Genomic DNA, 144,179 nt, shown 5'->3' on the forward strand with positions numbered 1-144,179 from the left:
TGATGTGTGGAACAGTATCCCGCCGGCCATCGATCTCGCCCTCTATGACATGCCGCCCTATTTCTTGTCGCTTCCTTTTTCTATACCATCTTCTTTACTTTCATTCAGTGTGCAACTGCATGTCTCCTCTTTACATCGCCTAGGCCAAGGTGGGTGTCCGATTCCATAGACAACTCGTAGTCGCTTCGACATCTTTCTTTCTTTTCATTGTATCGCATTTTTGTGGAGTATTGAACTGATAAAATTGCTAATAAACCAATGATGATGATGATGTCGCCGCAGCATTGTGGTTTGGGTACGGTAAGAAGCGAAACTTTATAATGTAGTTCACCAATCCTCTGTTTCAAACCCTATACGGAAAAAACGAATGGCAAAGAAATTCATATAATTTGTTTGTTTCTTGCATATACATTTTATAGGCTTACAATATTTTACAGGGCGATAACATTACATGCTCTATTACTTCAGAACCGGATGAGCCTACTATGGATATTCAACAGGATAGGACAAGATCTACGGAAAAACTGATTTCGGCGAATTATATGGTCACGGTGAAGACATTGCCATCGTTTCAGGTAATTCCTTCATTTGGTTTAGACATGGTTTAGATGTACAGGTGAGTGATATATATTTCTTATTCTTCCGGTGCTGGATCACAGCTCAAAGTAAAATGACAGCCTGATTGAAAATCTATTCGTTTACTGAAGCGTAGCAATATGTGACGTCACGCGATTTGTTTTGGTCGCTCCATCCATCCAAGTCGAGCTGCAGCTGCAGATTCGTTTTGGCATTGCAATGAAGTTTTCAGTTTTATATACGCACCAAAAAACTAAAAAGGCCAAGTCATGGAAAGACGGCTTCCTTAATGCCGAAGCAGATGGCAGAACCGCTGTATTGAAAGATGAAGAGGGAAATAAAATCGGCTCAGTTAAATTGAAGGGTCATGTAAATGTCGGTGATGATTTGGAGACCCCGAAATTTCTAATCCAGATTGACGCTGTGTCCGAACACGAATGCAAAAATACGAAAGAAAATTCCTCTCCTGCCGCGTCTGCTCATTCCTACAAAAACAAGAGGCCATTTAACTTCAAAAAACCTGCAAAGGAGAATGTTTCAGAGCCGAATGTTTCAGAAGAACTCTCCGATACATCAAGTTTCTGCTCTGTGAATGTCGAGAAGGAATTCTCCGTTTTATACACACACCAGAAAGTGAAGAAATGCAAAATGTGGCAAGATGGTTTTCTTAAAATCAGTGCCGAAGGACGTGTTGGGGTTTTAATGAATGAAAATCGTAATCGGATTGATGAAATGTCGTTACGGTCTTCGATAAACATTGGTAACGAATTGGAGTCCTCAAAATATTTGATACAAGTCGAATCTATTCCCAGCAATGAAAAATTTAGTAATCCGACATCGACTGACCATGTCCAGTGTGAAGCTCCCAAATCTGCTACAATATCTGCCAATAATCAACCTAAAAAACGTAAATTCATGGTACCGCGTCGCACCGGAGCACCTGTTGCTTCTACGCATGACTTTGGAAGTACAACCGCTGACAATGAATTTGAAGGCATCGAGTGTACCGTAGTGCGTCAAGGGAATGATGGCATCTGGGACATGGTTCACTATAATCAAAAAAGCAACCTCCCTTCCACGTCTGATATTGCGCCGTTAGAATCGAAGAAATATTCAAACGGATGTGACACAATCAGTAGTCGTACGGATATTCTGAATATTATCAAAAAACGGAAGCAAGCTATAGAAAAAGAAAACATCTTCTCCGATTGAGGATTGAAAATTAGAGTTCCTGAGCTGTTTTTCCTTTATATATGACACAGTGCTCTCCCAATTTTCAAGCCTTAGATGATATTTGACCCTATCCTGTCTTAAGACTCACATGCTGCTAGATAAACTCACTTTTGGGTCAATTCATATCGAGCTTTTGGCTCAATTCATCATTGAGATTTTTCTATGACCAGCAATTAACAATTTTCAACCGACAGTAACAGAATAGAATAGACAGCAAAGGTCACCCGTGCTCCCCAAATTTTTAGTATGACGTTTCACAGCGTTACAATGGATTCGTGATATCACATCATCGTTAAAAATTTGTTTCATATTGTTGGGTTTTGTATTTGGAGTTTAATTTGATTTCCAAGTTTTCAGAATTCAATAAATGTGATTCTATACAAATTTGGTAAAATCTTCAGTTTTCCGGCTCTGATAGTCAGTGATGTGCATCCACTTAGGGTCACGTTGAACTCTGGTGTTGAACTGTGCAGATAAACTCGATATTGTCCAAGTGTTGAATACTTTAACCAATCTCAGACACCTGGGATGCCTCGTGGCGTGATTTCTCGCAGCTCATAACAGGAAGAATTTATTATCCTATGTAACATGTTTATTTGTTTAAGAAAATTCGTATATAAATCCTAGCCCCTGACTCATAGGGTGGCCTCATCCGGATGGAAGCGTAAAATCAATTACTACACGGTCGAGAATCGTCTTGCAAGGCTGTAGGTCATTCTAGTTGTCAAGTTAGACTAATTTGAGTGAAATAGCGGTAATTTAATCTAATGCAATTAGAGGAATATTTCTATGCTTTCATTTTAATTCTAATCTCATTTTTGGTTTCCTGAAAATGATACAGGAGAACTGTATAGTGCGAAACGAGCCAAGCTCGCTGTGTTACAGACATTTGGCATTCTCCTGCTGGTGAGAATCAACTCAAAATTGCTATGATCTCAACTTGATTATTGTTGTATCTACTTTGCGAATTCAATAATTCTAATCTAATTTGGGAGAGCTAATATTTTATAGTTGTCCATACTCTGCATGCGAAGCCGCTCTATGAAAAGACCGATCTAATTGCAGAGTCACGGTTGTTGGCAGGAGATAAAAAAATGCCACCGGTAGCGTCTTGAGTCTTCTTGACCGAAGTAAACGTTACTCAGTTCAGGCTCTGCGTTGGTCGTCGATGTGTGACGAATTGGGCGGAGCCGGCGATAAAATCGTAGCTGTTTCGATTCCGCTTAGTCCTTTGTTGACGGAATGTATGTATTATGCATAACGAACATGTGCCTGGTTGTCGGCGCTAAGTGACTGATGCGCAATCTGTCGAACAGGCTTTTCAAGTTTCTCAATCGATAGTTGGTTAGCGAGGGTTAAAAAGACAGGCGATTATTGGTATGCCTGTATAAACTTGATTGTGAGCTCGCTTATAGCACTGAATGTCACAATGTGGAAGGTTTCGTCCAGGGTTATAACCAGGTCACAAGTCAATAGAACTTCTATAGTTTTGACTCGAGTCATTTTCAATTCACCACCGAGTCGAGTCCAAGTCAGGGAGCAACGGGTAGAATCCGAGTCATAATGTTAAGACTCGAGTCCAAGTCATAATGTTCACTGTTGATTATAGAGTTCAAGTCAGGCTCAACTCATTTCTTTGAAACTCATGGGTGATACCGAAGGCCTCGGATTCATAATATGCTCACTTTCTCACTCTAAACATTTTTAATTCCTCAGATAATTTTTCAAGTATATACGAGACTTGAAATAAGGCTAATATATTATGTCGACTGTCGAGTCATATAACTTGATCGAGTCATGCGCAATCGCTCGAGTACAAGTCGAGTCAATACACAAACTGATTCGAGTAGTGTCATTTTCAATTTGTAAAAAAAACTCGACTCGATTCATTGCAATCCTGATTTCATCTCTGGGGTCGTTCGCTCAGACGTGCGTCACCTGTTCTGCAACGCGCTATGCACGGTTGCATATGATAGCCACTTTGAGAGGCTAGCCTTGTTGGAATGGTAATAAACAGGTTTAGATCCGAGGTCCTAGTGATATCGGAACTTGAAGAGATTCTTGGAGTTACAGAACCTGTTATACTTGTAGCGAGCGAACATATTCAAAAAGACACCTCACCACAGTTTAGTTTGTTTACATATCACGTAAAGTTCGGTCATGAATTTCTGCCGAAGCCCGCAGTTTTCCAGACCGCTCCATCCGCATGAAAACAGAGCTCTTGTAGGGGCAGTTTGAGGTATATAATATAGTTTCAAGTGCAAATATCGAGCAAATATGAAATGTTTTGTTTCAAAATGAACGGGTCAATACAGGGATTTTTTAGAAATTTTTTAGAAATCCCTGGGGTCAATATAGTAAAATCAAAAATTCAAACTCCACCTACGATATGGCACCAAGACGCGATAAAACGGCCGAGCACATACATGTTGGCGTTAAGCGTCGAATTGAAGCCATTTTTGTCCTTATTCTCTGTTAAAATTGTGGATAAATGGTACAGAAGTCATCGTAATATTGGATTTGTCAGAAATAGTAACAAAAATCCGCATTAGCGACGACTCGCGAAAAAACAATGCAATGCACATGTAGATTATAAGAAAATATTGTCTCGACTGTGGTGCGGTATGCTTCACTGCTTCAGTGATATGTTGGCGTTGGCAGAAAGCCATTACCGAAGTCATTGTTGTGGTGACTCGAGTTTTTTTAATTGACTTGCCTGACTCCAGAGTCAAAATTTGCGGGGATTCGAAAGTAGTGACGTGAACACAACACTGCGGTGCGCCGATGGTTGTTTTCAAAATTTCACAGCAAAATTTTGTATTAATTCAGAGTAATTAATAATTAAATACATATCGCTGGATCTCCTACTTCGAAGGATTCATTTGTTCTGCAGGTAAGTTTCGACATCACGGGGATTTCATCCTTCCATATTGGTAGCGCTGTGCGCGATGATTCGAGTAGTGAGAGATGGTTTTGCGAGTAATGAAATCATTCGCTCCTTGTCACCAAGAGTTAATTTATTAACGACAATGACATTTTCGATTCTATTTTCCACTATGGAAGCCTTGAAACCTTAGAAGGTCACTAGGCCGTATCATAGCATACGAAACATGTAGCACAAAGCTACGCGTTAGTGGAAATGGCATATCTGATTGTCTGTGAATCGTGATCCGCAGCATTGTCTAAAAGTGCAACGAAATAGGCATGGTCGAAATGATACAAAACTATCATTATTGTGATGTAGAATTAGTGTTATATTCTTTGTGGTAGCATAAAGGCACACATTTTTTTCACACTGTTGTCGGGTGGTACTCGACTCGACGCCTAATACTCGATGCGGAATGCAGATTATGTCCAGCGGCCAATCTCGCAGTCAGTCTAGATTAATAATACAGACGAGGTCGTACTACTCTGTCACTTGTTTTGAAACCTCTACTACGAAACGCGGCAGGCCATTCCACAACCAATTAACACTTTGATGACTTCCTCCTAAATATTTCAACAAACCGCCTCCGACAGCACTGCGTTGCAATAATCAGTCCGTGAATTTCAGTACGCATGAAACAGGGATATCCCTGGCATGAGATACAGAACTGTCTTTGCGCACAGAAAGCCTCCCAACTACCCGCACCGGTTCGATAAAGCTTATTGAATATGAATGATACGTGTGTATGTAAGCCAGCAGTGGCTGCCAATGATACTGGTTCAAAGTTTGTATAGCGAGTATGTGTACTGTGCGTTTTGATCAAACATAGGCGTTGGGTGCGGACATGTTTACTCGCTTAGTTAACTAGGTAGGTAGGATGGGCGTTCGTTAGTCAGGGTATTCCTATTTCAGGCCCGAGTTAGCATGCTTCTGAGTTGAGTTGTGACAGATATTGAATTGCGGGCGACTGATTAGAAGATGAGTCCTGGTCGTTTCGACACCTTCCAATCTTTTCGTAGTATCGCAGTCTAGTGGTGTTTGGAAATGATGAAAATTTCAATAATATGAAATTTATTGAATTAGCAATGTTGCTTTGAGGTTTTATAGAGGAGGAATTCGTAGCGCTTTGACGTTGTTTAAACATCGGAATTTGTTACGTGATACCAAGGCTCGAGCAGTTTGCTCGATCATCCCCAGGAATCCAGGATCGCAGTCAGTGACCTGCTTAAAACAGTCTGTATTTAACGGCAGCAGCGTGATGTCAATGCGTGAATCGCACATTTTTTGCATTTTTGTCAGAAATGTATGATATTGTGTAATCTTCTGTGAGAAAATGTCCCGATTGTTCAAGGTAAGTGATTAAATTCACGTAAAGAACTTCAGTGGCGGTATCCATCCTATGACGAGGACTGGGCAAAATCAAGTAGCTCCCCGTATTCGATTTCGAAGCGAGTATTAGGCTTCGAGTCCAGTCAAGTATTCGAGTACAGTATCATACATTATGATGTCGATTATGATGCAAGTTCTACATAAAGAGGATTTTCTATTTTTTCCTGACCAAATTTATTTCATTTCACTTTGCGACAGTGCTGTGGGTTGATCAGGACGTCACAGAAATGTCAGTCCCACTAACGCGCCTATCTTTCTATTACATGCTTCGTATATTGCGATACGACTAATAGAGGTTCTAAAATCTAAAGCATTAAAGGGGGAAAAATCGTTTTAAAAGTCCAACTCTTGTTGATAAATTACCTGTTAGTGCCAATGAGTGTAGCCTGTAACTTCAGTACTCGAAAGAATCACTTAGAATTAATACTAGATTGAGATTTGAGTAGCCTGCTCCAATCATTGTGCCTAGCCTGCTTACCACCTGACCAGAGCGGCCAAGTAAGACCTCGATTTTCAATTGCAATTTCCCTCGCGTGTCTCAAATCATGTACTGATTCGCATTCATTCAATCACGTTTCTGTCTCCTATTTTGGTCAAATTGCGGTTTGACTTGGCTTCCTGAAGTGTCAACTCTCACTTTGATAGGTGGATAATTACGTCATGCGACGCGTTTCTGTGATCAATAGCTGATATTCTCGGCAATTTTGAGAATTGCAGAAGCGAATAGTTGTATTGGCCTTTGCTTTTATGTCGGACCAACCAAGTCAGTGTTTTCCGACATGGGACCCTCGATTAGGTGTCTTTACTGTGAGACTTCCCGGCGAGCTTAGAACAAGTATGCGCTCACCAAGCTAGTATCAACTATACTATAAATGAGAGTGACGTAGCCAGTTACGTTAGGTTAGAATGAGGGGTGGCCCCGACCAGTCTTGGACAACATAGATAATTCTAGTTATATAATTGGACTAGTTTGAGCGAAATGCCGTAATCTAATTATAATCGATTTTCAAATGTTTTTGCTCTTATTCTAATTCTAATGTGATTTCTGGTTTTCTTGAAAATGCTACAGAACTGTATCGTGCGAAACAAGCCAAGGTCGCTGTTGCTCGCTATACCTGAATGATTCGATTCTGAATATCGTAATATGTTTCGAGTCGAGTAATCGAGTATTACTCGTTATGACGTCATAACAGACCGTAATATGTGAAAGTTCAAATATGTACCTTTTATGCCACCACAAAGAATGCAATGCCTGTTGTCCAACACATTAATGATAATTTGGTATTTTTTTTAACATACCGATTTTATTCCACTTGGTGACAGTGTTGTGGAACGAGCACGAGCATGATTTCGGAAATGTGCTATTCCAGTAACGTTCGTAGCTCTGTACTATATGTTACGTATGCTACGATACGGCCAATCAAGGTTTAAAGGATTCAACAGTGAAAATTATTGTCGAAACTGTCATTCTCGTTGATAAATTAACTTCGAGTGGCGAGAAGCGCATAATTTAAGTACTCAAACAATCGTCTTTTACTATTCGACTCGAATCATTACAATTAATACTCGATTCAGATTCGTGTACTCGAACCATTGTGCCCAACCCTACTCGCTGTGCAGACATTTGTCATTCTCGTGCTTATGGGAATGAACTCTGGTTTGATATGAATAGAAAAAGCTTTCGCAAATTCAGTTATTCTTTCTAATCTAATAATGAAATTCATGCGTAGCTATGATTCTAATTCTAATTTAATTTGACAAAGAATGTAGCTATAATTGTAATTGTAATGTAATTTGAAAAATGTAGCTTTCATTCTAATTCTAGTCTAATTTGGAGCAAACTGTGTAGCTATCATTCTAAATCTAGTATATTTTCGGAAAAAATTGTTATAGCTCTAATTCTAATTGTAATTTAATTTAGAAAAACTGAAAATATTCTAGTTGTCCAAGTTTAGTCCCGGCTGTAGCCCACTCGTAACCGCAGAGTTGGTTGGTTTCCGAGAAACCAATCTTTGAGATCGTTGCTCAAACTTCTCTGACTCTGTCGTAGGCCTATATCGGAAAATCACTTAGTAGTGTGATCAGATTGAACCGGAATGGATGTCGGGATATTCCATAACTATGAGTTTCCGGTAAGCCTGTGGGATTTTCTGTTTTTAGAAACCAGATTTAGGTCAAAACAGTTGGTCAAAGCAGGAGTGAACTTTTACTTGATTACAAGCAGAAATACTGCTTAGACATACCAAAATTACTTTAAGTTGACGTAGAAAATGGGGGTTTAAAAGGGACTCGAGCACTGCGATTTCAAAAAGCATATTTGGTCGAAGGGCCACATACTTCTATCTGTTCATCTTCGGTGGCCATCTTCGACTAACGCAAAATGAGTTTTAAACAAGTTTTAGGTCACGAGCATCTTTTGGTCGATTTCTCCGGTCGCTAGTAGCTGTGGTGATCATATTCTCAAATGATTAGGCGCACGTTTCTGTAGAAACGGCGGTTAGCGTCACGGCGCAACCTGAATCTGGCCTTGAAACGGAAATGCTGTCTTCGAATTTTGAACTTCAATTGTATACAGTAAACTGCGTACCTCCAAGCGTCTCTTGAAATTATGTTTTCAGCGAAGCGAGCGTCTCTCAATCCAAACCATGGAGAGCGCTCTCACAGCTCGAGACAGAGTCGGAGTGCAGGACTTCGTGCTTCTGGAAAACTTCACGAGCGAGACTGCCTTCATCGAGAATCTACGCAAACGATCATCGGAACGACTGATCTACGTGAGCCACGAACTTTAGTTTTGTGCACACTGTTTTGAAACGTCGCTTTTCAGACTTACATCGGATCGGTGCTCGTCTCAGTCAACCCATATCGCCCGCTTAATATCTACACCGCATACCACCAAGAGAAATATCAAGGCGTTAACTTTTATGAGATGCCGCCTCACGTGTAAGTCGCGATCCAGACTAGTACAAACTGCCCTGCCAATCTAGTTAGTCGACGGTCAACTAACGATACTGTCTTTTATTAGTTCCATAGTTATGAATTTTGAAATTGAGGAATTCTAGAATTGAGGAGTTCTAGTTCTAGTTGGGTATCTAAAAAATTAGTTACCAAACAACTAGAAAACACGTGTCGTTGTTTGGCTTGAATCGTGATACCGGTGTTCTGTTTCGTGATGTTCTTACAGCCATTGCTATCCGATTCCCGATCGAATAAAAATAAATGAGTTGCTTCGGAATTTAATCTATAGTTACTTGTATTCTTATTTTTTTCGTTGCTGATTTTTAAAGGTCATTCTAGTTTTGAAATCCAATAGTCTGTACAAGTTTGCCGGGACTCGGGAGTATAGGTAGGAAGCTTTCGACACCTTCCTAAATCTTTTCGTGGCGTAGCAATCTTGAGGTGTATTGATCTGATGATATCTTTCCGATATTGATAACAATTTCAGGTACGCAATCTCGGATAACGTGTACCGATCCATGCGTAACGAAAACAAAGATCACTGCATCCTCATCTCCGGCGAGTCCGGATCCGGCAAAACCGAAGCCTCGAAGTATATTCTGCAATATCTAAGCGTTTGCAGCTCGAACAACGACAAAGTGGAGCACATCAAGAACCGACTTTTGCAATCCAACCCCGTGCTCGAGGTAAAGAACATATATTCGCATCACGCGTTCGGCGCGTGATCACATTCGTTTTTATCGCTGGTTAGTTCGCATGCTGTGCAAGTTCATGCGTCCTATTTACATCGCCTATAGGCCCAGGTGGGTGTTTGATTTCAAAAACTGCTCCCAAGTCGTTTCGACACCATATCTGTTCATTACAGTCGACGCAGCTACATTCGGACATCGATCATCCGTTAACAACCGACAATGAAATGAAGAGGTCGTGCCAGTCTTTTAGTCGCTTTTACTTCGGTACAACTGCGTACGTTTTGTAGAACAGAAAGGCACGGAAAAGTTCTCTGCATAGCTAAAAGCTTTTTGTTTTTCATTTTCTAGTGTTTTCTGGAGTACTTTTTCAGGCGGAGTTTGTATTTCAGCCCTTTGAGAATTACTATACTGTTCAACCCTGTATGGGTGTTTTACACAACAATGTAGGAATTAAAATATTGTAATTCTTGTAACGTTTCATATCGAAATGCAGTAGGCCTACCGTACGATACAACTAACCTAAACGCATAACTCTTGTGCGTTTTTATGCGATCAGCGCCAATTACTGTGTTGCGTAAAAATGAAACGCAACTGCGCCATACTGCAGTATCAGAACTGATCACATAAAACGCACAAGAGCACCTTCAGATTCGTTGTATTGAACAGTATTTCGATACCATGCGCTTTAACAAGTACTGTATTACTGTGCAACACACATCGGGTTAATAAAGCAGCGAAGTATTTCTTCAAATAGATTACTGAGCCGCGCAGCTAGGGCGGATACTGTATTTTCTGCACCGTTCTGTTTTACAATTTGGACGCGATTGCACGGAAGTAAAAGCGACTGTAAGGCTGGCACGGCCATGCATCAGTTCATTGTCGATTGTTGATGGATGGATCTATTTTTTTCACCGCAATCAACCGTCTTGTGCTAATACAAACGAAGTACTGTTTAATGTGTCATATCATAACCTAACGATAGGAATTGCTAGCCTAGGGGTCTCCAACACGCGGCCCGCGGGCCGCATGCGGCCCGCGAGGTCATATTTTGCGGCCCGCGGCCTGATTTGGAGAAATTTTGGAAGAACGCTCAGTAAACCATTTCGAAATGCCGAAATTGATTTCAGTTTATTCATATCGTTGTTGCTGTTCAAAGTTAGCCATTCTACTGTACCCAATGTCACTTTTCCTTCGGTTCGTCATGGTAATATCATTCTATGGAGGAATAAAAATTATGCGGCCGTCGACACTCAATTCAATTAGGATGTGTTGGCGGCTGTCAATATTATGCAAATTGAATTTACGAAATGACTCCCTAATTAATGAAAGGTTTGAACTATTCTTGAAATTTTCTTCGTGTTGCTCGCGCTTCAATGCGAGCTGATTTTGGGTTTTAATACAGCAGTGTCCGTTGTAATCTGAATCCCACAATACAGATGCGAAAAGCAGAGAAAAATGATGCGCCCCATAAAGAAATACCAATCGTGTTCTTCTCATCCCGAATTAATTTTTTTTCTGGTGGCCCTGCGTTTGGGCGAATCCAATATATTTCCACTATAACGACAAATGTAATGGGAGGTCAAGAAATACCTACATGCAACATATGGGACTAATGAGAAGTGGGTCACCCAAAGATGCACCACACCATTAATAGCTTCTCCAAGTTTTTGAAGATTCCCCCTGCAACTGCATAAACTCTACCGGTGAATCTGATCACGGGCCGAGAAAGGATGAATATTTGATAATAATATGTGAAACTATACTAATATTAAATGACGAAATTCACTCATGAACATGAAAAAATTTTCGCGCTTCGCGCGGCTGCAGTACACCCTGTCGCTCTTCACAACATGACTATTGACTATATTCACGATCTCGGTGCCCATAGTAAGCCGATATGAGTAAATATATTTGACCGGAGTGTACCAGCAATGGTCATAGTGAGTTTAACGTGGATATCTGGCCCCAGTTTGTTTATTACCACTATGCACCGGAATGCGGCCGTGGGCTACATGAGTAATCGAAATGCGCCCGAGAATAGCAACAAGGTTATTTGGCCAACCCTGTTTTAGTAGCTACAGAGTGTTGTCAGGTATCGTGCGCAGATCATAGTTCAAATATAATGAAATTGATGCGCATGATATTTTTTGTTGTATTTGTGTTTGTTCAATGAAATATTATTCATTTTTTGGTTACTATGCCCATCGCCCATGTAAGAGAGCACAGCATTGTACTTGCGTAGAGTTATCATACGCTGCGTTGGCTATATTAATTTCGATATTAAAGTCATGCGGCCTGCGGTCTCTAAGAATTTTGAAAAGTGGCCCGCGACCCATTTTGAGTTGGCGACCCCTGTGCTAGCCTATATGTGACCGAATTAAACGCATACTTGTCTGAATTAGCGGGACTGCAGTTTTACTTTGGTCAGTTCCCGAGCATTTTGACCGAATGAAGCGGTTGCGGTGTTCGGAACCGAGGAAAATTTCAATAACATCACGTCTGATTCTTCCGCGTTTTGCAGGCTTTCGGAAACGCAAAGACACATCGAAATGACAACTCTTCTCGATTCGGGAAATACATGGACGTGCAGTTCGACTACCGCGGCGCTCCCGTGGGCGGCCACATCCTAAACTACCTGCTGGAAAAGTCTAGAGTTGTAAGCAGATCTGTGGACCCAGACTTGTACAAAATACTGGACTTTTAAAATTCGCAACCGTAGAATCAGAACTACTCAGTTTTCAAAGCTCGCAACTAGAACTAGAATTATTCACTTTTCAAAATTCGCATCTAGAACTAGAACTATATCTACTACGTCACTTATCAGTGTGATGACTCTGAGCTAGCAATGGCTGCAAAAACATCACATCACAGAACACCGGTATCACTATTCACGACAAACGACAACACGGGTTTTTAGCTGTTCGGCGACATATTTCTAAATGCGCAACTAGAACTACAACCAATCACTTTCCTAAATCTGCAACTAGAACTAGAACTACTCGAAAAGCAGTAGTTGTTTGACCGATAACTAACTAGATTGGTAGGTGGTACAATGGCTACAATGTCTGTGTAGCCCAGAAATGTTTGATGGGTCGTGACAGGTTCACCAAGCGCAAGGAGAGCGGAATTTCCACATCTTCTATCAATTTCTGGAGGGAGCGGACGACGAGACGCTACGAAGAATGCAGTTGAAGAGAAACCCGAACGATTACGCCTACTTATCCGGGGTGAGTCGCGGACTTGGATGATATATGAGCGGTTGGTCAACATTTGAGCATGCGATATCATGAAAACCGCTAAGTGGTGTAAGTAGCCGTCGTTGCTATTGCTACTCGAATAGAAGTAACAACCCAAATCCACACTCCAGTAGAAATAGCGGTTTCCAAGTAAGTAAAAAAGTAGATTAGGCCTTATTTGACTGTGAAGCACAAGTAGAATTCGCCTAAAATCGTAATCCTTGAGAACGTAGTGCAAGCAGGCAAGCAAACCCCACTTGAGTACTTCGAAAAAAGTAGAACACTGGCCAACTCTGATTTATAATGAGACAAAATGAGTATATTGTGAATGCGATGGAATCGTTTCACCCGACCAGAGTTGTAAAAAAGGAGTTGAACCCGAGACCGAACAGTGCCAATGAGCAGTGTGACTCGGACTCGAGTGTTAGCACTACGTTTCGACCCTTTGATCCCTGACTTGAACTCGGAGTTTAGGGTGGTTTGTCGAGTCAAAACTATAAACGTAAGATCGACTTGTAACCCGGTTTCAGGGCAAGTGCGCCAGGGTTCCGTCCATCAACGACAAAAAAGATTTTCAAACCGTCAAGAATGCCCTCAAGGTCGTCGACTTTCCGGAAGAGGATGTGAGTATTGAACAATTAGGGTTGGGTTAGGGCAAAGAATAAGTGGCATAAATTTTGACAATTTTCATTGGAAACTCTGTTTGGTGATGGTCATGTTGTTGCGCATAAGAAATCACACCCGACCGTTGCCATTTACGTTCGATCGATGCCCTTTTCACTCTTGAACCGACTCATTTCAGTCTCTGTTCTCGATCGTGTCGAGCGTTCTGCATCTTGGAAACGTTTGCTTCGACGACTCGGGCGGAAAAGCGACCATTTCCAACGATACCATGAGCCACGTTCGAATCGTCGCTGTGGTGAGTATATCGTGAGAAAGTCTCCATAACGCTCATGCAGTTTATTGATTATTTCGCCGATTCAACACGGGCCTTTATTTTGTACAATCAAGCTATAAAGCTAATGGAACTAATGAAGACTATGGAAATAATGAACACAGGGATTATTATGAAACAATATTGAACTTCAAAAACCCGCATTTGCATCCGAATATCAATATGATGGACTTGGATTGTATAAAGTCTCCACAACTCTCATCGAGTTATTGGTTGTTTCATTGAGTCAAACCACCAGTGTGGGTATAGACCACCTAACCGCGAAATCCGTGATGCCGATGACTATAAAAGAAGTTAATCATTTTAACCTAGTTCCAATCATCGCGGCCTGATTACCGGTTTCAGTGCAATTATTAGTGTTCAGTTCGTGTTGCTATTGTAACCCGTAATGAGCACTAAAAATCAGACGATAAGGAGAGATATTTTAAATAAACACTACGTAGTTTTATAGGTCTGTTTTCTGTATTGGCTTTTCATAGAAACCGTCAAACTAATCCGTGGATTGCGGAATCCCTGGTCAACAACTTCGGCGCTAAAATAAAAAGATAAAAACGGGTTAAAACGAGTTGGAGTAGTCTTTCCATCAGACACCCGCCTGAGGTGTCTGCCACGGAGTACTTGCACTCTTTCAGAGTATTCAAGTTTAAACTACTTCCACACTGTAAATCCATGCATACAAATAGGCGCATTGATCAGATTTCCACCATATCGTAGGGTGTGAATCAGCTAAAGGCACTCTCGTAAATCGAATCGTGCTTTCACACCCTTCCAATGGGTTAAAATGAGTGAAAAACACCAATCCTTATGGAGACATATCCCAGGGGTGCATAAGGTTCAGTTTACTAGCGTCACCTTTTGGCAGTTTCTTGGGGCGGTACACGAAAACATGACATTCTACCAGTCTACATACACCCCTCGGATATGTCCGCAACAAGATTTGGTGTGTTAGACTCATTTCCACCCCTTGGAAAGATGTGGAAGCGTAATTTGGAGCCTAACTATGCCGTTACTTGATTACACCCCATTATATAAAGGGAATCTGATGAATGCACTCATTTCCACCCACTGATACCCATTGTATATTGAGGCTCCATTTATTTTTAGCTGCTCGACTGCAAGTGCGATCAGTTAGTGACGGCTCTCACTCACCGGACCATCGAAGCAAACCGAGAGAAAATGTGCTCGCCGCTAAACCGCGACCAAGCGATGTACGCGCGAGACGCTCTCTCGAAAGCAATCTATGGCCGCATGTTTGACTGGCTCATCAATAAGATCAATGGCTCCCTCGATCTCAAGGTACTTTACTCGCGAAAATAGCGTGTATTCACTTTCACATCTTAAAAGGGGCCATCTAAGAATTCAGAAGTCCCGTTCTCGTGACGTCGATCGAATATTTTATCTCCCTTGTTAGCGACTGATCCTTACTTGTACAAACCACTGGATTTCAATAAGCGCAACTAGAACTAACGGCCTTCAAAATCCCCAACTAACTAACAGCTGCTGATTCGGATTGCTGAATTGCAAGTCTACGAAATTTCGGATATAGAATCGGCATTCTAAGAGGACAGAATTTCTAGTTTGAAATGTGAGGGTTTCGACCTACAAAACCCAACCTGGCTATACGCCACTGTTAGTATAGCGATGACTCTGAGCTAGCCATGGCTGCAAGAACATCACACTACAGAACACCGGTATCACGATTCACGGTAAACGATGACACTATTTTTAGTTGTTCTGCAACTATTAGACTAAAACTTAACATATTTACGTTTCAAAATGTGCAACTAGATCTAGAACTGCTGACTTGTCAAAATTCGCAATTATAGTTACGTCGACCCAAATCTCGCCTAGTTTCCAAAATCCTACAAATTTTGCAGGGTCAATCGCGACGCAATCTCATCGGCCTGTTGGATATCTACGGATTTGAAATCTTCCAGAGAAACAGCTTCGAGCAGTTCTGCATCAATTTCTGCAACGAGAAGCTTCAGCAGCTTTTCATACGGCTTACTCTTAAACAGGAGCAGGAGGAGTACGAGGCCGAGGGAATCGCTGTGAGTAGAGCTGGACAAATTAAGTACTCGGTTTTGAATCGAGTATTAGGCTCCGAGTGGAGCATCAATCATGATAACGTCCTAACAGTACATAGGCGGTCAACTTTTTCGAAGTTACTCAAGTAGGTTTTGGCTGCCCGCGCTACTTGTTTGTGTGTTCATGACTTTGGAATACTTGTTCTGCTTCACGGATTTTCAGTTTTTTAGGCAAAACGAGTCTTACGGTTTACTTGCTTCGAAATCGCTACTTGAAGTTGAGTAGGAATTAATGTCGTCACTTCTACTTGATTACCAACGACTACTTTGATCATATCTGTAAGAGTGTGGGTGCTATCTAAAGTTCAACTATGCACCTTTTTGCGGCCACAGTGGCTACAATGCCCATTGCTCACCAACTAAAGATAGTTTTTTACGAACATAGTTATTTCATTGCACTTTGTGACTATGCTGTGACCACGACTTCAGAGATATATCATTTCTAGTAACGTGCGTAGCTTTGTACTACATGTTTCGAATGCTGCGATACCACCAATCGGGATTTTAAGACTTCCACAGAGGAAATAGCATCCAAACGATAATTCTCGTTGCTAAATTAACTCTTGGTGGCACGTAGCGTATCATTTCAGTGCTCGAGAAAATAATTTCTCATCACTCGACTCGAATCATAACAATTGATAGTCGATTCAGATCCGAATGCTGTAAGCATTGTGCTCAGCCGTACTCTATGCCACGTGCGTCGCTTATCGCTGTCACAATTTCAGTGGGAGCCGGTCGAATATTTCAACAACCAGATCATCTGCGATCTGGTGGAGCAACGTCACAAAGGCATCGTGGACATACTGGACGAAGAATGTCTGCGTCCCGGCGATCCGACCGACCTGACTTTTCTAAAGAAATTGGAGGAAACGGTCGGAAAGCATCCGCACTTTGTCACGTACGTTTCTCTCCCGTTATCTAAAGTAGTTTTCTTCAACCTTTTTAGGTGTGCGAACAAAAAGTTTCGCACCCTTTTAGGCAACTACCCATCAAGTTACTGAGCTGATGTCTAAAAAGAAGTCATGCGTATCACCAGGCTGCCAAATCTCGCTAATACATCGTAGTTGCCTGTCGACTGAAGACAATGGTCAGCAGCTCTGCGCTGATCTGATAACGGCCTAATTCATAGCCTCGTTTCCAGGAAAACTAGTCAGCGATTCTGTTGGACAACTAGAATATTATTAGTTTTTCTAAATTAGTTTCGTTTTAGAATGACTGAATTCTCTAGAACTTGGAAATTCGACTATATACATCGTGGACTAGTAAACTAAAATCAAGTTCAGTCCATATCACATAAGAGTCGATTCTCGTCAACACGAGAATGGCAAATGTCCGCACAGCAAGCTTGGCTTGTTTCGCACGATGCCGTTTTCCTGAAGCATTTTCAGGAAAACCAGAAATTCGATTCGATTTGAAATGAGAGCTTAGAAACATTTGTCCAAGTTTGGTTAGCAAGCTCGCGAACGTCACGGGTAGGATGTAAAACACAGCTGTAATGTGAAAATTTTGTCATGTGCTGTTGTGTACCCACCACCCATGCGTACACGGGCACCCCATGCGAAAATTACACACTAGAAGAGCACTGACTGACGGATGTTATTTTATCAGGCATTCTCTCGCGGATCCCAAAGTCCGAAAGACGATGCAGTATGACGAATTCCGACTTCAGCACTACGCGGGGGAAGTGACGTACAGCGTGGAAGGTTTGGGATATTGATTTTGCCGCCACCGCGTAGATGTCCACTGTCTAGCGTAGATATAAATCGAAAGCTTCATGTTATTTGTCACACCAGTGAAAATCCGGCACCAACCAGGATGAAGGGCCGCTAGGTCTTAGCACACACTCGCCATCTCATTACAATGAAAATAAATGCATGGAAGCTCACTACACTGAGTAATGCATTTAAAAAATAATTAAATTACAATCTAACACATGATACTTGAGGCTCATGACACACACGATATAACATTTACAATATGATATAAAACCTATATGGTCAATGGTCATCAATACGATGTTATGAGTATGGACTATGGAGTGCAAGTCAGACTTGTACAAACTACCAATCTAGGTATTTAGCGCTCAACTAACTACCTTTTTCCGAGTAGTTCTAGTTCTAGTCGCGCATTTTGCAAAGTGAGTAGTCCCACTTTTAGTCCAAGTGCTACTTTTAAAAAAAGTGAGTGCTTTTAGACTAGTTCAATTTTAGTTGCGAGTTTTGAAGAGCGAGGGGTTATGTTTCTAGTTTTGAATACGAAAATCCAATTGTTTGCACAAGTCTGAATGTAGTACATACATTGTACAATACATATCGGCCTACCGCCAGATACACACGAGAAAGCGACCGTGGCATCTCATCAATATTTTTGTTATATATCTTTGACAATATATTTAGTGATTTATATATCGATATTCCAGGATTCTTGGACAAAAACAACGATTTGCTCTTCCGTGATTTGAAGGAGACCATGTCTGACGCGGGGAATGCCGTCTTGAAAGAAACCTTTTTGAAAGCGGAGGTCACCAGGTTGGTCAACCATTGTGACGTTTTCCCGATTTTGTCTCGTCATCGTATTGCGTTTAGTTTGAAACGCCCGGAGACGGTCGGGTCTCAGTTCCGCTCGAGTCTGAACAAGTTAATGGAGATTCTGATGTCGAAGGAGCCTTCCTACGTTCGATGCATCAAGCCTAACGATACCAAGCAAGCCGGTTCGTTTTTCATTAAGGAGTGTGCACTGTAAACTTGACTTGGACAACTAGATCATTTTGAAAAGAAAAAAGAAATGTGTAATCAGACGAATCAGAGCAAGATACCTGGAATCTGACTTACGATGTGCTTCTTCTATGCTATAATTTTAACTGTAATCTAATTTGTGAAATTTTTCCATGCTCTCGTTTTAATTTTAATCTAATTCCTGCTTTTCCTGAAAATGCTACAGAAAAGCTAATGGTGCGAGCCGAGCCAAACTTCTGAAATTTCCAAGTTTTTGCGAATTCTGTCATTCTAATTTCAATCTAATTCGTTCAAAGCTGAAATTTTCCGAGTTTTCTAACTCTAGATTCATCGTAGATCCCTCTTGTGTGCCTGTCCTAATACAATCCTTAATGACCAAAATATTACCTCATGTACCGCTAAATATTGGCTTGAGCCTAAATGACCATACCAAAACAACAACGACTGAATTTGTGTAATCCTGTAATCGGCATTTATGGTTTTTGAGCCTTGAGTGTATTTATTTTGTTGTTCCAAAAATCCTATTTGCAACAATCTCATTTTCGTAGGCAAACCGTGGTCCAAATGCACAAGAGGCAATAACCATCTCCTGTTTTGTTTCAGACAAATTTGACGACAGTCTCGTGCGGCACCAAGTGAAATATCTCGGACTGATGGAGAACCTCAGGGTCCGGAGAGCCGGATTCGCATACCGGAGAACGCACGAGATTTTCGTCAAGAGGTTAGTTGCGTACTGTGCGCGTTCGTTGGATTTTGCCACCTCAAATGGACGATATTTTAGTCCTGTTTAACGTTATTTATTCGGAGGTGACTTGATGCTTTTTACAAACACGAAGAATACGATGCCTATTTTGCATTGCATTAATTTTGCAATATAGGTATTTTACGACTATACCTATTTCATTGCACTTTGTGACAATGCTATGGGACATTCCCACCAACGTGCGATTCTGCGTAGATTTGTACTACATGTTGCTTATGCTGCGATACGACAAAATGAGGCTTGGACAAGTGGTTCTCAATCGGGGGTCCGCGAAGCCTCAAAATAGTTGATAACCCAATTTGTATTTTTTTAATTCGGAACATCACGAAGCAGTTTCGCTTCATTACCAGTAAAACTCCATTACTCGCATCAACAGATTGGCCATTCGAGATGAAATATCCTATTGTGCAGAACCATTTTAATTGCTAGATTGTCAATAGCCTACTGATACAAACATTTTGCTGTTTAGAGCTGTTTTGTGGAGATTATGGGGAAAAGTTGGATGAGTAAGGTCAATCACAGTGACTTCGCAATGTTTACAAAAATCCATTTTCTCCTGTGATATCCAGAATCATTTTTTCCCGTAATAACTTCAGATAAACTGCTAGATAGAAATGAACTGGCTTGACGCAATATGTTCATTAAATAAATTGGTTTGTCAATTTTGATGCCATATTTGTTGCGATCATACCCAAATGTGTCGTCGGAAGCGTTACGCGTTATTACTACATTCGCCACCACCTATATTTATGGAAATGTATTTTCGGCACTCGTTCATATGGAATCGAAGACGCGGATTTTCAAGACACGACCACGTATTTCAAGAAATGTAATTGCAGAATTTGCTTTGAGAATATAGAAGTCAACCCAATTTCTACATGAATAGTATGATCTTAGTTTCAAGAAATGCATTTATTTGCACGAGACAGATGACGATTGCACGATACTTTAGGTCAATTTGAACTAAAGCTTCGTGGGGGTCCGCGGGGACCCGAAAGGGGTGCGCGAAGACAAAAAGGTTGAGAACCACTGGCTTAGACAGTGGAAAATAGTATCATAACTATAATTTTCGTTGAAAGTTCCGGTAGCTTATCATTTCTTTATTTGAAAAATGGTCCTCCACTACTTGACTCGAATCATTACAACGAATACTCGTTGTCGAGAGTGTTGTGTTGTTTTCCTGTCGTATCATGGCATGCATTATACAACTTTGAAGACAAAAATCGTTGCATCACATTTGCCTTTTTCAGATACAAATCTCTGTGCCCCGACACGTGGCCCAACTATCGTGGCAGCACGCGAGAAGGAGTTCAAGTCCTGTGCAGTTATCTGGACTACAAGGAGGACGAATATCGGATTGGGAAAACCAAGATTTTTATTCGATTTCCGAGAACTCTCTTCGCGACAGAGGACGCTTTCCAGGTAATTTTTTCTCTTGCAGTCAGTGTGCATGACTCTTCTTCACATTCATTGTAATGCATTTTTGGTGTTTTGAAGTTATAAAATTATTAACAATCAACAAGGGTTAAAACCAAGTCGCTCACGGCCCCGAGTCTCGAGTCAATCGTAATTTTATGGTATTGACTCAAGTCATTTTCAACTCCCCGAGTCAAGGTCAATTTCTAGTCTCCGTGTTGTGACCCGACTTCGAGTCCAAGTCATAGTATTCAATCTTCATCGTCGAGTTAGACTCTGATCCAACTCACTTTTTTGGAACTCCTGGGTGATATCGAATGCGTCGCATATATAATACACTCATTTTTCTCGCTCGTACAATGTTCATTCAAACAGACAGAAGACAGCAAGACAATTTATTGCATCAGCAAAAACAAATTTGACTAGAGATGACGATATGACATGTAAAGGTCTTATTAGTCGACTCCTCCAAAACAAATATCCTCAATTATTCAGCAGACCAGGCCAATTTTATGGAAACGAAACAAGTTTTTATATAACTTGAAAATATGCCATTCGTCATTTTGTTTTGTGTGTGTCGTCTTTTAGTCAAATTCTTCGTAGTTATAGTATCAAATAGCTCAAAGTTAGTTGTTTTCATTGATACGATACAAATGATCTGTGTAAATCCCTTTCGTGTGTCGATAGTTCTTGAAAAGAGGCACCCGAAAAATCTCTTGAGTTTAAGGAATGCGTCACTGTAATGGATGTTTTAATGACAGTGAGATGAAAGTGCGCATTTCATTTCTGGGCCTATTTTTAAGTATGGGTCGTCAGGGACGAGACTTCGATCAAGGCATGCAGTATGTGTCGAGTCATGCGCAATAATTCGAGTACAAGTGGTGCCAAATAAGCAAAGTGCTTCGAGTCGAATCATCTTCCATTTTTATGAAAATGACTCGAGTCATTGCAACCTTGCAACAAACTCGAGTCACGGTTTTGATATTTTCACTCCGTTTTGGACAGGCTAGGAAACACGAACTGGCGGCCATGATGCAAGCCACCTGGCGCGGGTACTGGCAGTGGAAGAAGTACCAGAGGATGCGGGAAGCAGTGACCAAGATCAGCGCGCACTGGAGGAGGATCCTCGCTCAAAGGTTGAAGGAGAAGAGGAAGACTGGCGCGCAAGCGATCAGAAAGTGCGTTGGTGGAGCATGTCACTTTAGTATCCCAAAACGAACCCTTACCCTCACTATAGGGTTGGGCACAATGATTCGAGAACTCGAAGCGGAATCGGGTGTCAATTCTAATGATTCGAGTCGAGAGCAGCGAGATGAATTTGAATACTGAAATGATTCGCTCCTTGTCACCAAGAGTTCATTTATCAACGAGAATTACAATTTCGATTCCATTTTCCACCATGGAAGCCTTGAAGTAGTCTGGGGCCAGTTTGCTTAATAATCCAAAAGCTGTCTAGTGTATGTGGAAGTAGACGAAAAACATGAGCACCTGTGCAAGTCCGCAAAGCAACTCAAGTAGCCTACTTTATAAAGTAGAGGTAACGCCGTGTAGTATTACTCAAGAAAAAGTCCAAAGCCATAACACATTTGTCATTTGTCTAAATAGCAGAATGGAGCCGATAATGGCTGAAATATGCTGAAACTTGTCTTAAAAATTGTAAAATATGAAAGATTTCATATCCAAGTCCAAATCTTACTGCGAAATAATCGTACATCATTATCTGAATGAAAAATCCGGCCCAAATCACAAAATCCGTTTTTTCAACCCAAATCCACGCTCCTATCTATGTCGCAGATTCATCATTGGATTCATGAACCGCGGGAGAGCCCGCTGTCCGGAAAACGCCCATTTTCTGGACTTTGTTCGAATCTCCTACCTGCAGCGCTGCAAGAACAAATTACCGACCTCCGTTCTGGACAAGTCCTGGCCCAGGCCTCCAGCCGCCTTGATCGAGGTAACTTGATTACTACCACAGTTGGACAGCAAGAAGCTTTTCAGCTTTTCCGAGCATGCTTTGAATTAGAATAACCAAAGATGGAATTCAATTCGAATTGGGAAGAAACAAGTCAAGTTGAGATCATAGCAATTTTGAGTTGATTCTCATCAGCACGAGAATGACAGATGCCTGCACATCAAGTTTGGCTCGTTTCGCACTAATCAGTTCTCCTTTGGCGTTTTAAGGAGAAGCAGTCATTATATTAGAATTAAAATGAGAGCATAGAAACATTTCACAATTTAGGTTGGAATTAGCTTACCGGCATTTATCTCAAATTTATCTAATTCCACAGCTAAAATTGTCCAGTAGTCCTGTTCCTTGGACCATCTCCACGCCGTCGGTAACATTATTTCTTCGCAGACGGCCAAATTGCTGGAGACGATGAACATGCAGAACATGGTTCGTAAATACGTGAAGCAAATGACTCCGGAGAGGAAGATCGTCATGGAGGAAAAAGTGCTCGCGTCCTCGCTCTTCAAAGATAAGAAGGAGAGCTATGGAGAGAGTTTACGCAGACCGTTTGCAGAAAAGCGACTTAGTGAGTACACGCATCCCCTGGGCGGTATTTAAGTCACAAGGTTCCGAGTCGCAAACAGAAAGGGTCAGGAACTAATAATCACTCGATTCAGTCAAGTGCTGATGATTTTAGACTGCTGCTTAACAGTTTTCAGTTTTCTGCTAGTTGCTGACGATCACCCCTGACGAGCGTCAGCCGAAAATATTCGGGTTCATTTCAATATCAATATATTCAATATACATTACAGATTTTGCGTCATTTATGGCATTTTTAGTAGTGCCTGTCTATTAGCATGGCTGTCAACGCTATAAAGATGGACGAATTCCCAAAATGAGGGTATTTAGGCGTCTTCGGAGAACATTTTCCATTTCCTGAAAAAGGAGGACATATGGCAACCCTACGAAATGAGAAAAAAACCAAACTTTGCTATTCTTCAAAGTCCAAATGAAAAGTGGTCCTAGTTCCGAGTGATGCTCAACTCACTTTTTTGGAACTCATGGGTGATATCAAATGCATCGCATTCATCATATAGTCATATTTCTCACCCTTACTATGTTCATTCAAACAGATAATATACAGTTTCTGTTCCTTTTTTCAAGTATTGGTCCTGATACGCGAGACTTGAATCAAGTCATATGACTTGGTTGGGTCATGCTCAACGATTTGAGTGCGAGTCTAGTCGATACACGAATTTAATCAAGTCGAGTCATTTTCCGTATTAAAAAAAATCACTTTCCACCGCTGTAGATGAACCCATGAAGCCCAAGATGATGTCGATGATCGAGGCCGGAGAAAAGGTCATGTACGCGTGCTCGGTGCTCAAGTACGATCGTCACGGATACCATGCGCGCCCTCGCGTTTTGGCCGTTACATCCAAATCGAATTATCTATTTGACGCCAAAGACGGGAAACTAAAGCAGAAAATCGCCCACGAGTCATTGACAGGTCGAATCGTCAATTTTGTCAAAAAATTACAGGCTACTTGATAAAATTGTTAGGTTGGCTGTTATATACTGTTATAGCTGATGCGTTTATTCATGCGAATCGTATTTTAGAATCGTATTTTATAGGGTAGTTTGAATTTTTTTGTAATAAATCTAAAACTTTCTACTCTTGTAGCTACGCTTGTTCGGGTTCGAAGTGTCCCAGATTTGATTTGAGTCGATTTATTTAAGACAACCTAACAAATACACGGGGTGGCCAGTAAAAATTCGATTTTTTTCATGCTAAATTTAGCTACTCGTGTAGCTACGCTTTTACCGGTAGGAATTGAGATAAATTTGTTAACTCAACAATTTAATCAACTCTGCAGTAAAATTTGGGACAAGTTAATTTTTAACAATATCAGTGTCCTCTACAGCTCACTCATGCTCTGTTCTAAACTCAGGTTTGTCCGTCAGTTCTCTCTCGGACGACCTGCTGGTCTTGCAAGCTCCGGCCGAGAACAAGGAGAAGGGAGACATGATCGTGACGAATGATTACTCGATCGAGGCCGCTACCAAGATCGCCATCATCTCAGGAAAACCAGATCTAGTCAAAGTCGTCGGCAGAAAGTGAGATGGATCGCTTGTCTTTGTGTTGAGAGTTGAGACTAGAGTCCCAGCGATATCGCATTTTTGAGCCGATACTGATAAAATCGATGACTTCAACCCTCAACCAAAACGCCGATATATGGGCCCGATACGAGAAAGAAATGATCTCGCTTAATGCGCATTTCCAAAATATCGAGCATTTATTTGAACAGCATTGCATCCGGCTCTATGCCTGGAAGTAAAATGATCTAGAAACACTCCATCTGAACGCGTGTAAGCAGAGGTTGTGTCTATTCTGTTACGAAGTACTTGCACTTTAGCAGAGCACTCAAGTAGGTTTTACCTGCTTTGCAGAAATTACTCAGGTGGTCATGATATCAGCTTACTTCTGTTTGACGATTTTCAGTTTTTCAGGCAAAACTAGATTCTTTACTTATTTCTTATAAGTACTTCTACTTCTACTTACTACCAACTATGACTACTTAGACTGCCTTCCTTGTGCGTGCGGCCCGCGAAACTATTCTTTTCGGCCTGCGAAAGGTTGCTCGGAATTCAAAACATAAAACTTGCTTTTTAAATGACTAAAGCCATATAGGCTGTATCAAATGAACAGGAAATTCGTTTACTTCGAAGCCTGTTCATTAATATGCCACGATTTCGCTACCTACGTACCTGGCATGCGTATAATCTAGATTCAAAATAATGGCAATATGGGAAAGTATGAGTAGCAATTGAAGCCACAAGAAATCACTCTTTCCGTATCGTTTAGTTTAAACATTCCTTGTTGCCATTATCGCATTACGCATTATACTGTATATGTGTTTCAATTTGTTACGTGATGTATTTCCATATCCCTAATTCGTAAAACAAGTCCATCAGTGCTGGCGATTACTAAATGACTCATCATATCCATCACCCATAAAGGATTAACGGGCATGCCAAAAAAAACAAAGCCGAAAACTGAAATTCAAAGAAGGTTTAGAATTTAGAGTACTAAATATCCGCCTACTGGAGTCGGGGGTAAACCTGTCCTTCCAGTTTTTGCCGAGCACCTCGCCGAGATTCATGACTTTTATGAATGTCGGTTTTATGACGAAACATGAAAAACTCGGTCAGGGGCGAAGTTCAGAAAAACCGCAAACTTAACTCAGCATAAAGGCCATTTAAACTGCACACTGCTCGGAAGGCAGCGACCAAGATATATACGCTTGCATATACCTTTGAGTGCAGTGGTTCTCGAACTGGATGACGTGAAAGCATCAGAAGGGAGGCGAGAAGCCGAAGTTATTGAAAATAATTTTCGCGCTTCACGCGAAACGGCGCAACGGCGCGAAACTTTCGCGCTTCACGGCTTATAGTTGTTGCTCCGTGTATTGTCCGACTACTTTGATATTTCAGAATTCTCTTCACAACAGCCACAATCTTCCATGCCATCAAACCATCCGTTGGGATTGCTAGCATTCTGGTTGCACTTTCTAAATATTTTGTGATATCATGATAAGGGGCGCGAAATTGTTCACTATCATAAATGGAGGCGTGCCTAAAAAAGTTTGAGAACCACTGTTTTAGAGTGTTAATAAAAGAATGTGGATAGGGTTTAAAGAGAGCTAAACTGTATCATGTTGAACATTGTTTTGATTCATGACAGCAAATATATATTTTTTTAATTAACCGTCACTTTCTCATTACCTAATATAAACACATTCACTGAGCAGCATTTATCAACAATTTAATTTGGAAATAAAATTAAAATACTCTTGAGAACATAGATAAAAATTTTCAATCGGCCTGCTAACGTATTTATTCTTCTCATTTGGCCCGCGGAGGAAAATAAATGCCCACCCTTGGTCTAGGAAGTCGCAGATTGTAGTTTTCTGACTCTACTACCATACTGTGACTCACGAAAGTCGCCAATCTTTTTTATGCCTCATTGCCAATACCGATATTTCTTTCGATGTCTAATACTCGTGACCCGTTTCTTTGGCTCAGCATGCAACACGACATGGCCGGTGGTAAGAAGGGCGAAATAGAATTCGCCGCAGGGCAGGAGAACTCGATCACAAAGGCGAAAAACGGCAATTTGATCGTGGTGAGTGAACTTTACCATGATTAATATTGATTATGATCACTCACAAAGGTTGTAACCAAGTCCCCACGTTCCGAGTCACAACTCACAAGTCAATTTGAGTTTTATAGTTTTGACTCGAGCCATTTTCAATTCACCACCAAGTCGAGTCCTAACCCAAGTCAAGGTACAACTGGTCGAGTCCAAGTCGTCGTGTATACTGTTCAGTATCGAATTCAAGTCAGGTTCAACTCACTGCTACTCTTGCGCGATATCACAGGCCTCGCGTCGATAACATCATTCTTCTCACTCCAAGCGTGTTTATTCAAACACACGATACAGTTTCTGGGCCTATTTTTATATCACCTGTCCTAATATACGATACTTGGAATGCGTCGAATCCTATCACTTGGTCGAGTCGTGCGCAACGACTAGAGTACAAGTCTAGTCAATAAACAAATTGACTCGTGTCTATAGTCGACGAAAATTTCGAGTCGAGTCATGACTCGAGTCATTACAACAACCCTGATTATAATAATTTCAAGCCCATCGCTAATGATTGACTTGTTCAGATTTCCAGGTCAAGGTGATCGACGGATCGCGAGCATTTCAAGAATATTTGCACTTTGCAGTATTAACTAGCTGTTTGTCTTCTTAAGACTTCATAATTAAGTGTTCAATCCAATGCAGAATTTACGATAATGACATTACTAGATAATAATTTTTTGCTTAATGATACGAAATTTGCAATTACTCGCCGTCTATGAGCTGTTTTTATTTCTTGGAATACATACCACGTGATCTTCTATTGTTTCGCTTCTGCTCCGAGTTGACTTTTGCGAATATGCTCCGGCTTGGCGATGCAGCGAAAATTTTGCGAACGAAATACGTACCAACAGAATGCAGGAGCGGGACATATCCGGTGACACTAAAATGCAAATCCGAATTCCTAGCGCTTGACTCAATAAAAACGAATGGGAATGTACAACGCGTTCTTCCTTACAACCCGGCAAATTCAGTTGAGTTTATTGAAGTGTCATTAGTTCAAAACGCCTCATGATTACAATAAAAACGACCTGCGGTAACCTTCAGTAGAGTCTGGTCGCACTATTATAGAAAACTACATTCATAGCCCTACGCTGGTGGGTGCAGACAACCAACTAGCACGGCTTCCTGAGCTGGCTTAATTTTACCTAATCGTATAGGCCTAATGCGGTTATATATATCGATTTGAAGAAAGGCAATTTGCATAGGCCTACTTGCGAAACCTACTCGAGTGGAGATGATTTTCGACTATATTTCTACTTGAGTACAAACGATAACCATTTCGACCACCTGAACATGATTGCAAACCCCATCGTGATACGAAGTCGCTAGCGCTTCTGTTGACGTGAGATTGAGAGCATGAACCAGGGATATCCCTGCTACTAGCGTAGTAATATAAGTCTTGTTCAAATGTTACCTAACAGTTCGCTCCTATCGGACGACTAAAAAAGTTCATCAACATTAAAGTGGCCAGCGCAATGGTTCGTAAATCTCATATGCGACCCTTAGGCCGAAAAGATTTGCCACCCGTGCCTTATACTGTCTTCCAATATATCTTGTAGGATTCGTTTTAAGAAGCAAAATTAATGTAATCGTGATTACTTTGCTAATGTAATCTATGAATCAGAAGTATAATCGCAATCGATTACGTTCATGAAGTAATCACCCCATGTCTGATGCACGCTCCATGAAAGGATATATTTGCGTCGCTGGAAGATGCATATTCTCACAAAAACAGCGACTGCAAACTTACGAACGCTGTTCATTAATGCTTCAGCATGCATACAATGCCCATATTATACGACTGGTTGATAGGCGACAGTAGCCTAAATTTCAGCCCACAAATAAATGGTAATAATGTTCTGCGGCCCGCAGAGTATTTTGCTGTTAAAATGCGGCCCGTTATACACGGGAAGTTGACATTTTGAGAACCCCTGTCCTCGAGTTATAGTCTTGTTCAATGTCTGGTAATCGCCGCCGCCGATATGCCTATTTCTCAATAATATGCAATTTTTTTCTTAGCCTACTAATCATATTTAAGTGTAGACCAGCAGCGATAGGAAATCGTGCCAAGCGTGACGAAAATTTCTGAGTTCAATAAATCTTCAACAAACACCCAACGAGATAATTTTGGCCCCCATCGAGCTCCCCGCGATTGAAGGTTTAGGGTGCGACAGTTATGGCCCTTGAAGATCTCTCTTGTGTTTTCGATATCCCTGGCATGAACACCTGTGAAGCTAAACCGCGGCCATCATAACTAACTGAACTTTACTCTACTTGCGATTGCGAGAGCATATACATTGAAACCCAGGTAGCGTTATTAGGCCTGTGTTTAAAAAAAATCCATTTAGAACAAACATGTTCAGTATCGGTAGTATTATTAACATTTTCATTTCGAAACATTACAAAACTGCGATGCCATGAAAATATGCACTCTAGGCCAGTGGTTCCCAACGTGGGCGATTTTGAAAAACAAGGGGCGATGGGGGGTGAAAACGTTTAGGACATCTACTGATATATATTTAATTAAAACGGCATGGCCAAAAATGCACGTGACTGAAGGCGACTTATTCTGATTATTAAGCGGAAAGAGAAGGTCAACTTAACGGAAAGTAGACGCGGTAACTGGTTTTCCGAGAACCGACCAGCACCTCGGAAGAATGTTTTTTTTTTTGTGAATTCACCAGCGATCAGAGTTAAGTGAATAAATTTCCCGTTTATGTGTCCTGTTTTTCGGATCCGAAAATATGGGGCGCGAAAATTTGTTGATAAGTAACTACGTAATATAGCAGTTTAACCGACCATTTGTATAAGTCGACTATCGGGTGGTAATCGTTGTCCGTCTATAGATAACTAGCCTACGGATAGATGGGCAACACGTGACTCACGGTCGAGTGATGCGATAACGGCAGATTTGTTGTCGCTTCATAGCATGAAACGGGAGCGTAATTGCTAATCCCATAGATGACGACCCGAGTGCTCAAATTAAATAAAGTTGATCTTATTTGAAAGCTACAGTCGCGCTGATTCTGATGATATACATTAAGCTTTCATCAAGGCAATGGAACCACCCCTTCAAAGTCTGAAAATCGGCATTGTTCTAAACAATTGCGACGGCGCAGCACAATGACCATAACAACGGTCCGTGCGTGGTTGCGATTGTTTAGTTTAGAACAATGCCGATTTTCATATTTTGAAGGCTATTACGGCAGATTTGTTGTCGCTTCGCTTTTTGGTATTTCGGCAGATCTGTTGTCGCAGCATGAAACGGGAGCGTAATTGCTAATCCCATAGATGACGACCCGAGCGCTCAAATTAAATAAAGTTGAACTTATTTGAAAGCTACGGTCGCGCTGATTCTGATGATATACATTAAACTTTCATCAAGGCAATGGAACCACCCCGAAATAGCCTTCAAAGTCTGAAAATCGGCATTGTTCTAAACAAACACGCACGGACCGTTGTTATGGTCATTGTGCTGCGCCGTAGCAAAGATAATCATTTATATCAAACTTTTCATCTAATCAAAATACAGCAGGATTACGATAAGTGAAAAGATATAGCAGGGTATCGAAACGACTCGGAGTAGCCTAATAATCAGACACTCATCACCTTGGCCTATCTATCAGAGACCAGCGATGTGTCGCATGCATCGTAGGCTGTCAGTTCGCGAACTAACACAGCGGACCAGTCGACCCAGCTACTGATATTCAGTGTTATATAGTAAGTCGATATATATGCATACTGTATAAGGATGATCTCTACAGCAAAAACAACATCATATATAGGAACCATTCAGTATCGTGCCGATCAGGCTCCGATTTGAATCTTTCAAGGGTATGTCTGAAATACGAAAAAAGGATGATCTTGGGTGATATAATGACGATACATTCCGATACGGTGATGTTCGGTCTCACGTTATAGGTTCATTGGATCCATCAGATTAGGGCTACCATATTCTTGCGTTGCAAATTTTGGACACTTTTTAGCGTCCACTAGCGGCTTTAAAAATGAGGTATGACGCCACATTAGCAAAGCTTTGCCTATCGATCAGTGTTGGTCACGATCCGGATCCGTTATAATGTTAGGTGCTTGCATTTATGCGGTTGTGTGTTGTAACCAGGATCGAAACAATATTTTTTCAGCCCCCTCCCGTCCAAATAAACACTGATCTTAGGCTCATCATAGGGTAATCGATGCAACTTCTGGGGTCTTATTATACATGTAGGTTTTCTATGCATCTGGTCGTTAAATTTTGCGAATGAAAATAGTCTATTATATTGCTTGTTCCATGTATTACTATAAAATTTTGATCCTTTCTCCGCCCATATGGTAATATAAGTTAGTGGCGAAGCTGGATGACTTCGAAAATACAGGAAAGCATAGCTCAATTTACAGCTTTTGAAAGTCCATGCGAACGTATTATGACCGTTTTCAAAACTAATTACTTACTTGAGTAGATTTGAAGCCAATAAATTCTACTTCTACTTCATGTAGTTTTAGGTTGCTTGTTGAAGAAGTACTTCTACTCGTACTTGAGTAGATTTGTGCTTCGCCACTTCTACTTCTACTTAATTAGCTTTCTTGACTACTTTGACCACCTCTGTTTATGAGCCTATGCAGATCCGCACCAGCAGATTGCACTCCGTGGTTCTCAACCTTACATAGTTGCGACGCATAAATCTGTCCAAAAATAATAACTTTTCTGTTGATTTACGAAAACATTTTGATCCTATTTCAAACCTTCAAAATTCCGGACATTTGAGCATATTTTATAAATTCCTCCCTGACACAGTTTTAGCAGTGAAATTCATCCGGACATGTCTGTGAAATTCCGGACGTATGGGAACCCTACATTCGATATCGTTAATAGCTTTGATTTCATTGCATACGGCTGTGATTCGTGAAAATGTGTATTGTTCCGTTGAACAGTTGTATTTCATTATTGCTTCGACATCCTACTATCGCAGTTTGACGGACATACCGACGTTTGCCGCGTGTGGATCACACAACATATTTTTTGAATGAGAGAATATCTGAACATAGTTCATCATCATAATTTTGTCATTTTTCTTTAACACTACGGTATTGGGATATAATGACAAGATAGGAGGGTGCCGAAACGACTTGGAGTTGGAGTCCTTTACTCCGAAAACCACCTTGGCCTACACCTACAGCACGTAATAAGAAGCATATGCACAATGCACGTGAAATGATAACATAAAAATATTGCGACAAAATGAATGCTGCATATGTTTCGGTAGGCGAGGTCGATATAGAATATGTCAGGTCGTGGTCCGGAAATCTTGCGGGCTGACCAGAAGGCAATTGATTCAGTAAAAATTGCTTGTTTCTGCAGAAGGAAGGCGAGACCGATTTCTACATCCAAATAATTATATGTAGCCTACGGATATGACACCTGCTGTCGGGTATCCCTGTCGATATTATCTAATGTAGGGTTGCTTATATAGCTCAGTGGTAGCCATACGTCCGGAATTTCCCGGACATGTCCGGAATTTCACTGTTAAATCTGCGTCCGGGAGGAAATTCGAAAATATGCCTAAATGTCCGGAATTTTGAAGGCTTGAAGTGGGCTCATAATTTTTCCGTAAATTAACATAAACTACAGTATTTTTGGGCGTCTTTATGCTATACTTGATGTTTTTCTTCGCGCTGCGCGCAATTAAGTGTCACATACATTGCTTTTAATATGGGGAAACTGCAATCAAAATTAATAAAAGTAACCTAGATTTACTGAAACAAGTCTAATTGTGATCGCAATTAAAGGAGAACGGTAAATTCCTCGAGGCGGTTACAACACACAACCACATAGTTCTGAACGGGATCGTGACAACCTATGGTCGATAGGCAAAGCTTTGCTATATTGTGACATCATATTGACAGACAATGTGCTCATACCTCATTTTGGAATCCGCTAGTGGGTGCTAACGAGTGTCCGGAAATAGAGCCACAAAAATATGGTAACCCTAATCTAATGTACATTCTACAACTGTAACAGCAACAATGTGTTGCAAATTAAAACTTTTAATTGGCTTTGCGGCGGCTTATATACTTGTTCGAATTGAACCAAATTTGGTGTGCAGCGTTATTTATTAGGGACCTTAGGGTAATCTGACAATTTAATCAGTGAAGGGCTGGAATCTGAAAAAAAAGAAATTTCTTAACAGGCCTAATGTGGCGCTGTCTTACAAAAGACTAGAGCGAAAGTGGGCCTTGCTACAAGTCGGAATATCAGGAATCATCCTACGGGATTGGTGTAAATTACATTCGTAGACGAAGCGCCATGAATACCAAAACAACAACAGCAAAGAACATAACAACAACTGCAACATCACCTTCTATATCAATGTTGGCGACGACGAATTATGGTGGCAAAACGGTAGAACCGCTTGGTGACCAACAATCTCTGTAGTGTTACTACCCATGCTTAACTGTTTAGTTCAGATAGTGCCGCTGTTGTTGTTTTGATCATGAAAGGTCAAAGGCCCGATTCGATTAAATTCAAATGTACCTGAAATTATCGTTTGATATTTATCAGGAGTAAGATATACAATAACAATACATATCGCTTGTTGCTGCTTATCGTGATATTTATCAAGAACTATTTTGCAATGACGAACTTTCTGGCAATATCACGTGATATTAATCAATCCCACTATCGAAAGTCGATATTTCTACCGTTCGCGACAGCCCAGGTAAGTGTCTTGATTACTGAAGCTACTCAAGTCGTTTGGAAACTGCCCGGTCTTTTCATTGCACCGCAATCTTGTGGTGTTTTGAAACGAAAGCTACTATGAACAATAAACTGAACTGAACATCAGGAGCCTGCGACCGTACGCTGATCATGCCACCTGCGCGGACCGGTCGTAAGCGAGGCGGGGTGTGGAGATACTTTGTGGAGCCGAGTGATCAAACCACGAAATCCAAACGAGCGGAGTGCGCCTTCTGCAAGAAGAGCATGGTCGCCCAGAGCGACCGAATGCGATGTCATATTCAGAATGTAAGACCAAAGTATAGCGATTTTCATCAATTCTGCGGTCAGCCATGCAAGGCTGAGTTGCGCAACTAACTGCTGTGTCTGCAACTGTACTGTCTTTCAGTACTTCTAATTCTATAGTTCTAGTAGCGGATTTTGAAAAGTGAGTCGTTCTAGCTGCGCATTAAAAAAATATAAGTTCCCTAACACCTTGAAAATGTGTCTAGTCGTTTGGTGTGAATTGTGAGACAGGTGCTCTGTTGTGTACCTGTGTGGTGTTCTTGAAGCGGTTGCTAGCTCAGAAATTGAGAGTCGTCACTGCTAACATTGCAGTAGCTAGGGAGTGGGTTTTGAAGCTATAGTTCGACTCATTATAACTTTCCATATTAGGTGCTCTTTTCTCAAGAAATGTGAATGGTTCTGCGAGGACTAAAAAAAAAAACACCTATATATACATGTCCTCTTTCGCATTGCAGGTTAGTCGCTTATACTTTCGGCAAGGCTTTTAGGCGAGATGTTGTATTTATTCCCCCCAAAATACTGTAGCCACTAGCCACTGAACATTCTGAATTGTTGGTTTATAGAAGGTTTTCTAACAAATCATACCAACCCTACCTTCTTGATTGGTGTTGCAAATACTGCACAACGTTTTATGTTGCATCTGGGCATTTTTACAAGCGAGGATCTGTCACAATTTCCTGGTGCGAGTTTGAACTTAACAGACCAAATCAAAAGTACCACTGGTCGTTTCGTCAAGCTCATGGTTTTATTGCGTGTATGCTGAGTTCAGTTCAAAATTGGCTCTCTCAACATTCTCTAGTATACAAAGTTGCACCACAGTAGTGCAACTACAAATATCCAAAGTTACTGGAACATTGAAGTATTCATGGGCTGAATCTGAAAAAAATAGATATGATATTTTTTGTCTGTTTTTATAACTTTTTCCTGCAACTACCAAGGGAATGCGAAACATCATCAAGCTCAAACATAACAATTCTACTTTCGTTGTGGCCTACTTGTTTAAGAAAATGTAATCTTTTTGTGTCTGGGCGCTGAAAATGGGGTAAGCTAGGTCTACTCTTGATTAGTTGGTTGCGTATTGAAGGTCGTTAGTTCTAGTTGCGCATTTTTAAAATTTAGTTGTGTGTACAAGTCTGACTGACAGCTCACAGACAAACTTGGACCTGACGACTTGATAATTTTAGAATTTGATTGATTAGAGCAAAATCCCGGTAATCTAATTCTAATCTAAGTTGTGAAATGTTTATATGCCCTCATTTTCATCTAAGAATCTAATCTAACTGTATCGTGCGAAACCAGCCAAGCTCTCTGTACAGACATTTGCCATTCACTTGCTTATCAGAATCTGCTCTGATTTGATATGAGCTGAACTTGATTCAATTTCCAAGTTTTCGCAAATTCAATAATTCTAGTCTAATTTGGAAATAGGTGTGCAGCTACATTCTAATTCTGGTGTAACTTGGAATATACCGTGTCGCTATCATTCAAATTTTAATGTAATTTGGAAATGCTGAAAATTTTCTTGTTGCACAACTCTGCTCACAGGAAGTCGTCCCTGTTTATTTGCAGGTCTGTGCTGAAACTCCAGATAGCGTCAAGTCTGAACTGTGGAAGGAAGAAATACGGTCATGCACTGTCACAAGCGGTGCGCTTCTTGCGCAAGGACAGTATATCCCCAAAACGCACCGTCCGAGAAAAAGAAAGATCCATGATTCTATTCTGATGCATGAAAAGCGACTCCCCGAAGACCACAGTCTAATGGCGATGCCTGCATTCCGAAATCAGGATGACGCGTCAAATAATTCGGTGCCAATATTTCAAGACGGACAACGCAAGCCTGCAACGCAGAGTAATGCAATGTCTGTGTTCCGGAAAAATGAACTAGAGGCAGATAATGATCTTTTGGACATGACTCGGGAAAACGAAAACTCATTCTCATGTGAGTTACTAATAATATACTTGATACGGTTGTTCATTTTTTCTTCAAATTTCACTACCTAGCCAAATTGAAGAAGCGAAGCTATAAGTGTTCGAAATTCTAGGTTTATGATAAAATAAGGAATTTATTACATGTTGGCTACCCCGTAACATCTAACAAAAAATGATAGCAAATTTGGTGTCCATGGACATAATAAGCATGCAACACATTAGTACGTGGGTTAAATTACGGGTTATGGTTGAATTTTGGCTTGCTTAAGGGTAAGGCTTAGGGCTAGGATATATAAAGCGGTTAATTTCAGGGTTATGTTTCTGGTTAGTTTATGAAGTTTCCAAAGTCACATGCTGAAGTGTCCCATCTTGAACTGTCGTTTTCCATTGTGGCGCATACTCAAATGTCGGGCAACCCAAATTTGGCTCAATTCCAACCTGTAGTGGCGAAGTTTTGAAAAAGTTTTGAAAAAATATAATTAATGGTGGATAATTATTAGGGCAAGTTTTTGCATCTTTTTTCACAGCTTCCGGTAGCTTCCTAAGTACTCAGAATTTATGTAGTATGATGTTTTGAGCTGTTTGAAAGAATTTTACATTGCAACCTTTTGCAATTTTTTCATGCTACATTTTACCTCAACTTTTATCAAATATTGCGCGAAATGTAAAGGAGTGATGTAAAATAGCATAGGATCCGGGGTTGTCATTCTAAACAAAGCTGACTACATTTCGAAAATGGAATCAATATTAAATAGCATGCTATAAAACTATTTCTAGTATGGTTCTCTCTTTGACTTACTCACTCAACAAAGAGATATGTGATTAATTAGCTGCATCTCAATGTTATCTGTGGTGCAATGGCTTGTAAGCTAGAGGCTCAACAACCCCAGCCAAGGACAAGCAGTGCCTGGCCTGTATGTAAATAGATTGCTTGATTGATTCACTGTCGTTAAAATTTGAGGTCATTTCCCATCTGACGGACGCCCAGGCGAGACCGCTGAAAATTGCAGCTCGGACCTCGGTGAACTCGGCCTTATAAACTCGGCCCTCGGTAAACTCGGCCCTCGGTGAATTTTGTATTAAAACAGAATTTACTGAATTTGGTCTTGATCAAAAGCTACTGTCGCAGTGATTCCGAAACTCTAAATGAAAATGTGGTCCTCTTTTCAGACTTCCAAAATATGGTAACCCTAGATCAGGGCTGGCCAACCTTTTCAGCCAAAGGGCCACATTCGATTGACGAACTGTTGCGCGGGCCACTAGCCGTGCGAAGCGCGAAAATTTGTTGAAGTTCACAGGTCAATAATATTGTCACCTGACTATATTGCGGGCCTGCTGTATATCGCTGGGCTCAGTTTGCAAGGACTAGGTAATCGGCGTCTGGACATATCAATATCGAAAGTTTCGACCGACATGCGTCAATCATTTTGTGCCTAGGTTTCATAGTCGACGGTCTTTCTGCGAGTGCAAATGCAGCAAAGTCGCATATGTTGAACGACACTCTGTCTCGTAATCGCGAATATAGGTAGATTCAATCTGATACATAGGTGTTCTTTCATTTTCACAAAGGGGCAACAATATTAAAATCAAGAAATCGAGTGACAACATGTTGCGTGAAGCGTGCAGAAAATTTTTACTTTTGATAAATATATCGCAAATCATTCTGCTTTATTGAGTGTACGAAGATTTACCAATATGTGACAAAACTTTACCAATGCGTCGGAACTGATATCTTAGTCATCACATCTCAAGTGTTGCGGCCAGACTAATCAAATTTTTGGTTGGCCTCACAAGTTCACAATATGTGCAATCCATTTTTGATAACATTCGAAATTTCGGAAATTACCTCGCGGGCCACTCAAAACCTCCTCGCGGGCCACATGTGGCCCGCGGGCCACGGGTTGGCCGGCCCTGCCCTAGATAATATGACTGGGGATATTCATGTCAGGGCACCCTAATCTTGGGATACCGTAACTTGGACCCTCACCCACCACCAACCCGACTATCCCCCCTTCCCCAATACTAATATCCCTTCTCCCCTAACCCTAATCTTAAGATACCTTAACCTCAACTTGGACTCTAACCCACCCCTACCCTAATGTCCCCCCTGACCCAACCCTAATATTTCCCTCCCCCAACCCTAATGCCACCCTAACCCACCACCGGCCCAATATCCCCCAACCCTAATGCCGCCCTCAACCCTAATATTCTAACCCTAATGTCCCCCTCCCCCAACCCTAATGCCACCCCAACCCTAATATCCTACCCCAACCCTAATGTCCCACTCCACTAACCCTAATGTCTCCCTTCCCCCCTACCTACCCAATCCTAACACCCCACCTCAACCTACAGTTGCAATAACGAGCAGACCACGCGTGGTTGATATGTGAGCAATAACAATCGTTGGGATATATTTTTCATCTGAACAAGTCACACACAATGTACAATGCGATAAGACCCAATGCGATGTCATGAACAGATACAAGGATGTCGAACGTCGCACGTCCGCCCCTCGCCAAGTCAATTCAACAATGAGCCGACCACGCGTGGTCGATATGTAAACGTCGCATTCTTTCCCGCGCTGGGCGCTTGCGCAATCCGTGATCACGTGATCTGATGCGTGATCTACGCATGCCCTGACCTCCTTACAAGATTGACAAATCAGTTGATAATAACATTATTAGTTTAATAATTCATATTAATACTTGTTAATACACTTTATTACAAAATTTCCCGAGGGCCGAGTTTGTAAGGCCGAGTTCTTCGAGGTCCGAGTTCACCGGCAACCGCAGCATCACTAGGTCACCTTTACAGGCTATTGATTTTGTTAAAGTTGCCTTGCCAACACTGAGTTTTGCTGCAATGCCTTGGATCAAGTTTGCTGACCTAGGGAGTTTGGGGTCTGGCATTTTACTTGTCATATGGGTTATCGCTTTGCTGGTTGGATTTTTGCCAAGAATTATTTCCGTATTGCGTTGTTTTCTTGCTGCGTACCGGCAAAAAACGTCGTCCGTCAAAGGGAAAGTACCAAATTTGACAGCTCCCTAGGTAGATTTCAATCCGTAAAAACAATGTAGGCCTATGCATTGATGCGTGGTCGATTGAATAGGAAAGAAAGAAATGGATCAACCAGACACCATGCAAAAAACTGTTAGGTTATGCAGCGGCCCCTTTCGAGTATCTCATGCCCTAATAATTCTAAAAAATTATAAATGTAACTTTCTACTGCAACTTCTGTTTAAATTAAGTGCAACTATCTCACGATTTTAGTGCAACAAAAACTTTCTCTAATAGAATTTTCCAGTAGTTTACGAGTGTCAGCCGAAAATATTCGGACTTATTTCAATATGAATATCCTATTAAATTGTATATTGAAGATGTATTTGTATACCACCAAGAAGCTCACCATTAAAACTTGAAGAAGATATTTTTGAACAGCCCTGTTGCTACCTATTTGGTGAATGAGTCGAGAGACTGAACTTTTCTATTTTATTTTTGAGCAGACAGAGATGTCGACGAGAATCGAAAGCGAGATCGGTATGACGCGTTTGCGGACTTTGTGGCAAATCAGCTCAAATCAATGGCGGAAGCCGAAGCAAACAAGACCATGAAAAGGATGTCAGAAATTCTGTTCGAGAATTATTGAGAGGATTCTCTGTAGACTCGAGTCCCAGACAAACTTTCGCAATCGCTCTAAACCAGAGCCCGGCCAATATCTGATTCTCAAGAAGACATCAATCACCCGATATGGTCGGCCGATATTTAAAAATTATGGCATCTAGCTTAAGACGCATTTTGGAAACTTCAGAGCATTCGTTTCAACAACTTTGCATCCATAATTGGCATGAAATAAACTAGCAGTCTTCATCTTCCACTCCTTCAGAATGCTCAAGCAGGGTTTTTGCCAACTTGCACTACTTGAGTAGTTATGATTTTAGACTACTTGTACTTAATAGTTTCTGGATTTTTGGCTAAAACTGGGCCCAGAATAATTCCGCTTTCAATTACTTTGAAATCGCTACTTCCACTTGTGCTTGAGCCGCAATTCACACCACTGCTATTGCCAACGACGACTACTACTTGACCAGCGCTGGCAGTAATCTAATAGACGAAACTTGCCAGTCCAGCGATCGCAGATGATAGCTCTGCGACTCCCTACTGCCATGTTGTGTCGTCAGAAAAAAGAAGAAATTTTTTACCGATATTTCTTTCAATATGTGATATTGAATTGATAGCATCATCGAACTGGTAATCGGCCGTGCTCTACTAGAAAGTGTCGCTACGTCTCTGTTACTTGCCAATGAGAAATCTATGTTGTTCACAGTCGGTTGTGGTCTTGCTTTCCTCGCAAAATATGATTTGTCCTAACAAACTGTGCAGTCTTTGTTTTCATTTTCAATTTCATTACTCACTAACTTGCCGGTATTCAATCATATTTTTGATCAATTTTGTTGGACTTCTTTGTTAACTTTTCTATTGCTAGATCGGCGGCCAAATTCTGATGTAGGAACATGGTCAATAAAAACTCGAATGAATTGGCAAAATAGCCTACTTCATTATTATTATCTAGAGAGCAAGGGTTCTCAAAGGGTGGGCCACAGGAGCATTTGAGGTGGGCCACAAAGCTATTTAGAAAATTTTAGATTTAATATAAGTCTAGTTATATTTGTTATGTTAATCGTTAAAAATATATTCATATTATCTAATTATACGTGGGATACGTAAAGCTTTTCAACTGACTCTGATGAGACGTAGTGGCACGTATGGAGTCAGCATGTACATTGTAGGCCTACAAGTCGAAAACGGGAGGGAGAAAAGGCGGCTTTTTCCACTGACTAGACAACCTACGGCTAACAGCAACTAAAATAATTTCGAGTATGTAATAACTGGAAGGTAATGCTGAAGTAACCAAGTATTCCGGCAGGATGCCTGCCTTCTCTGTAGTACATTCACCAATGAATTGTTTGAAGCTGACCCAGAATCAGGGCCGTAACAGCACTTCGTTACCCCCCCCCCCAACTTATAGGGGGATTAGTCCCCCAGACCCCCCCCCCCCCGTAGGCTGCCCGCTCTTTGCCGCTTCTTGTCATGTACATGCGATGTCCGTTTAGTGAGTCAGCTATTTATGCCTAGACGCGCGAAGCGAGGAAAATTTAAATAATTCACGAATCGGTCAATATGATCGGGAATTGCATATTTATTGCTATCAATTTTTATCCTCTCCCTGCTCACGTAATCAGATTTACAGGTAGAGCTGGGTCAGTTGTGTTTGAAATGGTAGGACACCTCAATAATAATTGAACATGTTAGGGCGTATAGCCGTATACCCGTTGGCAGTGTAGTTGACTCTGTCAACGTGAATTGGAGTTTAGAGTATTATTAGGACTATTATATGTGGCCAACATACATTGTATCGTACATCTTGTAACTAGTCAAAGCCAGAATCGTTTTTGTGTATTGCGCAAGTTTTAGAAAGATATCTCTGTCTTTTTCGTACCGCGACTATTTCGCGATCCGTATTCATATTGGCTAAATTTCACAAACTGTGTTACGTAAAACTAGAGTTCTAGAAAGATATCTCTGCATTTTTCGTACCGCGAGTATTTCGCGATCCGTGCACCTATTGGCTAAACTTCACCATCTCTCATCATCATTGGTTTATTAGCAATTTTATCAGTTCAATACACCACAAAAAATGCGATACAATGAAAAGACAGGAAGATGTCGAAGCGACAAGGAGTAGTCTGTGGAATCTGACACCCACCTTGGCCTAGGCGATGTAAAGAGGAGGCATGTACACTGAATGAAAGTAAAGAAGATAGTATAGAAAAAGGAAGCGACAAGAAATAGGGCGGCATGTCATGGGAAACGAGATCGATAGGTCAGTCGTGGTCCGGTAATCTTGAGGATGGACTGTATTTATTTAGTAGTAATTGCTTGTATTTCGACTTGAATGTGGACATGCTCGTCGACTGTCGGATGGCCAGCGGGATACTGTTCCACACATCAGGTCCGGCATATTTGATAGAGCGATGATCTTTTCGGTCGATCATATGATATTTGGACGACGTGGACGCACGTGTGTTGTACTTGTGCGCTTTTGATTCCGAGGTAAAGAAGTCATTGAAATATTCGTTGCGTAAAACTATAAAGTTCTACATAGATCTCTGCCTTTTTCGTGTCGCGAGTATTTCGTGATCCGTATATTCATATCGGCTAAACTTCACAACCTCTGATACGTAAAACTAAAGTCTACACGGATATCGCTTCCTTTTTCGTACCGCGACTATTTCGCGCTCCTTATATCTATTGGCTAAATACTTCACAATTCCCTTTTTCAGTCCTGCGACTTTTCCGCAATTCGTTTCCCTCACTGGCTAAACTTTACAACCATAATTGTTTCGTACTGCAGCAGTATAAACTCGATCGTTTTCTCGAATAATGTTAGACTCATTTAACCGCTACTAGGACAAACGTCTTTTCTTGTCGTTTCCACGCAAATACGCATTCGTGTCAGAGAACCTGCTGTGAATTGACGAGCTTGCATCAAAATCAGACATGGGGTAATCGCGATTAGTAATCGTAATCGATTACAACGATTACAGCATTTTCAAGTAATCGTAATCGCAATCGATTACATTCGAAAGAAATCCGAAGTAATCGTAATCGTAATCGACTACTTCCCATATCTAATCGATTTCTTTGCGAAAGTACGATTACTTTTTATTTGTACAAGGACTATGACATAAACTGAACATTCGTGAACAAGGAAGATATATTATAACAGGTGAGTGATGATACAAACGTCTGATTTACAAACGCCACTGCTTATTATTACGTCAGAAGTATTAGCTTTGCTCGTTATTGCGTAAGAAGTCTCCGCACATATAAATACAGATTCGATGTAGGTCAGTCAGGGTTGTCAAACTCCCGGCGGGCCTATTCAAACCTCCAAGTCGCTCGCGGGCCGCACTATTCAAATGATTCCATAGTGTTTAGCTCGAAATCCATTGACTTGAACGCTTTCATTGTGTTACGGATCATAGGGGTTTTATTCTAGCAACACCGTTAGTACCAAACAACAAAATTGGCAATTACGATGATGTACCGGTTAAATACAGCAGTTATTACCACTGAAACAGTGGCTCTAACGGCAATATAAGTTGGCAAATTTCGATGAGCCCTTTGTTTTAGCCAGGCTGCAAGGGATATATAAACCGTAAAGTCGGACGTTGAAATTTAGGTCATTAGGCTAATATTAAATCTTGATACGGTTTGCTCTGGAAGCCGGGAACTTTTGAGTCAGAAGGGAAACAGTACTGCGAATCTGCGATCGCGGATATTTGAAGTATATTTTCGTGTAACTTGAATACAACAGTTTCGCACTGGCGATTTCGTTTATGTGAATAATTGTGTCTCGGTAATTTTTGGCATAGAACTCAAAATCCAGCGTTGGAATTGGATGCTAATATCGCCGATTTTGTTTCTAATGATGTATAGACTATAGAGTTAAAATAGAATGCCACTGTCAGACGGCTTTAATTTGGCCTGACCAATGGTCAGTGACCATGCTCGACATTTGCTGTCTTGCGGGATTGTTTGATGGAAGTATAATCCCTACTAAAAAATTCAACATTTGTTAGAAATGTGCTGGATATTGGACACATTTTCAATCTACTCATAATGGCTTCGGATGAAATCGTCTGACGGGCCGGATGTTTGACACCCCTGATGTAGATGGTAGTGTGATTGTAAGAACACCCGCCGTGCTGTATATCAGGTTATAAATACACTTGAGTCGCCATTACCTCGTAACAGGATAATGATCACAACTATGCCTAGTTTCAAATAGTAACTATGTATTGTATGTTTGGTTATGCTTAGTTAAATGCAGTTTTACCTTTGCTGCTTGGCGAGCAGCAGGCCTATGTAGTACGTACAAAAGTAAACTGACTGGACAAAGATTTGAAAAGTTGTACTCGTCAAATAATACATTATACGATTTCGACAACGAAGCATGAAAAATCAAGCCGTTCTTCGTTGTTTCTCGTAACGGCAGCATGCAGTATCTGTATTAAGTTGATGGCAGAATTTTATGTTCTTATTCTTAATCTTATATTACTATCCTTGAATGGGGGCCAATCGTTATTTCGTAATTCTTTACTCAACATTTGGACCTGCCGCCATAGCCGTCCACTTATACACCATGTTAGCGTGGGTCGTAGCTAGAATCAGGACTAAAACAGCAATTCGTCCCCCACTCCAAACGTTGGTCTTGGGGCCCCCATAGGACGGTCAATTTTCAAGTTGAAGACTGGATTTTGTCAATAATATTTGTAATTGCATTAAATTAGTATTCGTTTTTAATCCTCTCTCAGCCCCCGATGGTCAGGTTTACATTTAGAGCTGGGGACACGTAATTCAAAATTATAACATCTGGTACGTTGTTATGATATGACTTTATTATATGTTGTTGATTCGTGACCTCCGGTCTGTTCAAAAGATTGTTGTCGCCCAAAAACAATTAAATCATCAGCTATGCTTTTTACCCCAAAACAGTCTCTCAAAATATCAGTCACAATCTTTGTAGCGGTCGTTGCAACGACTTGTTGCAAGACACGCTGGTATAGTGCTTGATTGGAGTCGACGCTACAGCTACAGTTCCCGTTGTACGCACTAAGTCGACTGACTAATGACCGCTCTGAGTACTCTTGCAATCCTGATCACACACGCAGATCCAAGGAGCTTTAATTCTTTTATAGCACAGAACAGCCAAATAGTAGTAATTAGTGGTCAGAAACTTGTAGATTTACCAGGTTCAAATGATACTGCGGTTCAATAAGAAATAGAAAGAATAAATGAAGCGAAATGGAGCCAATTGTCTATTTTACGACTGAAGCGCGAGCGCGCCGACTCCAGTATGCGGGCTCTGAGAACACGTGCGTCACTGTGCCGTCGTGCCCAAGTCGCAGCACCGTAACTGCCGCACCCCAAACCCCCCAATTGGGGGGGGCCCGAGCTCGAAGGGGGGCCAAAATTATTTCGTGAATTAGCATAAATCATAGTATTTTTTGAAAATTTATGCAATTTTTTCAAATTTTTTCGCGCTGCGCGCGAATTCAAGTAGCCATTTTTCTTTATTATTGGGTATTGGGCCATTACCGCGCTACGACCCACCAAAACATACAATCGAGTTTTAGGCCATATAACATGCGACTCCAAGAAGTGTGCCAGAACGATTGGCAGCGAGAAAAGCTTGGCCGAAAAGGTCTATGCCCTTATGCAAATCAAAGACTTCGCTATATATACAAAATACATATAGGTTTAATTGTCCATAGGCGCCTAAATGTCTGGCGCCGAATGTTCCTGTCTTTGCAATCTGAACCTCACAAGACAAATACCATCCCGCTGGGAAAAATTTTATGCCAGTGAAGAAATACCAATTTGAAATCGTGTGCTTCTCTTAGTTTAGAAGCCTATACGTTTGGGCGGTTCAATATTTTTTGATATGGCAGACTGGATGTCACGAAATAACATCATGTAACGAAGTCATATCAACGGTTCCGCCCGCCCGAAGATGTTTAATCATTATTTAAGGGCCCTCCCGTTTTCAAGACACTTCACTCAGCTCTACCGGTAAATCTAATTACGTGAGTAGCGAGGACAATAAATTGATAGCATATTATATATGCAGTCGCCGATCTGATTGACCGATTTTATCATAAGTTATCGAAAATTTTCGCGCTTCGCGCTGGCTCACAATACACTACGGGTAATTTCGTGACAAACGCGAAGAACGTGATGGGAGGTCGTTTTATCACCCTATGGGAGCCCAAGACCCACGTTTTTGGGGGCCTGACGAGGTGCTGTTTCGTTCCTGCCAACGGGTATACGCCCGAAGATGTTTAATTATTATTGAGTGGTCCTACCTTTTCAAACAGACCTCACTCAGCTCTACCGGCAAATCTGATTACGTGAGTATAGAGGACAATAAATTGATAGCATATTATATATGCAGTCACCGATCTGATTGACCGATTTTATCATAAATTATCGAAAATGTTCGCGCTTAGCGCTGGCTCACAATACAGTACGGGTAATTTCGTGACAAACGCAAACAACGTGATGGGGGGGGTCGTTTTATCACCCTATGGGAGCCCAAGACCAGCGTTTTTGGGGGCCTGACGAGGTGCTGTTTTGTTCCTGCCAACGGGTATACGCCCGAAGATGTTTAATTATTATTTAGTGGTCCTACCTTTTCAAACAGACCTCACTCAGCTCTACCGGCAAATCTGATTACGTGAGCAGAGAGAAGAAAAAAAATTGATAACAATGTATGCAATTCCCGATCATACTGCCCGATGAAATCATGAACTCTAAAAATTTTTCGCGCTTCGCGCGCTTAGGTGGCAAAAGCTGATTCACTAAAGAAACTCCCAATGAATATGATGAATAGTGGTAAACAGTGTATCGCCGGAGGGGGGTCTGGGGGGCGAAGCCCCCCAGACGTTCGGTCTATAACCCTATGGGGGGGCCCAAGACCAATGTTTTGGGGGGGGCTGACGAAGTGCTGTTACGGCCCTGCCAAGTCGTCGGACTATTCGGCACGGGTTCAATTATCCCGTGTTCCTGCAACTCCTCCAGTTTTCTTGCATCCAAGTCTCGATAGCCATATGGAATAGGCCTGCAAGATTGGGCTACTGGTCTGACATCACCATCTATGTGCAGGTGCAGCTGATAATTCTTCAGCTTGCCAATACCATTGAACACAGCCGGGAATTGTTTCAACATTTCCTCACGAATGTCCTTTTGCTGTAGTATAACTTCTCCAGCTAGCTCATCTGTTGGAGGTCCAACTCGCAGCAGATTTAATGCTTCTGCAGCTCTTTTCTCTAACAGCAGCTTTGCACGTTTATTAATCACGTAAAACTTACATTTGCATGATCTCGTCGTTTCTTTACACTTGACACGGACATGGAATAGACGCCATACACTCAAAGGTATGTCCTGTCCATAAGCAAACAAATTGCCATCTTTCTTAACCACCTTGTGTCTGAAGCCTTTGGATATCAAGTATTTCCAGGTGGGTTTATCCACTGTGTTGACACCTGAGCCGCTGTCAATCATGAGTCTTTGTAATTTAACTCCTCCCGATGGGCTAATTCCATTATAATTTAGCAAATTTTTTGAGATTTGTAATGCATACTCTCAGAATTGTCCAATATTTACATATGTTGTTCTTTTTTGAATTCTAAGTTTATTAAAAAAAAAAAATTGAAAAATGTTCAGCGGTTCAAAAGATATTGCGATTTAAAATCCTCTCGTCACTAGGTGGCGCTACTTTCAAAAATCTTTGAAATCGATATTTTTCGCTTAAATGATGGTAGAGAACCAATTAAAATGTCCAATTAACCAATTCTGGGGCCAAGGAATTCAATAAAACCAACTGTTCCGCCCTAAACTCAATGAAAAAAAAAGTTACGGATGAAAAAAAAATTGGGGGTGACGGGCTTGAATATGTCTGTAGGATTCGGCCTACACAAAAAAAATTCTTTGTACCTGTTTGATGCTGGTGTGATCAGACTAGATGACCTTCACGGTCTTATCGATCATTCCTATCTAATACCGAATACTGTGCACGCATATTTTCTGTACCACCATCACTGCCGTTTGTTATGTATTTTGGTTCGATGAAAATAAAGACTCTCTCTCTCTCTCTCTCTCTCTGATAGTGAAGTTTGATGAATATTTTCAGCATAGTGTCCTATATGGTGTCGACCCAAGCAAATCTCACGGCTCAGTGAAATTGATTCACGTCACAATTTCCATTTGGCTACAGGCAATTTGACGGTCATTTTTAACCGGCTCGCCGAGCATTAAATATGGTGAAACGGGTATCAATCGAAAGCTGACTCTGCACTGATTACGAAAATATAAATTTTATTCCGCTCACGGTCCTGGAACCCCCACAATCAGCCTCTAATTTTTCATTGTTATGTAGATTGGCATTGTGACGCAACAATGCTGTCTGGCTAAACGAGAGACACAACAATGCTGCCTGATCCTTTTTTCTTGAGCTACTATCTCGATTCGCCAGACAGGACTGTTGCGTCACACTGCCAATCTCCTCAACAATGAATAATTTGGGGCTGATTGTGGGGGTTCCAGGGCCATGAGCGGAATAAATTTTATATTTTCGTAATCAGTGGAGACTCAGTTTTCGATTGATACCTGTTTTACCAAATTTAATCCTCGGCAAGCCGGTCAAAAATGACCGTCAAATTGCCTGTAGCAAAATGGAAAGTGTGAAGTGATACAATTTCACTGAGGCGTGAGATTTGCTTGTGTCGACACCATATAGGACACTATGATTTCAGGCTTTCGAAGCAATTTAAGAGGGAATTTTGACTTTATAACCTGAAAAGACATATGTGACACCTATATATTGTCAAATCATTAAAAATCTAAGATGTCGTAGCGGGCCGCATGCGGCCCGCGTGTTTGAGACCTCTGGACTAGAGCTATATTCGACAGTGCTAGCTGCCCCGGTCAAGTTTCCTGCAACATCCTCATGATTATTCTCATCCGCCGTCTCAGAACACGTTATCCTCGTCGCCAAATGTAGTATCCTACCCGGTGTCCGATATCACACGTATATGCACTGCAGTCTTATTCCGATCCTTTATTCACTCCGCTCTCACTCTATTACCCGCTTCACTACCAGTCTCATGCATACGTGCACACCGCGGTCATGTGACTCCTACCCACAATGCCAAGACACTACAGGGGGGGCCGAGCTCAAAGGGGGCCCAAAATTATTTCGTGAATTAGCATAAATTATAGAGTATTTTTTGAAACTTTATTCAACTTTTCAAAAATTTATCGCGCTTTGCGCGACTTATAGTTGCCAAATATCTTGATTATTTGGTACTCTTTCCCCAAGAAAAAACACTCAAGATTTATAAAAATGGACATATCGGCGTTGGCCGTTACCACGCCACTACGCACCAAGATAACGATTTGGAGCATATTACATGCGACTCCAAGAAGTGTGCCAGAACGATCGGCAGCGCGAAAAGTTTGGCCGAAAAGGACTGCCCTTACGCAGACCGAAAACTTCGTTATATACACAAAATAATAGGTTTAATTGTCCATAGGCGCCTAAATGACTGGCGCCATATGTTCCTGTCTTGGCAATCTGAACCTCAGAAGACAAATACCATCCCGCAGGAAAAAAATATATGCCAGTGAAGAAATACCAATTTAAAATCGTGTGCGTCTTTTAGGCCCTTTTCATACCGGGGTTCCGGGAATAACATTTCTCGAAAATGTTTACCGGAACCCCTCTATGTGAACATAACACTGGTGTTTCGGGGCGGTATGAACGCGCTTATTTTCGGAGATTTTTACGAGACCGACTGAGTATGAACACATTGAACACGAATGGCGCAGCTGGGTTCCCGGAACGCTGTCAATCAAACTTTTAGTTACGGTAACGCGCTGTTCATTCAGGCTGCTTCTATTTCGAGGTCAGCTATTGTGGCATATTGATCTTCTTGTGTAATGGTGTTGGGAATGCATTATTCTTGGATTTATATGATGTATGCTCACAATACGTAGTCACTGACTACTAGTCAGCTTCTTTTTTCCGTGGTTTTGTAAACAGAGCACGGCTAAAAAGGTAGAACACCATCTCCAAATGATGCAGCATTGGGTGAGTTGCCTGAAAACTTTAGGCCTTCAACACTAATTTGGTAGGCGATCTTAACCCTTACCAAATTTGTTACATCAAAGGCAAGTTTCTAACCACGGATATGCTGTGCGTAGGTTAGTCACTGTCATATACGCCTACTTAAAAGGGGATTTAGTAACATCCGCTTTGATAGTGGCAGCACAGCAGTGAATGATGTCTTTCGCTCTGAATCACTAACCAAAATTGAAATTGTATCAACTGGCTGGGTACACCATCCAAGCCATAATTTGGTTTTCACCTATGCCTTCATTTTCTTGCTACAACCAAATCATTCCTTTGTTATGCAATGTTACGCAAGTGTAACTTAATCTTATATTTTCGCAGGTCTAGATGGACGATACTGATGAAAAAGGTGGAACTGGGCAAGGCAAGTGTGCATCAAGTTATGGTTTTTCTCATGAATAAAATGAAACAACACAAACACATCTGGTCAAGCAAGAGCATTGTTTATTGAGAAAGTCACACAGGGCATTTCCGACGTCTGGGCCAGCGATACCACCAGGTCTTATCTTCATTGCGTATACCATCCTCTGTATCATTCTGGCCTAGAGGATTGCAGTTTCTGAGCAAAGCCGAACACCGCGCCTTTAGTCGACCAAAATCTTTCAATCTTCATGTGTGCTTTGCTATGTTTCTGAAAAGACAATTTTGAATTTCAAGGGCAGCAGAAAGGAAATTTATATATATTTGAAATTAGCTTTAGCTTATGCTCTGTTTGTGTTTCAGGGAAAAGGCTTCATGAGCCAGGGCTGAAAGGGATAGGCTGCGTCATCACTCATCAGTTATGTAGGCTAGTACGGAACCCTCTGGCTCTCAATCATGAAGTCATTCTGAAAATCTTGAATGCAGCAAATGCATGTTTGTAAAAATGTTGCTGTGGTAATTTTTTATCCACCCACAACACTCAAGACTTGTTCAAAAGTACTGGAATTTCAAAATACCCAACTTTAACTAGAACTACTCAATTTTTCTAACTAGCAACTAGAACTTCAAAATACCCAACTTTAACTAGAACTACTCAATTTTTCTAACTAGCAACTAGAACAAGGGTGGCCAACCTTTTCAGCCAAATCGCCACATTCGACTGACGAACTATTCTGCGAGTCACTAGCCGCGCGAAGAGCAAAAATTTTTCGAAGTTGATAAATTAATAATATTGTCACTTGACTATATTGAAAGCCTGACTGAACTATTCTGCACCTGGAGATATCGATATCGAAAGCTTCGTCCAACATGCGGCAATCACTTTGTGCCTAGGTTTCATAGTCGACGGTCTTTCTGCGAGCGCAAACGGGAGGTCGCGAATCTATATATAGTTGGACTCAATCTGCTACTTTACGCGTTCTTTCATTTTTACAAAGGGGTAACAATATTAAAAGCAAGAAATCGAGTGACAAGATGTTGCGCTAAGCGTGTAGAAAATTTTTACTTTTGATAAATCTATCGCAAAGTATTCTGCTTTATTGTAGTGTACGAAGATCTACCAAAATGTGACTGGCTCATAGATCTACCAATGTGTCGGAACTGATATTTCAGTCGTCACATCTCAAGTGTTGCGGCCAGACTAATCAAATTTTTGATTGGTTTTGCAAGTTCACAGTCTGTGCAATCCATTTCTGATAATACTACTAATTTCGGAAGTTATCTCGCGGGCCACGGGTTGGCCGGCCCTAAACTAGAACTGTCAACTTTTCAAAATCTGCATTTAGAACTAGAACTACTCACTTTCAAATATCCGCAACTAGAACCAGAAACTATTCACTTTTTCAAATCCACAACTAGAACTACTTAGTTCTAGTAACTAAAAGTAACTAAATGAGTAGGTTGATGTACAGTACATGTCTGACTACACTACAAAAAATATATATACAAATTTGGTCTCATTTTCAGCAATTTCAGTCTTAATAAGTGAGCAGGGTTGTAACAAGTCACAAGCCGATCCCACTTCAATAGTTTTGACTAGATTCAAGTCGAGTCATTTTCAATTTACCACCGAGTCAAATCCGAGTCCAGAGCGTTGAGTTCGAGTCATGGTTTTATGACTCGAGTCCAAGTCATTGTGTTAACTGCTCAGTTTCCGGTTTAAGTCTATTTTCTATCAATTTGGGTCTTACTTTTGAGACAGAAAGTAGCCTACTTGGCAAGAACAATTGGTTTTTCAGACTTGTTTTTCTAACATAATGATTCAAGACCAAATTTGTCTGACCTTTTTGTAGTGGTATGCTACGAAAAAAATGGCTGACATTCCGCCATGACAAATATAGAAATATTACTATATGCACTAGGGCTGGGCAAAATCGAGTACCTGAGTAATTCGATTCTGAATCACTTACGCTTCGATTCGAGTCGAGTATCATCATGATGACATCACAACACAATGTACTATGCCAAATTTCAAATGTGTAGGCTACCTTTTATGCCACCATAAAGAACATAACGCCTATTGTCTGTCACATTAAAGATACTTTAATGTTTTTTTGACCATACCGTTTTCATTGCACTGCTTGACAGTGTTATGGGATGGTCATGACTTTGCAAATGCGTTATTTCCAGCAACGTTCGTAGCTTTGTACTATATCTCGTATGTTGCGACACGGCCAATCAAGGTTTCAAGGCTTACTCAATGGAAAATAGTATCAAAACTACGGTATAATTCTCGTCAGTAATTCAACTTTCAGTATAATTTCAGTACTCGAAAAAAAATATTTTAATACTCGACTCGAATCATTAAAGTTAATACTCGATTAAGATTCGAGTACTCGAATCATTGTGGCGGTTGCCAGTGAACCCGTCCCTCGGTGAGCCCGTCCCTCGGTGAACCCGGCCCTCGGTGAACCCGGCCCTTGATGAACTCGGCCCTCGGTGAATTCCGCCCTCGGGAAATTTTGAAATTAAGTGTATTAACAAGTATTAATATGAATTATTAAACTAATAATGTTATTATCAACTGATTTGTCGATATTGTAAGGAGGTCAGGGCCGATCACGCAGTCACGGAGTGATCAGATCACGTGATCACGATTGCGTGGTCGGCTCATTGTTGAATTGACTTGGCGAGGGGCTGACGTGCGACGTTCGACATCCTCGTATCTGTTCAATGTGTTCATGACATCGCATTCGGTCTTATCGCATTGTATATTGTGTGTGACTTGTTCAGATGAAAAATATATCCCAACGATTGTTATTGCTCACATATCAACCACGCGTGGTCTGCTCGTTATTGCAACTGTAGGTTGAGGTGGGGTGTTAGGGTTGGGTAGGGTAGGGGGGGGGGGGGAGACATTAGGGTTCGGGGAGTGGGACATTGGGTTCGGGTAGGATACTAGGGTTGGGGGAGGTGGGATATTAGGGTTGCCGGAGGTGGGATATTAGGGTTGGGGGAGGGGGGATATTAGGGTTGGGGTAGGATATTAGGGTTGCCGGAGGTGGGATATTAGGGTTGGGGGAGGGGGGATATTAGGGTTGGGGGAGGAGGGATATTAAGGTTGGGGGAGGATATTAGGGTTAGGGTTAGGATGTTAGGGTTAGGATATTAGAATTGCCGGAGGTGGGATATTAGGGTTGGGGGAGGAGGGGATATTAAGGTTGGGGGAGGATATTAGGGTTAGGATATTAGAATTGCCGGAGGTGGGATATTAGGGTTGGGGGAGGGGGGGATATTAGGGTTCATCGAGGGCCGGGTTCACCGAGGGACGGGTTCACCGAGGGACGGGTTCACCGAGGGACGGGTTCACTGGTAATCATTGTGGCTACTGGCTAGCCCTAAGCCTGTTTGGAATCGGTGTCCTGTGCTCACACTATATTTCATTTTTTAAATATTTTTTATTAAATTACTTTAACTTGGAAAATCATCGCTGCTCACCTGATATATCAGGCAAAAAGGCCAGCGATTCCAATCAGGGCCCTAAGCACCAGCAATCATTTTTATTAAAATCAACTTGTGACAGTTGCCTTCTTAAAATACATCTGATGTTTACCTGGATCTATAAACGATTGGCTTCATTGAGACATTGGCTAGCCTCCAAGAGCGACAGCTACTCAGCAAGCAAGAGAAATTGAGTTCGTATAATTTGCTGGCTGCTTTTCGTTATGGTCTCGAATCTCGTCGCAGAGTATACCAAATGTTTCTCTCACGGATTTCTCGAATTCCCTGGTTTTTCTGTACAGTGTACATAAGATTAGATTTACCTCCAATCCAAACCATTATACAGCAATCACAAAGATAAACTGACTCTGTCGTTCGCAGATGTGATTGGTAGTTCTTTTCAATTTTCATTCCAGGACTCTATCCTCTTTGCTGGCTTTCAGTTTCTGCTCTCAGCTTCGGTTGATAATATACAAGCCAGGAACATGCTCGGGCAGTCGGGCTCTATTACTGATACAGGTATATTGATTATAGAGCCCTATACACACCGAGAAGGCATATCCGCAACATGCCATAGCTAAAAGTTGGAGCCAACTTCTCCGCATCTGACGAATATGCCTCTCCCACATCGTTTTCCATAAGCATATTACAACTGGAACACCCCACAGAGATGGTTTCGTAACTATCAACACTTACGGAGAATCGCGTTCATACTGGCCATAATTTCCCGTGAATTTACCGAAAAAACGAGGAGGGTTGGTTCGATTATGTTCACAATAAGAGCAATTCTGTTCACAATAAGAGCAGTCTCATGTTCACAATAAGAGCAGTCATGTTCACAATAAGAGCAGTCTCATGTTCACAATAAGAGCAGTCGTTGTAACATTCACAATAACATCAGTCGCAGCACCACCATATCCCCCGGACACGATGTCCGAGTGGCAACATAGCCCGAACACAACCCAGACATGATGTCCGAACACCCCCAGACACGATGTCCGAGTCTCAACGCAGTTCGAACACACTCCTGACATGATGCCCGAACACCCCCAGACACGATGTCCGAGTGTCAACGCCGTCCGAACACACCCCAGACACGATGTCCGAACGCCCCCCCCCCCCAGACACACCCCAGACATGATGTCCGAACACCCCCCAGACATCCTCATCCATACATGATGTCCGAACTCACCACGCCCCAGACATGATGTCCGAGTGTCAACGCAGTCCGATCACACCCCAGACACGATGTCCGAACCCCCCCCCCCCAGACGCGACTTAACTTGACTCTGTGTCTCAAAATGTAAATTGACTCGTGACTCAAAGCTAATTTTTTTTAGTCAACTTCGAGTCATCAATCTATCGGTCTCGACTGGGTCGCTGTACCTGTACGCACGTACTTTACGTACGTACATCGTGTTTGGGGGTGTTCGGGCATCGTGTCAGGAGTGTGTTCGGACTGCGTTGACACTCGGACATCGTGTCTGGGGGTGTTCGGACATCATGTCTGGGTGGTGTTCGGACTATGTTGCCACTCGGACATCGTGTCCGGGGGATATGGTGGTGCTGCGACTGATATTATTGTGAATACAACGACTGCTCTTATTGTGAACATGAGACTGTTCTTATTGTGAACATGACTGCTCTTATTGTGAACATGAGACTGCTCTTATTGTGAACATGACTGCTCTTATTGTGAACATGAGACTGTTCTTATTGTGAACATGACTACTCTTATTGTGAACATAGGACTGTTCTTATTGTGAACATGACTGCTCTTATTGTGAACATGAGACTGCTCTTATTGTGAACATGGCTGATCTTGTTGTATTATCATGTCTGGGGTATCTTCGGACTGCATTGACACTCTGGACATCATGTCTGGGGGTGTTTGGATATCATGACTGAGGTGTGTCCACACTGCGTTGCCAATCGGAAATCATGTTCGGACATCATGTCCCGGCCTGTGTTCAAATATCAAGTCTAGGGTGTGTTCATAAAATCATGTTTGGGGTGTCTTCGGACTGCGTTGACACTAGGACATCATGTCTGGGGCGTGGCGAGTTCGGACATCGTGTCTGGACGATGTCTGGGGGGTATTCGGTCATCATGTCTGGGGTGTGTCTGGGGAAGGGGCGTTAGGACATCGTGTCTGGGGTGTGTTCGGACTGCGTGTACACTCGGACATCGTGTCTGGGGTGTGTTCGGACTGCGTTGACACTCAGACATCATGTCTGGTGCGTGGTGTGTTCGGACATCGTGTCAGTCAGTCAGTCAGTCAGGTTTATTAATATTTTCATCGTTTCAAAACATCACAAGACTGCGATACAATGAAAAGATAGGAGGGTGTCGAAACAACTTGGAGTAGCCATTAAGATCAGACACCCACCTTAGCCTAGGCGAAGTAAATAAGAGGCATGCACACTGAATGAAGAGTAATGCAGAGAATATAAGATGCAAGCGACAAAATGGGGTGGCATGTGGCGGAGGGCGAGGTCGATGTTAGGTCGTGGTCCGGTAATCCTGAAGACTGGCTAGTATTGATTTAGAAGAAATTGCTTGTATTTCGACTTGAATGCGGACATGCTCGACGACTGACGGATAGCCGGCGAGATGCTGTTCCACAATTGGGGTCCGGCATACTTGTAGAGCAATGCGTTTTCTTGTATTCAGTCCTGATCATATGGTAGTTGTTCTTCGTTGACGCGCGTGTGCTGTTCTTGTGCGCTTTTGTCTCCGAGGTGAAGTAGTCCTTGAAATTAATATGTATGGAGGATGTCTGGGGGGTGTTCGGACCTCATGTCTGGGGTGTGTCTGGGGGGGGGGGAGTTCTTACATCGTGTCTGGGATGTGTTCGGACTGCGTTGACATTCGGACATCGTGTCTAGGGGTGTTCGGGCATCATGTCAGGAGTGTGCTCGAACTGCGTTGACACTAGGACATCGTGTCTGGGGGTGTTCGGACATCATGTCTGGGTTGTGTTCGGACTATGTTGCCACTCGGACATCGTGTCAGGGGGATATGGTGGTGCTGCGACTGATGTAATTGTGAATACAACGACTGCTCTTATTATGAACATGAGACTGCTCTTATTGTGAACATGACTGCTCTTATTGTGAACATGAGACTGCTCTTATTGTGAACAGAATTGCTCTTATTGTGAACATAATCGAACCAACCCTGTAGGAAAAAACGACCTGTATGAACATAAGTTCGCGGTAACTCTAAATAGGTATGAACGCGCTCTTATCCCGGAACTGTTTCGGTAATTTTTTCTCTGTGTGAACATCGCCTGTTTCGGAACTTGTTCCCGAAAGAATTTCGTAAATCCGGTATGAAAAGGGCCTTAGTTTAGCACAGTGGTTCTTAACCTTTTTTCCTCCAGCGCCCCCTTTCAAAAATTATCGTGCTCCAGCGCCCCCCAACCGCATATTGTAAGGAATGTAATAAAGACAATGAGTAAGAGGGAGGGCCGTAACAGCACTTCGTCATCCCCCCTAAAAATGATTGCCTTGCGCACCCATAGCGTGATAAACCAAACTTCCGAGGGCTTCGCCCCCAAGAACCCCGTGGCGTGATTTCGATGGTCAGCAAAGTTTGTGTGGCATGGTCGCCCTAGGTAACAAAATTTTCTATAATGCATGAATGAATAGGTGGTAATTACATATACAAGTCGCTATAAACTTTTTATCATCTCAGCCCACGTAATCAGATTTACCAGTAGCGCTGATTGAGCTGTTGTATGGGAAGATGGAGGGCACGTAATTAATAATAAACATATTCGGGCGTGCCCGTAGGTACAATTAATCCGTTACCAGGGTCGTAACAGCACTTCGTCAGCCCCCCAAAAACGTTGGGCTTAGCCCCCCCCCCATCGGGTGATAAACCAAGCTTCCAGGGGGCTTTGCCCCCAGACCCCCTTTCGGCTATCCACTATTTGCTGATACTAGTCATCTACGTTGGGTGTCCATTTACTGAGCCAGGTATTCCCGCCTAGACGCGCCAAGCGCGAAAAATTTCAATAATTAATGATTGAATTGGTAAATATGACCGGGAATTGCATGTATATTGATATCAAATTTTATCCTCTCTCTGCTCACGTAAACAAATTTACCGGTAGAGCTGAGTGATGTGTGATTGAAAAGGTAGGACCCCTCAATAATAATTATACATCTTCGGGCTTATACCCGTTGGCAGGAACGAAACGGCACTTCGTCAGGCCCCCCGAAAAAACTTGGGTCTTGGGCTCCCATAGGGCGATAAACCGACCGCCCCCATCACGTTGTTCGTTTTGCCACGAAATCAGCTGTACTGTTTAGCGAGCCAGTGCGAAGTGCGAAAACTTTCGATAATTCATGATAAAATCGGTCAGTAAGATCGGGAATTGCATATATATTGCTATTAATTTCTTGTCATCTCTGCTCACGTTACCAGATTTACCGGTAGAGCTGAGTGAGGTGCAATGTTCGGTCTAAGCTGCTCACCTGCGCAGTGCTGACACGGTATCTGTGCACAGAAAATCTACATTGCGTACAACTAATCCGAAGTTTTGACCCTTTTTTAGTCGTTACGCACTGTTGTCCAAGGGTCTGCGCAGTGAGTTTATTGAGTGTGCGCAGACTCATCAAAACGTAGAGCGAACATTGTTAGGTGTCTTGGAAAGTGTAGGACCCGTAACTAATAATTGAACATATTCGGGCGGGCGAACCCGTTGGTATATGACTTCGTTGCATGATGTTATTTTCGTGACCTCCTGTCTGCTATATCAAAAAATATAGGATCGCCCAATAGGGATATTGCCCAACAAGAATATCTAGTTTTAGATATCCCTGTCGCCCAATCGTACTAAACTAAAAGACGAACACGATTTCAAATTGGTATTTCTTCACTGGCATTTAATTTTTCCCTGCAGGATGGAATTCGTCTTCTGGGGTTCAGATTGCGAACACAGGAATATTCGGTGCCAGTCATTTAGGCGCCCAGCCCATGGACAATTAAACCTATATAAGTCTTTTGTAGGCTATATATAACGAAGTTTTCGGTGTCCATTTTCTCTGAATACTCATTAAGGATATGTCCTACCACCACATCATCTACTGCGAAGCCATTTTTCTCCAGCGCCCCCCATACCGCCCCCCTGAGCCCAGCGCCCCCCATATCGCCCCCTGAGCGTTTCCGCCCCCATTCAAAATCGCCAGCGCCCCCTGGGGGGCGCTGGAGGCAAGGTTAAGAACCACTGGTTTAGTACGTTTGAGCGATTCTATACTTTTGATATAGCAGACAGGAGGTCACGAAATAAAATCATGTAACGAACTCATAACAACGGGTCCACCCGCCCGAAGATGTATAATTATTATTATTGCCCTACCTCGCCCAGACATTGCTTCATTGATCATTTGCTACCATTGTTTAATTTTTTCTATTTTCCTTTCGTAACTAAACATTCTTTTACAGCCAGACTGTTCTGAGTCAAGTGTACCTGTTTGATGCTGGTGTGATCAGACTAGATGACCTTCACGGTCTTATCGATCATTCCTATCTAATACCGAATACTGTGCACGCATATTTTCTGTACCACCATCACTGCCGTTTGTTGTGTATTTTGGTTCGATGAAAATAAAGACTCTCTCTCTCTCTCTCTCTATTTACGAGCCCTACAGTTTCCGGTAAATCTGATAATAACGTGAGCAGAGAGGACAAGAAATTGATAGCAATATATATGTAATTCCCGATAATATTGACCGATTCAACCATGATTTATTGAAATTTTTCGCGCTTCGCGCGTCTTGGCGGGAAAAGCTGACTCACCAAACGGACGCCCAATGCAGACCCAGACGTCAAGTAGCGGCAAAAAGCGGAGAGCCAAAGGATGGTCTGGGGGGCGAATCCCCCCAGAAGTTCGGTTCATCACCCTATGGGGGGCCAAGGCCAACGTTTTTTTTTTTTGGGGGGGGGGGGGGGGGGGCTGACGAAGTGCTGTTACGACCCAGTACATGAGTAATCCAAATGCGGCCGTGAATAGCAAAATGGTTGGCCACCCCTGCATTATACAGACTGTCGGGGTGGGTTAGGGTAAGGCTTGGGGTTAGTACATACATAGGGGTTAATTTCAGGGTTATGAAGTTACATGCTCAACTGTCGTTTTCCATTGTGTAGCATGTGCTCAATGCAATGCAATGCAATGCAACAATAATCAAGTTTACACAGCTGAGAAGAAGAATTGAGCTCAACTCTACATGGTGAGGTCGCTGATATCATGGATGTTGCTGAAAGACGTGGTGAAGAACGGTTATAAAGAAAAGCGAATGAAACAGAGCAAGGAAAGCCTCATAATGACATCATTATAGCCAGGGATATCTAGAATGTAGAATCATCATCATTGGTTATTGGACATCGCTGGACATTGGCCTAGGGGATTTTACTTGGTCATTTTGATATTTTACCATCTGTTCATTACATTGCATTGAGTCTTGAGGAATGCATTGCGAGTCTTGAGCAGATAGCGGATTAAAAAATAGAACCGCCGATTTTAAGAAATGTTCAAAGTGGGGCGCTATGTTGAAGTCGGTGACATCATCGACATTGCTGACGTCGTCAATTTATACCCACCCGTTTCGACGTGTCTTTCTGAAATTGTACTAGTACTTCGTCAATACTGCGAGCCTGCGACTTTAGAAGATGGAATGACAGTATTGCGATGTAGAACTTAGCCGTAATAGCAGGGCTACCGTATTTTGAGATCCAAAAAGAGGACACTTTCAAAATCCTGTATGCTCTAGTCCTGGAAAAGAATACTGGTGATTACGGCCGATATTTTGACTAAAAAAACATCATCATTGGTTTATATTTTTCATCTGAACAAGTCATACACAATGTATGATGCGATAAGATACAATGCGATGTCATGAACAGATAGGTGGATGTCGAACGACACGTGTCAGTAGCGATCCGTTACTCTAACATCCACCTCGTCCTAGAGTTCCCGATGTCACAGTTCTTTTCGATGTTGATTTTTTCTAGAAGCCGACAGCCGTGGCCCTTGCTGCTAGTTCTTTCCATTCCTTGTGAGTGCTTTCTTTCGTCGGGTCTTTTACTGGGCTTTTTTGTTGCCGTAATAATGGCAACGGCAGGGGAAGAGGAGCCCAGCGCCAGATAAACCTCCGACGGGAATCGAACCCGGTCCGTCAGATTTGGTGGTCGCTAATCGTAACCACTACACTACAAAAAAAAAATTAGACAAATTTGGTCTCAAATTTAAGAAATGAGGAGGATTTGGTCTCATTTTCAACAATTTCAGTCTCACTGATGGTCTCATTTTACCACCCACTCACCATAAATGCTATTTTCGACTCAGGCAACCATATATATATTGATCTGAATAGTGCATGTGAGTAGTAAGTGGCATGTACCTTGATAACTATATCTAGTGATTATCTAGTAAACTCCTTAGTACAGTATCATCCCAACACTGCAAATTCTGGTCTCTCTCATGCTTCCCCTTCGCTCAGACCCTAACATTGAAATGGATGCCCCCAAAGCACCCCTACTATTTTCGATCAGTTCCGGTATTACTTTTAAGACAGAAAGTACTTGGTAAGACTAATTTGTCTTTAAGACTTTTTCTGCTAAAAAATCGATTTGAGACCAAACTTGTCTAATTTTTTTTTGTAGTGTACACTATCTCACGACTCCAGCTCCCAAATTACCCGCTCTTTACGTTATTTCTGTGGTGTTGACTAGATGAAAAAAGGTCTTCTTTCCATCTCTACTCCCGAAATAACTATACTAATTCCCACAAAAAGGACATTTAAGCATCTCTGAAGACACTTTCAATTTATTGAAAAAAGAGGACAAATCCTCCTAAAAGACGGAATATGTGGTAACCTTGCATAATAATTGAACTGATATTTAGCAGAAATACCCAAATTATACGAACGTTCATGAACTACGAGTCACCCCTTCACTATAGTTATCCCTCACCATGGACTATACGGTATATAGTCATAGTCTCGTCTCAAAAAACAAAAAGTATATCATTTAGCTGTGATTGCTAATCTTACAGTTGCAAGTTTGACTGGATTTGAATAAGTCCAGTCATTTTCAGGTTATAAAAGTGGAAAGTCCAAGCTGTATATATAGAGGTGGTCAAAGTACGGTACCGGTATAGTCAATAAGAAAGCTATTCTAGCCCAACTGGAATCTTAGCACGTCTTGCCTAAAAGTGAGCTGCGATGATTCCCCAAGCTGAACTAATTTAATAGAAAATGATAGAAAAATAAAGAATTGTGTGAGCACAGGACACCTATTCCATAAAGCCGATAAAGGTACTCAAGTAGAAGTAGTGACACAAAAATCTACTCCAGTACGAGTAGAAGTAGTACCGGTAGCCTAAGCAATCTGAAACTACTTTGAGTAGAATTAGAATTTACCGACTTCAAATCTACTCAAGTAAATAAGTATAGTTGTGAAAACGGTCGTAATTCGTTCGCATGGACTGTCAAAATCTGCAAATTGAGCTATGCCGAAGGTTTAGAGAGCTTAATTCACATTAATGCATCCCAAGAGGTATCAATTTTCGACGGATGGCATTCGTCCGCATCATGGGATGCAAATAATAGTATTTATATGGAAATGCTATAGCCTACTAATGAATAATCTTTTGTTTACTCGAACACTCAGATTTAGAAAATATAATGGCATGGCGCCCTCCCCGATATTTTAAGAGTCGTAGTTTAGTCGAAGAGCAATACAGAGAAGTTGTATCGGATATACGGTGTTAACACTTTGCGCGATAAGTAGTCTATACGCAGTGTTAGGATCAAGTCACTACCTTTGAGTCACGAGTCATTGCACATTCTGACTCAAGTCAAGTCACTCGATTTTTAGAGGGGACTCGAGTCAAGTCAATTCACGAGTCAAGTCACAATTCAAGTCAAGTTGCCTTTTCGAAGTAGAGGATAGAGAAATGAATTGATAAGATGCAATACATTACCCATTCATAAAATGATATGATACAATTCTAGCCTGCGCCAATGGTTGAGGACTATATATAAACTATATTCGAATTCAATTTCAGTAATACAAGAGGTTTGGTTAAAGTAAGAACAGAGAATAGAAATAAACATTTTGCCATTAAATTACTACTATTTTACGACAGCGTCAGCTATAAGCTTCGACCACTTTGTTTGCGGTCAATTTATTTGTGAGAGAACAATGGGGCTTGGTAAAACGCACAATCATTGAATGATTGGTCGCTCTCACGCGTTACGCCATTGTTTCGCGAACAATTCGACCATATGCAAGATACAGTGATTTTTATCGACATCGATTGCTTGATGACTTGAAATTGACTCGTAAATTTTCCTCCGAGTCACAAGTCAATCCACATTTTTGATACGCCGAGTCAAGTCGAGTCATTTTAGCAAAGTGACTCGAGTCAAGTCAAGTCATACGAAAAAGGTGACTCGAGTCAAGTCATGACTCGAGTCATCCAAACACTGTCTATCTCTATACGTTAATCAAAATATGGCAGATCGTAAAAATGCCAAAAGGTATAACTTTATTTTCGGAAAACAGAGGCATTGATACATGCTTCAAAATGTATCTTCTCCGGACAAAAGAACTGAAACTGATCACAATTCAAAGTATCATACTAGGAATTGATAGAGAAATACAAATATATACTACTTCTATGAAGCGGAAAATATATTTAATGTGTTTTGTGCAGAAAGTTTCAACCAAAACAGGTCTGACGCTCAATGAATTCAGAGTCCACTTTTTCAGATTAGGACACGCCATGGACTGCTAGACAGTGTTGGGATAACTTGGGTCAATTTCCAAAATGACTTGCCTAGACTTGACTCTGTGTTTCAGAAATGCGGATTGACTCGTGAGTCTAAGCAAAATTGACGAGTCAATTTCAAGTAATCGGTGTCGATAACAATCGATGTATACTTTACAAATGTTCGGATTGTTCTCGATGCGCTGGTGTCACTTGCGAGAGCGACAAACCTAATTCATTCTATGATTTTGCGTTTCACTCAACCTTTATTGTTCTATCACAAATACATTGACCGCTTTCAGTGTGCGTTGTCGCTGTAGTACAGTAATATAATAGCAAGCCATTGATCTCTGCTCCATAGACTGGTCATTGGTGCTCGGTGATCACCTTGACCAAATCTCTTGTATGATCTAAATCGAACTCAAATATACTTTACAAGTTTATCTTAATAGTCAGGCATTGGCGCAGGCTTAAATTGTATCCCATGTATATTTAGTTGGTAATGCATTATGTCAATTCGTTTCCCCTATCAGAGGTTTCTCTTTATATTCTCTATTTTAACGGATAACTGAAGACTACTACAGGGGTGGGCAACCTGCGGCCGAAAAAGGAAATTTGTGCGGCCGTAACACGTAATTTAATTAGTATGTGTTGGCGGCCGTCGACAGGCAAATTGAATTTTTGATTAATTGAATTTTAAATAATCTTGAAATTTTCTTCGCACGGCGTGCGATTCAATGCACTACTTCATAGTAGCGCCCTTTGCAATCTGAGCCCCTCGGTACGGATGCGAACAGAAGATAAAAATGATGCAAACCATATAAAAATACCAACTTGGAATAGTGTGCTTCTCACGAAATAAATTTGTTTCTGGTACGTTTAGGCCAGTGATACCCAACCGCGGCTCTCACCGCCACATGCGGCTCCAAGGTAGCCTTCTTGCAGCTCTGATTGACCTCTAAATATGCCACAAAAATATAATAGACAACAGTTGATTACGGCTTATGCACTGGAATGCGGCCGTAGGCTAGATAAGTACGGTAATCGGAATGCGGCCGTGAGTAGCAAAAAGGTTGCCCACCCCTGGACTATGGGTATACAAGAGTTAGCAGTACTATCACATTCGTGAGATATACAATGCATTTGTATATTTAACACTATATTCATCCCTTGAGTTGAAAATAAATATGGACTAAATCTGAATTTCAAACAGCCGGCCCAATGCAATGCATGATCATGCTTCGTACTTCGAAAAGACAGCTTGAATTGAATTGTGACTTAACTGGTAACTTGGCTTGACTCGAGTGTGCATCTACTCAAGATGACTTGTGACTCGAAGCTAGTGACTTCTGACTTGATCCTAACACTGCTGCTAGATACAATATGATAGGTAATTGCTAGATTGCGAAACGGTAGTTTAAAACGTTATGATGTAACATAGCCTATTTATTGTGAATTCATATGGGTGACAATGCCGTGTGAACGGAATCCCGCAACCAGCTACCTGAATTACATTCACCGATACTTTCGTGAAACGTACTTGTCACTTCATATCTACTGTGCGCGAAGCGTGTCGAAAATTCTGGGCTTTACTTTTATGAAAATTGAATGTTGGTACGCTGTGAAAACAGCCCCGGAATTCCTCAGGCTATCATTCTGATTCAAGGATTAAACTACTTCTACTTCACAAAGTAAAAATAGCGAAAAGTAAGTTAGTAGATCACAAAATGTTGCGGAGTAGAAGTAGCCAAAATTTGATTTACTTGAGTAAGTAGCGCAAAACTACCCGAGTTCTTCAAAAAGTAGAAGTACTTCATTACTGATCACCTCTGTATAGAGCAGAGGTCTCAAACTCAAATGTGCTTGCGGGCCAATTTACTAGTTTTTGATTACGTCGCGGGCCGCATAGCATGGATAATAGGGGGATTCCAATTTATAATTTCAAAATAGGCCTTATTTAAAGGGACCTTGCAGACTGGCTTTCTTTCCACAAACATTAAATGCAATTTACTGTTGTAATATTCATGCCAGGCATGAAAAAAAGACAGTTTCAAATGTTTGAATGAAATTATTTTATACTGGGCACAATTTGTCAAAATAGTGAGTTATAGATACCATGCGTGAGGACAAATGGATCATGACAACATAAAATCTGCCACATTTTAATATTGCAGCTAAGTGGACATATGACGACATGACGTGCCACAATTACGGATGGAAGATTTTAGATATTTATAAAAGATTGACCTGACATCGGAGCATTTGAGCAGTGTTGCATAATCTGGATCTATGGTATTTAAGTACTGATAAGTAGGCTTTTGTTCCTGTCATTTCCAAAGTCAAATTAAATCAGAGTTAGATTTGTCTTTGATTGGAACAGATCAATAACAACTTCTAATAATTATTGTGTCATAGTAATAACAGTGTTTCTTGCGACTGCCCTCCTTGTGCTTTCATGTTTTAGGAGTTGTTTTAGAGTGAACTGGATGTTCTCAAATCTAAAAAAGATATGTTGCAGTTGAATATATTATTGAATACATGTAAATGAAAAATGCTGTCGCGGGCCGTGGGTTTGAGACCTCAGGTATAGAGCAAATGCTCGAGTCCAAGTCATGCTGTTTACAGTTCAGTATTGAGCTTGAAGACCTCACATTAAATATATAGGCTACTGATTTTCACACTTTTCAAATGTTTATTGAGACTGATGAAAGACAGTTTCTGGGCCTATTTTTTAAATATCGGTCCTGCCGTCCTGGTATACGAGAATCGATCCAGTTCAATTCAATTTGACTTATTGCCACAATTTTCACTTCAATGCGCCACAAGACTGCGATACAATGAAAGATAGGAAGGTGTCATAGTCTTTGGAGTAATCCATGAGATCAGACACTCACCTGACCTAGGTGATGTAAAAAAGGAATGTCTGGAGTCATATAGTGTGGTCGACTCGTGTGCAAGAAAATCACAAAGTGAGTCAAGTCGATTCATGTTAAGTTTATAACAACAACGAAAAATTGTGACTCAAGTCGAGTCATGACTAGACTCATTACAACCCTGGTTTGTACCCAGTTTTTGATTTGTGCAGAGTTTTGCCTTCATTCAAAATCTAGTGCATATTTTCCAATTTCTAGTGTAAATCTTGTCAAATCTAGTGTTTTGTCACCAACCACGAGTGGAAATACTGTACTGACTGTCTGGTGTGTAGGTCTGACCGAGATGGCGTATCAAACTTTCCAACAGGAGTACATGCAGATACCTCCCGTCACCAGAGCTTACACTACAGCATGTGTACTGACAACATTGGCTGTGGTGAGTACTAAATTTTATCATTTTATAGATAGAGTATACTGTACTGGGGTCTAGTTGACTTTCTTATCCAGAATAACATGCCCCTCAACAACTCGAGTTAAGGAAGTTAATAAACCAATGATGATGATGATGATGAAGTGTAGCAACCCAAGTACAACCCAAGTACAAGTCACTTAACCTAATGTTCAAGCTTGCCTCAATCCAACAACTAAAAACTAAGAATTTAACGATGTCCCAAGCCTAATTGTGCAATACCCCAACACAACCACCAACCAAAAGATATCCTAACCCTAGAATATTATAATGCCGGCAAGTCGAAACGACTATTGGTGAACTGGTCAAGTATATTTTATCTATGTTTAGTAATTAACAGCTCCAACATAAGGTAGGTCATCGAGTACCTGAGTAATTTGATTCTGAATGGAGTATTAGGCGCCAGGCGCGTAGCCAGAGGGGGGGTTTCGGGGGTCGGAACCCCCGACTTTTGAAACGCGAAACCCCTTCCATTTACGCGAAACCCCTCTCGATGCATTTCAATATTTCGTCGGTCGGTAGCACTAGCTAATTAGTAGCACGCTCTTGCGCAATGATATGACCGATACATATAATGGCTTTTTTCTCGCGTCTTCTCTCGTGTGCATAGTAGACGAGAGACGGCTCTTTTCACGTGCGTCGTGCGTGCAAGGGAGACAAGGTCGTTATATCGTATAATAATGTAATCACAGTCACAGTCACAGTGTAGCTACAACTCGTCGAGTCGCTTTTCCGAACGCGCGTAATCAATATTAATAATATCGGATGTATTGCAGTGTTCACCTCACTGGCCACGCGTAATTCATAATTGTCGCGTGGTCCGCGATCTCATCAAATCTAGAACTCTATTAGGTCTATGCTTCAACAATTGGATGCTGTTTCTGCGCGGCAGTCTGAATCCTGCGCTGCCGATTATAGGCGCAGAAGCCTGTCTATGGGGTTATCTACGGATGCTAATCGTTGTAATTCATACACGTGATCCATGACTTTAATAACACAATAGCACGCCCAACTTGATGATGATAGCTGACACTTAGCACAGCAACAGCAACAGCAACATACAGCCGGCGAACGTAACAGAATCAAGATAAACGTCACTAAAGTAAGGAACCAAAGTAAGTTAAGTAAGATTTACAATTAATTTTGCGTCAACGTAAATAACCAATGAATGGTGGTTCGCAGACGCTTTATATAGCGGTAAGAACAACCTATCTGAAAAGGCTTGATTACAAATGATTACTAAAATCAGGATTAACAAATGAAATGCGCAAGCGCAAACACTCCCCCATTTAACTGATCCCAGTCAACAGAATTATCGATGTAATACACGTTCCGATCACTCGAATCATCATCCACATAGGCAAAGTGAGATTGTACAAGGCAAAGTCAGATTGTACAATGACCAACATACAAAGAGCTGCTGAACCTCCGATCCAAAATACATTCTATATATATCACCCTGAATAGTAGAAAGGCGTTCACCAGCTCTACAAGCGATGAGAATGAATCACTTATTAAATGGTAGGGTGGCGTTCGACATCTCTACAGGCGAGAAGAATAAATCATTTGGAATAAATATGGAAGCAGTCAGCAACTACACAAGCGATGATAATAGATCACTTTGAATTGGTAACGAGGCGTTCAGCATGTCTACAAGCGACGAGAATAAATCACTATGAATGAACGCAGACAATCGAACGCGACTCAACTTGGACAGTTTCACTTAGGCGCGTGATGATGACTGTCGATGTTGGATGGATCGTATCACAATCTCGAAAATTCGTCACCAACGAAGAAGTCGAAATAATCTTAGAGGCGTCCTCGCAACGTGCAACAGCTCGAAATGAATATTCCGGAATCATATAACAATATTTCCGGCATTGCTCGGTAGAAGTTCTTCAAATAGCCGAATTTTCCTTTCGATGCGAGGTGCCTGACACAAATCTAACAGATGATGTGCGTCAATACCATAAGTGAACGGTAGCGAGGGCGAAACTGAAAGGACTGCGCAGAGGAATGAATGTCTGTGCAGATAAATTGTTCCGTCTTGACCCTCTGCCGCCTTGAATGCCAATCCGCTCGATCATCTTCAAGAGGTTGTTTCAATCTTCCGCATCCCACGTTTGTGCATTTCTGTCGGCAACTGTGACTCAAGCACCCGAGTGAATATGGTCCCTGGTGATATCATCTGGAGAGAGAAGAATATACTCTCCATGCAGTTGCGCCGCCATCTTTGCAATGATCCTGAATGTGGCAGCCATGCAATCGATGCGACTTTCAGACGAACGGAGAATGCTGTAGACAAGATCAACGCGTTGTTGGAATACGAAAACTGAACGGACGAAATGAAACTTGAGCTCCTGATTCTCGAAACGGTGAACATAGACTGTGGAAACATCGCAATCGTCCGCCCCGTCCAAGAAGAAAACGCCCTCTTCAATGTAGAGAGCATTCGAACGGAAATCTTCCATCGGCGAATTGATTGTAGATTGCAAATTGATTGTAAATTGTTTCTGCGCGGCAGTCTGAATCCTGCGCTGCCGATTATAGGCGCAGAAGCCTGTCTATGGGGTTATCTACGGATGCTAATCGTTGTAATTCATACACGTGATCCATGACTTTAATAACACAATAGCACGCCCAACTTGATGATGATAGCTGACACTTAGCACAGCAACAGCAACAGCAACATACAGCCGGCGAACGTAACAGAATCAAGATAAACGTCACTAAAGTAAGGAACCAAAGTAAGTTAAGTAAGATTTACAATTAATTTTGCGTCAACGTAAATAACCAATGAATGGTGGTTCGCAGACGCTTTATATAGCGGTAAGAACAACCTATCTGAAAAGGCTTGATTACAAATGATTACTAAAATCAGGATTAACAAATGAAATGCGCAAGCGCAAACACTCCCCCATTTAACTGATCCCAGTCAACAGAATTATCGATGTAATACACGTTCCGATCACTCGAATCATCATCCACATAGGCAAAGTGAGATTGTACAAGGCAAAGTCAGATTGTACAATGACCAACATACAAAGAGCTGCTGAACCTCCGATCCAAAATACATTCTATATATATCACCCTGAATAGTAGAAAGGCGTTCACCAGCTCTACAAGCGATGAGAATGAATCACTTATTAAATGGTAGGGTGGCGTTCGACATCTCTACAGGCGAGAAGAATAAATCATTTGGAATAAATATGGAAGCAGTCAGCAACTACACAAGCGATGATAATAGATCACTTTGAATTGGTAACGAGGCGTTCAGCATGTCTACAAGCGACGAGAATAAATCACTATGAATGAACGCAGACAATCGAACGCGACTCAACTTGGACAGTTTCACTTAGGCGCAGGATTCAGACTGCCGCGCATTCACGCATTCACCGATACGCGGCAACGCAACTTTGATCTACAATTTGACGGCTTAATATCAACAAAGAGCAAAGAAATAGCAACAGGTTATCTGAAGAACACTGTATTCAAACGGCATTCTTCAATCTACGCTAACATTTTTTTGCTAAAATCCTTCAACACAGCCAAGCCAGGCTTGCGCGCGGCCGGGCCTATTGCAGATGCGGTTCTTCAAGCCAGTAGAACTAGGCTTGTTAGAGACGTGATAAATCGGGCTAGCAACGATTGCATCCAGCACGGCAAAAACTAACGAGAATCGATCTCGCTGAGATGATTGCGAAATTAAGTCATCGATTGGCGCGCGCTCGGCAATCGTTGCTAGCCTGATATATCACGTCTCTAACAAGCCTAGTTCTACTGGCTTGAAGAAGCGCATCTGCAATAGGTCCGGTGCGAACTATACCATCGCCTGCACAATCGCATCTGCTTTGCCTGTCCCGCACCATATCATCGTTGGCTTACACAACAATCGCATCCGCAATATGCCTGATACGAAAGATATCATCGCTAGCCTAACGATCGCGTCTCAGGCCTAGCATGCTTTGGCTCCTATCTCTCGATGGATTGTATGCGGATTTGCGATTGTGATTAAAGAGTGACATCGCTAAACTGAATGACATCGAATGTCCGCAATCGACCTCAAACATGTACGTGCGAACTACCGTACATACTTGATTGATTTTCGCTAATACTTGAACATAACCGTCGGAAGATGTGTGTCAATGCTTGAGTTATAAAAGATGAGAAAGGTTTAAAATTGAACCACCTGAAATCGTTGCCATTATAGAACAGATTCCATAACAACTCGGACATTTTGACTTGTGCAAATCGTCGCCGAGGTTACGTAATATGCGTTGATATGCGCGTAATACGCGTTGAGAAAGCTCGCGTATTCAATTGTTCGCGAGAGATCAGGGACTCGCTAATTAAACAGCACTTCCGGACACGTTGGCAAGCTAGGCGATTGTATCATCGTCATTTACGCATTACGCTAATGAATTGATGCTATAAAAATCGAAACCCCGCCCTCTTCATTTCAAACCCCTCCCATATTTTTCGGCTGGCTACGCGCCTGTTAGGCGCCGAGTCAAGAATTGAGTGTCACTCATTATCATGTCAATATTATGAACGACTTGGAAATTTCAAATAAGCCTCCTTTATGTGACCAAAAACAATATGATGGCAGTTGTACGTCCCATTAAAGATTACATTGGTCAAGAAAATCAAAAAAAAATTTTGGGCAGAACATCTAGGAGCCGTTTCTGGGGTTTTCCATTACCGTACGAATTCCACGATTACGAATATGACATTAGTTTTGCCAGATTGGCTCTAGAAAAGAAGATATTTATGCCTCTGAAAAAGCATGAAATCACTATATTTACCCTTGAATATTTCATTGGGTTGAAAGTAAATCTTAGATTTTTCTACTCTTATATTAAGCATAAATATATACAGTAATTGGCTATGATGAACAGTGAACACTCATGTCGTTCTCAGTTATTCCATCAATACCTGATGCCCTGACCTGATGTGAGAACTTTGTTTGTTAAAAAAGCAGTTTGTCAAGTCTAAAAGTTGTACTTTTGCACAATGGAAATATATTTCTCCTGTACCAATTGGTCATTCTATCAAGATGAAAGAGGAGTATAAAGCTGTCAAGGTTGTCCCTGGGAAGCTTAACTAAAATACGGTACCGTACTCATATGCGTCTCATCTCTTGTTACTTTAACTGGATAATTTTCCGTAAAGCCAACAAAGTGGGTACCGGTATCAGACATGGGGTGATTACTTCATGAATGTAATCGATTGCGATTACGATTACTTCCGAATGACACGATTACAGCAAAATCAGAAAGTAGTCGGTTACGATTACGATTACATTGGAAAAGTAATCACGATTACTCATGATTACATTTATTTTGCATATAAGAAGTTATCTTGGAAGACAATATTTGGATCGCGCTGAAAAGGCCTAATGAGATAACAAACTTCCTTTAAAAAAGATGCGTCATTTGCTTGTTACGTCATGATGTACCCAATGCCCCTTTTTATACAGGACGATTTATCGCACCCAACAATTTGCATTCTTGCCAGGTCCATGACTGCCGCACCCCAAATTTCCCAATAGGGTGGGGAGCGAGCACGAAGGGGACTCAAGAGTATTTCGTAGACCAACATAAATTATAGAGTATTCTCGAGAGATTTAATTAACTTGAAAATTCTCTCTAAATTAGCTTGATTTTGGAATGCATACCTCTCACCCTCAACAAAAAAAAAGCATACATAATTTACAGTAAGCTTGTATTTAAAAAAAAATGGTTGTATAAAACACATTGTTAAAAACATGTTTTGAACAGTGTTTTAAACAAAGGCTTAAAAACAAAAACTTTTTTTCAAGTTGTAAAATTGTGCCATAATTGTGTAAATGCTTTCCACAATTACCACCCGATTTAGCCGACGTACATCGATATGGGATGGTTGGAACCCCTCAAAATAGTCGGTTCAACAGTTATAGTACAGATATTTCGTCAAAGGAGATATATTCAGCCTATATTTTCAATTGTCAATGTCAATCCACATTCGTGACGTCATGACTTTAAAAAAAAAACATGTTTTAAACAAGAGCCTTTTTGTAAACATGCTCGCTTTAAATTTATTTTTGTTTTAAATGCAACCCTAATTTATAGCAATAGGCATTTAGGTTCCATTCAATACATTGCCACGACACACTAAAAGACATATGCAATTTCGACCAACACGCGACTTCACGAAGTGTGCTACTAAAGAAAGATCTTGTCCGAAACTTGGGGTATGTGTCCATTGTCAATAGCCGCACTGGGTGGGCGTGACTGGTCCGGTCCTTCCAATCCGAGCCAACAATGCAAATGCCACCCGGACACCCACAGAGCATTAAAGACATGATAATTTGTGTGTGCGTCTCACGAAAGTTTTTCTGTTAGTCTGCTACGTTAGGGATACAACAATATCTTTTGAATATATAACAGACCGGAAGTCACGAATTAACAACATACACTAAAGTTATTATAACAAGATAACAGTCGTTATAATTATGAATTACGTGCCCCCAGCTCTACAGGTAAATCTGACCATCGGGGGCAGAGAGAAAGAGGATTAAAAATTAATAATAATGTAATGCGATTACCAATATTATTGACGAAATTCAGTCTTCAACTTGAAATTATCACCCTATGAACTGGGGGGCGAATAGCTGTTTTGGTCCTGATTCTAGCTACAACCCACGCTAACATGATATATAAGTTCATGGCTATGGCGGCAGATCCCAATGTTGAGTAGAGAATTATGAAATAACGATTGGCGCATGTTTCAAGTATAGTCATATGAGCAGAACATAAAATTCTGCCTTCAACTTAATACAGATAATGTACTTCAAGCTGCCGCTACGAGAAACGGCAAAAACGGCTCGGTTATGATATATATCAGCAGCTGTTGATTTTTATTGCTTCGTTGTGGAAACCGTAATGTTTTATTTAACGAGTACAAAATTTCAAATCTCTGTCCGGTGTACGTTCGTACTACATAGGCCTACTGCTCGCCAAGCAGCAACGGTCAAACTGCGTTCGCATAACCAAACATCAATACACAAGTTACTAGGTAGAGTGGCGATTAATTATCCTGCTGCGGGGTACTGGCGTGTGGAACGTGTTGATAACCTGATATACAGCACGGTGGGTGTTGTTACAATCACACGAATGTACGTCATGTACATAGAATATATATTTAAAGTGGATACTTCTTACGCAATGACTAGCAAAGCTAATAGGCTACTTCTGACGTAAAAATGAGCAATGACATTTAAAAATCAGACGTTTGAACCTTGTATAATACATCTTCCTTGCTCACGAATGTTCAGTTTATGTCATATTCCTTGTACAAATAAAAAGTAATCGTTCTTTCACAAAGAAATCGATTAGAAATGGGAAGTAGTCGATTACGATTACTTCGGAATTTTTCCGAATGTAATCGATTGCGATTACGATTACTCGAAAATGCTGTAATCGTCGTAATCGATTACGATTACTAATCGCGATTACCCCATGTCTGACCGGTATACCTAGCAGTGTTGGGATCAAGTCACTACCTTCGAGTCACGAGTCATTCCGAGTCATTGGACATTTTGACTCCAGTCAAGTCAAGTCAATCGATTTTCAAAGGTGACTCGAGTCAAGTCAATCGATTTTTGGAGGTGACTCGAGTCAAGTCGAGTCAAGTCACGAGTCAAGTCACATTTCAAGTCAAGTTGCATTTTCGAAGTGTGAGGCATGATTACGTCATTGTAAGTTGCTAGCTGTCTGAAATACAGATTGAGTGGTCACTGATTCCGAACCGATGAACGAATATAGAGGTAAATATACACGCTAGAAGACGTTGCATCGCTCACGTATACGTAGAACTGTTGCATGGCCTCAGTTAATAGTCACCAACCAAAATACAGAATGGAGAAACGGAGTGATAAGATGTAATACATTACCCATTTAAAAATAGATATAATACAATTCGAGCATGCGCTAATGGTCGACGGCAATATAGCGTATATTAGAATTCAATTTCAATGAAACAAGAGGTTTGGTAAAGGTAAAAGAACAGAGACAGAATATACACTTTGCTATTTTATTACTCTACTGTACTGCTAGAGTTTACGACAACATAAGCTTCGATCATTTCGTTTGCGGTCAATTTATTTATGAGAGAACAATCGAGGCTCAGTAAAATGCTCGATCAATCAATGATTGGTCGCTTTCCAGGCTTACACCAGCGTTTCGAGAACAATCCGAACATATGCAAGATACAGTGATTTTTATCGACACCGATTTCTTGATGACTTGAAATTGACTCGTGAATTTTGGTCCGAGTCACGAGTCAATCCACATTTCTGATACGCCGAGTCAAGTCAAGTCATTTTAGCAAAGTGACTCGAGTCAAGTCAAGTCATACGAAAAAGGTGACTCGAGTCTGACTCGAGTCAAGTCATGACTCGAGTCATCCCAACACTGATACCTAGTATAGGGTTACCATATTTCAGCAACCCAAATTCCGGACACTCTTTAGCGCCCACTAGTGGATTTCAAAATGAGTTATGACGTCACACTAGCAAACCTTTGCTCATGGACCAGAGGGGGTCACGATCCAGTTCAGGAGTATGTGGCTGTGTTGTGTAACCGGGACCGAAAGCACATGTTTTCAGCCCCTTCCCGCCCAACAATGATTTTGAGCCCACACTATAGGGTAATCGATGCAACTTCTGGGTGGGGGGTGCTTGCTATATGAATCTGGTTTCTATATGCATCTGGTCGTTGAATTATTTGAATGAATTCTGTCAATAATATTGGTCGTTCCATATATTAACCTACTATATAGATACTACTCTCCGCCTACATGATAAGAGTTAGCAGTAGAGCTGGTGGAAGATAATGAGTTCGAAAATACAGGGAGCGTAATTGCACATCGTTAAGTCATGTTCATGTCCTACCGATAAGATTGTTTATCAGCTTTATATGCAGGTGCGCACCACGGAGCTTTATAAACACCCCACATCCAGTGGTTTTCAACCTTTCATGGTCGCGACTCCATCTCCAATATGAAAATGTTCAGTGGCCTAGATCAAAATTTGACGATCTGATTACTAAAAGTAGTCAGCACTTTTGCTCAGACTTACTCACGGGCTAATTTGGAAGCTGATTACGTTCAACATATTCGCAAACCCCAGAATAAAGACGAACGACCCCCCTCCCTTTTGGAACCACTCTCTTTGACTGAAGCATTTAAACCGCCTTAACGATCTCTGGGAATATACCGTTCTCCTATAATTGCGATTACAATTAGGCTTATTCCAGTAAATGAAGGTTGTTTATATTCATATTTTATTGCAGATTTTGAGAGGGTGGTAGCTTCCCTATCAAAATCAATAAATGTGATAGTAAATCGCGTGCAGCGCGAAGAAAAATATCATGCATCAGCGTAACTATTCCTAAAAAAATACGGTACTGTTTTTATGCTGACTTACGAAAAAATTATGAGCCTACATCAAGTCTTCAAAATTCCGGACATTTTGCATATTCCTCCCGGACGCAAGTTTGAACAGTGAAATTCCGGACATGTTCGGGAAATTCTGGACGTATGGCAACCCTAACCTAGTATCCATACCCATAGGCGCCGACTTACGAGGTGGCCCAGCCACCTCGTCACCATATATACGAGGTGGCGGCCACCTCGTACAAAATGCTCAAACGCCCAAGTGATTTGTGACCAGTAATTAGTAATCAGGCGAATCGATGCGACCTCGTTAGAGACGTCTTCGTACTCGACACGCACGTAGCCACGGGTTCGGGGTTCGAATCCCCTGTTTGAAACGCGAAACCCCGTCATTTGGAAATGACCATTCTAACTCTAATATTCAGATGCAATTCAATAATTGTGTTTTCAGTGTTCCGCGCGGCCGATTTGCGAGAAGCAGTTAATAATTAGCGCGGAGAGTCTGTGATGATCTCCCGCTGAGATGGACGCGGAATTAGGTCATTCATTCCCGTGCGCATGGCAATCTTCGCTAGCCTGATTTATCGTGTCTCGAACAAGCCCTGTCAGCACAGGCCGAACATGCCCAAGACAGCATGTCTGAATGGCAGCACAGGCCGAACACCCCCCCCCCCCAAACATGATGTCCAAACACTCCCCAGACACGATGTCCGAGTGCATGTCAACACAGGCCTAACACGCCCAAGACACCATGCTGAATGGCAACACAGACCGAACACGGCCCAGACACGTTGTCCGAGTGTCATCTCAGTCTGAACACAACCCAGACACCATGTTTGAATGGCCGATCTCACCCCTGACATAATGTCCGAACACGCGCCAGTTATCAACACAGGCCGAACACGCCCAAGACACCATGTCCGAATGGTAGCACAGGCCGAACACACCCCAGACATGATGTCCGAACACGCCTCAGACACAGGGTCCGAGTGTCAACACAAGCCGAACACGCCCAAGACACCATGTCTGAATGGCAGCACAAGCCAAACACCCCCCAGACATGATGTCCGAACACTCCCCAGGCACGATGTCCGAGTGTCAACACAGGCCTAACACGCCCAAGACACCATTTCCGAACACGCACCAGACTATGCTGCCATTCGGACATGGTGTCTTGGGTGTGTTCGGCCTGTGGTGACACTCGGGCATCGTGTCTGGCACGTGTTCGGACATCATGTCTGGGGTGTGTTGGGCCATTCAAACATGGTGTCTGGGTTGTGTTCAGACTGAGATGACACTCGGACAACGTGTCTGGGCCGTGTTCGGTCTGTGTTGCCATTCAGCATGGTGTCTTGGGCGTGTTAGGCCTGTGTTGACATGCACTCGGACATCGTGTCTGGGGAGTGTTCGGACATCATGTTTGGGGGGGGGGGTGTTCGGCCTGTGCTGCCATTCAGACATGCTGTCTTGGGCATGTTCGGCCTGTGCTGACACTCGGACATCGTGTCTGAGGCGTGTTCGGGCGTAATGTCTGGGGGGTGTTCAGCCTGTGCTGCCATTCAGACATGTTGTCTTGGGCGTGTTCGGCCTGTGTTGACACTCGGACATTGTGTCTGAGGCGTGTTCGGACATCATGTCTGGGGTGTGTTCGGACTGGATCTGGGATGTGTTCGGACTGGAAAATCGTGCCTGGTACTACAACTGACCTCATAGTGAATATATAGCGACTATCCTTATTTCAAACATGACTATCCTCATTTCTAACATGACTATCCTCATTTCAAACATGAGACTAACCTTATTTCAAACATGACTATCCTTACATCAAACATGACTATCCTTATTTCTAACATGACTATCCTTATTTCAAACACGAGACTGACCTTATTTCAAACATGACTAACCTTATTAACATCGTGTCTGGGGGGTGTTGGAACTGTGTTGCCAATCGCACATCGTGTCTGGGGCGTGTTCCGACATCATGTCTGGGTTGTGTTCGGCCTGTGCTGCCATTCAGACATTATGTCTGGGGCGTGTCGGCCTGGTTGACACTCGGACATCGTGTCTGGGGCGTGTTCGGCCATTCAAACATGGTGTCTGGGTTGTGTTCGGACTGAGTTGACACTCGGATATCGTGTCTTGGGCGTGTTTGGGCAATGTTGATAGTTGATACTCGGACATCGTGTCTGGGGCGTGTTTGGACATCATGTCTGGGGTGTGTTCGGCCTGTGCTATTGCCATTCAAACATGGTGTCTGGGGCGTGTTCGGTCTGTGTTGTTATTCGGACATGGTGTCTTGGGCGTGTTCGGCCTGTGTTGATACTCGGACATAGTGTCTGGAGCGTGTTCGGATATCATGTCTGGGTCGAGATCGGCCATTCAAACATGGTGTCTGGGTTGTGTTCGGACTGAGTTGACACTCGGACATTGTGTCTGCGGCGAGTTCGGACATTATGTCTGGGATGTGTTCGGACTGGGTTACCACTGGAGAATCGTGCCTGGTACTACAACTGACCTCATAGTGAATATATAGCGACTATCCTTATTTCAAACATGACTATCCTCATTTCTAACATGACTATCCTCATTTCAAACATGAGACTAACCTTATTTCAAACATGACTATCCTTATATCAAACATGACTATCCTTATTTCTAACATGACTATCCTTATTTCAAACACGAGACTGACCTTATTTCAAACATGACTATCCTAATTTCTAACATGACTATCCTTATTTCAAACACGAGACTGACCTTATTTCAAACATGACTAACCTTATTAATATCTTGTCTGGGGGGTGTTGGAACTGTGTTGCCAATCGCACATCGTGTCTGGGGCGTGTTCCGACATCATGTCTGGGTTGTGTTCGGCCTGTGCTACCATTCAGACATTATGTCTGGGGCGTGTCGGCCTGTGTTGACACTCGGACATCGTGTCTGCGGTGAGTTCGGACATCATGTCTGGGGCGTGTTCGGCCTATGCTATTGCCATTCAAACATGGTGTCTGGGGCGTGTTCGGTCCCTGTGTTGCCATTCGGACATGGTGTCTTGGGCGTGTTCGGCCTGTGTTGATACTCGGACATCGTGTCTGAGACGTGTTTGGACATAATGTCTGGGGCGTGTTCGGCCTGTGCTGCCAATCGGACATCGTGTCTGGGGAATGTTCGGCCATTCAAACATGGTATCTGGGTTGTGTTCGGACTGAGTTGACACTCGGACATTGTGTCTGGGGCGTGCTCGGTCTGTGTTGCCATTCAGACATGGTGTCTTGGGCGTGTTAGGCCTGTATTGACACTCGGACATCGTGTCTGGCGCGTGTTTGGACATCATGTCGGAGGTGTGTTCGGCCTGTGCTGCCAATCGGACATCGTGTCTGGGGCGTGTTTGGACATCGTGTCTGGGGTGTGTTAGGACTGTGTTGACGCTAGGACATCGTGTCTGGGGCGTGTTCCGACATCATGTCTGGGATGTGTTCGGACTGGGTTACCACTGGGAAGTAGTGCCTGGTACTGCAACTGACTTTGTAGTGACTATCCTTATTTCAAACATGACTATCCTTATTTCTAACGTGACTATCCTCATTTCAAACATGAGACTGACCTCATTTCAAACAAATCTGACCTTATTTCAAACCAATCAAACCAACCCTGTAGCCTTTTCTTGACTGAGTTTTGGATGGTGTATTTTGATAAAAGTCGACTCTTATCGGGTTCAATATATCAATATTCGGGTTCATTTCAATATGAATATACTATTCAATTGTATATCAAGAAAGATGCTCCCTGCATGGAATCCCTTCCAGGATGTAGTAAATAAAACTTTTTGGAAGATCAAACAGTTGGTCCGAGAATTGGTATCTGCATACGGACACCTTGGAGCAAACATGACCATAAAATCTCACTTCCTGTTCAGTCATCTTGATATATATTCTGATAATATTGTTGATTAGAGAGAATAGAAAGGGGAAAGGTTCCACGTTCCACTAATACATCAAAACAACAACAGAAAGATATCAGTGCAAATGCGACGAACATATTATCGCTGGAACCTTTCGAAAACTGTACTAAATTGCTTACAACCGAAAATAGTACGAGAACAAATTTCGCTTTGAGATAAGTTACGGTATTAATATCATATCCCAACTTATTATTTTAAATTCAAAGTAGGTGGTTGACATAAAAGTGATTCAATTAATGCAACATTATTTGAGTATTTAGGTAAATACTTATATACATGATGGAAGTTCATTTATGTACATGATATCCGTTAAAGTCTCACAATTATGATGAACGTAATACCCCGAAATATAATCGTGTTGATGCATTTTGATTTATAACAGTCTTCAGCGTGTCAAAATAACAAAGAGATTGAATTTCGGAACTTTTTAGTACGTTTGAACCGATTTTTTTATCAATCCCACACAGCGAAAATCTGAGATTTTAGTCAAAATAGCCCCATGGATTATGTTCAAAAATAGAGCCAATTTAAAAAAACCAAGGTCAGGTTCGGAATCAGTGTCCTCCGGAACCTTCATAACCACTCTGACTTTGTCTGCCTAACAATATTTGTTGACCAGTGGTATTTAGAAATTTTTCAACCATCCCAGTTTGTTGCCCTTTGTGACATGCTGTGGGTTGATTACAACTTGACAGATATGTCATTTCCACTCATGTTCGTAGCTTTGATGTGCATGGTTTCTATGCTTGGATACAACCAAGCAAAGTCTCCGCGCCAAAATCATCTCGGACTACTCGAATAATTAGAATGAATATATGAATCTCAGTGCCCAGCCCAAGTTAGAGTGGAACCAGAAACAGGTCTACAACTAGCCTGTTACAGAATTACTCGCTCTATGGCAGCAATACAAAGAGAACAGAATAATATGAAGAGTCCTTTCATTTCAGCAATTGGAAGTGATCACTCCGTTCCAGATCTATTTCAACCCTGACCTCATTTTCCGACAGTTTCAATTTTGGCGGCTACTCACAAACTTCGTATTTTTTGGAACATTTGGATTTAATTTTCTTTTCAATATGATATTTCTGTATCCTTTGCAATGAATTTCTTATGTTGAATGTAATGCCTGTGCTTTGATCGCTCAATCAAGTTAACTTCAATGCCAGTTTTTGTTGATCACAAGTCCTTGACCATTCTCCAAACAGATACAGGTATTGTCGTATGTTGGAAGAAGGTTCTTTTCGGGGAAAAACTGCAGATTTTGTCTTCATGTTTCTTCTAGGTGGCACAATAATGACTGTATCCTTTTCAAAGCCATTCATTACAGCATAAGTTTTTTTACGTTTGAAAGTGCTCATTCTTCCAGACTTCGACAACTAGATAATTCTCATCTAAGTAGGCTAATTATAGCTGGTAATCTAATTGTAAGCAAATTTGAGGAATGTGTCTTTGCTCTAATTCTAATATCATTTGGTAAATGTTTCTACGCTCCACTTTTGATTAGGCTGTCTAATTTCTGGTGTACCTAAAAAGGCTACAGAACTGTATTTTTCGAAACGAGCCAAGCTTGCTTTATAGACATTTGCCGTTCTCGTGCTGACGAGAATCAACTCTGATTTGATACGAATGAACTTGATTAAATTTCCTAGTTTTCACGAATTCGGTCATTCTAATCCAATTTGGAAAGGCTGAAAATTTTCTAGATCTGGATACTCGTGTATTTGTCGCCTGCTTCTTTGATTTACAGTTCCAAAACAATGGAGTGCATGAATTCTGGCATTTCAAATTTGACTAATTTACTAATTTCTACTAATAAATTACTAATTTAAGTGGGCAACTACTGCTGTATCAAGTGATTTTTCATTATTTCACGGTTGCTCCAATAATTTTAACTGCCATAGTGTCATCACGTGGTGTTGATCCTGAATGAGTTTTCTGAAGATAATCGCAACCTTCGTCAATCTAGTATTTCTCGGTCAAGCTTTTACTATTATGCTCGTCTACGTTTGGAGTCGGCGGAACCCTTTTATCAGAATGAGCTTCTTTGGTATTTTAACATTCAGAGTGAGTACACCTTTCATCATTATGCCTTATGCGGGGTTAGTTTTTTGAGATGTGTTTTGCACCTGTTCTATTGTAGAACAATAGGGTTGTAACCAAGTCACAAGTTTATAGCTTTTACTGGACTCGAAGAAGATTCTATTCACCACCGAGTCAAGTCGAAGTCAGGGTGCTAAGGTTTCGAGTTCGAGTCATAGTTTTCACTGTTCAGTCTCGATTTCAAGTCGCGTTTCACCCACTTTTTTACAACTCTTAGGCGACTTTTAACAGTAAATTCATATTTATTGACTTTTCGCGTTCCTGTTATCAAGAGCAACCGGCACGATAAAGGATACAGAACACTAGAACAGAGATGGATTCAAAACCAAATGGCGATTTGTGACGCAATAATCCAAATTTATAAATAACATGAATTGAAATTCAGCCATAGCAACAATGCAGCGTATGTAGGTGATATCCAATGCATCGCATGCACAATAATAAAAATACTCATTTTTCTCACTTTTAACATGTTTATTCACTCAAGTAAAAGACACTACCACTTACGATATATGACTTGGTCGAGTCATTTGTAATGACTTGATACTCGAGCACAAGTCGAGTCAATACATAAAGTGACTCAAGTCGGTTCTAGTCGCCGAGAAATCACAACCCTGTAGTTCTGGCAGTTTTTTTCTTTTCACTTTGGTGATTCCAATTCTGTTAATGTTTAAAATGTAATTTTACAGGCGCCTTTCTTACCATGGGTACTAATTGGATTCTCGGTACTCTTGGGCAACCCAATTGTAGTTGACGTAATTGGAATTGCGTGCGGCCACATCTACTACTTTCTAGAGGACGTTTTTCCGCAACAAGAAAATGGCTTCAAAATTCTGCATACGCCGTTTCTCTTGTAAGTGGAAAATCAGTTAACCTTCACTGTGGATTCAACATACGGACTGTAAAGTGCAATTTCTTGTCAATCATAGCCTTGATGATGCGAATGATGCGTTCCCCTGTGTATATGTTCTAGTTTTGTTAAAGAGCACTTGCAATTAGGGCTGGGCAGTGGGCACATTCATTCAAGTGCTCCAATCTGAATCGAGTATGTATTCTAATGATTCTACTCGAGTAGCGAAGGATGATTCGCACTAACACTGAAATGATATGCACCTTGCCACCGAAAGTTTGGATTTATGGATGAGAATTAATACCGTAGTTTCGATACTATTTTCCACTCGTGGAAGGTTGTGAAGCTCGATTGGTCGTATAACCAGAGGTGGCCAAAGTAGTCAAGAAAGCTACTCGAATAGAAGTAGCAATGAAAAATCTACTCAATTACCAGTAGAAGTACTTCTTCCATAAGCAACCTAAACTACTTCAAGTAGAAATGACTGACTTTAAAACTACTCAAGTAAGTAAGTAGTTGTGGAAACGTTCGTAATTCGTTCGCATGGATTGGCAAAAGCTGCAAATTGAGCTATGCGAAAGGTGCAGAGCTTGATTTATATTGATGCATACCATCAGCTTTCCAATTTTCCACAGCATAAGCATTCGTCTGCATCATGGGATAAAATGATAGTATTGATAAGGAAAAGCAACACTAATCCTCTGTTTACTCGACTAGCACGTTTTAGAAAATATCATGGTATGGCGCCCTCCCCCATATTATAAGGTCCATAGTGTAGTCGAAAAGCAATACAGAGAAGTTGTATCGAATACGGTGTAAACACTTTCCGCGATTATTAAACAGTAATAAAAAAATGGTGGATCGTAAAACGCCATATTGTGTAGCTTTATTTCCGTAAATGAAAGGCATTACTACACTTGCTTTTATACTTCAACATCTATGTTCTCCAGGCAAAAGAACTGATACTAATTAGAACGCAAAGTATGATACTGGGAATGTAAAGTCAAATATAAATACAACTTCTAAAAATGAGGGGGTTGGAACCCCCCCTTTCAAAATCCTTGAAATTTATGTCAAATATAGCCTCTAATATTTACTAATTTATCAGTTCAACATAGTCGTTTTTTTGTATGATACGGCACATATGGCGCTTTAATGTAATTTAGAGCAGTGGTTCTCAACCGTTGGTCCGCGACGACATTCCTGCCGATCCGCCAGGTATATTACAATTTTATACCTTAATTCCAAGATGCAATGGTGAAGATTTGTCCATTGATAAAATAAATAAAACATCAAATTTTAAACTGATTCATAACTTCGGGTGGTAAAATTAGGCCTGGAAACCTGTTCGATTTGACTTGAGGTTCAAGATGTGTCATTTGAGGACATGCGAGCGACAAGTACAGAACAGATACGAGCTGACTCATCGCTAAACAGCGCAGTTTGCGCGATCATTCGTTTTCGATTCATTCATTTTGTGCAGGACCGTAAATGGGGCAGCCCAAACCGCCCAATTGGAGAGGGGCCGAGCTTGAAAAGGGCCCAAAATTCTTTTAAAAATGAACATATATCATAGCGTATTTTTTGAAACTTTTTCCAACATTTTTCAATTGCTTTTCGCGCCTTGCGCGAATTAGTGTCTATAATTGTCTTGCTTATAAGGTGCCCTTCTCCGTGGAGTACGCATGATTTATAGAAATAGGCATTTTGGCGTCATCGATTACCGCGCCACGACGTATACCAGCACACAATGAAGTTTTGGCTAACATGAGACTCCGAAAGGTGTGCCAAAAATGCGGCAGTAAGAAAATCGATTTAATTATGAATGAAAATCTTCGCTATTGTCGCGATTAAGCTATATAAACTCTCTGCTTACACCGAGTGGAATGAATGTTCTCACAAGTACTGGTGAAGCATCCATCCAACTGTCGGGTCTGGGCAGGGGTGAAGCCCCCGGAAGTTCGGCTTATCGCCCTGTGGGCTGACCAACGTTTTTGGGGGTGGGCTGACGAAGTGCATTTTCATCCCGGATTTGCGAATGGCCGGTAAAGCTGCTGCCTGCTGTATAAGGTGTTTTCTTCTCATTGTATTCGTAGTTGCCAGAATAGCCTGCGTCTAGTGCAGGGGTGGGCAAAATTTTGAGCTCGCGGGCCGCATTCAACATCTGAATCCATTCGCGGGCCGCATTATGTAAAATTGGAATTATAAACCAAAATGCAATATTGGTATTTGATTATATAGTCACATTAGTCAGGACATGGAGATATGTGCTTATTTAAAACAAACTGAATTGATTTGATTGCTTTGCCTTTGGTGATATCGTACACGCGTCAGAAACATAGTGGCGAGATTTCATAGGCTGGTCGACCTCAATAACCGATTTGTCAAAACTATTAGAGATGAAGCTTGGTTATCCCGATTCTTAGAACAGGATTGAAATTTAAATCTGTGAGCAGCGATCTGTTCATAGATTTAGTAAATCCACTTTTGGTTCAGTTCCAGGACACACAATGTGGACAGCATCATAATCATGTTAGAGCTCCCAACACGCTTCTACTATGTGAAAATAAAATATAAATACCCAAAGTCTACGCAAATAGAGAACGAATCCAGGTAAGACACGCGCGAATCCTTTTTTATAAGCACATCACTAAAATAAACCTGGAGTGGCCAATATGAAATCCCACTCGCGATCCGAATTATGTCAATCTCGTTTAGAATTTCTGTGATATTTAGCAGTCTGCTGGCCGTCACGCCAGAAATTATACATAAAAAAACGTAGGAAGTATGTACTTTAGAACAGTGGTTCTCATACTTTTTAAGACGCCCCCCCCCCCCCCCCCTTATGATGGTGACGGATTTTGCGCCACCCTTAACGTCATCTCACAAAATTCAACCAGCAGGATGGTTGGCGTGGTCGGTTAAACCCGCGGCCTTCGGTGCGAAAGACTGTAAACGACTCTCGGCGGTAGCAGCACGATTGTCTGGACAAGGCAATTTTACCTCAACTCAGCAGACTCACTTCCATAAAATAACATAGATGCCATCATGAAGATAATTAATTACGATCCAAACCCTGTAAATGTCACTCTCTAGCACCATAAATTGCACAAAAAACGGTTGCATACTGTACATATACATTTTGGCTTCATTTCAGTTTTGAAAGTTCACCGGTCCGCCAGACATTTTATTGAAATTTTACCGGTTCGCGAGGTGAAAAGGGTTGAGAACCACTGATTTAGAGGGTCGAAATCCCCTTCACAAATATTGGATTTATACGCCGAATCAGTCGAAACGATAAAAATAGTCATTATATTTCGCTAATTTCGTACGCAATGCACACTGTTCAGTAGGGCTAGTAATAAAATAACGTTTCCTTCAGATTTCACTGGCTACCTGATGAAATTATTTGGTTGGTTGAAAAAACGCTGCACACTAACTTTGGCTCTATTCCAACCCGTAGAAGCGAGATTCGTGCAGTAGAAAGTTTTGAATTTATCATTAAAAAACAAAAAATAAAATTTAAAAATTTTTCTGCCGACCCCATATAATTGTTATGCTGTCAGTAGTAATGATGCTCACCAAATTTGACTCAATTCCAACCACTAGAAGCGTAGTTATTGGAGTTGAAAAATTTCTAATTGCATGATTCTATAATAAATGATCAAAGAGTTGGTCACAGTAAATACTATTTTATTCGAATCCCAGTTTTTCTACTGCAATAACTTCGCTTCTACTGGTTGGAATGGAGCCAAAGCTAGTGTACAGCGTTTTTTTAATGAACATAACAATTTTATCAAGTACCCATTGACATCTGAAGGAAAAGTTTTTTTTTTAACAGCCCTACTGTTCAGCCACATTTCACCTGTGGCAGTTGCTGATTATCTCAACTTTCTTCCCTCGATTTCTCTCTCGCCTTGCAAAAACGAGAGATGCATTTCAAGAAAATCAGTTCTAATTGGTCGATGCGAAAACGAAGCTGTCGGCAATCAACATTACCTGCGAATTCGCTGTAGCTGACTTATCGCTCGGCTTGAAATCCTAATTAAGGATCGCGGATGTGTTGACTGTTGATTGATCAAAGGGACGCAGACATGGTGGCACCAGTATGACATTGCTATTCTAAATCCACTTTGTCTTCGTGATTATCGGCGAGAAATGGCCTACGAATTGACATTTACATTTCAAATTACAAGCCTAGCGATCCACATCCCAATTGTAAATTGGCGCTGAACTAGAGAATTGAGTAGGCCTAGTAGCCTAGTAAAGTTAACCTAAAGATATCTGCGGACAATTTTCTCTGTTGCTCAAGCCATTATCCCAGTGTATAGGCCTACTGTGCAATAACTGACTGACGCGCGTAGTGCGCACCGGCAGGCCTACTAGCAATTAAGGTCTGGTCATCTTCGCGCGTGCAACACGCTCGGCATTACGACTAGTAAAGCCATCGAAGAGCACACATTCGAGTGTTGCACATTTCTCTGTGGCGATCGTGGTCGGCCGGTCACCCTCTTTTCAAAGCTGTACTTAAACGCAGTCCTGTAAAGGCCACAGGCATTTCTGTTTTGCTCTGCACAACCTGTCTATCATGTTCATGGGAATCACGTATTGGTTGCGCTGTTGACATTGGTTTGTTTTGAAGTTGCTTGCAAGTCACAAACAAGTACAGATATTTCCAGCTAGTTTTCAGCCAGACGATATTATTCATAGGTATATAATGTCAGTAATACTTTGCGCAACTTAAAATCATCTGTAAAATACCGAGTTATCATATTTTCTGCTAGTCTGCAATTTAGTTGAATAAGAATGTCTAAAACACCGCATCAACGCAATGTTCTGCGCTTGCCTTATAGCTTTTCTTGTTATATTCCATACTTTGACAACCGCTTCAACAGTTTGAAGAACACAGTTCTGCGTTGTAGTAGTCTTGGGGCAATTTTATTTCATATATAGAAAATATTGTAACACCTGGGCTAGAGTCGGCAACTTGGAGTGACTAATACACTCATATGAATATACGGCCGAATAGTGACCTGAATATCAGACCACACAGTGAGCAGACTTGAATCTTGTTCATGGTGGGTCCAGCAAAACCCTTCTCCGCTTTGTATCAGACATTCTTCTTCAACCAAATTGCAGTCTATGATAAAATAAGATAACCCGGTCTTTTACAGATGATTTAAAGTTCAGAAAAGCATTACTGATGTTTCATACCTCTAAATAATATCTTCTGGCTGAAACTAGTAGGAGCGAAGCAGGAAATATCTGCATTTGATCTCGATTTGCAACTCATCGGCGCTTCTGCAATGCACGAGCGAAAACAAGCTGATGTAAACCGTGCAAACAATACGTGATTTCCATGAACATAATAGACAGGTTGTGCAGAGCAAATCGGAGATGCATGTGACCTTTATAGGACTGCATTTGAGTAAATTTTTGAAAACATATATATTTCATTGCAGTTTCTCGTCTCTACACGGCCGTTTTAAACTGATAACGTCACAAAAGATATAAACTACCGTAGTGATATGATTAACACTACAGACATCCAGTTGTAAGGAGAAATGCCCCGTGGATCTTTGGGGGCTTTTCGGGGATAGAAGATCACGATGAAGATGACCAAAATTGCTAATAAACGTGTTTTTATGTACTAAACAAGGGGTTCTCAACCTGGGGGGCGCGAGAAATTGACCACGTCTGTATGAATTCTGACTAAGAGTGTGCTTCACAATCATTCTGAGAAGACGATTGTTAAAGATGAAACTTATTTCGTATTCAAGAAATCTCGCCAAATTCCAACTCCAGCAGTCGCGCTCAACGGAGTATAGGCTGATTTCAACTTCAGTTGAGCAAATTTTTGATATTCTTTGAAAATTTGGAGCAACTCCCACAAGTTTGGGGAAATTTGTCAGAAATGTTGAAGTTGACTGGAATGCGGATTCAAGCTGGGCGTAAGACATACCATATCTATACTATTAGATCACCTAATTCCATTAGTATGTGTTGGCATCCGTGGACATGCAAATTGAATTTACGAAAACACTCCCAAATTTTTGAGAGATTTTAATTAATCTTGAAATTTTCTTCACACTCCGTGCAATTCAACATAACTTGATTTTTAGATTTTAATATAGTAGCGCCCTTCTCACTCTGAGCCGGATCCGTGTGCTCCTCACGAGAGAAATTTGTTGATGGTACATTTGGACGATTTTAATATATTTCCACTACCTATACAATCGACAATCCTGATCGGGGGTCAAGAAATAACAGCATGCAACCAAGTGACTATAATAACATTTGGCCCACCCGAAGACGCATTATCATTTATAACTTGCCCTAAATTTTCAAAAGCACTCCCTCAATGAACCCTACTGGTGTATCTGATCGTAGGATAAATATTTGATAATAATATGTGATACTGCTACTATTAATTACGGAATTCATTCGTGAATGTGAAAAATTTTCGCGCTCGGCGCGACAATAAACAATCCCAGCATCTATTCATAACATTGCGACTCGCGATTTCGGTACGTACAAAAGGCTTCTGTTAAAAGTATAATAGTCCGGACTCCGGTGTGCACCGGCAATGGATATGGACAGATTAGGTATTTCGCGTCCAGTTAGTTCATTACGGCTATGCCCTGGAATGCGGCCTAGGGCTACGTAAGTAATCGAAATGGGCCGTGATTAGCAAAAAGGTTGCCTACCTCTGTATTAGATGATGTGCTATTTTAGACATGACGAAAAGTGTAGGGGGGGGGGGTCAGGGGGGGCGCAATATTTTCGACCATCCCCAAGGGGGGCGCATGTCCAAAAAGGTTGAGAACCGCAGTACTAAACCATTATTGGGATCACAGCATCGAAGTTTTCTGACAATTTTTCAAATCTGAACAACCCTAGCCCCCATGTATAATACGCACCCAGAAAATGGCATGCAGATTATGGTAAAAAGCCTGTACCCATGTCTAGTACTCACCCTGCATTCGCAGTACATGAATAGTAGCCTACATGCGTAAATGCCAATTATCAAAGCCTCTCGTGTTGACAAACATGCTTCTATCACAATTGATAAGTTACCGGCGATGTTTATGTTTTAGTATTCGATGTCATTCTGTTTTGCGGTGTCACTGGTGAAGAATCATGACATAAATAATGATCATTATACACTCAATGGCATTGCCTCTAAACCAGTGGTTCTCAACCTCGGGGGCGCGGAAGGCTCTCAGGGGAGGGCACGAGAAATTGACAAAGTCTGTATAAATTGTGACTAGACAAGGGCTGTTCAAAAAAAACTTTTTTTCCTGAATCTTGCTGGTTACGTGATTAAATCGTTAGGTTGCCCTAAAAAACGACGCACACCAAATTTTAATTCATTCCAACCAATAATCGCTGATTTCGTACAGTTTGGAAATTTTGAATTTACCCAAAGATGCAAAAAAAATTTTTGGTAAATTTTTATGTCGACCCCATGAAATTGTTGCGTCGTCTTCAAAGACGATGCAAAACAAATTTGACTCAATTCCATCCAGTAGAAGCGGAGCTATTATGAGTTTTTCTTCGATAATTCTGGTATTATCCTAGATTGGTGGATAATCCAAGAATTATCATCGAAAAACTAAAATAACTCCGCTTCAACTGGTTGGAATTGAGTCAAATTTGTTTGCATCGTCGTTTATATATATCGTCTGCTATCGGCGCAACAAAGTATTCAACTTTTGAGAGTGAGAGCCCCTTGTACTTGAAATGAGTTTTAAAGCTTTGTGCACAAACTGAATAACTAAATATACTGGTATTTGAGAGCTACAAATTTAAATCGTCAGAATATTTCTGCATCTTATCGCAAGGACGATACTATCTAGTGTTGTGGTTCACAACCTCACATGAACGTTATATAATATGAGTTGCTTTGTTTAAAATACATTCATGTTAAAATTAATAACTGGGTACAGTACTAAATTCAATGTGAGCAGATATATGCATCCCATTCCAGTGTTGGGATCAAGTCACTACTTTCGAGTCACGAGTCATTTCGAGTCATTACACATTTTGACTCAAGTCAAGTCAAGTTACTCGATTTTTGGAGGTGACTCAAGTCAAGTCAAGTCACGAGTCAATTCACATTTCAAGTCAAGTTGCCTTTTGCGAAGTATGAGGCATGATTAGGTCATTGCAATTTGCTAGCTGTCTGAAATGCAGATTGAGTGGTCATTGATTCCGAACCGATGAACGAATATAGAGTTAAATGTACACGCACGAAGACGCTATATCGCTCACATAGGCTATACGTAGAACTGTTTAACTACGTAAGTAATTGCATAGCCTCATGTTATAGTTACCGGCCAAAATAGGGAATCGAGAAACGAATTGATAAAATGTAATACACACCCATATACAAATAGATATGATACAATTCAAGCATGCGCTAATGGTCGAGGACAATATAAACTATATTCGAATTCAATTTTAATAAAACTAAGGCTTGGTAAAGATTAAAGAACAGAAAACAGAAATGAACATTTTGCTATTTTATTACTTTACTACTAGAGTTTACGACAACGTAAGCTGTAAGCTTCGATCACTTCGTTTGCGGTCAAGTTATCTATGAGAGAAAAATCGAGTCTCAGTGAAACGCTCGATCATTGAATGATTGATCGCTTTCAATGATTACACCAGCTTTTCGCGAACAATCCGAATTTATGCAAGATAGAGTGATTTTTATCGACACCGATTACTTGATGACTTGAAATTGACTCGTGAATTTTGCTCACGAGTCAATTCACATTTCTGATACGCCAAGACAAGTCAAGTCATGACTTAAGACATCCCAACACTGTCCCATTCTCAGTTGACTTACTTATAGTTACACAAAGCACTAAGACGAAGTCCAATACTATTAATTTCTCCGTATTGTCAATCGCAGATGTGGTTTCGGGATGGTTCGAACCATAGGGTATGAGACCGTACCCGATTGTTGTTAAAACAACCTTGATTTGACCCTGAATATATCACATCCAATTACTATATGGTTTATCATAGTCGAGTGGTCCTCAGGCGCGATTAAAACTCCGAATTACTCCAATATCATAGTCCCGAAACGACCGACTGGACTTTGACCTGTTACCAGGACCGAAACTGCTGCAACCCAAACCCCCAATCAGCTTAAAGGGTGCCCTAAATTATTTCGGTGAATGAACATAAATTACGCATCATGATTTGATCGCTGGAGCACTTTAAATTTTGAAAGGGGGCGCTGGAGGAAAAAAGGTCAGGAACCACTGCTCTAAACGATTGTAATTAGCAACCAAAGCTTGCCAGGCGCGCGACGTGATGATTCGGGCCAGCAAGGATATCTTGCGCACGAGGCCCATTACAGATACGATTGCTCCGGTCAACGATTATATTGTCACGAGACCTGTTGGCGGTGCGACTGTATAGGCCATCAATTATATCTTGCGAACATGGCTCGTTGCATATGCGATTGTTTGTTGAACACGCGCGCGGGCAGCAATCAATGGCCTAATTTCGCTCGCGCATGAATGGCAAACCAACTCAGCAGGAGATCGCGTTCTGTTGTACAGAACACGTTTCTCGCTTAAATGGAAGCGCATAACACTGACAATACAAATTGGGCATAATGGCTGAATGTGATGCGCGATTGAGAAAGCAAATATGAAAAAAGGTGTGATTTCGAGGGAGAGAGAGAGAGAGAGATATGATATTCTTTTTCGCCTGCACCATCGAGATGCTTTGACGACGGAGTTGCGATACGGCCCCATGAGGTCATCTAGTCTGCGCCCCCGTTTTTTTTCTCCTCCATGCTATCCGTGATTGCTGAGCGCCTAGCAGGATAGCTGCGGATACCAATTTTCGAGTCTTTGGTATGACCCGGCCGGGGATCGAACCCACGACCTACCGCTCGAGAAGCCGGACGCATAACCATTACACTATCTCGCTCGAGGGAGATTTTATTCAAGTCTTTTTATGCCCATGCATGCGCAGTGCGCACCCCCGATTTTGGGACAAAAAATCTGTAAAATTTTGCGCATTATTATTACATGGAAAATTACGGTACTAACGCGCACCACGAAGTCTCTTTGACGCCATAAAGACAAAATATGGTACTTGAGGTGACCCCCGCCCCCTTCGATCTCGGCTTGATACGCCACTGCTCCTTGAAACAGCCCAGAAATTCCTCAGGCTATCTTCCTGCTTGGAGGATAAACTACTTCTACTTGACTAACTGAAAGTGAATCATAATATATAACGAAGTAGAAGTAGCCAGAAATTAGATCTTGAGTAGGGGAGATGTGGTACCGATGGATCAAAAATTGGAAAATCATCGCTAGCCCTGAAATGTTCAGCCGAAAACAGCATATCTTTTGCTGGCTCAGCACTTTGATACAAGCTCTACATATCGCGCACATATACATGAATATCCGTCGTTTCAAAAAATATTTATGGGCGTTCAAAATTTGTTGCTCGAACGTGTCATCGGTCCCCACCCGGTGGGTCCAATGACACACGACCCGGGGACCTATGACACATATACCCTAAAAAACTCAAATGTGACTACTTTTCTTGCTCAGTCTTATAATCTAAGCTACAGCAAGCCAAAGAAGAATGTTTGGTCGCAACTGTCAAAAAATAGAATAAATATTAACTCAAATGTTGTCATAAAATCACGTTTAGATTTAGGCTCGGACTTATAAATTTGAGGGTACATACATATTGTCTGAAAATCGACAGTGTGACTTCCAAATACCTCGTTATAGCGATAAAACATCATATGCAATTATTACATAAAGATTTTCTGTACGTAGACATTTTTCATTTGTTTCATGATTAGTATGCTTGATTATTTTGCTTGATTTGGCTATTGTATCATCGGTCCCCACCCTACGAATTTTATACATGAATCGAAAAAAAGTCCACTCAAGGAAAGTACTGAAAAAAATATTAGGTGCCATTATATAGCCTGATACAAGTCCTACACTTCACAATAAAAATGATTGCTGGTTTGTTCGTGTTGAAGGTTACAAAGAAAAATGTATATGTCGATCTAAATTTAGTTTACACCCCCTAAAACAAAAATCATCTGTGAGAGACCACATTGCTCGCGCACGTCGAATTTTTTTGTATGTGAGGAAAGATTTTGCCAGCATACAATTGTAGACAAGTTCACGGAGTGTAATCATGGAATTATCATAGAGAATTTTCAAAGTATTTTCGGTCCCAGTGATCCATTGGTACCACATCTCCCCTACTTCAAAAAAGTAGTACGTCGTTACTGACCGCCTCTGCGTATAGCAGCGCACCAAACATAGTACAAAGCTACGCATGTTGTTGGAAATGACATATCTGAATTCATGGCCGACCCACAGCATTGTAACAAAATGAAATGAAGTAGGTATGTCGAAAAGATACCGAATTCCCTTTAATATGATATAGAACTGGCAATCTATAAAGATATATCACCAGTAGAACGCAAGATGTATCCCATGATGTGATGACAGGTATTCGTCCAATGCGCTGAGCGTAGGGCGGTAGCCTACCTAGTCTGCAGGAATTCTATTTTCAGTTTTAAGAAGCGGCTTTGAGCAGCTCAGTCATGAGCAATATCCATTATTTTGCATGGATATACGGGCATTGACGACTGACGAGCACGATTCATAGAAACTAACTACAGCTGTCCATCTTACTTTTATTTTGGAATTTTGAACGGTCAATGAGGGCCACAGTTGAGAATCACCGATCTATATTCTGGCTAAAACGATATAGATGCATTCTTATAAGCATGGTCAATTCTGCATTATTGTGCCTACCAGCTAATTTTAGAATGGGGTTTGCAATATCCGACTAGCCTTGTGTGGCCCCTAGTCCATCAATAACTTGACTCTTTTGCAGAAAATGGTTATTTGACCCTCCAGCAGATGCCGGAGCTTATGAACCACTTCCCGAAGAAGAGCGACCTGGAGGGTTCGCCTGGGGGAATGTGGAAGACCGAGACGATGAAAATTGATAAAGACTATTTGAGATTCATTCTTTTGGCTGATATGAAATTTTATATTTATTAGTAACTGATTGATTGACATGTTTAATCATATAGAGCAGTGGTTCTCAAACTTTTTTGGACACTCCCCCCTTTTATGATAATGAAAAACTTTGCGTCCTCCCTTATTGTCATATCACAAAATGCCACCATAATGTTAGCAATCCAAACGGATAGTATGATGGCATGGAAAGTTATGACTGTTTTGAGAATTCTCAAATATGAAAGTCCAGCTATACACAGAGCAATAACTATGGATTTGAGGCGAATTCGCGCATTTTTTTCAGATGAAAACAGTTTCGCCCCCTCTCCCGTCAAGTGCTTTGAAGCCCCCCAAGGGTGTCCCCCAGTTTGAGAACCGCTGATACACAGTCTAGTTACAGTTACCTGTATAACGCCAGTTGCACGACTAGACTGGTTTGAATTTACAAAGCCCTCCATAGCACGGAAGATTTTGAATCGCCGTAATGGTAGAAGCAGGAGGGAGGACCAGTTTCAAGGCGAAACTGGACTAGAGCGGCTGTAGCGAGATAGACTTGCTCTTCTATTATTCCTAGCTGACTGTTCGGACGGTGACCAACTGATCACCAGACCTAGGTGGATGCAAGACCACTTCCGCGTCTGACGTCTGCTTATTACATCGCATTGAACGTTGCGTGTGTATTGAACAGGTGAAAATATATGAACTTCTGGTTAGATTAGATATATCTGGCCGACGTTAGTGGTGCCTCACGAAAGCCTAGAACAGGGGTTCTCAACCTTAAGAGATTTCTTTTTGAACATGTAACGTCAAGCCTAGTCATTTCTATGTATCCAACAGCTCAGCTTGAAGTTATTCTGGAACAGGGCTCATGTACATCACCTGAGAAAATGGAATTTTGAAAACATTTCGAAGTCACTGTCACCCTATAACCGACCTTACTAATTCTTTTATTCCCGCAAACCGCAACAAAACATCTCTAAACATCAATATGTTTGTATTAGAAAGCTATTGGCAATTAAAATGAGTTTGCACAGTTATTTCAGCTGAGACGGCGATTCTGTTGATGTAAGTCATGAAGTTTTAGCCGTTAAGCACAAACTGCCTCGTGATTCCCCAAATATAAAATAAATTAAAATTACGTTATCAACCGTTTCGCCGAGTCCCTGGAAATGCTCCTGGTTGAGAACCACTGGCCTAGAACATCGACCTCACCTTCCGACACATGACACCTGATTTTTGTGGCTTGTCCTTCCGGCTCATTCAGCGTACATAACATTCGTGAGATTATATTTTCATCTTATCAAGACACAGGCTACAGTTTGATGTAAACGAGCAGATAGTAGGATGCCGAACGATCAGTTCTGGCATCCACCTAGCGTAGTGCCCGATGTCACAGTTCTTTGCCGATGTTAAATCTGTATTCCGCGACTCTTTCCATTCCTTGCGAGTGCGTGTTCTTTCATCGCATATTTTCTGGGCTTTTTTGTCGCTGTAAGAACGGTGACGCGGGCGAAGCAGGAGTCTCCCAAATATTTATAGAACATATACCCTAATCATCGAGCGACTTCGTACATCATTAGCTGATATAATAGGCTAAATATATACCATACGAAGTCTTGTCTGCAAACTACGTATAATACCGTCAAAATCAAAACATATAAATAGCGAGTTTTGCCTAAAATCGGCTATGTTTAGTTTGGTTGCCAGTGAACCCGGCCCTCGGTGAACCCGGACCTCGATGAACTCGGCCCTCGGTGAATTCCGCCCTCGGGAAATTTTGTAAAAAAGGGGCACTGCACTCCAAAAATGATGTGGTCTCAAATTGAAGGGCAAAACGAAAGAAAAATTTTGGCAGCAGCCGTTTTATTCAGAACGCCACCGTAATGGAGCTGTAATGAATTGAAATTTCCATAGTTGCAGCACGCTCCAGCAGTCACGCAGAGATCGAACTATATATAGTTGTCAGCCGATTTTGACATAAATCTCCTGACTGGACATCTTCCGTTGAACGCGGTATCTAAACCACCTTGGCGTGTACGACATATTTCCTTCATAACATCGGCTGACAACTATATAAAGTCGATCTCTGCGTGACTGCTGGAGCGTGCTGCAACTATGGAAATTTCAATTCATTACAGCTCCATTACGGTGGCGTTCTGAAGAAAACGGCTGCTGCCAAAATTTTTCTTTCGTTTTGCCCTTCAATCTGAGACCACATCATTTTTAGAGTGCAGTGCCCCTTTAAGTGTATTAACAAGTATTAATATGAATTATTACACTAAGAATGTTATTATCAACTGATTTGCCAATCTTGTAAGGAGGTCATGGCATGCGTAGATCACGCTGTCACGGCGTGATCAGATCAAGGATAGCGCAAGCGCCAAGCGCGGGAAAGAACGCGACGGTAACATATCGATCACGCGTGGTCGGCTCATTGTTGAATTGACTTGGCGAGGGGCGGACGTGCGACGTTCGACATCCTCGTATCTGTTCATGACATCGCATTGAGTCTTATCGCATTGTACATTGTGTGTGACTTGTTCAGATGAAAAACATATCCCAACGATTGTTATTGCTCACATATCAACCACCCGTGGTCTGCTCGTTATTGCAACTGTAGGTTGAGGTGGGGTGTTAGGGTTGGGTAGGGTAGAGGGGAAGGGAGACATTAGGGTTAGGGTGGCATTAGGGTTGGGGGAGGGCGATATTGGGGGTGGGGATATTAGGGTTGGTGGTGGGTTAGGGTCCAAGTTGGGGTTAAGGTATCCCAAGAATATGGTTAGGGTGGGATATTAGGATTGGGGAAGGATATTGGGGTGGGGGATATTAGGGTTGGGGTTAAGGTATCCCAAGATTAGGGTTAGGGGAGGAGGGACATTATGGTTGGGGTTGGGGGAGGATATTAGGGTAGGGGAAGGGGATATTAGTGTTGGGGAAGGGGGGATATCAGGGTTGGAGGAGGGGATAGTCGAGCTGGTCAGAGCAGGCGGTCACTGTAGGTTGAAGTATAAGTAACGCAGTACAAGCTGACGGAGACGAGGTTAGTCAGGTTATGTCATTCTCTCCATATGGCCAAAGGCCACGTGCTGCAAAGCTGCGGCATCAAACTCCAAGTGCCCTGGCAACCAATCATGGTGAACCGGTAGCATGCGTTGTATAGATTCTTCGATATCAGGCTCTCGCACTGGGAGATCTACCATGGCACGTGATTGTTCCCCACCTGAGAATCATATATCACATTAAATGCATTTATAATTCAAAATTGTTCGACGGCTGAATTCACCGAGGTCCACACCATGAATACCACAAAAAAAAACAAGTAGACCACGCGTGCTTGATATGTGAGCGTCGCGTTATCTCCCCGCTTACTCAATCCGTGAATACAAAATTCCCGAGGGCCGGGTTCACCGAGGGCCGGGTTAACCGGGCCGGGTTCAGCGAGGGCCGGGTTCACTGGTAATCTTTAGTTTCGGTTTCGCGCACACCTATACAATAGTCGATTTGAATAAGGCAATTACTACCCTAATCCTTGAGTGATGAGCTTCAAACTTGGTACAGTGTTCGATGATATCGTCAAAATATACCATACCAAATTATGCTACCCATCCCAGTATAAAACATCGTCAAAATCAACACATACCGATAGCGGTGTTTGCGTTAAATCACTGTTTCACTGCCCTAATCATGAAGTGAGGACCTTGAAACTTGGTAGATCACATCATCAAGATATACCATAGAAAATCTTGTCACCAATCTCGATATGAAACATCGTCAAAATCAACATATACCTACCAATACCGGCTTTTGCATTTCATCAGTGCTGATCTGCTGAAAACGGATCGAAAGTAACAATCCTGACTACCCAAGTAAAGCGTGAAGGAGAGAATATTTTTATGTGTGCACGCCACCTTTGAGTACACGCTGGTCTGTATGGAGTTGGTCTTGGGTTCTCTTCTACTGTGCGTTTCCGTGCCCGGCCGACGGGCCTATTTTCGAGAGATTCGGCAGACGAACGACAGAATTTTTATTGCGCAGCACACCCACGATGGCCGACTTCGGCTTGGCCCTAACCCTTGCGCTATATTTTCGATCAGCTGATTGCTATTTGCTATACTTACAATACACTTTCAGTATCAAATTTACCATGACTGCACTCCGGACAGGTCTTGGACGCATTGAGAAACCAGGATTTTCATTATGATTGCAACGGAAATTAGTAGTGCCGGTACTGCTGCGAATTACCCCTAGACCACCGAAATCTTCGCGACCTGCTCACATACGCTGCTGCCACAACTCGAGGGTTTGTGTTCTGTTGCATACAATACAAACCACGGATTGACCACAAACTAGGTGAACTTATTCACATTCCCCTGGTAAGCAAGTCATCAATAAGACACTCGCACTCCATATCTGAATCACGACAACGAAACAGTAGTACCGGTAGACTACTGGACAACAAGTTACAAGTCATCATCATCATTGGTTTATAAGCAATTTTATCAGTTCAATACACCACAAAATTGTGATACAATGAAAAGATAGGAAGGTGTCGAAGCGACTTGGTGTAGTCTATGGAATCAGACACCCACCTTGGTCTAGGCCAGTGGTTCCCAACCTTTTTCGACTCATCGCCCCCTTTTCAAGCTCAAGGCCGATCATCGCCCCCCAGATTTTGTGAACCGAAAAATCGGTATACAATCTGTAGTCATCGGCGGGTTGACTAAAAAAAAAAAGGTCAACTTGTCGGATCGTAGTCGAATTTTACACTTTTGCAACCAAATTTCCGTGGGTTGACCAGAAGAAAAAAAGGTCATTTCTCCGAATTGACTCCAAAATAGCCGTTTTAACGCGTCATCGCCCCCTATCGCCCCCTTCGCTATTTTCGCCCCCTGTCGCCCCCTTAGTCCATTTTCGCCCCCCTAGGCCGCCAAATCGCCCCCTGGGGGGCGATATCGCCCACGTTGGGAACCACTGGTCTAGGCAATGTAAAGAGGAGGCATGCACAGTTGCACACTGAATGAAAAGTAAAGAAGATAGTATAGAAAAAAGCAAGCAACAAGGAATGAGGTGGCATGTCATGGAAGGCGAGATCGATAGGTCAGTCTTGGTCCGGTAATCTCGAGGATGGACTAGCTAGTATTCATACTAAGATATGCCACCTAATTTTTATATTTTTCCGTCTTTTAAGCAAGTGGTTCATCATGACCATTTTACATGTTGGATTTAGGCGTACGTGTTCAAGGTCAAGGCTGGTTGTTTGATTGAATGACCGCTACAAGTCGTCTCAGCTCATTCCTACCGCAATCTTGTGATCATTATGAAATTATTACTAAGTAAGCCAAAAACGTCATCGTGAACGCTTCGCCCACCTAGTTCGACTAAGTCACGGTCGGATTAGGCCTACGACTGGTCATGGAAACACGGCCGACATGTACAACGTGTGGAAGACCTCCTAATATAGTCGATGTTAAAAGATTGACAATGGTTTTTAGACAGCTTTATTTTTGCGTCCTCACGGCAGTCAGTTCAGACAAGAAGGAAGCATGCATTATCATGGGCCCACTAAGTGTCCATTTCACGTAGTCGGTGCTATCCACTTGGCGGCCCTAGAAATAACAGTACAATCATCACAAACAATCATCACATACACCCCTAACGGGTGGGCTGTCACACAACGCATGCATCATGGCCGACCGTCGGCCGTGCATGGAAACGAAAGTATATGCGTGGAGTTGTTTACTGTGTTAAGTCTTGGATTGGGCTGGAAGTATTGATGTATCCATTGAGCTTTGAAGGCTATTTCGGGGTGGTTCCATTGCCTTGATGAAAGCTTAATGTATATTATCAGAATCAGTGCGACTGTAGCTTTCTAATAAGATCAACTTTATTTAATTTGAGCGCTCGGGTCGTCATCTATGGGATTAGCAATTACACTCCCGTTTCATGCTATGAAGCGACAACAAATCTGCCGTTGTCGCATCTCTCGACCGTGAGTCACGTGTTGCCCATCTATCCGTAGGTTAGTTATCAATAGCTAGACCAGTGGTTCCCAACGTGGGCGATATCGCCGGCTAGGGGGGCGAAAATGACGAAGGGGGCGACAGGGGGGCGATAATGGACAAAGGGGGCGACGGGGGGCGAAAACAGCGAAGGGGGCGATAGGGGGCGATGACGCTACAAAACGGCTGACCTTTTTTTTTTTAGTCAACTCACGGAAATTTAGTTACAAAAGTGTCTCAAATTAGACATCGAGCCGAAAATTTGACCTTTTTTTTTTTAGTCAACCCCCCGGTGATTACAGTTTGTATGCCCAATTTTCGGTACACAAAATTTGGGGGGCGATGATCGGTGTTGACCTTGAAAAGGGGGCGATGGGTCGAAAAAGGTTGGGAGCCACTGAGCTAGACCATCACTAACTTCAATGGTATCAGTGCGACTGATTCGAGATTAAGCTAATTTCCTTGTATTCGGCAATTCTGCATCGTATCGGATTATTGCTGATTTTCCGGGCGGCGATTTCAGGTAGATATTCTCGCGTTAGCTTTCAACAGGTCAGGGTTCTGTATGACAGGCAACTCGTTTCTCTTGAGTGCATTGAACAAGAAATGGCCAATGATTTCAAATAGTGGACTGGTTAAAAAGCAGTAAGTTTGAAAATCACGAATGTCATTTGTCATGATAGTGTGGCAACCGGCAACTGGCATTCTATAGCCAGATTGGGATCGGTAGCATCCAACGTCAAACGTCACACATAATTTTCTGTTTGATTGCTTGCAATGTTATGTTTGAACTACTTTCACTTTTCCAAGGCAAAACTACTTGCTTATCACAGTTTGCTAGTTAGTACGGTAGTTTTAGCATACTACTGGTCAACTGGAAAGTGAACAAAATTTATTTTCAAAATTGTAAGAGTACTCATTTATTGGATCATTGTTCATTTGCTAGAGTTGCAAAGATGCCGCATGCAAATGCAGAAGCGGCAACATCTGATTAGGTTCCATGAGTATGCAGCTGTATACTTTTTGAAGCTCCTTGAATATCGGTACCGTACTTTTCTCATCTTTATTCTTCACTTTTTTAATGGCTATACCGCCATGTGTAATCGAGTAGAAATTGACGGCGTTACTTCCGCTCGAATAGCAACAGTCAACTACTTTTCTTACCTCTGTCTATTTCATACCCATCTGTAAAGACGTAGCATGCTGACGGTAAAGATTGATATTTTCAATGTGTGACACTCAGTCACAAGATGTTGAAAGATCATGATTTGGATCTAGCTTCCGCTGCGTTTACAATAATATCGTGCAGAGTATTTTTTTCTGTCAAATTCGTATTGAAATCGCATGGTTAACTATTCAACTGTTTCCATCTGTTCTGTTTAGACACATTTCAGCTTATTCTGATAACGATTGACTGTATTCTAAATGAGCTGCTCGATCTCGGTGAAGTCATTAATGACATGACATCAATTGATTATTCGCCTAATCAGTGTTCAACTAGCATTGTATACTTTTTCGCACATTATTTATTGTAGATATACTTACTGTTGCGCTCTACCTTTCCCTAACTCCGATATTTTCATAACAAGTCCATGCACTGTTCTGCCAAAGTATTCAATCGTATTTTCTCTAGCTTTTAAGTTACCATTTTGTACTATCTCAACAGCTGTCTACTATTGCACTGTTATACGTGAAGCATAACAAAATGAGTGAACAAACATATTTAGCTTGAAACTATAAGAGTCTGAACGAAGACTGCTGACATCCAGCAATATTCGTCCACTGAGCAAGATTGCTCTTGATAAAATAGCCTGTATGTCATATATGTGTGTTCTGCATCTTGTTGAAAATATATATTCAACTGTCGGCCACAGTGCCGCTCCAATGTCAGCCACAAATTTCATAGGTCAACTCTAACCAATGTGCAAGAATATTTTTGATGTCAGTAATGTAATCATGATGCTAAGAATTTTATTTTCCAGTTATCTTACATCCTGCTGGTCGGGAGGCTTTGTAAATATAGTTTGATGTTATAATCGGTATGAATTGATGAACACAAAACCAGGTAAATCTTGCTTACTTTTGTGTTCGTTTAGCCTTGGTCAGCATTGGCTGAATTAGGATGGAGTTCCATCATTCATATTCCATAAAGAGCCTATCCTGCCTATATATGCTCTACTGCAGTGGTTCTTACCAGCGCCCCCTTTAAAAAATTATCGTGCTCCAGTACCCCCCACCTCATTTTGTAAGGACTGTAATAAAGCCAATGGTTGAGAGGGAGGGCCGTAACAGGACTTCGTCAGCCCCCCTGCTAAAAACGATTGTCTAGCGCGACCATAGCATGATAAACCGAACTTATGAGGGCTTCCCCCCAAGAACCTCGTCGCGTGATTTCGATGGTCAGCAACGTTTGTGAGGCCTGGTCGCCCTATGGCGCCAAAATTTTCTATAATGCATGAATGAAAAGGTGGTAATTGCATATATGTGTCGCTATAAACTTTTTATCCTCTCAGCCCACGTAATCAGATTTACCAGTAGCACTGAGTGAGCTGTTGTATTGGAAAATGAAGGTCAAGTAATTAATAATTGAACATATTCGGGCATGCCCGTTGCTATACAATTAATTCGTTACATGTTGTTATTTTGTTACCTCTTGTCTGGTATATATTCAAAAGATATTGAAGCGCATAAAACGTATTGCACAGAAGTAAACACACGATTCAAAATTAGTATTTCTTCACTTGCAAATAATTTTCTCTGATGAATGTTATTTGTCCTGTGGGGTGCAAATTGCGACATGATAATTCGACACGAGCGATTTAAGCACCTATGGACAATTAGACTTATATACATAGAAGTTTAATGTCAACATAAGGGCAATCCTCTTCGGCTAAGGGTTTCTTAATGATGATATTTTTGACACACTTTTCGGGAGTCCCATCTTGACCGGAACATCATATGTCGTCGTGTATCGTGGCGTGGCCGACACCAAAATGCCTATTTATATTTTCTATAATTATGCGTATTCTTCCGTGGGGGAGTCGTCAAAACATGTGTAATTTATGTTCATTCACCGAAATAATTTAGGGCACCCTTTGAGCTCACCGATTGGGGGTTTGGGTTGCAGCAGTTTCGGTCCTGGTAATAGGTCAAAGTCCAGTATGTCTTTTCGGGACTTTGGTATTGGAAATATTTCAAGCTTTAATCGCGCTCGAGGTCCACTCGACTATAATAAACCATATAATAATTGTGTGTGGTATATTCAGGGTCAAATCAAGGTCTGATACCCTGTGGTTCGAACCATCCCGATTCCCGAATTCACATCTGCGATTGGCAATACGGGGAAATTAATGGTATTGGATTTCGTCTTAGAGCTTTGTGTAACTATTAGTAAGTCTACTTAGAATGGGAATGGAATGCATTATCTGCTCACATTGAATTTAGTACTGTACACAGAGAGAGAGAGAGTCTTTATTTTCATCGAACCAAAATACATAACAAACGGCAGTGATGGTGGTACAGAAAATATGCGTGCACAGTATTCGGTATTAGATATGAATGATCGATAAGACCGTGAAGGTCATCTAGTCTGATCACACCAGCATCAAACAGGTACACTTGACTCAGAACAGTCTGGCTGTAAAAAAATGTTTAGTTACGAAAGGAAAATAGAAAAAAATTAAACAATGGTAGCAAATGATCAATGAAGCAATGTCTGGGCGAGGTAGGGCAACAGTGTTAACCACAGTTATTAATTTTACGATGAATGTATTCCAAGCAAAGCAACTCATATTGTATAACGTTCATGTGAAGTTGTGAACCATAACACTAGATAGTATCATCCTTCATGAAGAAATATTCTGACGATTTAACTTTGTAGCTTTCAAATACAAGTATATTTATTTATAAATTCATTTCGTGCACAAAGCATCAAAACTTATTTTATGTACAAGGGGTTCTCGCTCTCAAAAGTCATATACAGTGCCTTCTTCGATTTCCACACGCTGTGCGCTGCGGAATATAGTACCTAATTCAAAACATTTTGTTGAAAATAATCCTGTCAAGCGTGACGGCATTGTTTTAATGAGAAATTGGCGATCTAAAAGTACACGCAATTCGTTTTACATGAATTATAATATCCCACTACATTTATGAAAACATAATATAGCAAATATCGTCACGTGGCGCGACCAAATATTCCGGGATTTGACATGTTTTGTGGAATGTTAATTTGCTCTCAATAGTCATGAAGGATATGTGCTACTACCACATCATCTACTGCGAAGCCATTTTTCTTCAGCGTCCCCATATCGCCCCCTGGAGCCAAGCCCCCCTGATGTCGCCCCCTGATGTCGCCCCCTGAGCTTTTCTGCCCCTTCAAAATCACCAGCGCCCCTTGGGAAGTGCTGGAGGCAAGGTTAAGAACCACTGCTCTACTGTAATTGTATTGCAATCTCATTTTAATTTTACTGTATTTTTCATTCATGCCCAACGCATCTGCAAAGCCATTGAGGGATGGATGAATTTGCCTTTATAACATACATTCTTTTCTTTATGATAGCAGCGTGTGGAGACATGGAACCATTGCAATATGAAAATCATGAAGTGTTTGTGAGTGCTATTTTACCGTAAATAGTATGGAGATCATCCATTGTGATTTTTTCGGCAGAAACTCTCCGTGGGAATGACATGCGTGGGTGCGTATGATTTCGTCTCAAATAGTAACGGGGATCTGCCTTTCAAGAAGGGAGAAGTGCTAACAATCACCCAGGTGAACGATTCAGTATTGCTATAAAAATCCTTGCTGCTTTTTTGGTAGGTAGTAGCACATAGTACTCAACGATTAGTTTTTGAAGGTCAAGACACACCCTCAACTCACGATTCGTAATGGCACGCCCGTCTTGTCCATGATTGGTAATGGAAGCAGCAGCAGTCGAATTGTGATTGTTTGTGTTGGTACGTCGTCTGCAATGGTTCATGCATGGAAGGTCGTGGTTTGAGGCCGAAACCCTGCCTTTCTGAAATGGCAATACCATCTCCAATATTTATAAGCTCAACTGCAATTACGCATTTGATATCATGCTGCTGTGTTTCGATCGAATGATACGATGTCACTTACCATATAAAGCCTCACACTACTGAACTGGTATCAGGAAGGGAACAGCACAAGCCGCTTTGATGAATAAATATTCATTACAATGCTTTCGTTTTGTGCAGAAATCACATTTTATTGTTTTTGTTCTTTCAATTAGGGCTGAGAAAAATCGAGTACCTGAGTGATTTGATTCTGGATCCCGTAATATGCTTCGAGTCGAGTAATCGAGTATCACTCATGATGATGTCATAACAGAATTAATATGTTGAAGTTCAAATGCCACCTTAAAGAATATAATGCCTGCTATCCATCACATAAAAGATACTTTGGTATTTTTTCGACCTTACGATTTCATTCCACTTGATGACAATGTGGGATAATCAGGGCAGATAATCATGAGCGGACCATAACAAAATAGCTCAAATATAAACAGCAGAACGGGCGGACCGCGGAGCATGCGTAACTCGTATTACCAAACTGCGGACTGAGCGGACCATAACAAAATAGCTCAAATATAAACGGCAGAATGGGCGGACTGTGGAGCATGCGTAACTCGCAATACTAAATGGCGGACCAAGCGGAACTGCGGACCTAGCAGACTATTACAAAGACCACAATGTAAACGGCGGACCGCGGATCAGGCGCAACTTGTAAATGTTGCAATACTCCTAATTTCTCAAAGGGTGCCTTTCATTTTGGCAATAGGAAGCATACTGAACATAAGAACATCTTGTCTAGGGTAACTACAGGGTGTTTTCAAGTTTTACAAGGCAGTACCAACACACCCCAAACATACCCCAGACATGATGTCCCGGTTGCAACACAGTACCAGCACCCCCCAAACATACCCTAGACATGATGTCCAGGTTGCAATGCAAGGTTGTGCGAACACACTCCAAACATACCACAGACATGATGTTCGGGTGGCTACGCAGTTAACACACCACATACCAGTGTTGGGATCAAGTCACTACCTTCGAGTCACGAGTCATTTCGAGTCATTGCACATTTTAACTCGAGTCAAGTCAAGTCAGTCGATTTTTGAAGGTGACTCGAGTCAAGTCAAGTCAGTCGATTTTTGGAGGTGACTCGAGTCAAGTCGTGTCAAGTCAAGTCACGAGACAAGTCACAATTCTAGTCAAATTGCCATTTTGAGGTATGAGGCGTGATTACGTCATTGTATTTTGCTAGCTGTCTGAAATACAGAGTGAGTGGTCATTGATTTTGAACCGATGAACGAATATAGAGTTGAATATACACGCAAGTAAGGCGCTGTATCGCTCACATATAAGTAGAACTAAAAAACTACGTGGTACATAATTGCACAGCCTCAGTTTATAGTTACCAGCAAAAATAGAGACAAGATGCAATACATTACCCTTTTGCAAATTGATATGATACAATTCGAGCCTGCGTCAATGGTTGAGGACTATACAAACTATTTTCGAATTCAATTTCAATAAAACATGAGGTTTGGTTAAGTTAAGAACACATAACATAAATAGACATTTTGCTATCAGATTACTTTACTATACTATAATTTACGACAACGTAGGCTGTAAGCTTCGATCACTTCGTTTGCGATCAATATATTGGTGAGAGAACAATGAAGGCTCAGTAAAACGCACGATCATTGAATGATTGGTCGCTCTCACTGGTTACACCAGCCTTGCGCAAACAATCCGAACATATGCAAGATACAGTGATTTTTATCGACACCGATTACTTGATGACTTGAAATTGACTCGTGAATTTTGCTCCGAGTCACGAGTCAAACCACATTTCTGATACGCCAAGTCAAGTCAAGTCATTTTAGCAAAGTGACTCGAGTCAAGTCAAGTCATACGAAAAAGTGACTCGAGTCTGACTCGAGTCAAGTCATGACTCGAGTCATCCCAACACTGCCACATACATGATTTTCATTTACTATCTCTGCTTGATCAGAAATTTATATGTATGTTTCTGATTGAGTAAGTATCAGTAATATTAAATTTTATTAAGAAGTAACTGATGAAAGAAGTTTTAACGAAAAGCAATTGATGCGAGAACTTATAATAAGCAAATTGTTGATGGAACTATATCTTCAGAAGCCTCATTGATAGCACCATGTTTTTCGCAAAGATAATATGATAGAACCATTTAGCCGTTGGCTAAGTTAGGCAGAACGCTGATGGCACGGGTACCCCTTGCTAAATCCACTGAAATATCTCATCAAGCCAGATAAATGCCATATGTCGCTACTATAGTCCTGTTTACGGTGTTGCCTTGACCTGAATACATATTGAGATGTTACCAGCTATGCCTAAACGCCATGATCGTAGCACAGTTCGTATTTTCTCTGCGTTTGAGTGCTTGAAGGTATGTAAGATTACGGATGTCACCTGGCTACTACACACGGGCGGATCAGACGAAGTACCTTTGATCTCTGTATTCTGGTGTAAACTGATCAACAACTACTCCAATTCGATTCAACACCTACCTCTCTTTTCATTGTATCGCCATGTTGTGGTCTTTTTAAGTGATGAAATTGTTGATAGAACTGATACTGTATTCTGGTGTCAACAGATTACAATATCATGATAATTAAAAGTTTATTACATAGTGATATACAAAACATAGCACAATACGACATGAAATAAAGTAAAATTGTGTCGCAACTCGTAACTAGACGTTGGAGAATTACATTCCTTTAACAAAATATAAGCTTCAACAAAGTCAAGGAAAAACACGAGATGCGCCTGATCAGCAGTCTACCGTTTACATTGCGAATTTTGTGATGGTCCGCAGTTCCGCTCGGTCCGCCGTTTAGTATTGCATGTTCCGCGCTCCACCGTTTAGATTTGAGATATTTTGTTACGGTCCACAGTTCCGCCGTTTAGTATTGCAAGTTCCGCTAATTCCACAGTCCGCTCGCTCTGCTGTTTGGAGTTGCCCGATAATTATGACTTCGGCAATGTGCTACGTCCAGTAACCTTGGTAGCTTTTCTACTGTATGTTTTGTATGCTACGATACCGCCAATAAAGCTTTCAAGGCTTCAACAGCGAAAATTAGTATCAAAGCTATAATTCTTGTTCATAAATTAACCCTAAGTGGCGAGAAGCGTATAATTTTAGTGTTTGGAAAAATCATCTTTTACTACTCGACTCGAATCATTAAAATTAATACTCAATTTAGATTCGAGTACTCGAATCATTGTGCTCAGCCCTACTTTCAATACTCTGTTGTTTCTGTTGTTGCGCAGTTCATTTTGTGCACCAGTAATCTGTAGTAATGTATCAGATGTGTATTTTGATACATTTTAGTTTTTATGACTCTGCCAAAGTTTGATCTACCGCAAAGACTTGTATATTAGTATAAGTGTTCCCCAGGTTAGCTTAATTTAAGAAACACTCGTCTAGCTTCATGCTTGTTTATCAGTCGAACCAGTGGTTTCCAACTGATACTAATCTCGTGCCACGAGCAAACTTTTGCTGTCGCTACACACCACCTGGTCTCGAATAGACTCATTTTACCGGAGCGCGTCCAGAGATAGTTCTAGACCAGTGGTTCCCAACCTTCTCAAATTCAACACCGATCGTCGCCCCCCAAATTTTGTAAACCGAGAAATAGGCATGCAAACTGGAATCTTTGGCGGGTTGACTAAAATAAAGGTCAACTTTTCGGCTCGATGTCGAATTTTACACTTTTGCAACAAAATTTTGGTGGGTTGACTAAAAAAAAGGTCATTTTCTCCGCCTTGACACCAATATAGCCGTTTTAACGCGTCATCGCCCCCTTCGCTATTTTCGCCCCCTGTCGCCCCCTTTGTCCATTTTTGCCCCCCTATCGCCCCCTTCGTCATTTTCGCCCCCCAGACCGCCAAATCGCCCACGTTGGGAACCACTGTTCTAGACCAAAAACGACTACACGAAACATGCAAATTTTCCTGTTTCTGTTTGATTGCAATCAATTTTAACCCAGTCAATGTCGCTTTTATAGTTTTGACTCGAGGTCGAGTGGAGTCATTTTTCTCTCACCATCGAGTCCAAGTCAGGGTGCGGAGGGTCGTGTCTGAGTCATAGTATTCGCTGGTCAGTTACGGGCCACAGTCATGTAAACTCAATTTATATAGCTCTGGACCGTGATACCAAAGCGAATGCCTCACATTCATAAGTCACTTTTCTCACTTTTAACGTGTCTTTTTTCATACCCTACAATCGAGAAATGCCATCAAGATATATCGCGAGAATCAAGTCATGTCGAATGTCTTCAGTCACACGATTTGTTCGTGTCATTGTGAATGTACAAGTCAAGTCAATAAACAAACCGACTAGGGTCAATTCATTTTTGATATATTAAAAAGTGACTTGTGTCAAGTCGTCAAAAAATGACGACTCGATTCACTACAACCCTGATCTTTGATCTTTAGTTGACTAGAGACCCAAATTGGTATAAGGCTCGCAACAAAAGCGGAAAGCTTGGAATGATCCCGTCCAACTATGTTGTGAAGAAAACGTCCGAGTGAGTATGGAAGCTCTGTTAATGTTGTTCCTCCATTCACGATTGTCCATTCTAGGCAAGAAGCAAAGGCGGGACAAAAACATGTGGGTTTACGAATCTTAGTTTATGTTCTCCCCTAGTCTTTTAATTACTCATTTCATTGAAGGTTCACAAGGAAGTGAAGCTACACGCAATGCCGTAAGTGATGCCGTTGAAAAAATAAATAACATGATAGTGAATATGATGTTGATGGTAGGTGGTTCCATGGTAAAATCACTAGAACCACAGCGGAAGAACTTCTGCAGCCAAGACGCGACGGACTTTTCCTTCTGCGAGAATCTACAAACTACCCGGGAGACTACACGATGTGTGTGTGTTTCGAGGACCGCGTGGAGCATTATCGCATCATATTCAAGGATAACAAAGTTACCATAGACGAAGAGGAATACTTTGAAAATTTGACAAAGCTAGTAGAGGTGGGTTGAAGCTTATTATGTTTTAAGCATACTTGGGATGAGTAGATAATTCTATCACCGATTACATGGCATTTGCCACTCTCGTGGGCGTGCTTATGACAACTCTGATTTGATATGATGTGAATTTGATTTTTGTTGTATTTCTTGTTCTCAAGTTTTTGCAAATTGAGTCATTTTAATTATAATATAATTTAAAAAAAAATGTATAGCCAGCATTCTAGTTGTAACTTGAAAAAAATGTGTAGCTACCGACAAGATAGCGTAATGGTGAAGCTCCCGGTTTCTTGACCGGTAAAAGGTTGTGGGTTTGATCCCCGGCTGGGTCAGAACAAAGACCTGATTCGTAACACTGGTATCCGTGACTTCCCTGCTTGGTGCTCATGGATTACTGGGATAGCATGGAGGGGTGGTGCAAGACTCAGGAAGCCGGACAAGGCTATATCTGCAGATTCCCTGTCCAGCGGCATATGTACATCATGCACTCTTGGTATGCATAGATCGTGTGTATGTATATCTTGAGTCGGTGTATATGCCGCAAGAACATTCAGGACAAAAATATACTACGACCTTTCCTATCATTGTAATTAAACAGGAGAAGCTTGAAATTTTGTAGTTGTCCTACTCTGTGGTTTCATGTTTATCATCCAGCATTACAAGATGGATGCCGACGGTCTCGTGTGCGCTCTGAAAGAGCCGCTCAAGAAAAAGGGAGGACTCGACTTTTCTGTGGACACGGAAGATTTTCGAAAATGTTGGTTAGGACTAATTGTAGCCCATCAATTTTTCTGTCAACTCTCATCTTCAGCCGGATGGGATATTCCGAGGAATGACTTGCAACTTGGTGCTGTGTTGGGCAAAGGCGAATTTGGCGACGTTTATGAGGGTCAATATAAAGGCCAAAAGGTCGCTGTTAAATCGGTTAAAGACAAATCCAAAGCGGCACAGGCCTTCCTTGCTGAAGCATCAGTGATGACGTGAGACATGGTCACCAGAGCCTGACCGATATCGCACTTTGTCGCTGATACCGATAACCACGATATGTTCAACCGATATTGAAAAAACATGATTTATGGCTTATGGCACATTTCCAAAACATGTAGCATTTATTCCAACATGTTTACAGCCGTTGCCATGATATTTTAAAGCTCTAATCACCGATCACCATATTTCTCTCGAAGTTTTGTTATCGAGTCGGTATCATCGCCGAACCACGAATCGGTCGGGCTCTCATTGTCACCTACTGGTGTTTGATAACGGAATCATTTTTTCGCAGCTCCCTCAACCACAAGAACCTTGTGCAGTTGTTGGGCGTTGTCATTCCAAGAAACGAGCTTTCAAATGAACCGATTTTTGTTGTGCTCGAGTTTATGACCAAGGGAGCTCTCCTTGAATATCTCCGTTCCCGAGGAAGAGCTCTTCTGTCGCAAGGCGACTTGATTGGCTTTGCAAAGTAAGTCCTCTAATCCAGTGGGTTTGACAGTCAACTGACACTACTACTGGCTCTTGTAGCAGTACTTCTAGTACTAGTTGTGCTTTTGTAAAGAAGTTCGCTGCCAAACAACTAGAAATCATGCGTCGCTGTTTGGAAAGGCAATCCGCTGGAATAAAAATCGGGATCGAATCTAGTTAGTATGTTTTGGTCAGTTTCTGAGCTTTAAAGGCCATTCTAGTTCTAATTCCAGTTTTGGTAGGGTGTTTTGAAAAGTAAGGAGGTGTAGGTGTGTTGTGAAAAGTGATTGAGAAGTTCTAGTTTCTAGTCTAGCCTAGTCTAGTTTCTAGTCTAGCCTAGTCTAGTTTCTAGTCTAGCCTAGTCTAGTTTCTAGTCTAGCCTAGTCTAGTTTCTTTTTCTAGTTTCTAGTCGAGCGAGCTTTTCAAAATGTTTAGTTCTAGTTCTTTGCGCATTTTGAAAATTCAGGAGCTTGTGCAACAAGTCTTAACAAGACTCATGCATGCATGCAGGGACGTTGCTCATGGAATGGAGTATTTGGAAGGAAAGAAACTCGTCCATCGTGACCTCGCGGCCCGCAATGTTCTGGTGTCCGAAGAAGGCATTGCGAAAGTGTCTGACTTCGGCTTAGCTCGAGATGAGACGGCCAACCTCCAAGGAGGCAAGTTTCCGGTGAAATGGACCGCACCCGAGGCGCTGAAACAATCTGTGAGTGGAAATGGCCACAACAATTCGATTGCTTGAGTCTGAATTGAGTGAGAGATTAATTATTTGTTAGGCATCTTGGTAGGCTGTAAATATAAATATAGTGGAAATGACATAACTGTGATGTTGTGATCAAAAGCCACAGCAGTGTCACTGAGTATAGAGTGCAATAGTTACGGCCGAGAAATTTCCAAGTAGGCTATGCTTTACGTGCTGCACAAAAAGAACGTATTAAGACATTCTACGGTATTCATACTGTCATGATGAGTGATACCTGACTTGTAACCTAGTTGAGCACTCAATTAAGAATCAAATCACTCAAGGGCCTGATTTTGCCTATCTTTATCCATGAGTCCCATTTAAAGAAATTTTGATCGTTACGATGATGCCGATGCTTTTCAGAAATTTTCCAACAAATCAGATGTTTGGAGCTACGGGATTATGTTGTGGGAGATTTGGTCGTTTGGCCGAGTGCCTTATCCTCGTGTGGTGAGTATTGGCGTCTCATGGTTATCTAATTATGTATTGAGAGCATTTTGTTGTTTCAGCCTTTGAAGGACGTTTTAAATAAAGTTCTCGACGGCTATCGCATGGACAAGCCAGACCGATGTCCGCAACCCGTATACCAATTGATGCGGAAATGCTGGGAGATTGAACCTTCGGGAAGACTAAGCTTCCAGCAAATCATAAATGAACTGGACATGATTACTGCTGAAGTCCTTCAGAAAACTTGATGCCTTTTGTAAATTCGACGATTACAGTCGGAGCAAAACGGCGGCTCGTACTGTTTCAGATTATGATGTCATATTATGCATTAGAGCTAATCGAATTTTCATTTTATTCTTTATTTCGATCACTGATGTAACAATTGAGCACCTACCGCGGCCCAAGACAGATTGAAAATAAGTTAAAACGGGACATGGTCAGACTGGTGCAGGGGATCCTAACGGGGGCGAAAATTTGTGTCGAGGTTGATAAATGGGCGATAAGTCGAAAAAGGTTGGGAACCACTGGTATATTGGATTTTGCCTCGGCAAACCAACTGTCTTCATGCTGTTAGCGAACCGAAAATTGAAATTTGTGAGATTTGAGTAGGCGTGGCTCAGGTGGCGTAAGCAAATCCTATCTAGACAAGAATGAGAATTGATATGAAGACCTGGAAAATCTATGGTGCAAATCATGTTTTTACCTAAAAACGGAAGATTTTGACCTAAAAAATCAAAATTTTGACATTTTTTTTACCCTAAAAAATCTTAATTTTTGCCCTTGACCAAATTTGACCTAACGTTTGCAAATAAGGTGTTTTTCCACATGTTAGAATTGTGCCACTTATCTTCATCTCTGGTTCGAGCTGTCTGTCCTTACGAAGTAGTTTGGGCTGAAAAAAACTTGTTTGCCTCAAAAACTGACAAATTTTTACATGAAAAAACTTTATTTTAACGAAATCTGGCCCTATGAAGAATTACGCATTATGGTAGAAATAATCGAAAAAAAATTGTAATACAACGAAAGAGACTTTCCTACATTCTCGGGTAGAAAGTGTCTGTCATTACTAAGTAGCTTGCCGAGAACGGAGAAACAACGTTCAACAGCAGCAGTTGTTGGCTGACGACACTAAAGTTGTGCTTACACTGCTGGTGACAAACCGTGTTGCTTCATTCTGGCAATAGTGTCTATACATCATCATCATCATGGGTTTATTAGCGATTTTTATCAGCTCAATACACCACAAAAATGCGATACAATGAAAAAAAGGAAGGTGTCGAAGTGACTTGGAGCAAGTCTGTGGAATCAGGCACCCACATTGGACTTTAGGCAGGGTTGCCATCGACATGGACCCAATAATAAGGACAGTCGAAAAATTAGATTAGCTTTTAAAGCGTTTTTGTACGTACATTGTATTTATACACCCTAAAAAAGAGCATAATCAGAATGAATATTCCGATACCCTAATTCAACGTGTTTAAGCGGGCGGTCGTTATTGAAAATGGTCCTGGAGCTTCAACCGATCGTATCAAACTCTCAAAGACGTGAGATTTCTTCGACACGATGCCTAAAGAGGCGCAAAAGTCCAATTCGAATCGAGTTCATTTATTATACCCCCTAAAAAAGTAGCATATTCAGAATGAATAATCCGATACCCTAATTCAACGTGTTTAAGCGGGCGGACGGTATTGAAAATGGTCCTGGAGCTTTAACCCATCGTATCAAACTCTCAAAGACGTGAGATTTCATCGACGCGACGCTTAAAGAGGCGCAAAAGTTCAATTGAAATCGAGTTCATTTATTACACCCCCTAAAAAAGTAGCACATTCAGAATGAATAATCCGATACCCTAATTCAACGTGTTTAAGTGGGCGGTCGTTATTGAAAATGGTCCTGGAGCTTCAGCCGATCGTATCAAACTCTCAAAGACGCAGATTCCTTCGACGCGACGCTTAAAGAGGCGCAAAAGTCCAATTCGAATCGAGTTCATTTATTATACTCCCTAAAAAAGTAGCATATTCGGAATCACTTATCCGATGATGCGAAGACGGATCTTTAAGCGGGCTGACCGTCTTGAAAATTGCACCAGGGATTGTGGAAATACTCAGAAATTTGCAACACAAGAGAATTCCTGCAATCATTGGTTAGAGAGACGCGAAAGTCCAATTGAAAGCTAGACCAGCGTCGACCCCCCGAAAAAGTAGCATATATTCAGAATCAATTATCCAACACCCTAATTCATCGTCTTTAAGCCATCCGACCGTCTTAAAAATGGCATTCAGTATCCCGCGAGTCGTATAAAACACACAGCAAAAGAAGAATTCTTGCAATCATTGGTTATAGTGGCGCAAAATTCCAATTGAAAGCTATAGACCACTGACCCACTAAAAAAGTGGCTTATTCAGAATCACTTATCCGATGATGCGAAGACGGATCTTTAAGCGGGCCGACCGTCTTGAAAATTGCACCAGGGATTGTGGAAATACTCAGAAATTTGCAACACAAGAGAATTCCTGCAATCATTGGTTAGAGAGACGCAAAAGTTCAATTGAAAGCTAGACCAGCGTCGACCCCCCGAAAAAGTAGCATATATTCAGAATCAATTATCCTACACCCTAATTCATCGTCTTCAAGCCATCCGACCTTCTTCAAAATGACATTAGGTATCCCGAGAGTCGTATAAAACACGAAGCAACCGACAAATTCTAGCAATCATTGGTTATAGTGGCGCAAAAGTATAATTGAAAGCTAGACCAGATTTGACCTCCGTAAAAAACTAGCTGGATCAGAATCAATTATCCTACACCCTAATTCATCGTCTTCAAGCCATCCGACCTTCTACAAAATGACATTAGGTATCCCGAGAGTCGTATAAAACACGAAGCAACCGACAAATTCTAGCAATCATTGGTTATAGTGGCGCAAAAGTATAATTGAAAGTTAGACCAGATTTGACCTCCATAAAAAACTAGCTTGACCAGAATCAATTATCAGATGATGCGGAGACGGATCTTAAAGCGGGCCGACCGTCTTGAATATGGCACCAGGGATTGTGGGAATACTCAAAAATTTGCAACACAAGAAGAATTCTTGCAATCATTGGTTAGAGAGACGCGAAAGTCCAATTGAAAGCTAGACCAGCGTCGACCCCCCGAAAAAGTAGCATATATTCAGAATCAATTATCCAACACCCTAATTCATCGTCTTTAAGCCATCCGACCGTCTTAAAAATGGCATTCGGTATCCCGCGAGTCGTATAAAACACACAGCAAAAGAAGAATTCTTGCAATCATTGGTTATAGTGGCGCAAAATTCCAATTGAAAGCTATAGACCACTGACCCTCTAAAAAATTGGCTTATTCAGAATCACTTATCCGATGATGCGAAGACGGATCTTTAAGCGGGCCGACCGTCTTGAAAATTGCACCAGGGATTGTGGAAATACTCAGAAATTTGCAACACAAGAGAATTCCTGCAATCCTTGGTTATAGAGGCGCAAAATTCCAATGGGAAGCTATAGGTCACTAACCCCCTAAAAAAGTGGCTTATTCAGAATCACTTATCCGATGATGCGAAGACGGATCTTTAAGCGGGCCGACCGTCTTGAAAATTGCACCAGGGATTGTGGAAATACTCAGAAATTTGCAACACAAGAGAATTCCTGCAATCATTGGTTAGAGAGACGCAAAAGTTCAATTGAAAGCTAGACCAGCGTCGACCCCCCGAAAAAGTAGCATATATTCAGAATCAATTATCCTACACCCTAATTCATCGTCTTCAAGCCATCCGACCTTCTTCAAAATGACATTAGGTATCCCGAGAGTCGTATAAAACACGAAGCAACCGACAAATTCTAGCAATCATTGGTTATAGTGGCGCAAAAGTATAATTGAAAGCTAGACCAGATTTGACCTCCATAAAAAACTAGCTTGACCAGAATCAATTATCAGATGATGCGGAGACGGATCTTTAAGCGGGCCGACCGTCTTGAATATGGCACCAGGGATTGTGGGAATACTCAAAAATTTGCAACACAAGAAGAATTCTTGCAATCATTGGTTAGAGAGACGCGAAAGTCCAATTGAAAGCTAGACCAGCGTCGACCCCCCGAAAAAGTAGCATATATTCAGAATCAATTATCCAACACCCTAATTCATCGTCTTTAAGCCATCCGACCGTCTTAAAAATGGCATTCGGTATCCCGCGAGTCGTATAAAACACACAGCAAAAGAAGAATTCTTGCAATCATTGGTTATAGTGGCGCAAAATTCCAATTGAAAGCTATAGACCACTGACCCTCTAAAAAATTGGCTTATTCAGAATCACTTATCCGATGATGCGAAGACGGATCTTTAAGCGGGCCGACCGTCTTGAAAATTGCACCAGGGATGGTGGAAATACTCAGAAATTTGCAACACAAGAGAATTCCTGCAATCATTGGTTATAGAGGCGCAAAATTCCAATGGGAAGCTATAGGTCACTAACCCCCTAAAAAAGTGGCTTATTCAGAATCACTTATCCGATGATGCGAAGACGGATCTTTAAGCGGGCCGACCGTCTTGAAAATTGCACCAGGGATTGTGGAAATACTCAGAAATTTGCAACACAAGAGAATTCCTGCAATCATTGGTTAGAGAGACGCAAAAGTTCAATTGAAAGCTAGACCAGCGTCGACCCCCCGAAAAAGTAGCATATATTCAGAATCAATTATCCAACACCCTAATTCATCGTCTTTAAGCCATCCGACCGTCTTAAAAATGGCATTCGGGATTCCTTGAGTCGTATAAAACACGCAGCAAACGAAGAATTCTTGCAATCATCGGTTAAAGAGGTGCAAACGTACAAGTGAAAGCTATAGGCCACTAACCCCCTAAAAAGTGGCTTATTCAGAATCACTTATCCGATGATGCGAATACGGATCTTTAAGCGGGCCGACCGTCTTGAAAATTGCACCAGGGATTGTGGGAATACTCAGAAATTTGCAACCAAAGAGAATTCTTGCAATCATTGGTTATAGTGGTGCAAAAGTATAATTGAAAGTTAGACCAGATTTGACCCCCGTAAAAAACTAGCTTGACCAGAATCAATTATCAGATGATGCGAAGACGGATCTTTAAGCGGGCCGACCGTCTTGAATATGGCACCAGGGATTGTGGGAATACTCAGAAATTTGCAACCAAAGAGAATTCTTGCAATCATTGGTTATAGTGGCGCAAAAGTATAATTGAAAGTTAGACCAGATTTGACCCCCGTAAAAAACTAGCTTGATCAGAATCAATTATCCTACACCCTAATTCATCGTCTTCAAGCCATCCGACCTTCTTCAAAATGACATTAGGTATCCCGAGAGTCGTATAAAAAACGAAGCAACCGACAAATTCTAGCAATCATTGGTTATAGTGGCGCAAAAGTATAATTGAAAGCTAGACCAGATTTGACCTCCGTAAAAAACTAGCTTGATCAGAATCAATTATCCTACACCCTAATTCATCGTCTTCAAGCCATCCGACCTTCTTCAAAATGACATTAGGTATCCCGAGAGTCGTATAAAACACGAAGCAATCGACAAATTCTAGCAATCATTGGTTATAGTGGCGCAAAAGTATAATTGAAAGTTAGACCAGATTTGACCCCCGTAAAAAACTAGCTTGATCAGAATCAATTATCCTACACCCTAATTCATCGTCTTCAAGCCATCCGACCTTCTTCAAAATGACATTAGGTATCCCGAGAGTCGTATAAAACACGAAGCAACCGACAAATTCTAGCAATCATTGGTTATAGTGGCGCAAAAGTATAATTGAAAGCTAGACCAGATTTGACCTCTGTAAAAAACTAGCTTGATCAGAATCAATTATCCTACACCCTAATTCATCGTCTTCAAGCCATCCGACCTTCTTCAAAATGACATTAGGTATCCCGAGAGTCGTATAAAACACGAAGCAACCGACAAATTCTAGCAATCATTGGTTATAGTGGCGCAAAAGTATAATTGAAAGTTAGACCAGATTTGACCTCCATAAAAAACTAGCTTGACCAGAATCAATTATCAGATGATGCGAAGACGGATCTTTAAGCGGGCCGACCGTCTTGAATATGGCACCAGGGATTGTGGGAATACTCAAAAATTTGCAACACAAGAAGAATTCTTGCAATCATTGGTTAGAGAGACGCGAAAGTCCAATTGAAAGCTAGACAAGCGTCGACCCCCCGAAAAAGTAGCATATATTCAGAATCAATTATCCAACACCCTAATTCATCGTCTTTAAGCCATCCGACCGTCTTAAAAATGGCATTCGGTATCCCGCGAGTCGTATAAAACACACAGCAAAAGAAGAATTCTTGCAATCATTGGTTATAGTGGCGCAAAATTCCAATTGAAAGCTATAGACCACTGACCCTCTAAAAAATTGGCTTATTCCGAATCACTTATCCGATGATGCGAAGACGGATCTTTAAGCGGGCTGACCGTCTTGAAAATTGCACCAGGGATTGTGGAAATACTCAGAAATTTGCAACACAAGAGAATTCCTGCAATCATTGGTTAGAGAGACGCAAAAGTTCAATTGAAAGCTAGACCAGCGTCGACCCCCCGAAAAAGTAGCATATATTCAGAATCAATTATCCAACACCCTAATTCATCGTCTTTGAGCCATCCGTCCGTCTTAAAAATGGCATTCGGGATTCCTTGAGTCGTATAAAACACGCAGCAAACGAAGAATTCTTGCAATCATCGGTTGAAGAGGTGCAAACGTACAAGTGAAAGCTATAGGCCACTAACCCCCTAAAAAGTGGCTTATTCAGAATCACTTATCCGATGATGCGAATACGGATCTTTAAGCGGGCCGACCGTCTTGAAAATTGCACCAGGGATTGTGGGAATACTCAGAAATTTGCATCCAAAGAGAATTCTTGCAATCATTGGTTATAGTGGTGCAAAAGTATAATTGAAAGTTAGACCAGATTTGACCCCCGTAAAAAACTAGCTTGACCAGAATCAATTATCAGATGATGCGAAGACGGATCTTTAAGCGGGCCGACCGTCTTGAATATGGCACCAGGGATTGTGGGAATACTCAGAAATTTGCAACCACTCAGAAATTTGCAACCAAAGAGAATTCTTGCAATCATTGGTTATAGTGGCGCAAAAGTATAATTGAAAGTTAGACCAGATTTGACCCCCGTAAAAAACTAGCTTGATCAGAATCAATTATCCTACACCCTAATTCATCGTCTTCAAGCCATCCGACCTTCTTCAAAATGACATTAGGTATCCCGAGAGTCGTATAAAACACGAAGCAACCAACAAATTCTAGCAATCATTGGTTATAGTGGCGCAAAAGTATAATTGAAAGCTAGACCAGATTTGACCTCCGTAAAAAACTAGCTTGATCAGAATCAATTATCCTACACCCTAATTCATCGTCTTCAAGCCATCCGAGCTTCTTCAAAATGACATTAGGTATCCCGGGAGTCGTATAAAACACGAAGCAATCGACAAATTCTAGCAATCATTGGTTATAGTGGCGCAAAAGTATAATTGAAAGTTAGACCAGATTTGACCCCCGTAAAAAACTTGCTTGATCAGAATCAATTATCCTACACCCTAATTCATCGTCTTCAAGCCATCCGACCTTCTTCAAAATGACATTAGGTATCCCGAGAGTCGTATAAAACACGAAGCAACCGACAAATTCTAGCAATCATTGGTTATAGTGGCGCAAAAGTATAATTGAAAGTTAGACCAGATTTGACCCCCGTAAAAAACTAGCTTGATCAGAATCAATTATCCTACACCCTAATTCATCGTCTTCAAGCCATCCGACCTTCTTCAAAATGACATTAGGTATCCCGAGAGTCGTATAAAACACGAAGCAACCGACAAATTCTAGCAATCATTGGTTATAGTGGCGCAAAAGTATAATTGAAAGCTAGACCAGATTTGACCTCCGTAAAAAACTAGCTGGATCAGAATCAATTATCCTACACCCTAATTCATCGTCTTCAAGCCATCCGACCTTCTTCAAAATGACATTAGGTATCCCGAGAGACGTATAAAACACGAAGCAACCGACAAATTCTAGCAATCATTGGTTATAGTGGCGCAAAAGTATAATTGAAAGTTAGACCAGATTTGACCTCCATAAAAAACTAGCTTGACCAGAATCAATTATCAGATGATGCGAAGACGGATCTTCAAGCGGGCCGACCGTCTTGAATATGGCACCAGGGATTGTGGGAATACTCAAAAATTTGCAACACAAGAAGAATTCTTGCAATCATTGGTTAGAGAGACGCGAAAGTCCAATTGAAAGCTAGACCAGCGTCGACCCCCCGAAAAAGTAGCATATATTCAGAATCAATTATTCAACACCCTAATTCATCGTCTTTAAGCCATCCGACCGTCTTAAAAATGGCATTCGGTATCCCGCGAGTCGTATAAAACACACAGCAAAAGAAGAATTCTTGCAATCATTGGTTATAGTGGCGCAAAATTCCAATTGAAAGCTATAGACCACTGACCCTTTAAAAAATTGGCTTATTCAGAATCACTTATCCGATGATGCGAAGACGGATCTTTAAGCGGGCCGACCGTCTTGAAAATTGCACCAGGGATTGTGGAAATACTCAGAAATTTGCAACACAAGAGAATTCCTGCAATCATTGGTTATAGAGGCGCAAAATTCCAATGGGAAGCTATAGGTCACTAACCCCCTAAAAAAGTGGCTTATTCAGAATCACTTATCCGATGATGCGAAGACGGATCTTTAAGCGGGCCGACCGTCTTGAAAATTGCACCAGGGATTGTGGAAATACTCAGAAATTTGCAGCACAAGAGAATTCCTGCAATCATTGGTTAGAGAGACGCAAAAGTTCAATTGAAAGCTAGACCAGCGTCGACCCCCCGAAAAAGTAGCATATATTCAGAATCAATTATCCAACACCCTAATTCATCGTCTTTAAGCCATCCGACCGTCTTAAAAATGGCATTCGGGATTCCTTGAGTCGTATAAAACACGCAGCAAACGAAGAATTCTTGCAATCATCGGTTAAAGAGGTGCAAACGTACAAGTGAAAGCTATAGGCCACTAACCCCCTAAAAAGTGGCTTATTCAGAATCACTTATCCGATGATGCGAATACGGATCTTTAAGCGGGCCGACCGTCTTGAAAATTGCACCAGGGATTGTGGGAATACTCAGAAATTTGCAACCAAAGAGAATTCTTGCAATCATTGGTTATAGTGGTGCAAAAGTATAATTGAAAGTTAGACCAGATTTGACCCCCGTAAAAAACTAGCTTGACCAGAATCAATTATCAGATGATGCGAAGACGGATCTTTAAGCGGGCCGACCGTCTTGAATATGGCACCAGGGATTGTGGGAATACTCAGAAATTTGCAACCAAAGAGAATTCTTGCAATCATTGGTTATAGTGGCGCAAAAGTATAATTGAAAGTTAGACCAGATTTGACCCCCGTAAAAAACTAGCTTGATCAGAATCAATTATCCTACACCCTAATTCATCGTCTTCAAGCCATCCGACCTTCTTCAAAATGACATTAGGTATCCCGAGAGTCGTATAAAACACGAAGCAACCGACAAACTCTAGCAATCATTGGTTATAGTGGCGCAAAAGTATAATTGGAAGCTAGACCAGATTTGACATCCGTAAAAAACTAGCTTGATCAGAATCAATTATCCTACACCCTAATTCATCGTCTTCAAGCCATCCGACCTTCTTCAAAATGACATTAGGTATCCCGAGAGTCGTATAAAACACGAAGCAACCGACAAATTCTAGCAATCATTGGTTATAGTGGCGCAAAAGTATAATTGAAAGTTAGACCAGATTTGACCCCCGTAAAAAACTAGCTTGATCAGAATCAATTATCCTACACCCTAATTCATCGTCTTCAAGCCATCCGACCTTCTTCAAAATGACATTAGGTATCCCGAGAGTCGTATAAAACACGAAGCAACCGACAAATTCTAGCAATCATTGGTTATAGTGGCGCAAAAGTATAATTGAAAGCTAGACCAGATTTGACCTCCGTAAAAAACTAGCTTGATCAGAATCAATTATCCTACACCCTAATTCATCGTCTTCAGGCCATCCGACCTTCTTCAAAATGACATTAGGTATCCCGAGAGTCGTATAAAACACGAAGCAACCGACAAATTCTAGCAATCATTGGTTATAGTGGCGCAAAAGTATAATTGAAAGTTAGACCAGATTTGACCTCCATAAAAAACTAGCTTGACCAGAATCAATTATCAGATGATGCGAAGACGGATCTTTAAGCGGGCCGACCGTCTTGAATATGGCACCAGGGATTGTGGGAATACTCAAAAATTTGCAACACAAGAAGAATTCTTGCAATCATTGGTTAGAGAGACGCGAAAGTCCAATTGAAAGCTAGACCAGCGTCGACCCCCCGAAAAAGTAGCATATATTCAGAATCAATTATCCAACACCCTAATTCATCGTCTTTAAGCCATCCGACCGTCTTAAAAATGGCATTCGGTATCCCGCGAGTCGTATAAAACACACAGCAAAAGAAGAATTCTTGCAATCATTGGTTATAGTGGCGCAAAATTCCAATTGAAAGCTATAGACCACTGACCCTCTAAAAAATTGGCTTATTCAGAATGACTTATCCGATGATGCGAAGACGGATCTTTAAGCGGGCCGACCGTCTTGAAAATTGCACCAGGGATTGTGGAAATACTCAGAAATTTGCAACACAAGAGAATTCCTGCAATCATTGGTTAGAGAGACGCAAAAGTTCAATTGAAAGCTAGACCAGCGTCGACCCCCGGAAAAAGTAGCATATATTCAGAATCAATTATCCTACACCCTAATTCATCGTCTTCAAGCCATCCGACCTTTTTCAAAATGACATTAGGTATCCCGAGAGTCGTATAAAACACGAAGCAACCGACAAATTCTAGCAATCATTGGTTATAGTGGCGCAAAAGTATAATTGAAAGTTAGACCAGATTTGACCTCCATAAAAAACTAGCTTGACCAGAATCAATTATCAGATGATGCGGAGACGGATCTTTAAGCGGGCCGACCGTCTTGAATATGGCACCAGGGATTGTGGGAATACTCAAAAATTTGCAACACAAGAAGAATTCTTGCAATCATTGGTTAGAGAGACGCGAAAGTCCAATTGAAAGCTAGACCAGCGTCGACCCCCCGAAAAAGTAGCATATATTCAGAATCAATTATCCAACACCCTAATTCATCGTCTTTAAGCCATCCGACCGTCTTAAAAATGGCATTCGGTATCCCGCGAGTCGTATAAAACACACAGCAAAAGAAGAATTCTTGCAATCATTGGTTATAGTGGCGCAAAATTCCAATTGAAAGCTATAGACCACTGACCCTCTAAAAAATTGGCTTATTCAGAATCACTTATCCGATGATGCGAAGACGGATCTTTAAGCGGGCCGACCGTCTTGAAAATTGCACCAGGGATTGTGGAAATACTCAGAAATTTGCAACAAAAGAGAATTCCTGCAATCATCGGTTATAGAGGCGCAAAATTCCAATGGGAAGCTATAGGTCACTAACCCCCTAAAAAAGTGGCTTATTCAGAATCACTTATCCGATGATGCGAAGACGGATCTTTAAGCGGGCCGACCGTCTTGAAAATTGCACCAGGGATTGTGGAAATACTCAGAAATTTGCAACACAAGAGAATTCCTGCAATCATTGGTTAGAGAGACGCAAAAGTTCAATTGAAAGCTAGACCAGCGTCGACCCCCCGAAAAAGTAGCATATATTCAGAATCAATTATCCAACACCCTAATTCATCGTCTTTAAGCCATCCGACCGTCTTAAAAATGGCATTCGGGATTCCTTGAGTCGTATAAAACACGCAGCAAACGAAGAATTCTTGCAATCATCGGTTAAAGAGGTGCAAACGTACAAGTGAAAGCTATAGGCCACTAACCCCCTAAAAAGTGGCTTATTCAGAATCACTTATCCGATGATGCGAATACGGATCTTTAAGCGGGCCGACCGTCTTGAAAATTGCACCAGGGATTGTGGGAATACTCAGAAATTTGCAACCAAAGAGAATTCTTGCAATCATTGGTTATAGTGGTGCAAAAGTATAATTGAAAGTTAGACCAGATTTGACCCCCGTGAAAAATCAGCTTGACCAGAATCAATTATCAGATGATGCAAAGACGGATCTTTAAGCGGGCCGACCGTCTTGAATATGGCACCAGGGATTGTGGGAATACTCAGAAATTTGCAACCAAAGAGAATTTTTGCAATCATTGGTTATAGTGGCGCAGAAGTATAATTGAAAGTTAGACCAGATTTGACCCCCGTAAAAAACTAGCTTGATCAGAATCAATTATCCTACACCCTAATTCATCGTCTTCAAGCCATCCGACCTTCTTCAAAATGACATTAGGTATCCCGAGAGTCGTATAAAAAACGAAGCAACCGACAAATTCTAGCAATCATTGGTTATAGTGGCGCAAAAGTATAATTGAAAGCTAGACCAGATTTGACCTCCGTAAAAAACTAGCTTGATCAGAATCAATTATCCTACACCCTAATTCATCGTCTTCAAGCCATCCGACCTTCTTCAAAATGACATTAGGTATCCCGAGAGTCGTATAAAACACGAAGCAACCGACAAATTCTAGCAATCATTGGTTATAGTGGCGCAAAAGTATAATTGAAAGTTAGACCAGATTTGACCCGCGTAAAAAACTAGCTTGATCAGAATCAATTATCCTACACTTTAATTCATCGTCTTCAAGCCATCCGACCTTCTTCAAAATGACATTAGGTATCCCGAGAGTCGTATAAAACACGAAGCAACCGACAAATTCTAGCAATCATTGGTTATAGTGGCGCAAAAGTATAATTGAAAGCTAGACCAGATTTGACCTCCGTAAAAAACTAGCTGGATCAGAATCAATTATCCTACACCCTAATTCATCGTCTTCAAGCCATCCGACCTTCTTCAAAATGACATTAGGTATCCCGAGAGTCGTATAAAACACGAAGCAACCGACAAATTCTAGCAATCATTGGTTATAGTGGCGCAAAAGTATAATTGAAAGTTAGACCAGATTTGACCTCCATAAAAAACTAGCTTGACCAGAATCAATTATCAGATGATGCGAAGACGGATCTTTAAGCGGGCCGACCGTCTTGAATATGGCACCAGGGATTGTGGGAATACTCAAAAATTTGCAACACAAGAAGAATTCTTGCAATCATTGGTTAGAGAGACGCGAAAGTCCAATTGAAAGCTAGACCAGCGTCGACCCCCCGAAAAAGTAGCATATATTCAGAATCAATTATCCAACACCCTAATTCATCGTCTTTAAGCCATCCGACCGTCTTAAAAATGGCATTCGGTATCCCGCGAGTCGTATAAAACACACAGCAAAAGAAGAATTCTTGCAATCATTGGTTATAGTGGCGCAAAATTCCAATTGAAAGCTATAGACCACTGACCCTCTAAAAAATTGGCTTATTCAGAATCACTTAGCCGATGATGCGAAGACGGATCTTTAAGCGGGCCGACCGTCTTGAAAATTGCACCAGGGATTGTGGAAATACTCAGAAATTTGCAACACAAGAGAATTCCTGCAATCATTGGTTATAGAGGCGCAAAATTCCAATGGGAAGCTATAGGTCACTAACCCCCTAAAAAAGTGGCTTATTCAGAATCACTTATCCGATGATGCGAAGACGGATCTTTAAGCGGGCCGACCGTCTTGAAAATTGCACCAGGGATTGTGGAAATACTCAGAAATTTGCAACACAAGAGAATTCCTGCAATCATTGGTTAGAGAGACGCAAAAGTTCAATTGAAAGCTAGACCAGCGTCGACCCCCGAAAAAGTAGCATATATTCAGAATCAATTATCCAACACCCTAATTCATCGTCTTTAAGCCATCCGACCGTCTTAAAAATGGCATTCGGGATTCCTTGAGTCGTATAAAACACGCAGCAAACGAAGAATTCTTGCAATCATCGGTTAAAGAGGTGCAAACGTACAAGTGAAAGCTATAGGCCACTAACCCCTAAAAAGTGGCTTATTCAGAATCACTTATCCGATGATGCGAATACGGATCTTTAAGCGGGCCGACCGTCTTGAAAATTGCACCAGGGATTGTGGGAATACTCAGAAATTTGCAACCAAAGAGAATTCTTGCAATCATTGGTTATAGTGGTGCAAAAGTATAATTGAAAGTTAGACGAGATTTGACCCCCGTAAAAAACTAGCTTGACCAGAATCAATTATCAGATGATGCGAAGACGGATCTTTAAGCGGGCCGACCGTCTTGAATATGGCACCAGGGATTGTGGGAATACTCAGAAATTTGCAACCAAAGAGAATTCTTGCAATCATTGGTTATAGTGGCGCAAAAGTATAATTGACAGTTAGACCAGATTTGACCCTCGTAAAAAACTAGCTTGATCAGAATCAATTATCCTACACCCTAATTCATCGTCTTCAAGCCATCCGACCTTCTTCAAAATGACAATAGGTATCCCGAGAGTCGTATAAAAAACGAAGCAACCGACAAATTCTAGCAATCATTGGTTATAGTGGCGCAAAAGTATAATTGAAAGCTAGACCAGATTTGACCTCCGTAAAAAACTAGCTTGATCAGAATCAATTATCCTACACCCTAATTCATCGTCTTCAAGCCATCCGACCTTCTTCAAAATGACATTAGGTATCCCGAGAGTCGTATAAAACACGAAGCAACCGACAAATTCTAGCAATCATTGGTTATAGTGGCGCAAAAGTATAATTGAAAGTTAGACCAGATTTGACCCCCGTAAAAAACTAGCTTGATCAGAATCAATTATCCTACACCCTAATTCATCGTCTTCAAGCCATCCGACCTTCTTCAAAATGACATTAGGTATCCCGAGAGTCGTATAAAACACGAAGAAACCGACAAATTCTAGCAATCATTGGTTATAGTGGCGCAAAAGTATAATTGAAAGCTAGACCAGATTTGACCTCCGTAAAAAACTAGCTTGATCAGAATCAATTATCCTACACCCTAATTCATCGTCTTCAAGCCATCCGACATTCTTCAAAATGACATTAGGTATCCCGAGAGTCGTATAAAACACGAAGCAACCGACAAATTCTAGCAATCAATCGTTATAGTGGCGCAAAAGTATAATTGAAAGTTAGACCAGATTTGACCTCCATAAAAAACTAGCTTGACCAGAATCAATTATCAGATGATGCGGAGACGGATCTTTAAGCGGGCCGACCGTCTAGAATATGGCACCAGGGATTGTGGGAATACTCAAAAATTTGCAACACAAGAAGAATTCTTGCAATCATTGGTTAGAGAGACGCGAAAGTCCAATTGAAAGCTAGACCAGCGTCGACCCCCCGAAAAAGTAGCATATATTCAGAATCAATTATCCAACACCCTAATTCATCGTCTTTAAGCCATCCGACCGTCTTAAAAATGGCATTCGGTATCCCGCGAGTCGTATAAAACACACAGCAAAAGAAGAATTCTTGCAATCATTGGTTATAGTGGCGCAAAATTCCAATTGAAAGCTATAGACTACTGACCCTCTAAAAAATTGGCTTATTCAGAATCACTTATCCGATGATGCGAAGACGGATCTTTAAGCGGGCCGACCGTCTTGAAAATTGCACCAGGGATTGTGGAAATACTCAGAAATTTGCAACACAAGAGAATTCCTGCAATCATTGGTTATAGAGGCGCAAAATTCCAATGGGAAGCTATAGGTCACTAACCCCCTAAAAAAGTGGCTTATTCAGAATCACTTATCCGATGATGCGAAGACGGATCTTTAAGCGGGCCGACCGTCTTGAAAATTGCACCAGGGATTGTGGAAATACTCAGAAATTTGCAACACAAGAGAATTCCTGCAATCATTGGTTAGAGAGACGCAAAAGTTCAATTGAAAGCTAGACCAGCGTCGACCCCCCGAAAAAGTAGCATATATTCAGAATCAATTATCCAACACCCTAATTCATCGTCTTTAAGCCATCCGACCGTCTTAAAAATGGCATTCGGGATTTCTTGAGTCGTATAAAACACGCAGCAAACGAAGAATTCTTGCAATCATCGGTTAAAGAGGTGCAAACGTACAAGTGAAAGCTATAGGCCACTAACCCCCTAAAAAGTGGCTTATTCAGAATCACTTATCCGATGATGCGAATACGGATCTTTAAGCGGGCCGACCGTCTTGAAAATTGCACCAGGGATTGTGGGAATACTCAGAAATTTGCAACCAAAGAGAATTCTTGCAATCATTGGTTATAGTGGTGCAAAAGTATAATTGAAAGTTAGACCAGATTTGACCCCCGTAAAAAACTAGCTTGACCAGAATCAATTATCAGATGATGCGAAGACGGATCTTTAAGCGGGCCGACCGTCTTGAATATGGCACCAGGGATTGTGGGAATACTCAGAAATTTGCAACCAAAGAGAATTCTTGCAATCATTGGTTATAGTGGCGCAAAAGTGTAATTGAAAGTTAGACCAGATTTGACCCCCGTAAAAAACTAGCTTGATCAGAATCAATTATCCTACACCCTAATTCATCGTCTTCAAGCCATCCGACCTTCTTCAAAATGACATTAGGTATCCCGAGAGTCGTATAAAAAACGAAGCAACCGACAAATTCTAGCAATCATTGGTTATAGTGGCGCAAAAGTATAATTGAAAGCTAGACCAGATTTGACCTCCGTAAAAAACTAGCTTGATCAGAATCAATTATCCTACACCCTAATTCATCGTCTTCAAGCCATCCGACCTTCTTCAAAATGACATTAGGTATCCCGAGAGTCGTATAAAACACGAAGCAACCGACAAATTCTAGCAATCATTGGTTATAGTGGCGCAAAAGTATAATTGAAAGTTAGACCAGATTTGACCCCCGTAAAAAACTAGCTTGATCAGAATCAATTATCCTACACCCTAATTCATCGTCTTCAAGCCATCCGACCTTCTTCAAAATGACATTAGGTATCCCGAGAGTCGTATAAAACACGAAGCAACCGACAAATTCTAGCAATCATTGGTTATAGTGGCGCAAAAGTATAATTGAAAGCTAGACCAGATTTGACCTCCGTAAAAAACTAGCTTGATCAGAATCAATTATCCTACACCCTAATTCATCGTCTTCAAGCCATCCGACCTTCTTCAAAATGACATTAGGTATCCCGAGAGTCGTATAAAACACGAAGCAACCGACAAATTCTAGCAATCATTGGTTATAGTGGCGCAAAAGTATAATTGAAAGTTAGACCAGATTTGACACCCGTAAAAAACTAGCTTGAGAAGAATCAATTATCCTACACCCTAATTCATCGTCTTCAAGCCGTCCGACCTTCTTCAAAATGACATTAGGTATCCCGAGAGTCGTATAAAACACGAAGCAACCGACAAATTCTAGCAATCATTGGTTATAGTGGCGCAAAAGTATAATTGAAAGCTAGACCAGATTTGACCTCCGTAAAAAACTAGCTTGATCAGAATCAATTATCCTACACCCTAATTCATCGTCTTCAAGCCATCCGACCTTCTTCAAAATGACATTAGGTATCCCGAGAGTCGTATAAAACACGAAGCAACCGACAAATTCTAGCAATCATTGGTTATAGTGGCGCAAAAGTATAATTGAAAGTTAGACCAGATTTGACACCCGTAAAAAACTAGCTTGAGAAGAATCAATTATCCTACACCCTAATTCATCGTCTTCAAGCCGTCCGACCTTCTTCAAAATGACATTAGGTATCCCGAGAGTCGTATAAAACACGAAGCAACCGACAAATTCTAGCAATCATTGGTTATAGTGGCGCAAAAGTATAATTGAAAGCTAGACCAGATTTGACCTCCGTAAAAAACTAGCTTGATCAGAATCAATTATCCTACACCCTAATTCATCGTCTTCAAGCCATCCGACCTTCTTCAAAATGACATTATCCCGAGAGTCGTATAAAACACGAAGCAACCGACAAATTCTAGCAATCAATCGTTATAGTGGCGCAAAAGTATAATTGAAAGTTAGACCAGATTTGACCTCCATAAAAAACTAGCTTGACCAGAATCAATTATCAGATGATGCGAAGACGGATCTTTAAGCGGGCCGACCGTCTTGAATATGGCACCAGGGATTGTGGGAATACTCAAAAATTTGCAACACAAGAAGAATTCTTGCAATCATTGGTTAGAGAGACGCGAAAGTCCAATTGAAAGCTAGACCAGCGTCGACCCCCCGAAAAAGTAGCATATATTCAGAATCAATTATCCAACACCCTAATTCATCGTCTTTAAGCCATCCGACCGTCTTAAAAATGGCATTCGGTATCCCGCGAGTCGTATAAAACACACAGCAAAAGAAGAATTCTTGCAATCATTGGTTATAGTGGCGCAAAATTCCAATTGAAAGCTATAGACCACTGACCCTCTAAAAAATTGGCTTATTCAGAATCACTTATCCGATGATGCGAAGACGGATCTTTAAGCGGGCCGACCGTCTTGAAAATTGCACCAAGGATTGTGGAAATACTCAGAAATTTGCAACACAAGAGAATTCCTGCAATCATTGGTTATAGAGGCGCAAAATTCCAATGGGAAGCTATAGGTCACTAACCCCCTAAAAAAGTGGCTTATTCAGAATCACTTATCCGATGATGCGAAGACGGATCTTTAAGCGGGCCGACCGTCTTGAAAATTGCACCAGGGATTGTGGAAATACTCAGAAATTTGCAACACAAGAGAATTCCTGCAATCATTGGTTAGAGAGACGCAAAAGTTCAATTGAAAGCTAGACCAGCGTCGACCCCCCGAAAAAGTAGCATATATTCAGAATCAATTATCCAACACCCTAATTCATCGTCTTTAAGCCATCCGACCGTCTTAAAAATGGCATTCGGGATTCCTTGGGTCGTATAAAACACGCAGCAAACGAAGAATTCTTGCAATCATCGGTTAAAGAGGTGCAAACGTACAAGTGAAAGCTATAGGCCACTAACCCCCTAAAAAGTGGCTTATTCAGAATCACTTATCCGATGATGCGAATACGGATCTTTAAGCGGGCCGACCGTCTTGAAAATTGCACCAGGGATTGTGGGAATACTCAGAAATTTGCAACCAAAGAGAATTCTTGCAATCATTGGTTATAGTGGTGCAAAAGTATAATTGAAAGTTAGACCAGATTTGACCCCCGTAAAAAACTAGCTTGACCAGAATCAATTATCAGATGATGCGAAGACGGATCTTTAAGCGGGCCGACCGTCTTGAATATGGCACCAGGGATTGTGGGAATACTCAGAAATTTGAAACCAAAGAGAATTCTTGCAATCATTGGTTATAGTGGCGCAAAAGTATAATTGAAAGTTAGACCAGATTTGACCCCCGTAAAAAACTAGCTTGATCAGAATCAATTATCCTACACCCGAATTCATCGTCTTCAAGCCATCCGACCTTCTTCAAAATGACATTAGGTATCCCGAGAGTCGTATAAAAAACGAAGCAACCGACAAATTCTAGCAATCATTGGTTATAGTGGCGCAAAAGTATAATTGAAAGCTAGACCAGATTTGACCTCCGTAAAAAACTAGCTTGATCAGAATCAATTATCCTACACCCTAATTCATCGTCTTCAAGCCATCCGACCTTCTTCAAAATGACATTAGGTATCCCGAGAGTCGTATAAAACACGAAGCAACCGACAAATTCTAGCAATCATTGGTTATAGTGGCGCAAAAGTATAATTGAAAGTTAGACCAGATTTGACCCCCGTAAAAAACTAGCTTGATCAGAATCAATTATCCTACACCCTAATTCATCGTCTTCAAGCCATCCGACCTTCTTCAAAATGACATTAGGTATCCCGAGAGTCGTATAAAACACGAAGCAACCGACAAATTCTAGCAATCATTGGTTATAGTGGCGCAAAAGTATAATTGAAAGCTAGACCAGATTTGACCTCCGTAAAAAACTAGCTTGATCAGAATCAATTATCCTACACCCTAATTCATCGTCTTCAAGCCATCCGACCTTCTTCAAAATGACATTAGGTATCCCGAGAGTCGTATAAAACACGAAGCAACCGACAAATTCTAGCAATCATTGGTTATAGTGGCGCAAAAGTATAATTGAAAGTTAGACCAGATTTGACACCCGTAAAAAACTAGCTTGAGAAGAATCAATTATCCTACACCCTAATTCATCGTCTTCAAGCCGTCCGACCTTCTTCAAAATGACATTAGGTATCCCGAGAGTCGTATAAAACACGAAGCAACCGACAAATCTTAGCAATCATTGGTTATAGTGGCGCAAAAGTATAATTGAAAGCTAGTCCAGATTTGACCTCCGTAAAAAACTAGCTTGATCAGAATCAATTATCCTACACCCTAATTCATCGTCTTCAAGCCATCCGACCTTCTTCAAAATGACATTAGGTATCCCGAGAGTCGTATAAAACACGAAGCAACCGACAAATTCTAGCAATCAATCGTTATAGTGGCGCAAAAGTATAATTGAAAGTTAGACCAGATTTGACCTCCATAAAAAACTAGCTTGACCAGAATCAATTATCAGATGATGCGAAGACGGATCTTTAAGCGGGCCGACCGTCTTGAATATGGCACCAGGGATTGTGGGAATACTCAAAAATTTGCAACACAAGAAGAATTCTTGCAATCATTGGTTAGAGAGACGCGAAAGTCCAATTGAAAGCTAGACCAGCGTCGACCCCCCGAAAAAGTAGCATATATTCAGAATCAATTATCCAACACCCTAATTCATCGTCTTTAAGCCATCCGACCGTCTTAAAAATGGCATTCGGTATCCCGCGAGTCGTATAAAACACACAGCAAAAGAAGAATTCTTGCAATCATTGGTTATAGTGACGCAAAATTCCAATTGAAAGCTATAGACCACTGACCCTCTAAAAAATTGGCTTATTCAGAATCACTTATCCGATGATGCGAAGACGGATCTTTAAGCGGGCCGACCGGCTTGAAAATTGCACCAAGGATTGTGGAAATACTCAGAAATTTGCAACACAAGAGAATTCCTGCAATCATTGGTTATAGAGGCGCAAAATTCCAATGGGAAGCTATAGGTCACTAACCCCCTAAAAAAGTGGCTTATTCAGAATCACTTATCCGATGATGCGAAGACGGATCTTTAAGCGGGCCGACCGTCTTGAAAATTGCACCAGGGATTGTGGAAATACTCAGAAATTTGCAACACAAGAGAATTCCTGCAATCATTGGTTAGAGAGACGCAAAAGTTCAATTGAAAGCTAGACCAGCGTCGACCCCCCGAAAAAGTAGCATATATTCAGAATCAATTATCCAACACCCTAATTCATCGTCTTTAAGCCATCCGACCGTCTTAAAAATGGCATTCGGGATTCCTTGAGTCGTATAAAACACGCAGCAAACGAAGAATTCTTGCAATCATCGGTTAAAGAGGTGCAAACGTACAAGTGCAAGCCATAGGCCACTAACCCCCTAAAAAGTGGCTTATTCAGAATCACTTATCCGATGATGCGAATACGGATCTTTAAGCGGGCCGACCGTCTTGAAAATTGCACCAGGGATTGTGGGAATACTCAGAAATTTGCAACCAAAGAGAATTCTTGCAATCATTGGTTATAGTGATGCAAAAGTATAATTGAAAGTTAGACCAGATTTGACCCCCGTAAAAAACTAGCTTGACCAGAATCAATTATCAGATGATGCGAAGACGGATCTTTAAGCGGGCCGACCGTCTTGAATATGGCACCAGGGATTGTGGGAATACTCAGAAATTTGCAACCAAAGAGAATTCTTGCAATCATTGGTTATAGTGGCGCAAAAGTATAATTGAAAGTTAGACCAGATTTGACCCCCGTAAAAAACTAGCTTGATCAGAATCAATTATCCTACACCCTAATTCATCGTCTTCAAGCCATCCGACCTTCTTCAAAATGACATTAGGTATCCCGAGAGTCGTATAAAAAACGAAGCAACCGACAAATTCTAGCAATCATTGGTTATAGTGGCGCAAAAGTATAATTGAAAGCTAGACCAGATTTGACCTCCGTAAAAAACTAGCTTGATCAGAATCAATTATCCTACACCCTAATTCATCGTCTTCAAGCCATCCGACCTTCTTCAAAATGACATTAGGTATCCCGAGAGTCGTATAAAACACGAAGCAACCGACAAATTCTAGCAATCATTGGTTATAGTGGCGCAAAAGTATAATTGAAAGTTAGACCAGATTTGACCCCCGTAAAAAACTAGCTTGATCAGAATCAATTATCCTACACCCTAATTCATCGTCTTCAAGCCATCCGACCTTCTTCAAAATGACATTAGGTATCCCGAGAGTCGTATAAAACACGAAGCAACCGACAAATTCTAGCAATCATTGGTTATAGTGGCGCAAAAGTATAATTGAAAGCTAGACCAGATTTGACCTCCGTAAAAAACTAGCTTGATCAGAATCAATTATCCTACACCCTAATTCATCGTCTTCAAGCCATCCGACCTTCTTCAAAATGACATTAGGTATCCCGAGAGTCGTATAAAACACGAAGCAACCGACAAATTCTAGCAATCATTGGTTATAGTGGCGCAAAAGTATAATTGAAAGCTAGACCAGATTTGACCTCCGTAAAAAACTAGCTGGATCAGAATCAATTATCCTACACCCTAATTCATCGTCTTCAAGCCATCCGACCTTCTTCAAAATGACATTAGGTATCCCGAGAGTCGTATAAAACACGAAGCAACAGACAAATTCTAGCAATCAATCGTTATAGTGGCGCAAAAGTATAATTGAAAGTTAGACCAGATTTGACCTCCATAAAAAACTAGCTTGACCAGAATCAATTATCAGATGATGCGAAGACGGATCTTTAAGCGGGCCGACCGTCTTGAATATGGCACCAGGGATTGTGGGAATACTCAAAAATTTGCAGCACAAGAAGAATTCTTGCAATCATTGGTTAGAGAGACGCGAAAGTCCAATTGAAAGCTAGACCAGCGTCGACCCCGCGAAAAAGTTGCATATATTCAGAATCAATTATCCAACACCCTAATTCATCGTCTTTAAGCCATCCGACCGTCTTAAAAATGGCATTCGGGATTCCTTGAGTCGTATAAAACACGCAGCAAACGAAGAATTCTTGCAATCATCGGTTAAAGAGGTGCAAACATACAAGTGAAAGCTATAGGCCACTAACCCCCTAAAAAGTGGCTTATTCAGAATCACTTATCCGATGATGCGAATACGGATCTTTAAGCGGGCCGACCGTCTTGAAAATTGCACCAGGGATTGTGGGAATACTCAGAAATTTGCAACCAAAGAGAATTCTTGCAATCATTGGTTATAGTGGCGCAAAAGTATAATTGAAAGTTAGACCAGATTTGACCCCTGTAAAAAACTAGCTTGATCAGAATCAATTATCCTACACCCTAATTCATCCTCTTCAAGCCATCCGACCTTCTTCAAAATGACATTAGGTATCCCGAGAGTCGTATAAAAAACGAAGCAACCGACAAATTCTAGCAATCATTGGTTATAGTGGCGCAAAAGTATAATTGAAAGCTAGACCAGATTTGATCTCCGTAAAAAACTAGCTTGATCAGAATCAATTATCCTACACCCTAATTCATCGTCTTCAAGCCATCCGACCTTCTTCAAAATGACATTAGGTATCCCGAGAGTCGTATAAAACACGAAGCAACCGACAAATTCTAGCAATCATTGGTTATAGTGGCGCAAAAGTATAATTGAAAGTTAGACCAGATTTGACCCCCGTAAAAAACTAGCTTGATCAGAATCAATTATCCTACTCCCTAATTCATCGCCTTCAAGCCATCCGACCTTCTTCAAAATGACATTAGGTATCCCGAGAGTCGTATAAAACACGAAGCAACCGACAAATTCTAGCAATCATTGGTTATAGTGGCGCAAAAGTATAATTGAAAGTTAGACCAGATTTGACACCCGTAAAAAACTAGCTTGAGAAGAATCAATTATCCTACACCCTAATTCATCGTCTTCAAGCCATCCGACCTTCTTCAAAATGACATTAGGTATCCCGAGAGTCGTATAAAACACGAAGCAACCGACAAATTCTAGCAATCATTGGTTATAGTGGCGCAAAAGTATAATTGAAAGCTAGACCAGATTTGACCTCCGTAAAAAACTAGCTTGATCAGAATCAATTATCCTACACCCTAATTCATCGTCTTCAAGCCATCCGACCTTCTTCAAAATGACATTAGGTATCCCGAGAGTCGTATAAAACACGAAGCAACCGACAAATTCTAGCAATCAATCGTTATAGTGGCGCAAAAGTATAATCGAAAGTTAGACCAGATTTGACCTCCATAAAAAACTAGCTTGACCAGAATCAATTATCAGATGATGCGAAGACGGATCTTTAAGCGGGCCGACCGTCTTGAATATGGCACCAGGGATTGTGGGAATACTCAAAAATTTGCAACACAAGAAGAATTCTTGCAATCATTGGTTAGAGAGACGCGAAAGTCCAATTATCCTACACCCTAATTCATCGTCTTCAAGCCATCCGACCTTCTTCAAAATGACATTAGGTATCCCGAGAGTCGTATAAAACACGAAGCAACCGACAAATTCTAGCAATCATTGGTTATAGTGGCGCAAAAGTATAATTGAAAGTTAGACCAGATTTGACCGCCGTAAAAAACTAGCTTGATCAGAATCAATTATCCTACACCCTAATTCATCGTCTTCAAGCCATCCGACCTTCTTCAAAATGACATTAGGTATCCCGAGAGTCGTATAAAACACGAAGCAACCGACAAATTCTAGCAATCATTGGTTATATGTGCGCAAAAGTATAATTGAAAGTTAGACCAGATTTGACCCCCGTAAAAAACTAGCTTGATCAGAATCAATTATCCTACACCCTAATTCATCGTCTTCAAGCCATCCGACCTTCTTCAAAATGACATTAGGTATCCCGAGAGTCGTATAAAACACGAAGCAACCGACAAATTCTAGCAATCATTGGTTATAGTGGCGCAAAAGTATAATTGAAAGCTAGACCAGATTTGACCTCCGTAAAAAACTAGCTTGATCAGAATCAATTATCCTACACCCTAATTCATCGTCTTCAAGCCATCCGACCTTCTTCAAAATGACATTAGGTATCCCGAGAGTCGTATAAAACACGAAGCAACCGACAAATTCTAGCAATCAATCGTTATAGTGGCGCAAAAGTATAATTGAAAGTTAGACCAGATTTGAACTCCATAAAAAACTAGCTTGACCAGAATCAATTATCAGATGATGCGAAGACGGATCTTTAAGCGGGCCGACCGTCTTGAATATGGCACCAGAGATTGTGGGAATACTCAAAAATTTGCAACACAAGAAGAATTCTTGCAATCATTGGTTAGAGAGACGCGAAAGTCCAATTGAAAGCTAGACCAGCGTCGACCCCCCGAAAAAGTAGCATATATTCAGAATCAATAATCCAACACCCTAATTCATCGTCTTTAAGCCATCCGACCGTCTTAAAAATGGCATTCGGGATTCCTTGAGTCGTATAAAACACGCAACAAACGAAGAATTCTTGCAATCATCGGTTAAAGAGGTGCAAACATACAAGTGAAAGCTATAGGCCACTAACCCCCTAAAAAGTGGCTTATTCAGAATCACTTATCCGATGATGCGAATACGGATCTTTAAGCGGGCCGACCGTCTTGAAAATTGCACCAGTGATTGTGGGAATACTCAGAAATTTGCAACCAAAGAGAATTCTTGCAATCATTGGTTATAGTGGCGCAAAAGTATAATTGAAAGTTAGACCAGATTTGACCCCCGTAAAAAACTAGCTTGATCAGAATCAATTATCCTACACCCTAATTCATCGTCTTCAAGCCATCCGACCTTCTTCAAAATGACATTAGGTATCCCGAGAGTCGTATAAAACTCGAAGCAACCGACAAATTCTAGCAATCATTGGTTATAGTGGCGCAAAAGTATAATTGAAAGTTAGACCAGATTTGACCCCCGTAAAAAACTAGCTTGATCAGAATCAATTATCCTACACCCTAATTCATCGTCTTCAAGCCATCCGACCTTCTTCAAAATGACATTAGGTATCCCGAGAGTCGTATAAAACACGAAGCAACCGACAAATTCTAGCAATCATTGGTTATAGTGGCGCAAAAGTACAATTGAAAGTTAGACCAGATTTGACCCCCGTAAAAAACTAGCTGGATCAGAATCAATTATCCTACACCCTAATTCATCGTCTTCAAGCCATCCGACCTTCTTCAAAATGACATTAGGTATCCCGAGAGTCGTATAAAACACGAAGCAACCGACAAATTCTAGCAATCATTGGTTATAGTGGCGCAAAAGTATAATTGAAAGTTAGACCAGATTTGACCTCCATAAAAAACTAGCTTGACCAGAATCAATTATCAGATGATGCGAAGACGGATCTTTAAGCGGGCCGACCGTCTTGAATATGGCACCAGGGATTTTGGGAATACTCAAAAATTTGCAACACAAGAAGAATTCTTGCAATCATTGGTTAGAGAGACGCGAAAGTCCAATTGAAAGCTAGACCAGCGTCGACCCCCCGAAAAAGTAGCATATATTCAGAATCAATTATCCAACACCCTAATTCATCGTCTTTAAGCCATCCGACCGTCTTAAAAATGGCATTCGGTATCCCGCGAGTCGTATAAAACACACAGCAAAAGAAGAATTCTTGCAATCATTGGTTATAGTGGCGCAAAATTCCAATTGAAAGCTATAGACCACTGACCCTCTAAAAAATTGGCTTATTCAGAATCACTTATCCGATGATGCGAAGACGGATCTTTAAGCGGGCCGACCGTCTTGAAAATTGCACCAGGGATTGTGGAAATACTCAGAAATTTGCAACACAAGAGAATTCCTGCAATCATTGGTCATAGAGGCGCAAAATTCCAATGGGAAGCTATAGGTCACTAACCCCCTAAAAAGTGGCTTATTCAGAATCACTTATCCGATGATGCGAAGACGGATCTTTAAGCGGGCCGATCGTCTTGAAAATTGCACCAGGGATTGTGGAAATACTCAGAAATTTGCAACACAAGAGAATTCCTGCAATCATTGGTTAGAGAGACGCAAAAGTTCAATTGAAAGCTAGACCAGCGTCGACCCCCCGAAAAAGTAGCATATATTCAGAATCAATTATCCAACACCCTAATTCATCGTCTTTAAGCCATCCGACCGTCTTAAAAATGGCATTCGGGATTCCTTGAGTCGTATAAAACACGCAGCAAACGAAGAATTCTTGCAATCATCGGTTAAAGAGGTGCAAACGTACAAGTGAAAGCTATAGGCCACTAACCCCCTAAAAAGTGGCTTATTCAGAATCACTTATCCGATGATGCGAATACGGATCTTTAAGCGGGCCGACCATCTTGAAAATTGCACCAGGGATTGTGGGAATACTCAGAAATTTGCAACCAAAGAGAATTCTTGCAATCATTGGTTATAGTGGTGCAAAAGTATAATTGAAAGTTAGACCAGATTTGACCCCCGTAAAAAACTAGCTTGACCAGAATCAATTATCAGATGATGCGAAGACGGATCTTTAAGCGGGCCGACCGTCTTGAATATGGCACCAGGGATTGTGGGAATACTCAGAAATTTGCAACCAAAGAGAATTCTTGCAATCATTGGTTATAGTGGCGCAAAAGTATAATTGAAAGTTAGACCAGATTTGACCCCCGTAAAAAACTAGCTTGATCAGAATCAATTATCCTACACCCTAATTCATCGTCTTCAAGCCATCCGACCTTCTTCAAAATGACATTAGGTATCCCGAGAGTCGTATAAAAAACGAGGCAACCGACAAATTCTAGCAATCATTGGTTATAGTGGCGCAAAAGTATAATTGAAAGCTAGACCAGATTTGACCTCCGTAAAAAACTAGCTTGATCAGAATCAATTATCCTACACCCTAATTCATCGTCTTCAAGCCATCCGACCTTCTTCAAAATGACATTAGGTATCCCGAGAGTCGTATAAAAAACGAAGCAACCGACAAATTCTAGCAATCATTGGTTATAGTGGCGCAAAAGTATAATTGAAAGCTAGACCAGATTTGACCTCCGTAAAAAACTAGGTTGATCAGAATCAATTATCCTACACCCTAATTCATCGTCTTCAAGCCATCCGACCTTCTTCAAAATGACATTAGTGATCCCGAGAGTCGTATAAAACACGTAGCAACCGACAAATTCTAGCAATCATTGGTTATAGTGGCGCAAAAGTATAATTGAAAGTTAGACCAGATTTGACCCCCGTAAAAAAACTAGCTTGATCAGAATCAATTATCCTACACCCTAATTCATCGTCTTCAAGCCATCCGACCTTCTTCAAAATGACATTAGGTATCCCGAGAGTCGTATAAAACACGAAGCAACCGACAAATTCTAGCAATCATTGGTTATAGTGGCGCAAAAGTATAATTGAAAGTTAGACCAGATTTGACCCCCGTAAAAAACTAGCTTGATCAGAATCAATTATCCTACACCCTAATTCATCGTCTTCAAGCCATCCGACCTTCTTCAAAATGACATTAGGTATCCCGAGAGTCGTATAAAACACGAAGCAACCGACAAATTCTAGCAATCATTGGTTATAGTGGCGCAAAAGTATAATTGAAAGTTAGACCAGATTTGATCTCCGTAAAAAACTAGCTTGATCAGAATCAATTATCCTACACCCTAATTCATCGTCTTCAAGCCATCCGACCTTCTTCAAAATGACATTAGGTATCCCGAGAGTCGTATAAAACACGAAGCAACCGACAAATTCTAGCAATCAATCGTTATAGTGGCGCAAAAGTATAATTGAAAGTTAGACCAGATTTGACCTCCATAAAAAACTAGCTTGACCAGAATCAATTATCAGATGATGCGAAGACGGATCTTTAAGCGGGCCGACCGTCTTGAATATGGCACCAGGGATTGTGGGAATACTCAAAAATTTGCAACACAAGAAGAATTCTTGCAATCATTGGTTAGAGAGACGCGAAAGTCCAATTGAAAGCTAGACCAGCGTCGACCCCCCGAAAAAGTAGCATATATTCAGAATCAATTATCCAACACCCTAATTCATCGTCTTTAAGCCATCCGACCGTCTTAAAAATGGCATTCGGGATTCCTTGAGTCGTATAAAACACGCAGCAAACGAAGAATTCTTGCAATCATCGGTTAAAGAGGTGCAAACATACAAGTGAAAGCTATAGGCCACTAACCCCCTAAAAAGTGGCTTATTCAGAATCACTAATCCGATGATGCGAATACGGATCTTTAAGCGGGCCGACCGTCTTGAAAATTGCACCAGGGATTGTGGGAATACTCAGAAATTTGCAACCAAAGAGAATTCTTGCAATCATTGGTTATAGTGGCGCAAAAGTATAATTGAAAGTTAGACCAGATTTGACCCCCGTAAAAAACTAGCTTGATCAGAATCAATTATCCTACACCCTAATTCATCGTCTTCAAGCCATCCGACCTTCTTCAAAATGACATTAGGTATCCCGAGAGTCGTATAAAAAACGAAGCAACCGACAAATTCTAGCAATCATTGGTTATAGTGGCGCAAAAGTATAATTGAAAGCTAGACCAGATTTGACCTCCGTAAAAAACTAGCTTGATCAGAATCAATTATCCTACACCCTAATTCATCGTCTTCAAGCCATCCGACCTTCTTCAAAATGACATTAGGTATCCCGAGAGTCGTATAAAACACGAAGCAACCGACAAATTCTAGCAATCATTGGTTATAGTGGCGCAAAAGTATAATTGAAAGTTAGACCAGATTTGACCCCCGTAAAAAACTAGCTTGATCAGAATCAATTATCCTACACCCTAATTCATCGTCTTCAAGCCATCCGACCTTCTTCAAAATGACATTAGGTATCCCGAGAGTCGTATAAAACACGAAGCAACCGACAAATTCTAGCAATCATTGGTTATAGTTGTAACACGAGAAATGTTGAGTGTCCATGAGCCTTGGAGCTCAATAGTGACTTTAGCGGTCATCCGTACCCGCGTGATTTGTTAATCAGTTTGAGGCTTGGTGCTGGTGATAAGTTTTTGTCAGTGATTCAAATTAGTCAAAATTAGGGGTATAAGGGATTCGATTATTGTATTGTTTGGACGTTTGGTGCATCATTGAGGTAATTGTCGTTATTCATTTAGATTATCAGTTTAGCCTAGAGAGTTAACTGTTGTTAACC

At 41.3% G+C, this 144,179-nt stretch overlaps 4 protein-coding genes and 5 long non-coding RNA genes across 16 annotated transcripts; 7 read left to right on the forward strand and 2 right to left on the reverse strand.

Annotated features, from left to right (window-relative positions):
* The first annotated feature begins 4,598 nt into the window (after positions 1-4,598).
* Positions 4,599-28,061, forward strand: LOC145445901 (unconventional myosin-Ic-like). Of its 3 annotated transcripts, none has more exons than XM_080324059.1 (23): positions 4,599-4,702; positions 8,743-8,895; positions 8,949-9,064; positions 9,567-9,765; positions 12,293-12,427; positions 12,873-12,998; positions 13,538-13,630; positions 13,810-13,926; positions 15,067-15,258; positions 15,840-16,013; positions 16,775-16,947; positions 17,658-17,752; positions 18,469-18,577; positions 18,635-18,759; positions 19,388-19,505; positions 20,798-20,969; positions 21,969-22,141; positions 22,758-22,917; positions 23,320-23,497; positions 24,224-24,421; positions 24,864-25,029; positions 26,998-27,097; positions 27,646-28,061. In XM_080324059.1, the coding sequence occupies exons 2-23, from the start codon at positions 8,770-8,772 to the stop codon at positions 27,661-27,663; spliced, it is 3,063 nt and encodes a 1,020-aa protein (XP_080180185.1). In that variant the 5' UTR covers positions 4,599-4,702; positions 8,743-8,769; the 3' UTR covers positions 27,664-28,061. The 3 variants fall into 3 exon arrangements, with proteins under 3 accessions (XP_080180185.1, XP_080180184.1, XP_080180183.1); XM_080324058.1 differs by lacking the exon at positions 4,599-4,702 and adding an exon at positions 4,774-6,086; XM_080324057.1 differs by lacking the exon at positions 4,599-4,702 and adding an exon at positions 6,105-8,256.
* A 5,633-nt stretch (positions 28,062-33,694) lies between these two features.
* Positions 33,695-40,609, forward strand: LOC145446263 (uncharacterized). 3 transcript variants are annotated; one of them, XM_080324507.1, is made up of 4 exons: positions 33,695-33,834; positions 33,961-34,139; positions 35,706-36,075; positions 39,569-40,609. In XM_080324507.1, the coding sequence occupies exons 2-4, from the start codon at positions 33,984-33,986 to the stop codon at positions 39,709-39,711; spliced, it is 669 nt and encodes a 222-aa protein (XP_080180633.1). In that variant the 5' UTR covers positions 33,695-33,834; positions 33,961-33,983; the 3' UTR covers positions 39,712-40,609. The 3 variants fall into 3 exon arrangements, with proteins under 3 accessions (XP_080180633.1, XP_080180632.1, XP_080180634.1); XM_080324508.1 differs by lacking the exon at positions 33,695-33,834 and adding an exon at positions 34,506-34,591 and having other exon boundaries at positions 33,985-34,139; XM_080324506.1 differs by having other exon boundaries at positions 33,706-34,139.
* An 8,504-nt stretch (positions 40,610-49,113) lies between these two features.
* LOC145445923 (uncharacterized) lies at positions 49,114-50,988 on the forward strand. Its single transcript, XR_013917145.1, has 2 exons — positions 49,114-49,779; positions 50,143-50,988. It is a non-coding gene; the product is annotated as an uncharacterized LOC145445923 (long non-coding RNA).
* On the reverse strand, positions 50,113-54,428 carry LOC145445922 (uncharacterized). The gene is made up of 3 exons (XR_013917144.1): positions 54,050-54,428; positions 53,795-53,976; positions 50,113-50,452 (listed from the first exon to the last, which is right to left on the reverse strand). It is a non-coding gene; the product is annotated as an uncharacterized LOC145445922 (long non-coding RNA).
* A 5,885-nt stretch (positions 54,429-60,313) lies between these two features.
* Positions 60,314-95,645, forward strand: LOC145447094 (derlin-2-like). 3 transcript variants are annotated; one of them, XM_080325515.1, is made up of 7 exons: positions 60,335-66,772; positions 81,149-81,288; positions 81,407-81,500; positions 82,143-82,265; positions 82,991-83,154; positions 85,648-85,764; positions 95,056-95,645. In XM_080325515.1, the coding sequence occupies exons 1-7, from the start codon at positions 66,497-66,499 to the stop codon at positions 95,168-95,170; spliced, it is 1,029 nt and encodes a 342-aa protein (XP_080181641.1). In that variant the 5' UTR covers positions 60,335-66,496; the 3' UTR covers positions 95,171-95,645. The 3 variants fall into 3 exon arrangements, with proteins under 3 accessions (XP_080181643.1, XP_080181641.1, XP_080181642.1); XM_080325516.1 differs by lacking the exon at positions 85,648-85,764 and having other exon boundaries at positions 60,345-66,772; XM_080325517.1 differs by lacking the exons at positions 81,149-81,288; positions 81,407-81,500; positions 82,143-82,265 and having other exon boundaries at positions 60,314-66,772.
* On the forward strand, positions 66,824-71,930 carry LOC145447096 (uncharacterized). The gene is made up of 2 exons (XR_013917452.1): positions 66,824-67,204; positions 71,308-71,930. It is a non-coding gene; the product is annotated as an uncharacterized LOC145447096 (long non-coding RNA).
* Positions 74,849-92,072, reverse strand: LOC145447097 (uncharacterized). Its single transcript, XR_013917453.1, has 2 exons — positions 91,943-92,072; positions 74,849-75,180 (listed from the first exon to the last, which is right to left on the reverse strand). It is a non-coding gene; the product is annotated as an uncharacterized LOC145447097 (long non-coding RNA).
* Positions 95,646-97,874: 2,229 nt separating the features above from the next.
* LOC145447098 (uncharacterized) lies at positions 97,875-98,457 on the forward strand. Its single transcript, XR_013917454.1, has 2 exons — positions 97,875-97,945; positions 98,027-98,457. It is a non-coding gene; the product is annotated as an uncharacterized LOC145447098 (long non-coding RNA).
* A 4,699-nt stretch (positions 98,458-103,156) lies between these two features.
* Positions 103,157-114,269, forward strand: LOC145446129 (tyrosine-protein kinase CSK-like). Of its 2 annotated transcripts, none has more exons than XM_080324352.1 (13): positions 103,157-103,247; positions 105,744-105,793; positions 105,852-105,953; positions 110,687-110,778; positions 110,834-110,861; positions 110,924-110,955; positions 111,014-111,233; positions 111,882-111,984; positions 112,039-112,207; positions 112,507-112,683; positions 113,193-113,388; positions 113,788-113,874; positions 113,934-114,269. In XM_080324352.1, exons 1-13 carry the CDS (start codon positions 103,232-103,234, stop codon positions 114,117-114,119), a joined length of 1,458 nt encoding a protein of 485 aa, XP_080180478.1. In that variant the 5' UTR covers positions 103,157-103,231; the 3' UTR covers positions 114,120-114,269. The 2 variants fall into 2 exon arrangements, with proteins under 2 accessions (XP_080180478.1, XP_080180479.1); XM_080324353.1 differs by having other exon boundaries at positions 105,747-105,793.
* The last annotated feature ends 29,910 nt before the right edge of the window (positions 114,270-144,179 follow it).

This window comes from Botryllus schlosseri, chromosome 9, assembly GCF_051294905.1.
Source record: "Botryllus schlosseri isolate E-star chromosome 9, Bs_hap1, whole genome shotgun sequence".
Lineage (NCBI taxonomy): Eukaryota > Metazoa > Chordata > Ascidiacea > Stolidobranchia > Styelidae > Botryllus > Botryllus schlosseri.

Bases quoted from the DNA above. Each gene is read 5' to 3' on its own strand.
- LOC145445901 (XM_080324057.1), top strand. From the start codon at position 8,221: ATGGATGTCGGGATATTCCATAACTATGAGTTTCCG. The intron at 23,498-24,223 runs GTGAGTACACGC...CCACCGCTGTAG, and splicing joins GTTTGCAGAAAAGCGACTTA to ATGAACCCATGAAGCCCAAG. The intron at 24,422-24,863 runs GTCGAATCGTCA...TTCTAAACTCAG, and splicing joins CGCCCACGAGTCATTGACAG to GTTTGTCCGTCAGTTCTCTC.
- LOC145446263 (XM_080324507.1), top strand. From the start codon at position 33,984: ATGCCACCTGCGCGGACCGGTCGTAAGCGAGGCGGGGTGTGGAGATAC. The intron at 34,140-35,705 runs GTAAGACCAAAG...GTTTATTTGCAG, and splicing joins TGCGATGTCATATTCAGAAT to GTCTGTGCTGAAACTCCAGA. The intron at 36,076-39,568 runs GTGAGTTACTAA...ATTTTTGAGCAG, and splicing joins AAACGAAAACTCATTCTCAT to ACAGAGATGTCGACGAGAAT.
- LOC145447094 (XM_080325515.1), top strand. From the start codon at position 66,497: ATGACTAGACTCATTACAACCCTGGTTTGTACCCAGTTTTTGATTTGT. The intron at 66,773-81,148 runs GTGAGTACTAAA...CTTTCATTTCAG, and splicing joins TACTGACAACATTGGCTGTG to CAATTGGAAGTGATCACTCC. The intron at 83,155-85,647 runs GTAAGTGGAAAA...CTTTTGGTTCAG, and splicing joins CTGCATACGCCGTTTCTCTT to TTCCAGGACACACAATGTGG.
- LOC145446129 (XM_080324352.1), top strand. The intron at 105,794-105,851 runs GTGAGTGCTATT...TTTTTTCGGCAG, and splicing joins ATGAAAATCATGAAGTGTTT to AAACTCTCCGTGGGAATGAC. The intron at 113,875-113,933 runs GTGAGTATTGGC...TTGTTGTTTCAG, and splicing joins GAGTGCCTTATCCTCGTGTG to CCTTTGAAGGACGTTTTAAA.